The sequence below is a fragment of the Amblyomma americanum genome, chromosome 2 (genome assembly GCF_052857255.1).
Source record: "Amblyomma americanum isolate KBUSLIRL-KWMA chromosome 2, ASM5285725v1, whole genome shotgun sequence".
Taxonomy (NCBI): domain Eukaryota; kingdom Metazoa; phylum Arthropoda; class Arachnida; order Ixodida; family Ixodidae; genus Amblyomma; species Amblyomma americanum.
Genome location: NC_135498.1, coordinates 36,670,286 through 36,814,464, shown reverse-complemented (window position 1 = coordinate 36,814,464; position 144,179 = coordinate 36,670,286). Strand labels below are relative to the sequence as shown.

The 144,179-nt window shown below is 45.1% G+C and overlaps 2 protein-coding genes and 4 long non-coding RNA genes across 7 annotated transcripts in view; 5 read left to right on the top strand and 1 right to left on the bottom strand.

Annotated features, from left to right (window-relative positions):
* LOC144118480 (uncharacterized) overlaps positions 1-6,231 on the bottom strand; it is a 6,514-nt gene extending 283 nt beyond the window's left edge. Inside the window, exons 1-3 of the long non-coding RNA XR_013312036.1 lie at positions 6,105-6,231; positions 3,379-3,465; positions 1-130 (exon numbers count right to left, since the gene is read on the bottom strand). The exon at positions 1-130 is cut by the window's left edge and continues 283 nt beyond it. This is a non-coding gene — a long non-coding RNA (uncharacterized LOC144118480). The remainder of the gene's footprint in view (positions 131-3,378; positions 3,466-6,104) is intronic.
* A 704-nt stretch (positions 6,232-6,935) lies between these two features.
* LOC144121009 (uncharacterized) lies at positions 6,936-12,333 on the top strand. The gene is made up of 4 exons (XM_077653905.1): positions 6,936-7,057; positions 8,271-8,353; positions 9,342-9,431; positions 11,820-12,333. The coding sequence occupies exons 1-4, from the start codon at positions 6,967-6,969 to the stop codon at positions 12,282-12,284; spliced, it is 729 nt and encodes a 242-aa protein (XP_077510031.1). The 5' UTR covers positions 6,936-6,966; the 3' UTR covers positions 12,285-12,333.
* A 5,129-nt stretch (positions 12,334-17,462) lies between these two features.
* LOC144121008 (uncharacterized) lies at positions 17,463-25,605 on the top strand. Its single transcript, XM_077653904.1, has 4 exons — positions 17,463-17,536; positions 19,640-19,719; positions 21,781-21,867; positions 25,127-25,605. The coding sequence occupies exons 1-4, from the start codon at positions 17,497-17,499 to the stop codon at positions 25,571-25,573; spliced, it is 654 nt and encodes a 217-aa protein (XP_077510030.1). The 5' UTR covers positions 17,463-17,496; the 3' UTR covers positions 25,574-25,605.
* Positions 25,606-39,227: 13,622 nt separating this feature from the next.
* On the top strand, positions 39,228-43,137 carry LOC144118479 (uncharacterized). Its single transcript, XR_013312035.1, has 3 exons — positions 39,228-39,309; positions 40,359-40,436; positions 42,959-43,137. It is a non-coding gene; the product is annotated as an uncharacterized LOC144118479 (long non-coding RNA).
* Positions 43,138-61,220: 18,083 nt separating this feature from the next.
* On the top strand, positions 61,221-64,892 carry LOC144118478 (uncharacterized). The gene is made up of 2 exons (XR_013312034.1): positions 61,221-61,298; positions 64,710-64,892. It is a non-coding gene; the product is annotated as an uncharacterized LOC144118478 (long non-coding RNA).
* Positions 64,893-73,752: 8,860 nt separating this feature from the next.
* LOC144118477 (uncharacterized) lies at positions 73,753-128,921 on the top strand. 2 transcript variants are annotated; one of them, XR_013312032.1, is made up of 3 exons: positions 73,753-73,884; positions 125,989-126,053; positions 128,742-128,921. It is a non-coding gene; the product is annotated as an uncharacterized LOC144118477 (long non-coding RNA). The 2 variants fall into 2 exon arrangements; XR_013312033.1 differs by lacking the exon at positions 73,753-73,884 and adding an exon at positions 122,204-122,358 and having other exon boundaries at positions 128,742-128,918.
* The last annotated feature ends 15,258 nt before the right edge of the window (positions 128,922-144,179 follow it).

Below are 144,179 nucleotides of genomic sequence, written 5' to 3'. Positions count from 1 at the left end.
GCGGCGCTTCAGGCGCGGGCGTTGGAACTTCGCCGATTGGCTCTCCGCCGGTGCCGTTACCGTACCTTTGTACGGATATGCGAGCGTGACAAAGTCCGCCAAAGCACACGCCCGTTTCTATTCTTCCAAACTGCAAGCATGCATACACGCACAGAGCACGTATTAGACAAGTGATGCTAGGCAGCGGTACTAGATTCGCACCATTACTTTGAAAACATCGTGTCAAACTGTACATTCTGTCGTGGAAAAAGCCTCCAGGAAACCCAAGAAGCAATATAGGCGCACACCCTTAGAAAAATTTCTTTACACAATCTATAGACCTTCCATGGACTTCTGTCTACAAAGTCTATAGACTCTCTGTAGACAAACCCCAGAGAAAAGTCTGTAGGCAATACAAATCAAATGGACAGTCTATAGAGATTATAGATTTATGGCCATAAACGTTTAGTAGACTTGTCTATGAACAGTCTGTAGACTATGAATAGACAAAAATAAATATCTATAGGAGGCCGATAGAGTCTGTAAGAAGACTATAGATTGTCCATAGACTATTTTGATAACGGTATCTAGGCGCACAGGCTCTATATGGGCGACTGATCGCCTCGTTTCACTATCATATACCTCGTTTATCTCGTTTCATTAGATTACCTCGTTTAATTATTTTAGGTCCCTTTCTGTTCGTACTGTACATAAATGACTTAATTTCTGTTCACATTTGATTTCAGTAAATATCATTCAATTTGCCATTTGTCTGACAAGGCTTACCACAGGTAAGGATGTGAATGAAGTAATGAAATGTGGAAATGAATTTCTGAAACACTTGCTAAATTGGTTCCAAGCTCATTGTTTAAAAGTCGCCACAACTAAAACGAAAGACATAACCTTCCATGCTGAAAATAAACAACTTCAACATGACGAAGAGTCTTTACTTCGTGTAAGCAAAATTGAAGTCGTCTCTACCATAAAATGTCTAGTTATTATTTTCTCTGAGACTTTAAGCTGGGGTGCACAGATTGACAATGTACATAACGAAATGAACAAAGTAAATGGCATCATATGCCTTAATAGGTTGCATCTTCCAACTAAACTTAAACTTCTAATATACGGTGGCTTTCTGCTTCCATCGCTCATTTATTGTTTTATTATTTGGGATGCTACCACCAAACAAGACATCGAAAAAATAGTCCTCGCGCAAAAGCGGGCATTAAGGCTGATATCTAACGTGCCATGAAACTGTCACACGGATAATCTTTTTGTGAATTTTGGTGTTATGAAGTCAGCGCCGCTGAACGCGTTCCAGCTATCATCCACGTATAAAAAAGGAGTATCATCTAATAACACTGTTTTTATCTAAATGCTCAATGTGATCAGTTATATTCCTTACTTCAATGTACAGCAGCATTATTCATGATCAATATCACTTTGCCGCACTTATTATCATGCTCAGTTAGTATCCTGCAAATTAACAATACTCCTTAATGCCGTAGGATACGAAAACGTCATACTCGAAAACACCTCCAGAAAATACCTAATTTAACAACTTTATTTTCTTCAACAGTCTTATCAACTGTGATTTCATGACATGCATTGCTTGTTGAATTGGCTCCCCGTATTGAATTTTGTGTGTATGCCTTGCTCTTGTGTTCTCGTGCTGTGTTTTCTGCCTGAACTGTGGGCACAATAGGACTCCAAGCTGCATATTGCAGCTTTTTCTGTTGTGTCTCCTCTCAAAATCTATGTTTCTGGTGAAATAAATGGTTTTCTTTTTTTATTATTTTAGAGCAAATGAGTCCGACTATCACATCCGCAAATGTGATCGGAATTTATAGCATTATAACATAGCGATCGTCTTTCGTTATCGGTAAAGCCTGCCGGAGACGTTTTTGCCCGATAATACCTCATTCCCTTCTTTTCTGACGCTCGCTGCTAGCGCTGGCGCCTGTTTTGTGATTTTCTTTAGTCATTCACTAATTATTGAACGCGCGTGCGGCTCGGCGAGCCATTCCCTTGCTTTTATACCTGATATTGGCTACCTTGTTCGCAACTGCTCTATACATGAACTTCAGTTATAAATCTACTAGTTATCGCGACACACATATTCGTAGACTATTCCCACGTTTTATAAAATTCAAGGTTTATTACTGGCTGGCTAATGTACCTATAATAGCCAATAAAGAGCCATTTATCCGCTAAACACTCGCCAGCAGCTTCGTGAATCGAGCGTCTGTTTTGAGCCAACATGTTGAGACATTTGCTCAGCAACTCTCAGTGTTTTCCTGGGCGTGATATCGTGAATGAATTGAAGCGATGTGTATTGCGTTTGCGCGCACAAATAATTGTGAGTGATCGAGTAAAGTGCGATGTTTCCAAACGCTCTGGTACTTACTGTCGGTTTAGCGATACCACTATTTGTAGCTAGCCTAAGATGCTTGTATGAAAGAATTATCCTATTGGAGTGCGTATTAATGAGCGATTTTAATTTGGCAAATTCCCGCAGTTGTGCATTAGAAGGCATAAGTGAAAGTGCGAGATCGAAGCCTGTTATTGAAAGCTATAGCTGCAATTTTGAGAAGAAAAATAAATATGGAAATAAATGAGTTAGAAAGCCATGAAGTGTTCATTTTGTCCGCAACACTTTTTTTTCTTCAGTTCTCGGATATAGCATTTCGATCACTAATTTTGTCGTCTTTTCTTTGAACAGTATTAAAACGACAACAATGCCTCACTGAGCACTGAAGGTCACGTAACCGCAGCAATAAAGCAGCAGGAAAGCAGTAGGAATTGTTTAGAGGAGAGACGGTAAGCTCTGCGAAATAACCTGAAAAATTAGGCACTGAATCATTAGCAGCCACCTTGCTGGAGGCCAGTGTGGGGAAGGTTCTTAGGCGTACTGTGGCACTGTATTATTTCGACTAGAGTATGCTGAAACCTTGTCGAGGTCAACCATAAACTAACCTCTTGTGACTCGTTGTAAGACCAATGTAGCTACTCAGCCTTGCCTACCTCGCTTGAAAATATCTAGCAGAATAAGAGTCTTATGTGTCAAAAAGGTGCACATGCACATGGTCTTCGCGGGATCACAATTATTTCTATTCAGCCATATTCTTTCCTCATCGTCCGCAGCACCTGCTGGCTGATCCCAGTGATCAAACATATGAGGGTGCCTCAGCCAATAACGAATGACAAAAAGAAATAGAATTGGAATGGAATGGCTATAATACACCAGTCTTAGTAATGCTGAAAGTTGCTGGATTCGGTCTCCTAACATTTTTTCGTTACTGTTCAGGGCTTAGCTACAATAGCCTAATTAGTTACAGTAAAATATCCCCCCCCCCCTCCGAATGCAGAAACACCCTGTGTCCCGATTGGACTGCTTACATCACAGTCAAGGCCATCTTTGTATCTGCCTTCGCTGTATTGGCCGTTCTCTTTCATGCACCAAAAATTGCAGTGCCTGTCTTCGGGCTGAAAGAAAAAAAATCGAAAACATAAGACAGAAAGGTCCAGTTATTCGCTTTCTGCGACCATTTGAATGCCCAAGAATGATATTTTGGCCAGGCTGTTTTTTTTTTCTTGATTCGTTATGCAGCACAGTCACGGAGATAGTGCATGCCTATCAGAGCAACTGATGTATTCAGTGGGACAGGAGAACTGGCTCGGTTAAAGTCTCGTTTTTTTTTTCGAAGAGAAGTGCAGTTTCCATCGTCTCCCCACAGCCCTACGTGAAATGGAACTGACCACATTGTTTCCGCTTCAGCCTTCTCACTTACTTTTTGTTATCCGAGCAGAATTGGCTTGTGTCGCAATGTGTATAGTTTTTTTTTATTTTTTCTCCTCCAACTTTTTCATCATCATCAGCAGCCTGACTACGCCAACTGCAGGGTCCCCATGTCTCTGTCCTTTACAAACTGCCGCCACTGTATCCCCGCAAACATTTTAATCTCATCCGCCCACCTATCCTTCTGCCGCCCCCTGCTACGCTAGCTCTCTCTTGGAATCCACTATCTTGCTGTTAGGAATCAGCAGCTATCTTGCTTTGGTATCACATGCCCTGCCCAAGCCCATTCCTTCCTCTTGATTTTGACAAGGATGTAATTAACCCGAGTTTGTTCTCTCACCCACTCTGCTCACGTCCGGTCTCTTAACGTTACACCCATCATTTTTCTTTCCGTAGCTCGCTGCGTTGTCCTTAATTCAAGCTGAACCCTTTTCGTTAGCCCCCCTGTTTCTGCGTTTCTCAAAGAAAATGCTGTTCCGATCTTGGCAAGTAGCGGCCCATATTTTTCTACTTCTATTCTCAAATCACACGCCGTGCACCGTAAACGGTGTACTGTTAGAACCAAGCGTGAGTAAATGTCGCATCGATATTCAAGCCGCTGTGCAGAATGGTGAGTTCAAACTTCGTTGCCAAAAAAAAAAAAACAGAACCATGTCGCTTTTGATGCAAACGCTATCGTGTTGCTAGAAAATATAGTCGCTATATAGCGACTATATTTTGAAATTGATTGACCGATTTGATTGAAATTTTCTAGCAACTATATAGTTGCTAGAAAATTTCAATCAAATCGGTTGATTTTCTGTAGGCTATGAATGAGGATCACTAATTCCTCTCTTTCCCGCCTCTGTAACCTTCCTGGATTGCGTGGCAAGCGTCGGTTGAACTAAACGACCAGCTGGCCTTAGTGCTCCAAGAATCCGTGAAGATAGACGCGAAATAAATTCAGTGCTGCGCAACCTCGCGACCCAGTTGCCCGGTATTGATACCAACTAATGTCACATGATTGTCCTGTCACGCCTAGGGCCATATCCACCGGCTTTTGAAAAATTCGTCTCCTGCACAGTGCCGCAATCAGTTGTTGCGTTATCTGCACATGCGTGTTCCAGAAACTTCTGCGCCACGCAGTAAACATTTAGTATTAGGCGCAAGTAAACATGTCCACAGTTACGTATTTATAAAGCAAAGCTTTTGCAGGCATAATCTGAAGTATTCCTACGAGAAGAGTTGTTTCGTCAGGAAAAAGGTTGCAGCGTGCATATTCTGCACTAACTGGGGCGTGGATGAATATATTGGTGAAGGCGAAGCTTCCTTTGCAATAGAGTAAGGACAGCAGAAGAAACCACTTCCAAGCACGGAGAAAAATGCTCGTGCGGAAGGCTACGATTATTGCAATGCTTCGTTCTGAAAACGCCTGAAGAAGTTCGGGACGTGCACACTCACTCCTCAGGCTCACATGAGAAGGATCAAAAACCCATCGCACTCAACTGACCGGTTACAAAAAGCGTGCCGAGCCATGAGAATATAAAACAATATTTTCCACTAGCTTTGCACCATGCGTCCACAACGTGCCTATGTATACTGCTTAAAGGGACAATGAGGCAAACTTTTTTCAAATATTCTTTGCAGTAAAAATTGGTTCTCTGGCTTTGCGTGGCTATGTCTACAATTGTCCGGCAGCAGAACACGCATTCATCGCCGATAAAATTGGTTCCAAAAATCTTCGTGCCGTTCGATTCAAAATCGTGACGTCGTCACCGAGAAGGTCGTGTTGTCGCCGTCTTGAAGTGAATGGTGATGCAGCGTAGCCTCGGGGATCCGCGAAAAAAATCGGTATCGGAGGATTCATTTTAGTGGCGGAAGAGGCCGGTGATGGCGCCACCTGTATTTCGCTTTTTTTTTTTCATTTCCTAACCCTTTTTTAATGCCGGTCCTCTTGTCACTTGAACGCTTTACCCTATTTATACAGACCAGCTTATATTTATATTCATTTTATCCCTAAGTAATTCTTCATGACCCACCGGAGTCTAAGCTCGTTCTTGTTCCTTTCTAATTTAAGAATTTGAAACTGAAATCAACGCAGTTTGAGGAGCTTCCTTATGAAAAGCAGCTCAGAAAAACCTATAAGATGCCGCCCAAACAACGGTGTTTAGATTAGCCGTGGTGTCCGATATTTTGTTTTATGTTTTCTGGTACTACGAGTAAAAATGGGGACCTGTCCTGACGAATTTCTAATTTTAACCCGCGGGACTGACTGGTAATAAGCAGCTAAACATGCATCACTGCTTTTTGCTCGTTGAAGAATAGACAGCAGAAAAGAGAGCCTTACAGGTCTTTCTTGTTCAGGACAACATCCCAATGGATGACGTGGAAGCGGAGGCAGGACATAGGAGGAGACACTGGTGACCCCTGGAAAAGGAAATCATTTACCCTCCCCTAGAATACTGTTGACAAGCACGGACCTGCTTTAGCGCGTTCTATTGTGACCAAGACTCTCTGTCACGAGGTGGTTGTCGCGGGTTAGTTGGTGTCAAGAGCAAAAGATTGTCTGCTGCGAGAAAATCTCGGCCATAAAATTCTGCTTCCAGTTTGTTTAGTCGCCTAGCACTGTAAGGCCCTTTCTCACCAATTTTGCCGACGTTTGTCAGATAGCTTGCTTGACCTTGAATCAACCTAGGTGGGCCAATTAGGTCAAGTGAGTTTGTGACGTCATCACCATATGCCCACTGGATTTTGAATAAAAACAGCGAATAAAAAAACAATAAATGAAACCTCATGTGTTCCTAGATGTCTGTGCACCACAAGTTGCATGTGTTGCTTGCGAAAGTTCTGTGATAACGCATCTATCTGTATCAGCACATTGCTTTCCACTGTATACGACGGAAGCACATTGTTTCCGGCTGACATCTTTGCTTGCCGTCAACGTACAAGCGTCGTAATTCGATGCATCATTGCGGGTGCTCCTCTGAAGACAGAACAACAAATAGGTGTCCTCGGTTGAGTGTTCCAGCTTGATGACATTGACAGCGCAATCGGACAGGGGTCGGGCGTTTTATATTTCCTTTATTTTTTTCACTTGCACAGTTGCATTGAATTTTCCATCAAAGATGTGATAATGCGCATGCGCTAAGAAAGAAGAAAATATAGCATCATAAGAGCACTTGAACACGTGTAGGTCCAGGATAATATAAATGTGCCCTGGAAGCAGCAAACACACCGAGAAATTGGCAGTTGTCAAGATGCTACGGAATCACGTTGTCCTTGTGACGTTGTTCGGAGCCGGTAAGTGAGGAGACAAGCTAAGCATGCTGTCCTTAAGGGCTAGCATAAATCAATTTACGAACTATTTCTTTTTGAAATATTAGAGATAATTGTACACTCCCTTAGTCAGCCGCTTCGCTAAATGCTCATATGGGTTGCTACAGGTAGCTCAAGAGCTAGTGAGCGAGCATGCACCTGATCTTGTACCAGAAAATGAAACATACAAATAGCGAAAAAGAGAGCTTGTTTGTGGCTCACCCAAGCACACATAGTGCAAAAGACAGCGATCGGAAAACGCAACACAGGAATTTGACCTTGACAGTTAAAATATTTTTTAGAGCTGTGTACTGAGCCAAACAAAAGATTATTCAAAGTAAAGCCTCTAAAGTAGTCACCCCTAAAGTGTGATGATTACAGTATTTATTAAGAAAGTTCAAGACCACCCAGCGCGCAATACCAAGCAAGGCTCTCGTGGAGCGGCATTCCTTTTTAAAATAGTTCTCAAAGTTCAAAATGGCTGCATTCTGACAATTGTATATGGAGTGCAAGAAGGCGTGTACTTTTCAAGCAACGCCAGCACACCTTAGGGCCACAACTACATTGGTTCACCCTACTTCGGCTACTACTTGCTCCTTCAAAAACGCATATTTAGACACTGTCATCACACCGTGGAATTTCCTAATATTTGCTGAAATGCTTTCGAGGATTGTTCGTTACGAATATGGCATTGTAAGTATGAAACGGGACTGCTAGACATGACTCGATGTGTATTCGTGAGAGGCACATCGCCATCAAAGCACTATGATGCAGAAAGATACAGCCGCCACCCGCACCCTCAACCCAATAAGACGAATGGGCATGCCTTTAACCAAAACTTTCATTACATCTCTGCTACCATTTTTTGTTTTTGTTTTTCGACCTTGTAGCAAAAACGCTTACCTGAAGTAAAAGCACGAGAGCCTAGAGCGCTTGATTGAAAGCACCATCGGGGGCAGACTTGCCGCCATACCACACTAAAACTCTTTAGATATTTGGAGCAAAACTGACTGAAACTGCTCAGGGATATCTTAGTGAAAACGACAACAAAGTGAATTATCCAGGCGCCGCTTCAACCTGATTGTAAGCCTCCCGTGCCATCAACTCTTAAATTCCATGCAATTAATTGGAGTCAGTGTGTACTGTTGCCAGCTGCCGGTGTACTTGGCTGTAGCGACTTGTTTTCTCTCTTTTTTAGGAATCAGCGGCGTTTTCTCAAGACACACCCTTCCGACTCTCCCTCCTGATCCTAATGGAGGTTGTCCCTACAAAGAAAGACCTGTAAGAACTCGGTTTTCATAGTTACATCTGTTAAGTAACAAACGTGGCAGTCAAAGGGGCTGTTTTCAGAACGCTCTTCTGTAGCGTCCACAGCATTGACCAACGATGATGATGTTGAATTTCAATGACGCATGGCCAGCATTGGCTGAAGAGCGTTGGCACGAGATATTTTTCTTTACACAAGGTGGAGTAAAAGACCCGTTTTCCAAGCACTTTACCAGCAAGAAACCGAACCCCAGGCGAGGGGAAAGCTTGTACCCGTTGTATCTAGAGTAGGAACCCGCTTGCACAAGGATCAAAGTTCTTACAATAACGTCCAGCAATTCAAGGACCGGAGGCACAAGAGATATGAGCACCACGCAAGGGCAGCTCTATAACCTACTCACTTGTGACATATAATTGAACATACTATTGTGAGCGCTGTGAGCGTTGGAAACCGGAAGTGGGACAGCGTCAACGCACTTGCATATGGGTGAAGCATGCACGGAAATTTACATGTCTACACGTCGCCTAAAGTTATTTGCCATCAGTGCTGGCCAGCGCCCGCGCACTGTGATCAGTGCAGCGTTGAGGTAAATAAAGGCTTCATTCAGAGCACGTAGCTTAGAACTTACGGCGCCTTTTGTATATACAATGACCTGGGCAAGCATCATAAGCTACACTGTGACATGCAATGCTACGATATTGCATGCTATGCTATGTGGTGGTGTTGAATGCTCCGAAGGTGAAAGTGGGATAATACGGATGCGGAAATTGGAATCTGAATTATTTCGTTCACACGGGGTTGTCGTATCGCACAGCACATGGCGTTTTTACGTTTCGGGTCACTAGAACCGGCTAATTTCACCTATTTATATAATGGCGAATGAGCCACTCTAAATTCACAATATTGAAATCATACATTGGTAATGGGGACCTCAAATGTAGACATCTGTACAAGTTCCTTTTTCCTCTGTGAGCGCAATTTTGTTTTGTTTTTTTCTTTCAGGCTGACGACGACGCGTATTGCAGTTATTGGTGCGACATCGGAGGCGGGAGATACGCTGAAGGCAGATATCCAGATGGCCTTTCATGTAAAGTAAGGCATCCTGCAAAACCCTAGTATTCTTCACAGGAAGCTCGTAGGATATGCGATGACTATATGAGTATTTGGGTACATGCGACGAGACACAATGTAAATAGATGGTTTCACAGTGTGCTCAGAGCAAACTTGCAGGACTTTGGAACAAATTTCACTCTTGAGTGTCTAAAAGTCTCCCTCCCTTAGCGAGGCACAAAGACTGAATCTCCAATACATGAGCTGTGACAACATGTGAGCCTCTTTACAATGTAAGAGTAAATGAAAAAAAGATGGAAAAAAATTTCCTGCATGAAAATTACTTCTCGGTATTCGATGGTATGTTTTCAGACGCAAGCGACCATGAGCCTCTTTCCTTCAGACGTTTTGTAGCCCTTTGAATCGGTCATCGTTTATCATAGTGTATGGAGGGAAACAGACTACAGATCCACAGAATTTCAGATTTCTGTATTTCTGCTCAAACTGCGCTACTGTGTAATAGATGCACAAAAGTTCCTGTTAAAGAATAAAACTCAATATACACTTCGTGCTGCAATAAAGAAAGCTTAGAATTAGTATTAAGCTGCCATGAAAAATATTAGCGCCTCTGGTGCATTCCGTAAACCTGAAACAAAAGTCAGTCATGAATCGAAACATAAATGAGGGGCGATAAGCGCACGCGCTCTTTTAACTCCATCTCTTAACAGTCCTTAATTTTATTTTATTCGTTCTTTTTCTATACGTGCGGTAGCGTTGTGGGCGCTAGCGCTGGCGTCAGCGTATACGTTACAAAACTCTAAAAGGGGCTCTTAGTTGTCACGATAAAGGTTCAGTGAAAGGTGGCCGCCATGGCTATCATCCGCTCCACAATTACGACCGCCAAAGTCGTAGGCGAGAGCCTGCAACGAATCTCGCGAGCACCTGTCAAAATTCAGCACCTTAGATGCTGACGCCAGCAACAGCTTCTTCAACGCTCGGCATTATAGGGAGAAGTTTACGTGATCTCAAAAGACAGTCAGGAACTTCGGAGAACATATTAACGTTAGTAGTGTCTTGAGCGCAGGAACAAGATGCGAGCTTCTTAATGGGTTGATTTTGGGAACCTAACGACCACCTGGAGGAGTAACGGATATGCCCTGCGAACATCGGCTTTCAAGTTCGGCGATTAAGAACGCGAAAATTAATCCTTTTATTTGCCGAACTTGAGCGTAACGGCGTGGAAAAGCACTGATGCGGAAGAGGTTTGCTCGAAAGCTTTTACCTGTCAACCTTAGTGCCAGACTTGACTGCTGCTGTGTTCGTTGTATCTTAAACTTGCGCTTTAGAATTCCCTTCGTATCAGGCGATGTGACTAGAAAAAAAACACACTGCGGCCAGATCACAGTGCGCAATGAGGCGGTTGCTTTAAGCACATTGCATTGTTCGTTTCGATACCGAATCGGTGTCGAAACTCGCTTCTTTCATGAGGCGTTGGTCAGAGTTTCACTCTTTTTCGTTATTATTTACCTCCCCACCAGGCAGATTTTTGCCGAAATGTTCACGTCCCAATGATCCAAAGCGTGTGGCTGTCTATGCGTATGAATTCTCCGTGAACTCTTTTTGGTTTTCTTGTGCTGTTTTTGGACGCCTCCAGGTTATAATTATCCAAACTTAATTGCAGCTTCAAGTTACTGAACTTTAATCAATGAAGGAGCCCAGCCACATAGCAGGGAAGGAAACCTAGTAAAGGTGCTCGCAAGTTTGTCATCTGTGTAACGGGCCTGTCTTTCTCTTTCGTGCTTTCTCTCACGCCATACTGGTTGGTATAATTGAGAAGATCTCGAGCACTGTGAACTTGCGCATTTCCCTGCTTCCGTTTTTGGAAGAGCAGATGACCGTTATAGTGTGGTAATCTACCGGTGACGATCCGGACATAGGCGATCTTGCTTAAAAAAGTATTATTCCAGAAAAATGGTGTAAATCATGACTAAGCCTCTCTTATGAGCATGCTACTTTCAGTGCTTCCGTAAAAATCTCAAACCTGAATGCTCTCTTATTATTGTGCTCTTAGAGCCTGGAAGCCGATTTGTTTTTAGGGAATCGGCATTAGTTCAGCAGGAAGGATAAGAATAAATCGGAATCTTTCAACTCTCTGTGCAGCCTGCCCTATACAACATTAAGCTAATTTTTGCTTTCTTTAATATTTTTTCTCCCTTATCCGGGTCCCACTTTGAGGCCACATCGGCAATGTGGCCATCTCACGAAAAGGTTCGGAATCCCGGGGTCTGTGCAAGCTACGTAGCCTGAGCTGCTTACGCGGCAAAGACGGGGGGAACAGGGTATGAGGCATTGTATTGCGCTGCACATCAGTGATAATGCACTCGTCTTTGGAGTACATGGCCTTTATTTCCGCACTTTTTTTGGTTGCAGTACGGCGAAACAGAGCAAGGAGAGTGCTATGGAGGGCTCTGTCAACACCTGAAGGCCATAAGAGACTACAAGAAAGTTGTAGGACCTCCAGGAAACGTGCCAAAGCCTGAAGTGTCACCACCCCCAGCGTCCGTTCCACCATCCCCAGCGTCCGTTCCACCATCCCCAGCGTCCGTTCCACCATCCCCAGCGTCCGTTCCACCATCCCCAGCGTCCGTTCCACCATCCCCAGCGTCCGTTCCACCACCCCCAGCGTCCGTTCCACCACACCCTGAGCAGGAAAGCCCGAGTCCAGTCGATCAGGAGACGCACACAAGCACACCGAAAGACGAAGAAGAACTGCCACCCCCGCAAACAACAACAACAACAACAACAACAACAACAACGCCGGCTCCAGATAACAAAGACCAAAATGAAGGCGATGGCAATGGCGACGAGAACAGCCAAGAGACCGAAGAGATGTGAAGCGAAGGCTCTGTCTTGGCTGAAGAAATAAAGTTCTTCTCACTGGTAATTAGGTGGTCAGCATGACACGCTCGCTTAAGTCATTAGCGTCTTGCTCATGTAACATCTCTTTTTGCACTTCGTAATTACTGCAGTTGGCATTTTTGCGTTGCTTCCAGCTACTAATGACCAGGTTAACTTAGAGCGTCTATTGTAGATATGACTCTATGAAGCGGATGTCAATGAGGTTTTTCTCCTAGGCATTAGGTGCTTTGATTCAGCCTATTAAAATATTAAACAACAAAAAACTGCAGGCTTTCCATGGGCCTCAAATGTACAACCGTCACAACAACTATATTAAGAATTACTGAAGGCCTTAGCGCCTCCAGGAAAGCATCCGGCCACACTGTCGTCGGCGTCGCTGGAGTCTTGCAGTCGGGGTTCCTGTCGATGCAGAGAACATTTTAACATTTTAAATATTACAACATTTAAGAATGTTGTAATCACTGTGTTTACTAACAAAATGCGTAAATAGCCTCCGAATGCAAGGTAGGCAAACAAGATCTGTAGTTATTTTGTTCTGGGGATTTGTGTTAGTGTTTATGTTTGTACAAATCAAAATTAAAGAGAAAAACGCACAGACATTTAGCATTCCACTCAAGCGAATAAGTACAATGGTGTGGCTACAGCTTAACCTTCTCCTGCATAAGTGCAACCACCCCGCGCCCACAGAGATCACAGGACGGCAGATAAGGCATTCACTGAGACCGCCCAATTTCCACTCTCGATTAGCCTGAATATTACCTGTCACGTGGGTCTCGTCATCACAAATGTCACATTCTGGAGAGTGCCAATTTCCTTAGTCACAACCCGTATTACTTGGACGCACCTAAATAACATTCTAAAAGCCTGCAGCAGTGGTTCTTTGTGGCTGCAGCCACTTGCAGCCACTTCCTCACTCGGTTATCTCTGTTGCTGGTGTGAATATTTTTTCGTCTGTTCCGCTTCTTCCACGTTTATGATGATTGTAAATAAACCTTTTTCCTGTCGCATCTTGAAGTGGTACTGGCTCGAAATTGTAAAAAGGGTTCAACTCGCTGCGTATGCTCCTGTGTTCTTGGGAAATCTCTCGAAAACAAGGCTGGACGGAGTCCAATTTCTCGTTTCCTGCAGTAAGAATCAAATCTAATAAAAACAAATCCTTAGCCAAAACCGACTCCAGGCACATACCTCCTCATGTTACAGTTTGTTTCAAAACACCGAGGTGTGCCTCGTTTGCGCGCAACAGTGATTTCACGGGTACCAAAGCAGAAAAAAAAAACACAACAGATGTTTGCGAACTTGGGGGAGAGTGGCAAAATGGGCACCAAAATTTTCAAATCATCAAATTATTTTTATCAGTCGCCGATAACGGCAAAGAAATGTATTTGAATCCTTTCCTGCCATCCTGGCGTGACGCTCAGTTAATATCTAAAGGTCAGCTTAAGCGCAACACAAGAAACATTTATGATATTCAAAATTTTACAATATTGCATTTCGCCCTAACTTGAGGGGGCGAAGTAAGACAGGGCACAAGGGGCAATGAGACGACCGATCAGATTAAGCGCATAACTCAGTCTTGCAATTAAGACGCACGAAGCTGACTTCACGGGCTCCAATACGATGATTGCGGTCCAGTCTGCATGGAAAATATAGTATCAGGACGCCACTGGGCACTCGTTTAAGCAGTCCTACCGCCTGTCTTCGCTTGTAGCCTGGCTAGACAATCATTTCGAGCTGTCTGCTTCATGCTAGAAAACAAAGGCTGCGGTTCGGAACCCTGTAAGGCCAGCTGGACGCATTTTATGATGTTTTTGTGGGCGCAAAGTTGTAGGCGCAAACACCTATCCTGTGTCTTCTTTCTACACATTTGCAAAGGCATCTTTATGTGCGGTTTTCAGGTCACTACACGTGGCTTTTACTTAGATCGAAAGTTACTTTTTCTTGAAACATTCTACGGCCACTTTGTTTAGTGTGATGCACTTCGTGCAACTTTATTCTTTATTGTGCTGTTGAAAGAAGCAAAAACCTTAACAGACTAAAAAAAAAGGCATTCTGTCTTTCCCCTTTTTCCAGGTAAGGTGTCTGATCGGCGTCTGCGTGCGTGGAGAGTGCCAACAGAGCATAAACAAATAAATGTATTCATCTAACCTTGAGCTACTTTGCAAACATCATTTGTGTGAAGTGAAATTCATTCCTATGCGAACAGTGCACTGGAACGCTTTGCACTCCCCGGCCTCAGTGCTTATGTGACGGTGCGCGCTTGTATACTTCCTCTGGCATAAAACTCTCGCACACTCAATGAGCACTAGATGAAGTTATACTGGCCCAGATACTTCAAAGGTAAAAATTCACTATATTCAGCATAAAAATTTCGCTCCTTTAGCGCTGTTTTATGCGAACTAATATGAGCTTATAATCGTCGTGGACGCCTCCCAAGTCTGCAATAACCTGTTCAGGAGTAAAACCAGTCAAAAAACGGGACACAGTCGTGTGCGTGCCTCGTCTCTTCGCTGTGTCCCGTTTTTTGACTGGTTTTACTCCTGAACATGTACCAGCTGACCCAGATTTCAACACTACTGCAATAACCTCTCTGCAGGCCATGAGGCAAATGCGGTGCACCCCACATTTGCGCGCCAGAGAGTGCCGTTCGCAGATTTCAAGATGCAGTTGAAGAGTAGGTCGTTCTCGTAGAACTTTATACCGGGCATTCATTCGTCAGAGGCATAGAGATCACACGAGGAAATTCAAGTGTTCTTTCCTTTCGCGCGTAACGCGGTTCTCAACCCCTTGACTGTCATCAGGCGCATTGTAGATATTCGCACCTTTCTTGTGTCCAGCAGTTAAAACCCTCTTTCTCATCGCTTCCACTTCCTCACACCCTTCATTCTGTAAATAGAGCAGCTTTCTCTGACCGCGGCAGAGTCCACCAGCGCGTTGTTATTTCCATTTGAAGACATGACCGCCGAATCTTTTTTTAGTGCGCAGAAAGCGACATTCTCGTTTCGATCGATGTTTTCGCCACACTTAAAATGCGTCCCTCGGCACTGCAAAAGTGCACGCGGGCGAAAAAAAGCGGAAGAACAGAAGCTCGTCTTGTGACGAGCTTCTTCAGCGACGTGTCAGTCGCCAAAAGCTGTCCATCAGCTGAGCTCGCTCGGTCGCTTGTCCTCGACACCGGGTCTTCCTCCGATACAAGGAATCACTCCTGCATTTTCGAACACAATAGCAAACTCCATATTCTTCTCTCCTGTTTTTTTATTAGTCGCTTGAAACAAGAAAAACTTCAACTAGAGCATGATATTCCCCCAGGTAGCAGAAGCATTCGCTGGTCAATAAAGTCGCAGAAAAAACCCGCGAAATATCAATCTGTCAAGGACAAGACAACCTTCAAAAAACAAACACAAAAGAGCAGTTGCAGCGTCGGATAAAGGTCAAGTGTATTTTGCGGAACCGAAAAAAAATTCATATATGTGCATATCGACACCAGGCTTTCTTTGTGCGTGGGACTTCCATGAGCCACCTCCACTGCGAGAGCTGCTTCCGACAATGCAGCCTTGTCTGTAGAGCACGTTTTAGCGCACCTTTGTTACATACAATTGTTTCTCTGGGGGAACCAGCAGTGCGCTAATAGCACCAGGCTACAAAAGCAGATTTTTGCCAGTAGCTCATAACTGAAGAAAAACCAAGCAAGCATTAAGAATTTTTGATGAAGTAATTGCCGCCTATTAATACTTAAAGAATCTAAGTGATTCATTGTGTATGCGAAAAAAGTTTTTCTTTTTTGAAAGTTTCACAAGCATAAAAGGTGTTGATGAGTTGGATCCTGTCCGCAATAACAATAACAGAACCTAATCTAACCTTTTACATGGCGATTCCATAAATAACAAAGACAGATGTTGCACTTTTTGGTATCAATGCTCTTGTGGAAAGGGGGTATCATAAATCCTTTAACACGTGAAAAAAAAAATGTTCAGAGGATGACTGCGCCCAAGAAGCATAAGGCACAGCAACAGCTCCGCCAATACTGCTCTTGGTAACATTCGCTGTTTCAAAGACAGCTGTCTGGATATGTTCCTCAACTATGCAAAGCTCAGAATACAAGTCTAACGTTACGGCAAGAAAGAGAAATGAAGGAGCTTTGTTGCCTCAGAATAACGGCATGTAAGGCGAGTTGCTGCATGATGAAATTAACAGCGGTGCCACGACGACAGCACAAGAAAAGGACAATACATGCGCAAGAAATGGCCAACACAAGAGCCTTGGTGCCGGTACCAGAGGTGCACTCCGCTGCTTGCACTGTTATCGCTTTCATCACCAAGTGCAGTTTTAATAAGAGGTGGAAGGGCAACTCTGCCAAGCTTTAAACAATATGCTCGAAAATAACAATAAAAGTTGACGCGCTTGTTTTCACATTTGTATGTTTGTTTTTAAGTGAGATTTTTTCCCTCGGTGCATCAATGATGGGCGAAGGTGTTATGAAAGATGTTGTAGAGATTAAATTATTGGAAAAAGGGTAGCTGATTTGATGAAGTCCAGTAGAGGACGATGGTGCGTTCCCTGCGTCGAGGCAATGTATGAAGCAGAGTTGCATGGTGAAAAACCCGCTACTTTCAGGTGCCTGATCCTTGTAGGCTTCAGAGCTAAACAGTCCCACAGTAAGTGATGTATATAGGCTTCAATGTCCTCATGTTTACATATCGGACACCCTGGTCGAGGAAACAATTCTCGGTACTGATCGAGGCCACTTCGTGTGAGGCCATTTGCGTGTTTCTGTATATGCATGCGTCTGTGCTTTAGCGGCACTAGTATTCTACAAGGCATGTGTAAAGCTTTGCGGTTTTCATCTTTTTTTTTAATAGAAAGCACAAATCAATGAAAGCAGGTATCACCGACATTATAATATCTTTTCTCGGAACACTTATTTTTGTGCACTGCTGAAGTCTCCAGAAGGAAAAATAAGATAAGTTGGCACGACAATGCCTTACGCTAAGGCAAATCCATCAAAAACAATGTTCACTATTCTGTATTGTCCTTCTAGACGAATTTCGTGCCTACAGCGCATAGATACGATAAAAAAATGGGTCACGAAGTTCACAAAAATAACAAAATTATACCATTCTGACGGTGTTTAACGCAGTGGTATAAATACGCTTTGGGAAGTGAACTTCAATTCGAGAAGTTCTTTAGCAACATGACAACGTACGCTTCTCTGGCAGTGCTACTGGCCATTGGTAAGTGTAGACGCAAACGTAGTTCATCTGGAACTTCAGTGCAACTTCCTCGTGCATGCTCAGCTAACTCGTAGGCATTCTTTTAAGAATTAGGTACGCCTGCTCACGGGCTTTCGGATGTGCATAGTTGGCGTCAAAGTGCTGCATTAATATGAAAGCGAGAACTTTCCTGCGGCCTCAAAGCTGCTACCATCTGTATTCAGTGAACAAGCCGTCGGAAAAAAACGAGGCAATAAAACAAATCGCTGAACGCTGCCGTATTTTCAGCCGAGATTTTCAATCAGACAAAGTTTTCTTGCAAGCAAAAACCCGGAGATACCTACTCAAAGCATTTACGAACTTAGGGCAATTAAAAATACGAAGGTTTGCAGAATGCATCAGCATGGGCATATTTCATCACTCCCTGGGTGTCTTCTACATTGTGCATTTCGCTAATAAACGTCCCCTTTAACTGTCACAAAGACATTCAAGCTAGCAGCATGCTTTTAAAGAGAACAGCAGCGTTTGTCGTGTTATAAGTGCAGATGCTTTTATGCCCGGCCTCACATGCTTGCTTGCGTTCTACCAAGTTTAGTTAAAAATACCAACGAAAAAAATGACGGGCGATTTAGCCTGGCTAAGCTAAATGCAAATTAAGTTCCCGAGGAATTCGTTTTTCACATCAGTATTGTTTCAAGGTTCGGTTTTCAAGATTAAGCGGGCTTGAGAAAAACAGTGATGAAACCGCCTTCTAGAGACCGAACGCTCAACTTAAAGCACACAATTTTTTTTTTTTGGGGGGGGGGGGGGGGGCACAACGGAAAGCTCTCTATCTAACTTACTGGATTCTGCAATGATTCTGTTGCAAATACTGTAGCCTATTTTTAGTTATAATTCCTGAAACAGTGCATTGAACAGTTTTTATGTATCCCGTTGCTCGAAACCATGATCAGCGAGCGCCATGGCGATTGCACGTCGGTAAAAGTGCTGTTATACCAACGCCGAGTATAAATCTCACCCTTCGCATATTAATTACACATTTTTAGTATAGAATAGCATCTATTATAGTTTCCACACCCAAAGCTGTTACGGCAAATTCATGTACACCTCGTCGATGAAACTATTAGTGGAGCGTATCTGCCGCTCCATCCAAGAAATTCAAAGCACCGCGGCACCATTTAGTGACAAAACCTAGAAGCACATGAAAAGCGATGTCAATGAAGCGTTGCTTTTCATTCAAGGGCGGACTGCAAAGAGTGTAAATTGCAATAAAACATGGCGACCACTCCTGAAAAAAAAAAAACATTTTGAGCTCAAAACAAATCAGCGATATTTTACCGAGACTTGCTCACGTGGTGACATGCACCAATAATGATAGGTTTGATCTCAAGATGCTGTTTATGCGATTTTCAATGCCAAATTAATCTTATAAATCTTTGCTGCCTTGATATTGAAGTGCATTACAATATGAGGCATGATCTTCTCATTTGGGCGATAATCCTGTGACACGTCACACTTTGGTCAGCGTGCAGTCTCTTAAATATATAAAGCGATGGCGTTACTGGGTCAGTGACCATATATTCAGAATTTGTCATTCGCAATTTTACATTCATAGATGACTGGGAGTCCTCATACCGCTCTTGGCACTGTGGTGCATCAGTTAAGCATAAGCCACTGTCCTGCGATAACAGGTGCTGCCACCGGTGTGGTTTGCGTGACCCAGGTTGCTCTCTCCGAGCAACCTCTCGCGACGAATTAATAATTTAATTGCCACCTGTCACGCTGGGCAGTTTTCTCAAAATCCAGTGGGCATATGGTGATGACTTCACAAAGTCACTTGACCTAAGTGGCCCCACCTAGGTTGATTCAAGGTCAAGCAAGCGATCTGACAAACGTCGGCAAAATTGGTGAGAAAGGGCCTTATAGTGCTAGGCGACTAAGAAAACTGGAAGCAGAATTTTAGGGCCGAGATTTTCTCGCAGCAGACAATCTTTTGCTGTGGACACCCACTAACCCGCGACAACCACCTCGTGACAGAGAGTCTTGGTCACAATAGAATGCGCTGGAGCAGGTCCGTGCTTGTCAATAGTATTCTAGGTGAGGGTAAATGATTTCCTTTTCCAGGGGTCGCCAGTGTCTCCTCCTATGTCCTGCCTACGCTTCCTCCTCATCCATTGGGAGGTTGTCCTGAACAAGAAAGACCTGTAAGGCTCTCTTTTCTGCTGTCTATTCTTCAACGAGCAAAAAGCAGTGATGCATGTTTAGCTGCTTATTGCCTGTCAGTCCCGCTGGTTAAAATTAGAAATTCGTCAGGACAGACCCCCATTTTTACTCGTAGTACCAGAAAACATAAAACAAAAGATCGGACGCCTCGGCTAATCTAAACACAGTTGTTTGAGTGGCATCTTGTAGGGTTTTCTGGGCTGCTTTTCATAAGGAAGCTCCTCAAACTGTGTTGATTTCAGTTTCAAAGTCTTAATTTAGAAAGGAACAAGAACGAGCTTAGACCCCGGTGGGTCATGAAGAATTACTTAGAGATAAAATGAATATAAATATAAGCTGGTCTATATAAATAGAGTAAAGCGTTCTAGTGACAAGGAGACCGCCAATAAAAAAAAATGGCTAGAAAATTAAAAAAAGCGAAATATAGGTGGCGCCATCACCGGCCTCTTCCGCAACTAAAATTAATGCTTCGATACCGATATTTTGGCGTACATCTCCGAGGCTACGCTACACGGCCTTTCACTTCAAGGCTGCAGCAACTCGCCCTTCTCGGTGACGAAGTCACGATTTTGAATCGAATGGCGCGAAGATTTTTGAAACCAATTATCTCAACGATCAATGCTTGTCTTGCTGCCGGTAAAATGTAAGCATAGCCACACAAAGCCGGAGAACCAATTTTTACTAAAAACAATATTTGAAACAAGTTTGCCTCATTGTCCCTTTAAGCAGTACGCATAGGCACGTTGCGGAAGCATGGTGAAAAGTTAGTGGAAATTATATGTTCTATATTCTCATGGCTTGACAGACTTTTTGTAACCGGTCAGTTGAATGCATTGGGTCTTTGATCATTCTCTGGTGAGCTTGAGGAGTGAGTGTGCATGCCCCGAACTTTTTCCAGCGTTTTCAGAACGAAGCATTGAAATAATTGTAGCCTTCCGCACGAGCATTTTTCTCCTTGCATGAAAACGGTTTCTTCTGCTGTCTTTACTCTATTGATACGGCAGCTGTGACCCCACCAATATATTCATCATATCATATATTTTCTAGCAACTCGATAGCGTTTGCATCAAAAGCGACACGGCTCCGTTTTTTTTTTTTGGCAACGAAGTTTGCACTCACCATTCTGCAGAGTGGCTTGAATATCGATGCGACATTTACTCACGCTTGGTTCTAACCGTGCACCGTTTACGGTGCACGGCGTGTGATTTGAGAATAGAAGTAGAAAAATATGGGCCGCTACTTGGCAATATCGGAACAGCATTTTTCTTTGAGAAACGCAGAAACATGGGGGCTAACGAAAAGGGTTCAGCTTGAATTAAGGACAACGCAGCGAGCTACGGAAAGAAAAATGATGGGTGTAACGTTAAGGGACCGGAAGCGAGCAGAGGGGGTGAGAGAACAAACGCGGGTTAATTACATCCTAGTCGAAATCAAGAGGAAGGAATGGGCTTGGGCAGGGCATATGATACCAAAGCAATATAGCTGTTGATTCCTAACGACAACAGAGTAGATTCCAAGAGAGGGCAAGCGTAGCAGGGGACGGCAGAAGGTTAGGTGGGCGGATGAGATTTAAAAAGTTTGCGGGGATACGTTGGCGGCAGTCTGTAAAAGACAGGGACAGGAGACCCTGGAGTTGGCGTAGTCAGGCTGATGATGATGATGAGGAAGTTGTGGGAGAAAAAATAAAAACTATACACAATGCGACACAAGCCAATGCTGCTCGGATAACAAAAAATGAGAGAGAAGGCTGAAGCGGAAACAATGTGGTCAGTTCCATTTCACGTAGGGCTGTGGTGAGACCATGGAAACTACAGTCCTGTTCGAAAAAAAAAAACGAAACTTTAACCGAGCCAGTTCTCCTGTCCCACTGAATACATCAGTTGCTCTGATAGGCATGCACTATCTCCGTGACTGTGCTGCACAACGAATCACGAAAAAAAAAAACAGCCTGGCCAAAATATCATTTTTGTGCATTCAAATGGTAGCAGAAACCGAATAATTGGACCTTTTTGTCTTATGTTCTCGCTTTTTTTTTCTTTCAGCCCGAAGACAGGCACTGCAATTTTTGGTGCATGAAAGAGAACGGCCAATACAGCGAAGGCAGATACAAAGATGGCCTTGACTGTGATGTAAGCAGTCCAAACGGGACACAGGGTGTTTCTGCATTCGGAGGGGGGGGGGGATATTTTAGTGTAACTAATTAGGCTATTGTAGCCCTGCACAGTAAAGAAAAAAACTGAGAGACCGAATCCAGCAACTTTCAGGATTACTAAGACTGGTGTATTACAGCCATTCCATTCCAATTCAATTTCTTTTTGTCATTCGTTATTGGCTGAGGCACCCTCATACGTTTGATCACTGGGATCACCCAGTAGGTGTTGCGGACGATGAGGAAAGAATATGGCTGAATGGAAATAATTGTGATCCCGCGAAGACCATGTGCATGTGCACCTTTTTGATACATACAACTCTTATTCTGCTAGATATTTTCAAGCGAGGTAGGCAAGGCTGAGTAGCTACATTGGTCTTACAACGAGTCACAAGAGGTTAGTTTATTGGTGACCTCGGCAAGGTTTCAGCATACTCTAGCCGAATTAATACAGTGCCACAGTACGCCTAAGAGCCTTCCCCACACTGGCCTCCAGCAAGGTGGTTGCTAATGATTCAGTGCCTAATTTTTCCGGTTATTTGCGGAGCTTACCGTCTCTCCTCCAAACAATTCCTACTGCTTTCCTGCTGATTCCTGCTGCTTTATTGCCGCGGTTACGTGACCTTAAGTGCTCAACGAGGCATTGTTGTCGTTTTAATACTGTTGAAAGGCACGATGACGAAATCAGCTCATCGAAATGCTATATCAGAAAACTGAAGAAAAAAAAAAGTGTTGCGGACAAAATGAACACTTCATGGCTTTCTAAATCATTTATTTCCATTTTTCTTTTTCTTCTCAAAATTGCAGCTATAGCTTTCACTAACAGGCTTTGATCTCGCACTTTCACTCATGCCTTCTAATGCACAACTGCGGGAATTTGCCAAACCAAATTAGCTCATTAATACGCACACCAATAGGATAATTCTTTCATACAAGCATCTTAGGCTAGCTACAAATAGTGGTATCGCTAAAACGACAGTGTGTACCAGAGCGTTTGGAAACATCGCACTTTACTCGATCACTCACAACATTTTTTGTGCGCGAAAACACAATACACATCGCTTCAATTCATTCACGATATCACGCCCGAGAAAACATTGAGAGTTGCTGAGCAAATGTCTCAACATGTTGGCTCAAAACAGAGGCTCGATTCACGAAGCTGCTGGCGAGTGTTTTAACGGATAAATGACTCTTTATTGGCTATTATAGGTATATTAGCCAGCCAGTAACAAATCTTGAATTTTATAAAACGTGGGAATAGTCTACGAATATTTATGTCGCGATAACTAGTAGATTAATAACTGAAGTCCATTTCTAGAGCAAGTGCGAACAAGGTAGCCAGTATCAGGTATAAAACCAAGGGAATCGCTCGCCGAGCCGCACTGGCGCGTTCACTAATTAGTGAATGACTAAATAAAATCACAAAACAGGCGCCAGCGCTAGCAGCGAGCGTCAGAAAAGAAGGGAATGAGGTATTATCGGGTAAAAACGTCTCCGGCAGGCTTTACCGGTAACGAAAGCCGATCGCTATGTTATAATGCTATAAATTTCGATCACATTTGTGGAGGTGATAGTCGGACTCATTTGCTCTAAAATAATAAAAAAGAAAACCATTTATTTCTCCAGCAACATAGATTCTTGAGGGGAGACACAACAGAAAAGCTGCAATATGCAGCTTGGAGTCCTATTGTGCCCACAGTTCAGGCAGAAAACACAGCGCGAGAACACAAGAACAAGGCATACACACAAAATTCAATACGGGGAGCCAATTCCACAAGCAATGCATGTCATGAAATCACAGTTGATAAGACTGTTGAAGAAAATAATGTTGTTAAATTAGGTATTTTCTGGCGGTGTTTTCGAGTATAACGTTTTCGTATTCTACGGCATTAAGGAGTATTGTTAATTTTCAGGATACTAACTGAGCATAATAATAAGTGCGGAAAAGTGATATTGATCATGAATAATGCTGCTGTACATTGAAGTAAGGAATATAACTGATCACATAGAGCATTTAGATAAAAACAGTGTTATTAGATGATACTCCTGTTTTATACGTGGATGATAGCTGGAATGCATACAGCGGCGCCGGCTTCATAACACCAAAATTCACAAAAAGATTATCCGTGTGAACGTTTCATGGCACGTTAGATATCAGCCTTAATGCCCGCTTTTGCGCGAGGACTATTTTTTCGATGTCTTGTTTGGTTGTAGTATCCCAAATAATAAAACAATAAATGAGAGATGGAAGCAGAAAGCCACCGTATATTAGAGGTTTCAGTTTAGTTGGAAGATGCAACCTATTAAGGCATATGATGCCATTTACTTTGTTCATTTCTATGTACATTGTCAATCTGCGCACCCCAGCTTAAAGTCACAGAGAAAATAATAACTAGACATTTTATGGTAGAGACGACTTCAATTTTGCTTACACGAAGTAAAGACTCTTCGTCATGTTAAAGTTGTTTATTTTCAGCATGGAAGGTTATGTCTTTCGTTTTAGTTGTGGCGACTTTTAAACAATGAGCTTGGAACCAATTTAGCAAGTGTTTCAGAAATTAATTTCCACATTTCATTACTTCATTCACATCCTTACGTGTGGTAAGCCTTGTCAGACAAATGGCAAATTGAATGATATTTACTGAAATCAAATGTGAACAGAAAATAAGTCATTTATGTACAGTACGAACAGAAAGGGACCTAAAATAATAATTAAACGAGGTAATCTAATGAAACGAGATAAACGAGGTATATGATAGTGAAACGAGGCGATCAGTCGCCTATATAGAGCCTGTGCGCCTAGATACCGTTATCAAAATAGTCTATGGACAATCTATAGTCTTCTTACAGACTCTATCGGCCTCCTATAGATATTTATTTTTGTCTATTCATAGTCTACAGACTGTTCATAGACATGTCTATTAAACGTTTACGGCCATAAATCTATAATTTCTATAGACTGTCTATATGATTTGTATTGCCTACATACTTTTCTCTGGGGTTTGTCTACAGAGAGTCTATAGACTTTGTAGACATAAGTCCATGGAAAGTCTATAGATTGTGTTAAGAAATTTTTCTAAGGGTGTGCGCCTATATTGTTTCTTGGGTTTCCTGGAGGCTTTTTCCACGACAGAATTTACAGTTTGACATGATGTTTTCAAAGTAAAAGCGCGAATCTAGTACCGCTGCCTAGCATCACTTGTCTAATATGTGCTTTGTGCGTGTCTGCATGATTGCAGTTTGGAAGAATAGAAACGGGCGTGTGCTTTGGCGGACTCTGTCACTCTCGCATATCCGTACAAAGGTACGGTAACGGCATCGGTGGAGAGTCAATCGGCGAAGTTGCAACGCCCGCGCCTGAAGCGCCGCCCCCCGAGGTCGCAGGACCTGAGGAAGTCACCGTGATAGTTCCAACGGGTGCAAGTACGGAGGAACCGTCGCAGGATTCGCGACCTTCGTCATCGGAGCAGCCGCAGGCGACCCCCGAGGAAGTCACTGTGACAGCTCCAGCGGGTGAACCGTCGGAGGAACTGCCAGCTCCAACGGAGGAACCGTCGGAGGCTTCTGGACCTCCGTCAACGCAGCAGCTGCCGCAGGGGCCACCCGAAAGTGAGCCGAATGATTCTGATAGCGTGACTCAAAGCCCAGACGACAACGGCGCCGAGACCGAAGAATTGGAAGTCTAGGCATTGTAAAATAAAGATGCCTTGAAAGTCGCCATCTGTATGTCGTGTAAGGCGCCTTGCCGAACGCGCGCCTGTGCGCTGTCCGAGGAAGCAGTCCAGACACCGTGTTCCCAAGCGACGAAAGAAGCCCCCCTTTATTATCGTACTCCGCTTTTATACACTCACGTCACATGACCGTACAACCGCTATCGCAGTCTCAGCTGCCGATGGCTGCTGACGTCACGCGTCAAGCAGGAACCGACGATCGCAGCTCACTGTACTTGCGCACAGGAAATTTTATCATCGTGCTTCGTAAAACGATACCTTGGAATCACGATAAATGTAAGTCGCCTGCATCGGCAGAGCAGAGTATTCTAATCGAAAAGAGAGCATACTCTCACCGAAAACAGAACTTCTATATAAGCTGTAAAAACAATAAGAAATGAATACAGGTGTTTCCAACATTCACCGTTTCCGCAGTACACTGCGGTGACACCTAGGCAGAACCCCGGGTCACGGATGCCAGCCTACACCACTATCCACTCCACGGTGTTGATCTCTGAGTCCATTTCGGTATCAACGACACGAGTTCGAATCCAAGTTAAATTTCCAAGTTAAAGTTAAGGTTGAAATTACAAGTTAAGCTTATTGGAGAATAAATGCGCCTTTTGTCGTCACACACATGCCAATATGGCCAGAAAGAGTCACGGAATCGATTCTCACTGAGAACAAAATTGCGGTGGAGTTCTCTTGAATGTCTGTGAGAGCGCGGATCTGGCGTAAGGCGTGCATGTGCACGGCGAAGTTATATGCCATTCACGGAGTGCAGACTTGATCGTTATCTTTGTTTTTGAATTTTTTATTTAGACACGAAAGCGGCCTCGGGTGATGGGCCAAAAGGCAGATATGCTCTGCTTGACAGAACCCTTACATCCGTGCTTTGCTCAGGAACGGTACAACATGTACATTTAATACACTGAAATTGTGTAAATAAAATCAATACAAACACTGGCATTCCACCCGAAGTGGCACTTTCCTGCTGAAGCATTACTGCTGCAGTGACATGTAGCCTATAGGACATAGGCAGCGAAATTAAGTCACATCTGCAGCGATTTATTATAGCTTCTTATTATTATACACTTTATAATGCACCAATCAGCAGAAGCTGACCCGTAGCATAATGTTTTTATTCATTTCTTTCTCCCTTTTTTTCTTGCAAGTGTCATTTTTTATGTGATAGTTTATTTTAAACTCCTTTGTGAATCGTCGGGGTTCAACAACTAGTTAAAAGAGAAAATGTTTTGGCACTTGAAGAGGAGGAAGCCTTCGAAATGTGTAGTCTGGCAGGCTCCAAACCTTATTTTCAGGAGCACTACAGGCACAAGTTGGATGGCGGCACTAGCACATAATTTACTCTCGTTGTTGACATACCAGTATAGCTTGTATTGGCGATGTTGCAGGCCTCACCGGCGTAAAGAACCGTCTTCTTATACCACTCTTTTATGGCTCGTCCTCGCTGAAGAAAGCGCTTACGTGAGGACACACACAAAAGCAAAGGAGGAGGTAAAGCGTATGGTTACATAAAGAGCTACCAGATGCCTGAGCAGATTATCCATTGTTTTGCTGTTGTGAATATACAGGGCGTTTCGCCCAAGATTTTGCACAACTTTTAAAAATAGGGTTTTTAATTTAGAATAGCGCTTTTTTCGGCACAGCACTATCATTAATGTAGAGCATCATAGCACAACTATGACGCGCTAGCCAGCAAGCTGGTTAACTAATATTGAGTAGTTAACTTTTTACCTATAATCCTTAGGCTCATTAATTATCGAGGGGCGTACAGCCCACTGTAAGTAGTATCGATATCCATTTTTATAATTTTGAAAGCGCGGTTACCTTCGGCGCTGTGGCCCAACAAATTTTGACTATTTCGACGAGTTACGTGCACTGGACAGGTTTCTTTGCGTGCAAGGTTCTCGAAAGCGCATGTATTTTGGCGCGACGTAGCCAAAATTTGTCGGGCCACAGCGCCGAGGGTAACCGCCTTTTCGAAATTCTATTCCGTATGCGAGTCTAAAGCAGCTAGTCCGTATGCTTCCCTATCACGCTTGTGGTACCCCGGAGCATATGCTGCGTCGATCTGGCGCCGAAGTTTGTTTCGACCGCGAAGCCTGCCGCTTCACGTACGGCTGGGTTTTGCAGTTGCAAACGTATATTCTCGCGATCACGAGCATGCCAAATGCGGGGTGCTCAGTGCTGCTGATCCGACGGTTCCGCCTCTGCCATGGCATGGCGCTGCACTATACCCGTGCGACCTTTTCGCTGAGCTGAAAAGATGACGAAGCGGCCGCGAGCACTGACTCCCTTACCTAATTTTCAGCTTGTTAGGTCGCCCTAACTTCCGGCAGCCTCCTCTGCTATGGAAACAGAGTTACACAATTTTTGTTAGGTCATCCCACGCTTGCCATATGCAATCTGCAATTTAGATGGTCACCGCCTGGTTATGGCCAATCCCCCTTGTGGGTATGTGCCATTTTGTGAGGGGAACAACAACAATTGTCCGCATGTGCATGAGGCCCATCGCGGTTGGGCTCGCTGTAACAGCTTCTGGCTCCAAAAATGAAGCTATGGGTTGTGTTTCTATTGCTATTAAGGTGACAATGATCTCGCGTTCAGTCGCTCAGCCAATGAAGTCCACATTTTGACGCCACGCCTTCATCCTCACAAGAGAGGGGTGGCGGGGAGGGGGCGTAAAGACTTCGCTATTTATCGACACTTTTACCACGCGTACAAGAATTTTATTGACGACGTTGTTGGCCCTCCCATCATCGGCCCTTTGTGTATTTATTTTTATTTATTTCAAAATACTGCAGCCCCATTCTAGAGACTATAGCAGGAGTGGGTACATAAGATATGGTACAATTCCACGCATAAAAGGGTACATGACAAGGATTGCGAATATAAACGCGGCACACAACACCCTACAATGCTACGACTCAATTGCCGACGGAAAATCAGAAAGAATCCAGTAAATCTCCGTGTTGCGCATCCAACGATCAGATCATTTTCGCTCGAATTCTTAGAGTCATGTTTAAATGAAACGCCGCAGAAAATGTCAAGCATCCTGAATACGAAGCCGGATTCGTGTGCTAATACTGCAACTGTTTATTTTCTTTGTTTTGAGGTCGCAAGTTCCTAAAAAAATAGTTTGTGGCCCATGTGTTCATCCTCCTAGATTCTTGTCTACTGCTTCACCTAGCTGTTGTTGTCACCGCAACCTGAAAATATTTAAAAACCTGCAACTACGGCAAATAGAATGATTTCCACTTAAATAAAACAGCTTGTCTCTTTCCTTCCTTCGTAATGATCATGTGCCCTAATAAAATAAAGCTTCCTTTAAACAGAAATAACACGCCGTGAACGGTGCAAGCCAACTCTAGTAGCGAAATGTTCTTCGATTTCCGTACCTATGAAGGCAAGTCACTATGCCAATAAGAGCACACAGAGTTTGTTATATTTTTTAACTTATATACACGCTTTTGTCACAAAAACTTCAGTCATCTTTACTGGATCGGGCACTTTACACTTTTTTCTCTTTACTTCGTTTTGTTTCTTTATTCGTCTCGTACATTTAGCATCCTACCCCTCTCGCCATCGCCACTACCAGCCTACTCATTGCGGCTTGTTATCTCTAGCGTTTTTTTCTTTTTTATGCGTTTTTAACCATATTCTTGATGACGCAGTGTTGTCAGGCCTATCGTCCACATTTCATGGGTCCCCAGCACTGGTTTTACTTTATTCCATCGTGAACATTTTCATGCTAGTGGTCAGCTCATTTCAGGCGTACCAATGCCAGCAGAGATGCTTGTCATTTCCACCAGTTTCAAAACAACGAGTAAAAAACAATGAATGAAAGCCCATGTGTTCCTAGATGTCTGTGAATCACAAGTTTGATGTGTTGATTGCGAAAGTTCTGTGAGAACGCATCTATCTGTATCAGCACATTGCTTTCCACTGTATACGACGGAAGCACATCGTTTCCGGCTGACATCTTTGCTTGTCGTCAACGTACAAGCGTCGTAATTCGCATGCATCATTGCGGGTGTTCCTCTGAAGACAGAACAACAAATAAGTGTCCTCGGTTGAGTGTTCCAGCTTGATGACTTTGACAGCGCATTCGGACAGGGGTCGGGCGTTTTATATTTCCTTTTTTTTTCACTTGCACAGTTGCATTGAATTTTCCATCGAGGATGTGATAATGCGCATGCGCTAAGAAAGAAGAAAATGTAGCATCATAAGAGCACTTGAACACGTGTAGGCCCAGGATAGTATAAATGTGCCCTGGAAACAGCAAGCACGCCGAGAAATTGGCAGTTGTCCAGATGCTACGGAACCATGTTTTCCTTGTGACGTTGTTCGGAGCCGGTAAGTGAGGAGACAAGCTAAGCATGCTGTCCTTAAGGCCTAGCATAAATCAATTTACGAACTATTTCTTTTTGAAATACTCCCTTAGTCAGCCGCTCCTCTAAATGCTCATATCGCTTGCTACAGGTAGCTCAAGAGCTAGCGAGCGAGCATGCACCTGATCTTGTACCAGAAAATGATACATACAAATGGCGAAAAAGAGAGCTTGTTTGTGGCTCACCCAAGCGCATACAGTGCAAAAGACAGCGACCGGAAAACGTAACACAGGAATTTGACCTTGACAGTTAAAATATTTTTTAGAGCTGTGTTCTGAGCCAAACAAACGATTATTCAAAGTAAAGCCTCTAAACTAATCACCCCTAAAGTGTGATGATTACAATATTGATTGGGGAATTTCAAGACCTCCCAGCGCGCAGTACCATGCAAGGCTCTCGTGACGCAGCATTTCTTTTTAAAAATTTTCTCAAAGTTGATAATGGCTGTATTCTGACAATTGTACATGGAATGCAAGATGGCGTGTACTTTCCAAGCAACGCCAGCACACCTTAGGGCCACAACTACATCGGTTTTTACCCACTTCGGCTACTATTTGCTCCTTCAATAACGCATATTTAGACACTGCCTTCAGACCGTGGAATTTTTTAACATTTGCTGAAATGCTTCAGAGGATTGTTCGTTACGAATATGGCATTGTAAATATGAAACGGCACTGCTGTACATGACTCGATGTGGATTCTTAAGAGGCACATCGCCATCAAAGCACAATGATACAAAAAGATACAGCCGCAACCCACACCCTCAATTCCTTGGCCAACCATAACCGTGTTTTGAAATTTCCTTCAAAAAGTATAAGACGCATGGGCAGCCACGCCTTTAACCAAAACTTTCATTACATCTCTGCTACCATCTTTTGTTTTGTTTTTGCGCTTTGTAGCAAGATCGCTTACCTGAAGTAAACACTCGAGAGCCTAGCGCTTGATTGAAAGCACCATCGGTGCACGGGGGATGGATGCTCGTAGACAGCCATCCCCCGTGCACCTTTTCTGGTTTTCTTATTGTTCTGTCGTGGCCGAGAAAAGACGCGAATGTAGGCAACCAGGGCAGGAACGAAAAAAGGGTTTATTCACGGACGCCTCTGCTCATATAGCTCTTATCAAAACTGTCCTACGTCTTGGTCATGCGCCTGAACTGATATCAGATATCACATTTATTACTGCTTTTCGGACGCCTCCAGGTCATAATCAACCTGAATTATAGTTACAAGTTATTGAACTGCACTGAATGAAGAAGCTTAATCATAAAGAATGAACGTAAAAATAGTTAAGTTGTACACATGTTTGTCATCCGAGTAACGTGCCTGTCTTTCCATTTCGTGCTTTGTCTCACGCCATACTGGTTGGGACTATTGAAAACATCCCGAATATTAAGAACTCGCGCCTTTCCCTGCTTCCGTTTTTGGAAGAGCAGAAGTCCAATTACTGTGGTAATTTATCTACGACTTCCTGGTCTTTGCCGATCTTGCTTACAAGCCCAGTCTAGATAAATGATGGAAATCATGCATAAGCCGTTCTTTACATAATGCTACTTTCATTGTCTCTGTAAAAATAAGAAACCTATACGTTCTCTCATTATTGTGCTCATAGAGCCTAGGAACCAATTTGTTTGTATGGAGTCGCTATTAGTTGATCAGAAAGGATTAAAATAAATCAGAACCTTTCAAGTCTGTCTGTGCCACCTGCCCAACAAGAATGGTCTTTATGTTCGCTTTCTTTAATATAAATTTTTACTTTATCCGGATCTCTCCTTCTGGCCACATCGGCAATGTGGCCATCTCACGAAAAGGTTTAGAACCCCAGTATCTGTGCAGGTCACGAAGTCTGAGCATCTTATGCAGCAAAGTGGAGGGGAACAGAACAGGAGGCAGCTATTGCGCTCTACACCAGTAGCAGTACACTCACCGCTGGAGTACATGAACTTTACTTCGGCACTTTATTTGCTTACAGTATGGCTCAACAAATCAAGGAAAGTGTTATGGAGGGCTCTGTCAACACCTGAATGCCATGAAAGACTACAAGGAAGCTGGAGGACCTGAAGAAAACACGCCGAAGCCTGAAGTGTCACCACCCCCAGCATCCGTTCCGCCACACCCTGATCAGGAAAGCCCGGGTCCAGTCGATCAAGAGACGCACACAAGCACACCGAAAGGTGTCGAGGAAGAACAACCACCCCAGCGAACGCCGGCCTCAGATAACAAACACCAACATGAAGACGATGGCAATGGCGACGATAACAGCCAACAGACCGAAGAGATGTGAAGCGAAGGCTCTGTCTTGGCTGAACAAATAAAGTTTTTGTCACTGGTAACAGTTTATTCTCATCTACCAAGTAGTGCGTAATTCGTCCATTGTTTTAAAAGAACCGCTCAGCGAGGCGGTCTTCGGAGCTCAATACCACTTTGCACAGAATGCAGTCATGCACAAAAACTCTTGTTACGTATTCACTATTTGTAGTATCACTCACTGAAACTAAAAACAGCAGTGGTCCGGGGGTCGGTCTCTGGATGATTCCTTATGTAGGCGGGAGTAGTCCTTGATGGAACTTGCTCAAAAGCTGCGAATTGTCAGTGTTGATTAAGAAATCACTGAACCATCCCAGCACTTCACAGCCTCCAGTCATACTGCATGCGCAGTTTCGTAGATACCTTTTCAGGGCTTTTACTATCAATTCTTTCGATAAGTCAGTTAATGTTATTACTGCTTGGCTGCAGCTTTTAATAGCCAAAGCGAGGTCGTACGCGATCTCTTTCAGTTCGGATTTTTTTTGCTTTTATTGCTATTGAATTAAGTAGTTAAGGGAGTATTTTGCAGAGGAATAAGCATTAAAAAAAGGGTATAAAAGGGTATTATATAGTTCACTGCAAGCTTTTTGTATGAATCGAAAGTATGAACACCTGCAACAGCTATGATCCGTGGCTCCAGCGCCCGGTATGGCAAGATTAAACAGTTGCATTCAGGAGTGAGGTTTTTTATACGTCGCAGCTTTAGGCTGGAATTCATTCTACATGTCATTACATGACTTGCAGGTATGCATTGCGGTTATTACTGCCAGTGGCAAGGCAGGTAATTTTAGTACCAGCCAATTCCATTTTTTTTTCATTAGACTTCTCGCAGGCTTCGACGGACGTTCACGAGTTCTTGAAATTTGATTTAAATTCTGTTCAGTTACACAACCAATTCTCGTGGTTAATTCATAATCATAAATTTCATCTTCAAACAAAAAATCCGGCTTTTCTGCCGACGTGTAAAAACCATCCAGATGATACTTTGCGCTGAAAATCAGGCTTAGGGAGATAAACGTGGTATTACGAGAGCGCAGACACCAGTAAAAAAAAAAGGGTGGGGGGCAAGCAAAATGCAAAAAAAAAATGATGCGGTCAGAATGAGCTATTTTACTTCCACCGAAGGACAAAGCTCTCTTCTAATGATCTCCGGTTATTTGGTTTTGCGCTAATCGCGGCCACCGCACCTCAGAAGCCTCCTAGCCACGTCACTCTACCGGAGCCCCTGCTATCATGCATAGACTACGTTTTTTACCCCCTTGCATACACTCTCTCCCTTCAAGCGAAGCAGTTCAAATAACATGAACAGGCTAAGCCAACCATCTGTTTTTCAATGCTAAATTAAAAATGTCAGTGATCTTAGAGCACCCCGTATGTCAGCTGAAAAACAAGCACCCAAGTACCGCGTGATCTGAATATCACAACAAAGCCCTCTCGCGACAAGTGGCAGCCCTTCACTGTCGCGAGACGACGGCATCTAGTCGGGAGGTAACGTTGGTGTGGCGTGGGGAGTAGCAGCAGCGGCCAGACTTCGCATCAACGGTGCGGTCTTCCCCGTCAGTTGTAAAAGGTGAAAGGCCATGCCACGTTCGGCGAGCGACGCCCACACTTTCCCTTCCTACAGCAACTCAATGCGACTCATTCGGACGCTTCGAGAACGTGCGTCGCGGAGCCGTTGTGTCATTTTCGATGGACGTTGTGGATGTGCGGTGCTTTTGAAATGGATGTGTGCTCTCGCAATAAATGAACAAGTCGCACACTTTCCGAGTGCTATCAGCCAGTGGAAAAGTTACAGTTATCGGCAGAAAAATAAGCAGACACAGAAAGAGAAAGAGAGAGAGGATTGTGTACGTTTTTATCGAATTTCTGCACGAGATAGATGGGTGTGACAAATGAATGCAAAGCATCAGGAGTAAAAACGCTACAATGTGCGAGCAGTGACTAATAAAAGATCCTTCATTAAAGCTGGTATTATCTATCCATGAATCGTTGTCAGCTCCTCTGCGTTAGACAAAAATAAACCTGTCTCATTATTTACCTGCAAAGCTGCAGTATTTTGTACGGTGATGCCAATATGATCTTAGTAATGAAAATCCAAACCTGCACTCGCTGCTTGCCGTGGTACGCACTATAATTTTTTTTTGTGTGTGTGGGCACTTGTCTCGTTAAACCTCTGGTAGCTTTACGTTTCGCTTTTCCTGGTGAGCTTGTGGCATCTGGTTTCTGTGGTAGATATTGTCCGACTTCCGATAACACTCCACTGACGTAAGGTTATGAACATGTGCGTACAGCTCGTAAAATAACGCCTATAATACCGATCATCACAAAAAATTAGGCAATGGAGCACTAAATACTGCTTGTCAAAATGTGGCAGCTTACATTCACTGTACTTCGTGCCAAAATCCGCTTGCTGTTGGCAGCTTTCTATAGAAAATCATATAATTGTTTGTTATAAAATACGTTAAAACTCACTCAAATGCAAAACAAAAGGCACCAGAACATACGGGAGAACCAACAAAAACCACTGCTGAGGCTGCCGTGACAGTTGATGCTGAAGTGCGACAGCATGGATGAGCGTACCATGGTACATACCGTACGGTGGAAACCAAACGCGAGGGGTAAGCTTGGTACGCCTCGGCAAGAACGCGGCGACATTCCGGAATCAGAGTTTACCATTTCGACTCCACAAATGACAGCAGAAAGAGTGGGAATGCAGAGTCACCCTGACGGTATGGTACTGCGGCTGTCGCATTCGGCTTCTCAATTTGAGGTCGCCGGATCAAATCCCCTTTACAACGACTGTATTTCGATGGAGTCAAAATATATTATCATTCCTAGATTGTGCGATGTCACTGTACATTTAACTGGAATCAACCGAGAAATTAAATGACCTGCCACCTGTCATGGAGAGGGATATTCCCTCTTTTCTCAAATTGCAAAGAAGAAGAGGGAGAGGTCGGAAGGTGGCGCCCGCTGGAAGAACACAAAGGGTGGCTACCATGGGACGAGCTGGTTCTGAGGCAGGCAGCGGAATGGGTAACTTCAAGAATAATCAAGCGCCCCCACAAATTTTGTTAAGACGTAAGTTTTGTCAATTTTCCGCCGACATACTCCGCCCAGAAAACGTCGTCGGCCCGACAGGAAGTGGTCGTTTGAAAAACGCCGCTTTAAATATGCCATTAGAGGCACTTCTATAACGCAATAAAGTTTGATTCCGTCATGTACTCGCATCAAAGGGCAGTCGTGATTCAATTCGAACGCAGTTCTTCCTCAGAACATGAGTCACGACTGTTTTTCATGCGCATGACAATGAGGTTACATCACTGCATCGCGGCTCCACAGCGCAACAGCGACGCCTCCTCAGAGAAAGCTTTGCGCGTGAATGCTTTTCACATTACAGAAGTAACGCGTAGCTTTTATGAAAGCTACGCGTATGAAAATTTAGCACAAATAACTACATTTGCGGACATTCCAAACTCTTCTGCGAAGCCTTTGCGGGCGCAGAACGAAAGGGGGAAATGGAGGGGGGGGGGGGGGGGGGGGATGCCGCTTCTCTCAAAACTTCAACGTGAGGTTTAAGGAGTAGAAGCTACACTTTCATCCGCAACGGCTGTAAATGCAAACCATTACCCTATACTTTTAACGAATAGTTAACGAATAGCTCTAAGCAGGGCTTAGCGCCAGTCCGGCAGCTAACATGACGCATATTAACAGTTACGCAATGCGGGAGGGCCAAGGCCAACGCTAACTACATTTTACAATAGACTACCCCAAACATCAACCATGCAATAGCGTACAGAGCTGAACATAACCAAAGCATTATCAAAAGGAGGATCCAACTTGCGATGAAAACGATTCTAAATTCCATACGAAAACATTCTATGTATGACGAAAATGCTCGCTTTTTTCTTGGCATTTTTTTCTCTGTCGGCTCGGAAAAATCACCTCTTGCCTCTATCACGCAAATGCTACCGGAAAATATAGCTCATGCAGCTTATGAAACGTTAAACACACGTACATTCTCAAGCACCATGTTTAAATAGCTACTGCGTTTTGCATTCAGCCGTCAGTGCGGATGGGGGTGTAGCTTCTATTACTGAAACCTCACCTTCAAGTTTTTTTGAGTGAAAGTGGCCTGATATATTCTTCCGCCGAAAGCAGGGAAAATATCACGATGCAGCCTTAAGGCGCTTTGTTTTGACTTCTTGACGAGTTGTCATTTCCGGCTAAATAAACACGTCACTCTTGCGTGAGCGAACCGCCAACAAATCCTCACCGCACCTATGCGGATGAAGAACGGACTTTTACTGAGAGCACAGCATAATTTAGATGCCGTTGCGCGGGCACTAACAGCCGCTAGCAGGTTGATCCTCGAATCTCAGCTCCAGCGACGAGCCTTTGCCGCAGACCTCAGAAGAAAATGCTGGTCCCTATCACTGTCGTAGCGGCAACTTTCGTCGTTTTCGTGAGAGGTAAGTCGCTTCATGCTAATAGATACTACACCATCTCGAAACAGAACACTTCAGCTGCTCTCAGAAATCAAGCATTTTCCTTTAGGCATCGAAATTCAAAGTGCAGTGTGGTGTGGTAAGGATCGTCTAGAGGGAATTATGTGAAGAAAAGATGTGTGCCACCCACGCATATATATACATGCGGTATAAGAGCGGGTATCACAGAGTAAAGGTGCTTCGTTTACATTACTTAATTCTCGAAACAGAACACTTCAGCTGCTCTCAGAAATCAAGCATTTTCCTTTAGGCGTCGAAATTCAAAGTGCAGTGTGGTAAGGATTATCCAGAGAGAATTATGTGAAGAAAAGATGTGTGCAACCCACGCATATATATACATGCGGTTTAAGCGCGGGTATCACAGAGCAAAGGTGCTTCGTTCACATTACTTAATCCCACGTTGCATATTTCAAGCCAATTCATCCTGCATTTATTTCTGAAATAACTGTGTGGTCTCATTATAATGCGCTAACTGGATGAGAGTGAACAATTACTGTTTTTGGTATAGACCGCACGAAATGACAGTCAAGCCGCGAGGGTCTGACGGCCCAAGCCAGCTTCATCTTCGTTATTATTGGCATTCCTACCATGGGCGCCACTGAAATCGCCCATGTTGCTGTCCTGGCCTGAGGCTTTATGAAGTCCCATTACAGAAATGCTGCCCGAGTGTGTTGGTCATACGCACGAGAAGCGCGAACTGCGTGTGCGTCAAAAAGTGTGATTATGTATTTTATTGTGCCACAAGTTTGTATCCTTTTCAGACGTGACCAAAATCTTTAAGTGTCAGCGCCAATCGAAATATGTTTCCAAACATTCACTGGTGCCATTAACGCACACAGAATCAGCCATGTATAGACCACAAAGTTGGTCATGTTTTTTCAGAACGCCGTTTTTTTTTTCGATGCACATCTTCTGAAATCACTACATTGAAGCACAGAAAGTAGTATTATCTCACTTCAAATTCCACTTGGGCTGCAGAACTGGTGCGTTTTATAAAAGTAACGTAGGAGACAGATGCACATTAATTACACGGGGGGTTACGGGGGTACACTGACAAAAAGAAATGTGTTAATGTGCAGTAACGATTCAGTACCCTGTTGTCATGATAGAGTTGCAGCCTCGGCTGTGCATGCGAGTACGGATTCTCTGCGATTCTTTTCATTTACTAATCTTTTTGGTGCTCGTGACGCAGGAGGATTTGCACTCAGCTGTGAGCATATGTTTCCTTCATCCGCCATACGAACTCTCTAGGCGGCGATTTCTGCCAGCTCCTTGAGTCAGTGGGCCAAGTCATCAAGACCATAATGCGGTTTTAATGCAGACTTGGCTATAGTTCGCGTGAAACCAGTTAGCTTTAGAAACTCTGAACGATCTTTTGCCTCGAAACCCATCGAAACCAAGCCATCGAAACCAAGAAAAGCATAGATTTTTTTTTTAATTTGTGGTGTTCACTAATGGGAAATTATCAGAGCAATAATGTTTGACCTGAAAGATGATTTATTAGAAACTAGAAGAAAAAACAACCACATACTGCCAATGCGATCCCAACCAACGATCTCCGTATGTCGCGTATGGCGTTCTACCAACTCTGCTATGGCGGTGACTGTTGAACCTCATACTTTCTAGTGTATTTGTGTTGCGCGTAGCCTAATCTTGTGAGTTTTCACCAGAACACCACCCTCGTCCATAGCGAGGGACATAGAGCAGTCATTATGTACAGCCTTTGCCAAAAGTAACCAGTCTGCATGGTTTGCTTCTCATTCGTATAGTAGAGCCTTTACGGCTTCCGTCAAGATCAAAAAATTCTCGGAAGGTGAGGACAAGGGTTCTTCTTACCATACAGAGATTTAGAGCTTGAGGGTTGGCATAATAGCTTCGATATACAACTGAGAAGCAAACCGTCCAGTCTGGTTACTTTTGGCAAAAACTTCACGTCATAACCAGCCACTCATTCCCCACCCTTGTCGGCCCTTTTGCCTTTATTGTCGCTTATAAACCTTTCTCTTTCCCATCCCCAATACTGAGCGCCGAATATTTTTCTTTAAGACAGCACTCTTCCTTTTCAGTGAAATTTGCTTTTCCTTCTGTCTCATCAGCGCAAATATTGTCAGCTCCCATACATTAAACGCAAATTCTGGCATTGAAATTGACTACATATAAACTATGACGATTAGAAGTATAAACTTAGTGCAAAGATATTGCGAACTGCTTTCGTAAAAACAAAACAACATAACCACTGTGTGCTTCACCATGTAGTTAAATGTATTTTAAATAAACGCTTGATGCTCTCGATTACCTCGTCAAAGTGAAAAACAAAGTTCACTCAAGCGGAAAATTTTAAAGTAACTTCACTGTGAGCTACTACGTGATAAGGGCACCTTCCTAACTTACGCAATTATGACGTTTTGCTTAATGTAACAACTCAAACAGGGCAGGATGCTCCACCACGTGATCCTAACCCAGACTGCAATGTTGAGAAGCCTGAAGTAAGTACCTACATTTATAATCTCTTCGGTCACGGGATTTTTCCAATGCATTCTTAAGCAAACACATATGTACTACAATTCAGTAGTACGCCCCGTAATAAAGACCGCATATTTGTAGCCACTGCAGCTGAGCTTAAACGCGGAGTTGCATGGTAAACCAAAAACTCTGCTAAGCCCAGATATTGCCGGTAGCAGTGCCCAGATGCTAACAGTTCAAAGGCTACCACTCAGCTTAACTTCTGGAGGAATCATCAACTTTGATCTTGTTTGCACTTTCGCTGTGGGATATGAATATGTGCTCAGAGTTTCAATATGCTATCTCATCACTCCGTTGCGCCAGTGGAACACAAATGTCATTTTCACATCATTTGGGAGCGGCAGCCCAAAAGGCAAGCCTGCTACATATAAAATAATATATATTTTTATGGCCTTTTATGCCAGTTTCTATCAACACGAATAATGTATAAATTTGAGATTGCCTAGTTAAGCATATGACGAGAATAGCGCTACAACGCCGAGCTTCAGAAGCGAGCACACGGAAATTGCTATTAACCCCATATCCGCGAGTGAAATGTTTCTGAGCGGAATCCGGGATCCCGGAAATCAAGCTTTGAAATTTAAGTCACTCTCTGAATCATTCTGTCCAGTTATTTTGCTTGAGTCAACTAAGCACAAAAGTCCAAGAATGCAACATTTTACTGCCAGATTTGAATTTGTATCTATAACTGGTCTTTTGAATGTGTTTGGACAATAAGATCACGTGTCATGTACTGCTTGTTCATGAGACCCAACAAGAAAACTCTCGGTTTCTAGAGCTTTTATATTTACACACTGCATCAATTCGGCAATTATAGAACCGACTACATATACGCCGCATTTCCCACTCGTCTCAGAAGTGAAACAGAAACTGATCCTCCGAGCATATAATCATAGATTCAAGTATAGGGAAGTAATGGGGATATGCTGGCAGACTGCGCTCTTATTCCAAGTCTAAGCAACAGAACCTCATTTACTGCATGTTTTAACGATACTTCTCTTACATTTTTCAGGGACACGTTTACAAACAATGCGAGTTCAAGTGCGAGGGAGACGAGATGATATTGCTGACCCACAGTCAAGCGTGTCGTGTGAGTATATTCAAAATGAAATAGGGCTCTTAAAAACTGGCCGCAAAGGGCTGGTGTAATGTAATGTCTAAAAGTAACCATATACAGCAAAAAGAATGCCACTTAAAGTGTCACTGCGACATTTTTTTTTCGTTACCGATTCCTGCGGCCGATAGGGATCCTGGCAAGTACTCCAGACCAATGCAAGAACTTCCGAATTGACGCCAGCAAACGAAATTTATCGTAAAATTCAGAATACAAACAAAATATCAGGAGAAACCGCATTTCATTTGCTCATTTTGGTCGTCCCGATGAGGAAATAGGGCACTAACAGTCAATATCGCGCCTTGCACATGGGCAGTGGAGGTTCGGATTCTGTGGTTGCTTTGTCAGGTCAGTCCGCAGCCTATGTCACGCATGTGATCGAGAGGTTTTTCGCAGCGTTGTCAGTGCTACTTTAAAGCAGAGATCCTGAGCGGGTAGCGTTGAAAATCTCTCCTCTCCACTCTTTCTTCTTAATTTCTTTTGTTTTTCTTTAGTAGCCTTCTCGGTCAACTGCTTTTCTTTTCCTGCATTATTAGTATCTGCAGCTTTCGCAGCAGAGAACCTTAAAAAAAGGCTTGCATGAAGTGAGAAACGTCGCCCCTAGCTTTATTTGTATTCGTATCTAATAGATTCTAGCACCTTTTTTTCTCTTTGTCTCTCAAGTCAGAAAACTGTAAGTCATATAAAAGTCACAAGCATTGTTTTATAGATTCATTTGAAGAGTGTAAAGCAACCACACATTGACTCCACGTCCAACGAATCTCCCAACAAAGCGCCGTATTACTTACGCATCATCATATCCGCTGCCGAAGGTCGTCGATACGTTTCGACACTACTAAAGATAAACGAGAATTTTTGGAGCACATTAAAAGTTTAAATACTGCTTCTGCTTTGCATCACACAAAGCAACGAATGTAAGCTTCTTATCTTGTGAGCGCTGCTGGGCACCATTGACAGAAGACTGAGAAAAGTCGTTATTTTTGATGAAAAAAAAAACGCCTTTAAGAAAAGGTACCAGTTCAGTTTACTCAAGAGCTACGTGTCTCAAAGAATTGCCCCGAACGCATTTTTAGAGAAGCACCAGCGGCATTCAAAAGGACCGAAACGTGTAGTGCATCACGTCGGTCGAAAGCTTAATGGCCGACTCATTCAACCGCATGTAAGCACTAGTGCAGAAAATGGGATGTTGCGATTCAAAAGAGAATTTCGAAAATGGGAAGTTTTAAAGCTCTTAATATATAATCTTGGACAAAGTTTTGGTTTTAAAGGACTAGGGAAATCAAAGTTTGGTTCGGAATTCATTCTTTGGAATGATGCACAAAATATCAATAAACATTGATCACTATAGCTACTCTGAATTCGCCTTACTTCGGCGAATGATTTTTTTTTTCTCATGCTGTTTCGGCTTCACTTCCAGCAGCCCTATGTTGCCTGTGACTTCACATCAAGCATACATAACTGCGAGATAGAGAGACAAAGAAAGGGAGCTCTAACGAAAAACAATGATTTTTGCCTGCGTGAATATTCGCTGACATACTACTTTGCGTAGGGGAGGCAACTGAGGAGTAAAGATGGAAGGAGGGTGCTAGAAAAAGATCAGTCGTTTAAAAAGTTTATAACTCAATAGTTCACTGCATGATGGCTTCTTTGGATGAAACCAAAATCAAGTTCTGTGCATGTACAGCGGGGTGATCAAGTGTTCGGGCAATTTACAGTTTGTCTAAAAAGACACCAATAGCGACAAAATAGGCAAATAGCAATATCATTGCACGCCGCTGATATCTGTAGCAGCCTAAAAGACCTAATGTACAGTCCACTGTGAGTGGCACTTGGGTGACGGACTGCATGCATTGTTCATAGCGCCCACGTTCGTTGACGCATTCTGGATATTCGAAGAGAATATGAAGTACAGCCTCAACTGAGCCGCAGTTTTCAAAATACGGAGTGTCTGATTTCTTGAAACGGTATTGTAGTCAGTTCGTAAATGCAAAATTAAGACGGAGACGGTGATAAATTGTTTCTAGATGACGCGGAAGCCCGAGTGGTAGTCTTGATTTCAGGTGTGGGTCGACGGAATGGAGAAAGGAGTAATGATGACTTGGCCAGTTCCAGAGGCGGTTCTTTTCATCCTGGGTATATATTTCGGCAAGTTGGGACGCACCTGATTTGCACTAGCTGTTCATTTATTGTCATTCAGCAGTGATTTTATTCAAGTTTTTTTTTTATGCCTTACTCTACCTCCACGCTGTCTAAATTCGCCAACGAAGTGATAGCTACCGTTCGGTGGTTGAAAACTAAATCGAAACAGCTGAACAAAAAATATTAGCTATTTGGCAGGCACAGGTCTGTTGTGTGCACTACGATGCTTCCAGAAAAGTCACACAATGTCTCTCTTTCTTCGCGCCCCTCAAAATGTTTGATTCTCGCTTCATGAAGTATTAACATCGCATGGTTTGTTTACTTAATTAAATGTTACCTTTTCTGTCAAAACATTGCAGCTAGACGAAGCAAGCCTGGGGAAAACCCTTTCGAGTGCTCGCACCGGGGCTGAAATTCGTGGAGTGTGCCTAAATGGAAACTGCGTTCCCAATCTCGAGGACATTGAAGTGCCTTCGTCTCTATCCTGAATATGTTACTGACTCCTGCTTTCACTGAAATAATAAAAAGTTGCTGAAGCTGTCTCAGTCATAATTGCTGCGCTAGAACATATAAACGCATTTGTGATCCCATAATCGTAAGTAGTGCTTATGGTGACGTGAAATCATCCCAAATGACTAGAGAAATTTTAGAGATCAAATCTGTGCTTTTGGTTTTTATTCCTAAGCGGTTAAGTGATGTATCCGCTCGATGTTTAAAAAAAATTGAACACTCGCTGTGCGATAGCTACGGCAAGTCAAGTATGGGGAAATGCATGAGGAAGTTTTCATCACCTTTATTTTTATTTCCACTGAAGTACAGTTTACAAAAGAAAATGCGCAGTACTCGAGTGTCTGGCTAACACAGCTTGGAAAGACAGGAAGTATAGCCTCCGAAAAATAGCAGTTAAGTGGCACAAAACAGTAGCACAAGACAAGAACCAAGCCTTCCTTCGTCCACTTAGAGTGCAATAAAAGAGTAGAACGTGCCACAAATCTAAGCCATGCATCTTCAATGCAAACTAGTTGACCTAACAAAGTAAGCCATGCATCTTCAAGCAAAGTCGCTGACCTTGCCGAAGTAAGGTCAGCGCTTTTCAAGCTAGCTTTATGCTGCGCGTGATGTAGAGTTGTTATATGAGCTAGCACTGACTTTTTGTCGCTCGAGTATTTGTGTACGGGACACGGCTGCAACCTCTAAATAATGACTATAGAGAGTTATTTTATTCGCATTTATTTAAGCTGCTCGTTGCGACAGTCACTGGCGTTCTTGTTCCCAGCACACCCGAGAGGAAAACATTTGGCCGCCCCAGTGACGTCGATTTGAGACGGATATAAAAATATTGGACTGGCCGCGAAGTTCAGGACGCTCGGTGACCCTGGTCATTACCAAAGCAACTGCAGCGATGGTAGCGCATCCTGACGCGTCTGCGTTTGATGAGCGCAATTTGGGGCTCAAGGAACGTATCGAAGGCTTTTCCACGGTGCTCAACGCTAGGCTTGCGGACTGATGTTCTATCGAGTAGGAGCAGAAGCAAGGCGAAGAGGTAACGTTATGCGTGTGCAGTGCGGGCTAAGATGCCAAAACACCGTAAACAACCGTTGCCGGCAGCTTAAATGGGTTTTAAATTGCCGCTGCAAATTGAGCATTTGTGGGCGTGAGAGCTACGAGTGTTAGTTTGGTGCGAGTGATGACATGACGATGCGTGATGTGGGATTCGCAAAAGCAAGCAGTGACGGTTTGGTACTGCTGCTCTTAGCCTTTTTATTTTTACCAGCTTACTCGCTTCATCGGCGTCTACTGCGGGTCGCCAAAGGCAGGAAGAGGGTAATTCTTCAAGAAAAGGTGAACATAACAAAACAGAAGTTCACCCTGTTTAGAACAGGGTGAAAAAAGAACAAGCTATAGTGCGTCCCCCACTCGAGTAGTTACGCTTTTCCCTCCGATTAATTCGCAAAGCAGCTCAAGGAGTTCAGAGACCAGCGCGAACAACGATGACGAAGTGTACGTCCCCTGCGCTGTTTATCAAACATCGACGCCGCAGCGCGCAATCATCCAGACGAAGCGGTATGCAACCATATACACAGAACGTGCACACATCCCCGGTGTTAGGTCTGGTTGTCATTGACCACTGAACATGGCAAAACGCGACATACATCACGCGCTAAGTGCAAGTAATGACTGAACTGAGTGATCGATCATTGCTGGTCATCGTCATACGAAAACTTAATGACGGGTGCCGGGCACAACTTCTGGAATCGCGGTTACGCATCAGGGCTTCCGTCGGGCTCCCTGTCTGAGCATGTTTGCGCTTCGCTGGTCGATCAGGTTTGTATCGCACTGTGGCAGATTCGACCGCTCTCCTGCCACGCATTCGGCACCCAGCTCCAGATCTAATGTAATTTCTTCGTCGCCATTCATTAAATGCAATATCTAAGCATGATGCTTGCCGGAGGCTTTGTTTCCACGTGCGGAACGCTCACACGCACTGGGACACCCAGCGTTTGCCCTCAGCACTGCTTTCTTACTGGAGAAGCCGGCAAGAAAGCAGTGCTGGGTGCAAACGCTGGGCGTCGCAGTGCGTGTGAGCGTTCCGCACGTGGAAACGAAACCTCCGCTCTACCTGATCATTCTGCGTCCGCATCACAGTAAGAAAACACATTGGGATAAAGCCTGCATGTCTATATCAAGTGGATGCTGCAAAATCAGCTGTATATACGCTGTCCATTCCGGAGTGCAGAACAAATGGCAAAGAAGGAGCTACACTTGCGGGAAAAAAGATGGCAACGCCGTTTAGTTACCTCGCCACCGGCACATACTTTGATAGATGTTTTATAACCAACGACTTCGCCTACTGTACATAACCCGTGCAGCTGCTCTTACTATGAACGCACCTCCTCTATATTAGTAAGGGTACATAAGGGGAGAAGACATGCGTGTGAGGGTGGCTTAGCAGTCTTGAGTGAGCTTGACCGCTGTGATGGCCTAGTGGTTTGACCATTGGCCTCACATGCGGGAGGTGGGGGATTCCATCCCAGTACCGCCGGGTACCAACCGGTTTCCAAAGGCCACAAGCTTTCCCCTGGCCTAGAGCTCGGCTTCTCTGGAGTGAAATGCTAGGAAAATTCGCCTTCGGCCCCTGTGCCATAGCACTTGAACCCAAAAGATGCCCATTGCGCCATTAAAATGCATCATTATCATCATAACTCAGGTGAGTTTAACACGCCCATGATATATCCGTCTTAAACTTTCATCAGTACAACTTCTCTGAAACGCTGCCAGCGTCTGGAGGACGTCATTGTTTAAAAATGAAAGGGGAATCACTGCAAGAAACGCATGGCATTTCGAACAATCAATGAAGGGGAGAGCCTCACAAATTATGCCGTCCTCGCTGGTGTGAAAAAATCGCACTATCTCATAATCACTAAACTTTTTCGCGTAAAAACGCGAGAAAGCACAGTCCCTCACTTCCCCTCAGCTGCATGGGAGGAAATCCCGAGCTCTCACCCTGAGTTCAAGGCAAGGCAAAAAGGTACGCACAAACTCTAAACCCGAATAAGTTAAGGCCAAAAATAAAAAAAATCACGACATGTAGCCTCATTTTTCAAAAAAAAAATTTCTCCTCTTTCATTTTTCTGCCTATTTCTTCTCAGTAAGTTCCACATCTAGATACCAGGTCAAACAAAAGACATTGCAGGCTGCCTGTAAACCCTCACATCATAGCGATAAATGAAGGAAGAAATTATTCAGGGGGTGAATTATTACAAACTAAGGACCGTGAACAGGTATTTGTATCAAACAGTCGCGAATAATAAATACCCACCTGTTCGAAAGTAGTCGCGAAGCAGAAACTTTCGCTTTCATATAACAGCACCAGAGAGAGAGAGCTCCTCAGAGTAAACCCTTAGGTGCACAAAGCTCCAGAGGGTTTATTTGTGCTTCATTCTTTATATATACCCCAGCTGTATTTGTACATCACACCACAGTACATACACCACAGTAGTATTACACTACACATAAATAACCCAAAAGCAGAAGATTGGATAGCCGTCTCCCGTAATTTTGATGTGCGGGCAAAGTCAGAACAGGATGCCGGAGTGGTTGTGTATGACGAATTGCGTGATGCGACCTGCGTGGTTAAGTCGGGCTTGAAGCCTGTCAGGGTGGACATACTTCCATGCTAAAAAGAAAAAAAAATCGTCGCTGTAGCTCAGTTGGTAGAGCACCGGACGCGAAATTCGGAAGCCGTTGGTTCAGATCCCACCGGTGGCATATGGTTATTTTTTCTTCTGTTTATCCTTAGATATTTACGCTACTGACCTCCCATTGATGAACGCCACAAATTTAAAAAAAAAGAAAAAAAATATATGCTCGTTGGTTTCGCTGACTGTTCGATTCCTTCATGACAGTAGTGCTTATTACGTCATCACAAGTATTTGCGTATACAGCCACCTTTCCTTTCTTGCGTAGAAAAATCAAGCTCCTTTCTTCGCATAACGTGTACCCAAAATCTTTACAGATTTCTTTCAGCGTTTACCACTGGAGCTCAACCTTTAAGATTTTTTGTAACGTTTCTTGGCATTTAGAAGAGCAAGGCGCTGGAAATATCGCAGCTTATCCTTAATGCGCCCTCTACCCTTTTTCGCAAGTTGTCAGATCGCTAAGCCCATCTGTCATGTGCGACCTGAGCGTCAGCCAATCCCCTCCGTGCACATGTACTTGTAAGGGTCAGCTAATGGCTCCGGCGCTCGACAATATATTCGGCCGAGTGAGAGCTGTTGAAGATAAACCTCCGGACTGACCACCCTTCTTCTTGTGGTTCTAAAGCAGGGCATTGCTTTGAGCATCTCAGAAATGTTTGTCACCGCCGTTATATTCGCCACCTTAGCTCTCTTGATCACAGGTAAGAATGTTTACCTACATGCAATTTTTTCACAGCTTTCCTACTTAACTTAACTCCATGCCAGACTAAATTTAATATAATCCCGCAATGGAAGCCACAGATACAAGGCTGTCCGCTAGTAACCACGAAAAGAGGCACTCAGAATATCGTGTAGTACTGTGACAGCAAGAAGTGAAGCAATTAGCCTTATTATTAAACAATAACTTTCGTGAATGTGAAAGCAGCCCAATAACTGATTTAAAATTGTATTGGAATATTGATATAAACGTTTACATTTGCACGATACACACTGTGAACGTACGCAGGCATTTCGTTAAGCAGAAATAGATGGCGATAATTTCTCTACAAACATATATAGGTAGGTTTCCGCTTCCGGAGGTGACAACTTCGGTGCCGATGTATATCATAAAATATCAAAAGCAAGCACTTGTGTGCTGCGACTTAGTCTGTTTAGTCCTAAAACGAATATATCTAAATCAAAAACTCCTATGGTCGATGTCATACACTTACCCGAAAACTGTGACTTCATGAGTTCTTAAGCGATGCTTACACACTTAACATGAAGATTAAACTAACGCTATTGAACAGTAGATAACCTTTCAATAAAGACAACGGAAATGTTAATCGCGCAGAAGGAAGAAAGAGGCTGTGCACTTTTCATATTAACTGCGACCATGATAATACTTCTCCATGCAGTAATGAAAAATTTTTAAATGGTTTTGTACGATGCAGAATATAATACTAGATTTTTCGGCATTAATGCCACTGCCCTGGTTTTTAAATTTGCTGTTGAGTCATTTAAAGGCCCCAGAATTTCGGAATATAGGCCCTTTAAAATTTTTCCATCATCGAAATGTGTACAGACCTGTCCACTGTGAGGACTGCAGCTCCGGACTCAAAATACAATAGCCGCTGAACCATCGTGGCAAATAGAATCACCGTCGACGCGATGTAACTAGCATTCCTCAAAGCCTTATTGTGTTAAACTTCAATAGGCCTCGGCAGACCCTTTATTTACTAACGAACACTCGCATGACAACTCGTTGCCTTCCCTTCCTTCAGTTAGACCCCGTCAGGGCGATTATACAAAGGCCAAGACGTTTGTCTGGAACACCAGATCCCTGCACACCTGACTTAACGCGCAACATCTAACGATAACACCGGCTTTGAGTTTGTGAGCGCGCTGTAATAATAACGGCATTGTTTTGTCGTTCTTGCCTTGCTCGTGGCTGATTTTTCAGCAGCTTCTTTCGCCTCCAGGAGCGCATTCTGCGCTGGCGGCTACGAGTCGAGAGAGCAACAACTGAGCATTTGCTGCATCGTGTTGTTTTTAATTTTCTTGGTAAGAGCTTTCCTCCAAGCATTTCGTTGCAGCATCGATTTGCCGACTCTGTCGCGGACAGCCAAGATATTGCCAAGCCCTTCACAAATTCAAGGTGCAGTGTCCGCGATACGGAAGGGGCAGACAGGTAGAACAATGATGCTACCAAATCCTCGCAGCCAATGTTTCTGCATGTGAAAATTACATAAAAACATGCAACGTGCTCCAAACCGCTGCGTTCTTGTTTCGCGGCCAGTACCGCAGAAAGTGCCTTTAGTGGAGAAAGAATATGCGCCGCGGCGACCAGCAAAGCGAGCAGGGATGATGCGGTCATATGAACGTGGCCGCGCATGATCACATGCCGCCTGTCTCGAACCGAGAGTTATCACTAGATTCCTAGCGTGTACTCGGGAGAAGACAGTTGGAATGGTCTAGACAAGCAATCTGCCCTCCACTACACACAGCTCCATACAGCAGCTATTACCGGGGCAATAAAGAGAAAATAATTTCTTAAATTCCTTACATCTCGTGCAGAGAATCACGATACAGCGGGCAACACATCGCTCGAGGTACATCGTGAGAAGTGTGAAAGATTTTCTCCGGGATTTTTTTTTTATCTCAACATGCCCACCGTTTTCTTGGGTGCTTGCGCTGAGCGAAGTCCAGTGCTCCACATTCTTGCCTAGAGCACTACAACGGCGCACTCTGGTGTATCGACATAGCTTGCCGCCGTTTCTGGAACTCGATGTGGTTTTTTGAGAAATAGGAAGTGGGGGCACATGGACGATGTATAATACACTCAGCGCCACGTCACACGTAAATGATTCATAATGCTGAGTACCACTTGCGAGATGCATGTGTGTGGCGGATGCTCTCACTGCGGATGTTCTCACTGCACGTGAGAGCATCCGCCTGCACGTTCTCTCTGCGTTCGCACGGCGCTCATAGGAATCAGAACCAACCAATAGTTACAGCGACGTCATTATTATTATCATCACACGCGCGGAGAACTGCAGCGCAACGTACTTAAGAAATGTTTTCGTATCATCACCTCAAATCAGTTAGCAGATACGTGTACAGTTGTCATTCTCCGTTCATCTGTTTTCAGAAGTAGGAATACCGAAGAAAGCCGCAAAGACAGCGCAATAACAATCGTTTTAAGCAGAATTTCAGTGCTTGCTTGTATTCGCGTATTTCTGTGCTATATCCTCGTGCTGCAACGCGCTGCTGAAAACGATGCAATACGAACTAGCCCGGCAGCTTTACCCATTACAATCACAATCCCAGCAGAACGACGTTGACACAGTGTACGTTTTTTTAAGATTCTTCACGGAGTCCCTTCGTTAATATGCACCGTCTTTACTTTGATTTTGAAGACGTTGATGGCATGCTGACGCATAGCATTTATATATTGTTCCATAATTTAAAGTCTTGCAATCGAGCAGTCGTACCGAGAGTTGTCACAGTCGAATCTTTCTATCGAGTTAAAAAAAAAAGTTACGGTGTCTTCAAATATCTCGAACCACTGTATTTAACCTCGCTTCGCTTCAATTAGGTGATCAGGTGTCAGAACTAGCCACGGCTTACGCTTGTGTGATATGTAATTGTTTCTTGTCCCTAAATATATAGTGTCCTGAGTGATTGTCTTGCGGCCGTGGTGTCTTCGATGGAGGCGAAATTCTAGAGGCCCGTGTACTGTGCGATGTCAGTGCACGCTAAAGAACCCCAGGTGGTCGAAATTTCCGGAGCCCTTCACTACGGCGTCCCTCATAGCCTGAGTCGCTTTGGGACGTTAAACATTCACAAACCAAACCAACCTTATCTTATTTCTGCAGTCCTACGTTTTTATGAGCGAGGGATGACACCGAGTTCAGCAACGAAGCGTCTCGCTCGGGCTGATCTCAGTCGGCATACCGCGTACGCCAACTCGGTTTCTGCGTTGTATTTATCTTTGGCACAATACACCGACGCTGATGTTCGGCGGATGCCAGTGTATGCAACCCGTAGCTGACAGCGCGTCAGTCGGCCGATCTCCTGGTCTCATTACAACAACGCGATGCCCGCACTGTCTGTACCGACAATAACAATCGCTGTTCTCGCTCCGCCCGCGCCGCTGCATGCGCTGCGAAACTGCTCAAGGTCCCGTGGCTGCTGATTACGATGTCTGCTCTTCGCTTTTTTCTCTGCTGCTTGTTTAGCATACGGTTCGTGTATTCGCTAAATAAATGCTTCGAGATACCTCTACACGATTCGGCATTTACCGCGCGTGTACGCAACTCCCCCAGTAATGCACCCATGACGACGACTGCATCTCAGCGCTAGTTTTGTTCACATATATCTGCATGTATAAGAGACAGCAATTGCGCGTTAGTTCGGCATGAATTGCAAGCTGCGTTCTACTTAGGATAAATAACCTTTCTCTTTCGCGCCGCTTATACGTTTACTTGTTTACTAGGAAGCGCAAAAAAGGACGAGGGACGGAGTAGGGGACACAAAAACACGTTCACCCCGCGTAGGACCTGCGTTTATCGACCATTGTACTGTTTATTTTTTTCTGACGTTTCTCGTACTTTGATTTTAATTGCTTTATCTAGAAGTGTGTTCGTCACCCATCTGCAATGATCAAAATAACTTAATTTGTTGTTCACAAGCGGCGCCGACGACTGCTGGCTGCCGGGCGCCTGCAGCATTGGTCGGCATGCAGACAATGTCACACCGAACAGTGGTGCTTCTCGCTTGATGCATTTACGCCTTAACATGAAAAAAATCGTCGATTCAAGGTCACTGTTGTGAAAACTATGCTCAATGACCATTTGTATTCGCGGAAAGTGGTGAACCCGCTCTCCACAATCGCCGACATCGCACATACGAACCGCGGAGACTGGCTAGGCCTGTTCGTACAGCTTGTGAATGTCGAATGATGAACACATGAAGTGTAGTCGCTCGCTTCACTTATTCGTAGCATGGAGAAAGTGTAAACAAGAGCAAATAGTCAGGTCGTCGTTTCATCGACGTGAAGGTTACGCTCAACCGCGGATGCTGGTGCCGGCTGGTGCGTCAGGGACGGTATATTTACCGATCAGCCCACCGACAACCCAGTCCCCGACGCAGCGCCTGGCCGACGTCGCGCGTCATCGATGATAGTACGTCCCGTTACTGTGCTGTGATGTCACTAATATTTAATTTATTACGCGACAGCATATACACCTCGTTTGGTCGAAAAGCCGTCGGAGTAGTGGTAGTCGGCACCCCGTGTTGGAAATAATCAGGGGCTGCGTAAAAAAACTCGCGTCATGGTAAATTGCGGTTCTAGTAATTGGGGATTGATTTGTGTTTGATAGGCAACGACGATTTAATGGAATTATTGCAATTAATTAACTAATTAAAGAAATGAAAATAAAAAAATCGAAAATGGGATTTAAAGGTGTCAAAATGCTCCGAATGAAAAGCCAATGCTTGATGGTGCTAATTAAAAAATTAGGATGTGTAATTGATCAATTATTTAATTCAAACAATTTAAAGACCTAAAGAGTCGCATCAGAGTCACATGACTCACCAAGCAGGCGTTACAAAGAGGAGTGGGTGACTAACAAAAATACATGCGTAGTAGCCAGACTAATTAATATGATTATATACAGCAGACTTGAAGGCGTCGGCTGAAGTGATGGACATGACGTAGGCAGGAAGATAGTTTAAGTCCGTGCCTAGAGTTTTGAACAAATCAATCGAAATAGAGATGAGTCCTGCAGCTTGGAACGCCAACTTTGGAACAGTGGTGCATGCGGGACGAAAAGTGCGTAGGTATAAGAAAAAGTGATTGTGTTAGGTTTCTATTGGTGAAATATATTTCCTGAAAAAGACATAAACAAGAAATACGGCGGCTCAACGGAAGGTCAGGAAGATCCAATGTGTTCTTCACAAGTGTTACATTGGTCGAACTCAGAAAGTTTAACATCAGCAGACGATTATGGATATATTCGAGGGCTTGTATGTGTAATTTTGTGTGGGGATCCCAGACATAACAGGCATGCTCAAGTTTCTGGCGGACAAGAGACTTATATAGAAGTAATTTTTGGGACACAGGAGCGAGAAAAAAATTACGGCGAAGAAAACCAAGTGTTCGGTTGGCATTGTTAGTATTGTGTCCAAGAGCGACATCGTTGCCGAATTTCTACGCCACTGACTATAGCGCTAGCGATGGGTCTCGATTGTGAGAAAAGCATTTAAGGAATCTTTGGAGCTGAATTAAAATATATTTTATGCGTTGGTCGCATCGAGTACTTAGCCTCAAAGTTTGGTGTGTCAACACGTTTAAGTCTCCCCCAGTGTCGTGTCTTCCGCATCAGCAGCTGTTATATAAAAAAAAACTAGCCATTTTGATTCAGTACAGCTCTAACACATTTCTTGCTGTAACCAAAGCCAAGAGCTAATTGGGCTTGATTCTTAAGCGTATTTTCCACGAGAAGTGGAAAAGCAGCGTTTAATCATAGGAAATTAAAGACTGTAAATAAAGGACAGTATGTAAGTACGTACAGCTCAAAGAAGTCGTATCATTGCTCAGTAAGCAGATGCACAATGACCATTGAATGATGTCATGTTTAATACATGCTTTGCTATGCCTGTATCGATCTGCTCCAGTTGGCATGTATGATATGATACGCATCACGCATGCGTAGATGCAGGAGTTTAGCGGGCCCCCTCCCTATTAGGGTAAGGGGTTCGGCCCAGCAAAGCACGGGTTGCGTTGGAATGTTCTAAAAAATGTCAGTATATGCGAGTGGTTTATTTTAAACCCCTAGGTGATGCACAAGCACCATCCACTGATGATGACCCAGACTGCAATGTAGAAAACAGAGCTGTAAGTATCAGACATTATATATTTTAAGGTCAAATACACCGGATGTTTCAGCGAACACTTTCAAAAATTCTCGACAATAGGCTTTTTGGCGTAAAAACATGTCTTTTGCGGCATAGCATTACCAGTGTTGGCGGACACCACAAAACTGGTGAGTACTCTTAAGTAGTAAGCTGGTTAACTAATTTTTAATAATTAACTTTTTAGATAGTAGATCTAGGCGCCTAGTTGCAAGTAGAGATTTGTAGCCAGTCGTTAGTAATAGCCATATTAGTTTTTAGAATTTCTAAAACGCGATTACCCCCGCCGCTGTGGCTCGACAAAATTTCGCTACATCGTGCAAAAATACATGAGCTTTTGAAAGCATGAAGGCAAGGCAACCTTTCCAGTGCATGTAACGAGGCGAAAAAGCCAACTTTTTTCATGCCACAATGTCAAGGGTAATCGCGTTTTAAAAATTATTAAAACTGATACGGCAAATAAAAACGATCGGCTACAAATCTCTAATTCCAACTAGGCGCCTGACTCTACTAGTTAAGAAGTTAATTATTAAAAATTAGTTAACCATGTTAACTTTAGCTAGCTTTTCTATAACTTTACTTTAACCACCTTTAGCAAGATTCACCGGTTTTCTGGTGTCCGCCAACACTGGTAACACTATGCTGAAAAAACCATATTTTTACCACAAAAACCTATTCTTGAAAATTTTTGAAAGCATTCGCTGAAACACCCGGTATAGGGTGCGTTAAAGAACTTTTTGAAGATATCCTGAATGTACATCAACAGCCCTGTACATATTTTTAATGTGCTAGCATTAGCAGCCCCATCGTCAAGTAAAGGTGGCGTCTGGCGACGGAACAGCCTCGTGCCACCTGCCACGGCTGCCAGGCGGCAAAGTGGAGACAGGGACATCTCTCTCCATTCCTAGGGAGATGAGCAAAGGGGAGCAAAGATGGGCAAAAAGCAAAGCAAAGCAAAGTTCATGAGCAGTTTGATCAGCAAAGTTGAGCAAAATCCTGTAATGAGCGAAGAAATACATGGTAAAGTATGCACATAGAAAAATTAGGGGACTTCTTAACGATTGCTTAACGAGGGAAATGTGATACCATTTATGTGTACTGTTTGGCCTCTACATTGCAATTCCAATGTCATTATTCATTATATTCTGTGCCCTTCGCCATCCCTATGTAAACAAACACACAGAACCACTACACTGCGACACTGACATGCGGCCTCCTAATCTGTGAGATCTGGCAGACCAACGCTCGGCGCCCCATCGCCGCACATTCACCATCGTTTCCCACCAACCAGATTGTCCCGCATTTTTCACGTGACGTCAGCATTTCGCGTCAAAACTGGAAATCCTTAACCCATATTATGATGCTCAACTGCCAATTTTTTTAGAGGGGGAGATGGACGAACTGCGAAATTTTGGGGCCTGGCCTAGCGAGAAATGCGGTTGGTTGGCTAAGTGGGAAAGTTTTTGGCGGTGCGCCAACGGGATTTTTTTTAGCTGGTCTAACTCCGAAATTTTAACACTGAGCCAAGTGCCAACTTTTGAGATGAGTGAAATGCGAAATTCTTCGGGCGCGCCAAGTGCCAAATTTTGGGGTTAGCCAACTGCAAAATTTTGGAGGAGGGCCAAATTAGCAAGTTTTGAGGGTTGGCCAAAGGGGAAAATTCGGGTTCCGAGTGCCAAATTATGTGGGTAGGCATATGGCATATTTTGTGGGTGGGACAGTTGTTAACTAATGGAGATGGACCAACTGCTACATATGCCGGTTAGGCTCATTGGCAAATGCTCGGGATGAACAAATGCCAAAGTCTGGGGGTGTGCCAAATGTCAATTTTTTTGCGCGTGCCAACCGCCAAATTTTTTAGACGGGCCTTGTGGCACGTTTTCGAGGTGGCCTAAGTGACAAACTTAAGAGTCTGGCCAACTGCCAAATTTGGGGGCCCTATAGAATTTCAACTTTCTAAGTACTCTATGCCAAGAGCAAAATTTTGGGAGTCGTTCGGAATTCGGGAGTCCTTCGGATTTGCCCAACAATTGTGAACAAAAGCATTTTGAGCGGGACATGGTTTGTGAACGCACTTTTTATAAAATATAAGGTTTCACTACAACAATCAATATATACGCTATTCACCCGATGACACTCTTGCGTTTTTTTATTAACGTTCCTGCTATCGTGAAACGCGTTCCCCAATGTTTTCTGTGGCAGTCTTAACTTTTGGATGGCATCAGTGGAAACACTTTAAAAAGAAAGAGTTTGCTACATGTCAGGAGAATGGAGCATTACCTTTAAAATTTCCAGAACAATATTTTACAATTTTTCAGTTTTGAACATTTTTGTCCAAGTCGGACATGTAAGTCCATTTCTGTAAACTTTGGGGCTTAAGTATGGGAAGAACCATCTAGATACGCTTAAGTAGAACACTAAGTCGACAGTCTAATTTCTTCTGGTGTAAACAGTGTCGGCGTCAGCGTTGCTATATGTAGCAACGAAAAATGTCATCGTTTCTTGTTGGTCACATGTTTTCCAAGTGGGCAGGACAAATGGTGCTCTCAAGAATGTGCTCTTCGTGGTCGTGTTCTTTTTAGGCTTGGACCATATCGGCTTTGGAGTGGGAGCTCTTATGCAGTTACAATGGGAACCATGGGGTTTTTTTCTTCAGGATGTTTTTTTTTTCTGTTTGGCTGAGGCACACTCTACTTTTTTGCATGATGGATTTTTTATTTACGTATGTTTCCGCCATCGGACGCTCTCTAAATCTGCTATTCTCGACTTCGTCAGGCTTAGTGGCCTTTTGTTTCTGCTTTCCTTTAATCGAAGGAAATCAGCTTCACAGACGCCTGCCGCTTGTACGAAACGACAAATTGCATTCAAAACGAAAGGAAATCAAACCAGTCGACGTGCGTAAATAACCTTTCGTAGCTTATCGGTTTACAATTGCTTCAATCTTTGCAGCATTTTTAATACAGCCTTGCAGCGTTTTTTTTGTCACACTTTCAAAGTAGCCAGTGCGCCAGCTTTAGGGCGAAACCAATTTTTAAGCTTCGTCAATAGCCCCGCCATGGTGGCTCAGTGGCTAGGGCGCTCGACTACTGATCCGGAGCTCCCGGGTTCGAACCCGACCACGGCGGCTGCCTTTTTATGGAGGAAAAACGCTAAGGCGCCCGTGTGCTGTGCGATGTGAGTGCACGTTAAAGATCCCCAGGTGGTCGAAATTATTCTGGAGCCCTCCACTACGGCACCTCTTTCTTCCTTTCTTCTCTCACTCCCTCCTTTATCCCTTCCCTTACGGCGCGGTTCAGGTGTCCAACGATATATGAGAAGATACTGCGCCATTTCCTTTCCGAAAAAACCAATTATTATTATTATTAAGCTTCGTCAATGTTTTAGAGGAATTCCATGCAAGTTTCAGAGCGCAGCTCTTAACCCGTTCGTGGATGAGCCGCGTCGCCGCTGTCAGTGTAACTGAGTCATATAATATATAAATAAATAAATAAATAAATAAATAAATAAATAAATAAATAAATATAACTTCCACGGGGATTCAAACCCATGGCGCCGCGAAAACATCAGCTTCACTGGTCACTGCACGAGAAATTGAAATTGAAATTGAACATTTATTTCTTTTACATACAGTACAGTGATAAGAAGGAAAAATTGGCAAAAAGGGCTACCTAAGACAGCTTGATGTAGCGCCCAGTGCCCCAAGTATACATCGTCAACAGTATGCTCGCGTACAAAAGGCTTGTGTAGAACGTATCCGCTCAAAAAAAGAAAAAAAACGAGAGAGAAAAAACAGTGTAACGCTCACCACGCGCACAACAAAAGAGAGTGGACATCAGAGAAAATAAAAACAACATACATTACAGAACATCCCACTTATCTACAATTCGACCACAAAAAAAAAATCGAAAATGCACATGATGGCCAGTAACTGATTCCGTGAGATTTATTCTATACAATAAGTTATTTTCTGCGGGCATGTTGAGGTAACGTACTGTGTTATAGGATAAGGACTGTTTACCATATGAGATGCGACAAAAAGGTAGAGACCAGGGCAAGTGACATCGTGTATTGTACACTGGTGTGTACTGAAGAAGATTAAAGACACCCAGCTTGAGCTCATTATTACTTTTAACTGAATTTTTGTACGTACACAATAATTTGAACGGGTGCAAAATATCAATACACAGAATACCATATTGCTTAGAGTACGGCAACGCATGGGAATGTCATAGTATGTTTGCAATCAATCTGACTGCACGTTTTTGCGCAACTAGCAACTTCTGTTTGTTGTGTTTTGTTGTACCCAACACACTTCTGCAGTAGGCAATAATAGGCAGCAAATATGCATTATAAATAAGTCATCTTTGTTGGAAGTGTATATGTCGACACAGGACACCATTGATTCGGTTCATTTTCTTGCGGATAGTGTCTATTTGTTTGTCCCAACTAAGGTATTCTGTGAGCATCACACCTAGGCATTTTATGGTCACTACGACTTCAGTTCTAATGCTGCCAAGCATGGGTTCGAAATTTTTTAGTGGCAGATTTGTTTCTGGAGGGGAGTTAATCGTATTAGTTTTCTTCTCATTTACTTTTACGAAATTTTTTTCAGACCATTCACGGGAATATTCTAGAAATTCGTTTCCGTTCATTAATAAACTCCTTTCATTATCACCAGGCAATAGCACTGCGAGATGGCATTGTGAGAGCACTATTCGATTGCCGCAGCCAATCACGCCTCGTGCTAATATACAACACACTCTCGCGCTGCGCATGGCCCATCATCGCCTTCTACTCATAATACTGTAAAATTAATATTGTTAGGGAAGACCTCAAGGGAGACGTTTATTCCAGCCCGCTGGCAAAGACGTGCTGCCAGCGAACAGCACCAAGCGATGACGATGGGAATGTACAGTGCATGAAAGGAGGATGAAGTCGCAGCCAGAGAGGCGACGACGACGAAAGCGCATAAAGTGCTCACAATATACGAATTCTCGCGGGCTGTGCATTGCACATCGTCGTCTACATCAACTAATACTACAATCAAACTTATATCGCCCACAGACGGGTCGACGACCCAGCAAAGCAAAAAAATGAGCCTACAGAAGCTGAGACACCAACAGAGCTGCACTCGATATTCGCATTAGAGATTGTCGCATTCATTCTTAGACTTTTTTCTTTCTTTAGCGAAAAATTATTTACATGACGTCAGGGAGTCATCTGATATGCCGATCTCAAATGATACGTGATATCGAAAATGCTGCTGCGGCTGACAAGCAAGCATAGTACGGTTTACTTACCGCCCTGCCATCAATCCGTGCTTTTAAAGCGCAGCTGCACCACTTTTTGAAAATTCCGCGCTATTCAAGGATTCAAATCTACATAGCTTGTAGGTAAAGCATGCCAAGTGTTTTTTCGCTAGCAATTGAAATAGTGATGCAATCGTCGTTTTAATTTTATTTTATCGTCACAATATCGGAGGAGTGCGGAGAAGCTTCGTGTGGCGTCACGAAAGTTGATTTCAAATTTCCGCTGCCGTCAACCACACCTTGCCGTGCCTCTTTGGATGCTACCAAACAAGGCTCGGCGGCCTTTGCCTTCGGTGGCTTTAGCTTTTTTCTTTGATAGCAAGAGCTTATGCATTGGAAGTGTGACTGTACTGTCGATGACGTCATGATGCGCCTCCCACTTGGCGCACGCGATGTGGAGAAGCTTGAAGGCAGTCGCGATATTAATCGGCGATTAAGTCACCACTTCAGATGCAAGCCCGAAAGGAGTTCGCATTCTTTACCCGCATGTTCCTCGCATTTCTAAAACCTGCGCAGCTACCTATAAATAACAAAATGTGCGCACGCAACAATAAATATATATTTAATTATATTCGCTCTAACTGTAAGACAAGGGAAACAGATTTGTTAGTGTTACTGTGAGCTTAAATCTTTCCTTGCCGCGGAAAAAGCGGCAGTTTCGGTGTGGTGCGCATAAAAGTTTTTTCACCCATTAATTTTAGAAATTTTTTTATTGCCACGCATCATAGTGTAGCTTATGGAAATCTCTTTTCAATGATATCACGAAAAAACAGACGATATGTTGCTTGCGAAAGAATAAAATCTTTAGTTCGAAAAATTTGAGAGTCGCACAAAATGTCACAAAAACAATAAAAAGGTCAGTAGAAAAATAGAAAATTAAAAATTTTGAATATACGTTTTGTGCGTAACTATGCCGAAAATGGGCATTCAAAGTTACAGAACTCATGCTAAATTTTCCGGCCAGCATAAAAAAGTCTATTGCTCGCGCGCAGCGCTTTGGGCTGTTCCGCAATGCAGTGTCAAGGTAGACGCCAGGCTGTGTTGCAGATAGCTTTGGTTGCTACACTACTAGTTACAAGGAATCGCTCAGAGCATGCCCACTACCTTCAGAGAAAAGCCCTGAAAGCAGCTAATCTCCTCGGCAACGGCTAAAACGAAAGTTACAGACCGGTACCTGTAGATAGGCCTGTCTGGGAGGAGCAATCATCACAGTCCAAACTGAAATAAGACGAGTGACGACATCTTTTCGTACAAACTATCGCTTGCACCTACAGATTCAAATGCCGATGCACACTGTCACTGCTGAGAAGACTCAGTGCAAGAGAATGCCACCTTGAGCGTTATGCTCGCGCGATCGCTCCGTGTTAACAGGTTTTGTGCGAAGTTTAGATATACATCCTCATGCGACAGATGTAATAAGCGATTCCAAAACAGAATTAGAGCAATTTTGTAACGAATTCAATGGCGTCGCTTGTCTAGAAGCGGCCCGGACAGCTCATAGGGGTCATTTTGCGCCATCGCTCAGTAAGTTAACCAGATTCGTTTCGGCGAGAAGCCACGTATACCACTTCGTTTGAAGTACAACATGGTTTCAGGTCTGAATTCTTATATGAGGACTAAAAACTCTAGCAAAGTATCACTCGCGCATATGACTTAGAAAATTTAGTTCTTTCTTAGTCAGAACGAAAAAAAAATCAAACATTGCCAGTAAATCGTCCAGTTAACTAAAAAAGAAATGCTAAACTCAATGCATGCGGCTCGCCAGCGTATTAATATGCGATATCAAACTGTCACGGCGCGGTCAGGTTGGGATGGAACCTGGCGAGTATCATACCATGAGCACAACAATATATGCTTTGAAAATGATGCTGTGACTTCTAGATCAAGACGAAACTTTTTTCAGGTGTTGTGGAATGCAACTAATATTCTTAGTACCCGATAACAGCCACCGAGGTCGCTGAGTGGTTGTGGCGCTTGGCTACTAACCCGAAAGGTGCGGGTTCGATCCTGACCGGGTGCGGTGTTCGAATTTCGATGGAGGGAAAATTCTAGAGACCCGTGTGCTGTGATGATGTCAGTGCACGTTAAAGAATCCCAGGCGGTAGAAATTTCCGGAGCCCTCCGCTACGGCGTCTTTCATAGTCTGAGTCACTTTGGTAGGTTAAATCCCCATGAAACCAAACCAAGACTCTTCCAACATTTGTTTACACTTCCAGAACCAAGTTCTCAAGTCTTGTACTCTGAGGTGTGACGGTGACGAGCTAGTTCCACTGAATGGAAGCGAAAGATGCTACGTAAGTATACTTGAACATTGCATGTTAGCTATTACAAATTTAGTGTTTGCCCTGTGTTGCTTCTTCAGACTATATCGATGGATTGAATGAGTGAAGTTCTATTCAAGGAAAGGTATAAATGACTAACTAACAGAATAGGAAATGGTAAGACTACATTGCTCGATGTAGCCTCACCACAGATGCAGAGCACGCCATGCAGATGAAACAAGGAAGCCTAGAAAAACCAAAACTAAGATCCCTCTAATTAAGCAATAAAAAATAGCTTGTCACATCCAAACGAACTCAACCACCTTACCCCTTAGAAAAGAAGTCGTCAGTCAACAGCGCAGCGTACTCTAGCAGAAAACAAGAAGAAAACTCCAGACATTCGTTTCCTTTTTTCGCCCCTTCCTACACGCAATACGTTGTCAACCTATGCAGCAAGCTGGCGATCTAGAACAAAAAATATTAATAAAAGCTGTGGAAATAAGTCAACATGCACCATGCGTGTCGAATGTTTACATGGCACTGCGCCTGAGTGGGCGCAAAACCCTCAATCTCATACATGTTATTTGCCCTCACTTCCCGATCTGCGAATTTATTAAGGTGAAAGGAAATCTTATGGGACACAAGTTGGGCTATCAAATGGGGGCCGCTGTGGGTCCGATGCGGGCAGCTCATATGGTGCCAATATGGTTTCTGCTACAGAAGCCCGCATTCGCCCAGTTTAGGCAGCCCACCAAGCTGCCTCAAAGTTCGATTAGGCTGCCCGTTAGGACGCATGTTCGTTTTGCGCGTCTGCTAGCCCTTCCATTAACGACATGGGACCGATCTCGGTACTACAAGCACTAACCAAATGTAGTCTTGCCGACCCGCTCCCCACAAAAGGCCAACCTAGGTATTATACTCAACGAGAACGTTTTTTGTAAAGTTGCGCTTGGTTGTATGCAGCGAAGGTGTCGAAACAGCTCCACGTGTCAGGTTTAAATGGTGCCAGAATCGACGCCGCGTGTGTCTACCGTAGTGCAAAATCCTCGCAAGCGTCGAGGGCGACCACTGAATTATGTCGCTGAAGATGGACTACTAGCTGCTGCACAGGCTCGGCTTATCCGGCGAGCAGCAATCGCTAGCGGACTTTAGACTTTAATGCTGTCGAATTCTCAACACGTGTGCAATTAAGTCTCTCCTAAATTTTAAACATGTTACTTATTATTTGCTTTGGAAAGCAGGAATATGAGAAAGAGCCCCAGTATTTTCATTAATATTCTCTCGAATGGTTTTAAACTTGTGATGAAACAAGATTAACATTGTTCATGTTCGTGCTGCCACTTGCCATGATGATTCACCAACTAGCCCGCACCAAGATACTAATCGAATATCGTCGGTAGCCACGGCAACCGTGAAAGCAAACACAAAGGTGAACCCTTCTGATACAATCATTTTGAAATTTTCCGTTGGTATTCGGCATAGAGATCTTTCCCATACCGTAACCCCGAACGGGATTTGCACCAACTTTGGCGCATACAGTGCTCGGCCAACGCCGCCACCTTTCGCGCTAAGTGTTCTGATCACTAGCCTCTTGCCGAACGTGTTCTAATCTGTCGTTATGGTTATCTCACTCATCCGTGCTGCGTATCCAAATGCTCTCTATCGGTAGTGCTACCGCCATGACCGTGCAATAAAGCCTGATAGATCAAAAAATAGAAAGGCCCGCCTATGTCGCCATTGGCAGCTTTATGTAGTAGGTGCAAAAGTGGCTAAGAACGCATAACGCGTCGCTACGGCTGACGCTGAGCGGGCAAGCGGTACATACCCAACAATTCTGGACAAAATCATTTTTGAGCGATAACCGTGTATGAACGTAATTTTATTTCACATAACGTAAGATTTTACTATAACAATCAACATACCAGGCGTTACAGGGGTAAGTAATTTTCAAAAATAGGCTTCTTGGAGTAAAAATATAGCTTTCATGGCATAGTATTACCAGTTTTGGCGGACACCCGAAAGCAGGTGATATTTTTTTTAATAGTAAGCAGGTTAACTAATTTCTGTAAATTAAACGTTTAACTATCACAGCTAGGCAACTCGTTGCATTTAGAGATTTGTAGCCGGATTTATGAGTTTTTAGAATTTAGAAAATGCGATTATCCTCGGCGCTGTGGCTCGGCAAAATATGGCAACACTGTGTCAGAATACATGCGCTTTCGAAAAGCATGAAGGCAAGCCAACCTTTCTAGTGCATGTAAGTAGTCAAAAAATCCAAATTTTGTCGAGCCACAGCGCCAACGGTAACCGGTTTTTCTAAATTCTAAAAGCCGATAACGCTATTACTAACGACCGGCTACAACCTTCTAATGGCAACTAGGCGCATAAATTTAATAATTAAAAAGTTAATTATTGGAAATTAGTTAACCAGCTTACTATTTTAAACATTCACCTGCTTTCCGGTGTCTGCCAACACCGATAATACTATGCAGCAAAAACGCCTATTTTTGAAAATTAGTTAAAGCCTTCCCTGTAGCGCCTGGTATACTTAGATCACCCGACGGCCGTCTTGTATTTTGCTTTCTATCAACTTTTTTGCCATCGTTAAAAGCGTTCCCTATTGGTTTTCTGCGGCAGTCTTAACTGTTCGACGCGGCCGATGGAAACACTAAAAGAAAGATCTTGCTACATATCAGAAGAATGGACCTTCAGCTTCTATATTTCTGTAACAGTGTCTTACAATTTTCTAATTTTCAAAATGTTTGTCCGAGAATGTTGGACATGGCAGCGAGGGCCGCTGAGTGCACTACCTAGTGCTCAACACAGGAGCGGCTGAACGTGGCGGTGCTTAAAGCCCCAGAAGCGCTCTAGGAAGACAAACGTGCTACCGAACTAAAATAAGGGGCTGGGGGCGGAGGCTCCTCAAGCCGCAAAAGCAGCCAAGGTTACCAAGAGAGCTCGAAGAGACGCGGGTGCAGGTGGGACCATGCTCAACCATCAGAAGGCCTGGCCAATACAAGAGTGCGCCTGCAACCCTCTATGAAGCATCCTAGATTGAGCTGCGCCTCTCCGGAAATGCACTTCATGCTAACAGTATTCAAAAGGACGAGATAGTCTACAAATTTTTTTGTGTCACTCCATACATAAACTAGCTGCAGCGCAAATAATAGCGGCGGTTTCTCATTTCCTGCCGGTTCCTGGCATGGACTGAATTCTACATGGAAGATGTGGTCTGATAGCTTCTATTCCGGCCCGAAAATAAAGGTAACTCGCATGTTCCTCTGGGATGGTTATCAGCTACGATCTTTTTCCAGATCATTAACGCCAGTTTTCTGTTTTTGGTCCGTGCGCTAATCACATATCCACTCTGGTAATTACGCTTAACTGTTTTGCAGTACCGTGATTTCTCGGCCTAATACCTGTCTCCCCTTCTTGAAACTTTAGCGCTCCAGTGCCAGCGAAACGGAGCTGCCACCGGGTCCTGTCGAACGCACCGAAGCGGGAGCTGAAGAAGGGATCTGCCAAGAAGGAGCTTGCGTTGAGAAACCACAAGATTTCCAGTCTGAAGCTACTTCTTAAGACATCACGGTATCGCTACATCTGGTTTAATAAAAACTAACCTACGAATCGTTTCACTTCACTTTTATTAGGTTAGACATCCGATATGTTGCGGCGTATATTGGAAGGCATGCACGTCTTGACTTTTTGTGGAGGAAAGAGCTAGTTGCTCCTTTTTCAACTGACAGCAAACTTCAAAAGCCAAATTATGTCTCGCCGATGTCTGTTATGTAACTAATTCATTAAATCCCATGGGTAAAATGATCGCAGCATTCGTTACACGCTGGAACTGATACGTACAGAGGGCAGGATGTCGTCTGTGTCTGCTTTCAGCTCCGTGCCGAAGCACTTTCGGCGCCATTAGTTTCTCGGGCTGTTTGTAGCGAAGTTACTTAGCCGGCCTGCTTTTATCAAAGTCGCGCATCCCCAACATAAGCAGTCGACGACGGATCGAATCGTAGCCAGGGCAAGGAGCAAACCGAAAAAATAAGGCAGAAAAATAAAGGAGGGAACGACGCAGAAGAGGCTATTGCGGTAAGCCTTGCCTTCCATATGCGCCTTGAAGCCTCCACAAAGTACAGCAGCTGTTACCACCGTGTCTGCTCGAAGCTTCATTCACCCCCCATATTCGAAAGGTCAGTCCAAAAGATTTTTAGATAAGACCGATGCGGCAATAAGCATGAAGCGCCATGGCGCCCGTTGCTCTATTTGGCGCCTCCCATGGCTATGCCTGAACCAACGCATCCTAGAAGCTTTTTTAGATTTTGAAGAGATTTTTTTTACTTTTATAGTATGTTTTTATTTTGGGATGTATTGGCTGAACCAAGCTCGGAACTATACGGGGAAGCAGCCTTTTTATGACTGGAACAATTTGAAAAAAGTTTTGCTTCTTTGCCGGTGTTCAGCGAAAATATTTCAACAGAAAGCTTGTTAAAGGATGTGGGGTTACCAATGAAGCTTGATAAGTGACGCTCCACCCACATAGCCCGGGGTCGGGCCAGAGAAGACTGAAGGCACGGCCAGCGTTCGCGCGCGCCTACGCTCTCACTCCAGTGAAAAGAAGCAGCGGTTATTTGACAACACAAGTGTTTATTAATCAGTAAGCTGCATTACAGAACACTGCACTAATCCCTACACCTCAGTTCAACCCTTATCTCTATCGGACCACCCGAAAGCGGGCGCGCAGGGCAAGGACAACACACGCGTGACGGCACAGTTACGGAAGATTGCGGGCCGCACGGCAAATCAAAAGGTTACATCACGGGCGACAAGAGAGGTTGTCTGGGAAGGAGGGGGGGGGGGGGGGGGGGGGGGTGCGCGGGGCTCATCCAGACGACGCAGGACTCCCGTCAATGGCTCCTCGCTCGTCGTCACTAGCAATGGCCGGCGATGACGGAGAACCTGCCAAATCAGGCCCTCACCGCTGCATATATGTGGGCGACAGGACTCCGTTCAGACCTGAACTCGGGCATACATACTAGGTGCGCGCGTTAAACCACCTGCGCTCTTCGTATTCCGGTAAAGGCCGGGGAACCGGGAGATGAAACTACGCACCTTTCTGCTGCCCCGGTCGGTTCCCGGTCCCGACCTCTGACCGAAACAACACTGCAGCGTCACCTGATGAGTACGCGAAGCCGAAGCGGGAAGTACGAAAATAAGGGTAACTGACACCGGTTCTCAGAAGTGCTACGCTTGGAAATGAGCACTAGCAACACGGTGTCCAGATTCCGCTGGCGGACACCCCACATGTGGATCACTAATGAGCAAAACAGGAGCAGCGGTCGTGCGTTCGGGTAGCTCAGGAGGCGCAATCCCCACAAGGAACAATTAGGACGAAAAGTTGTTGGCCTGTGTTGATGAGGTACCGTGTTCTTATCACAAAGAGACCACTTCCACCCAAAATGGAGCTTTTATAAGCTAGCAAATAACAAGAACAAATAGAGGTTTCGCCATGAAAGCAGAATATCACATTTAAAATGCCTGCGTCAACATCTGATTTTGCGTGCGTCTCAGAAGCTACTCTCGCCTCCATTCACTTTAGAACGGCGGTAACCCGTAATTTTCGGTAAGGACGTGACACGTTACAAGTGACTGGTGCGAAGATTTTTAAATCCAATTTTCTCGTTGATGAATGCGTATTTAGCTAGTAGACAAATGTTAACGCAAGCAGAAAGAGCCAGACAGTCCATTTTTACTGAGAACAATAATTGGACGTATTTGCCCCAGCGTCTCTTCAAAATGTAGTGGAACCAAAGGAGTTTGGCATGTTCACCATAAATATAGTCCAAGCCATTGGAAATGAAATCCGTTCGGGTGGCTGGTGGTGACGGGCAGGTGTGTAAGCAGTGCATTTTCAGACAGTGTGCATTTCTTCACAACTATGTGAGCAAAGAATGGTTCAAAAGCGAGGAGCTGGCAGCTGCGAGAAAAAGTTCATATTCTGATCACTTGGTAAGCAATAACCGACAATTGCAACGCAGATGAGAATGCTTTGTTTTCCAAGAAAGACTGCAAAGTGCAAAAATAAAAACTTGGACGACGCTTGAAATCCGATTTTGAGAGTTGAACGCGATAGACTTATCTTACCACCGCCCTTAATCGACAGCTGCTACATCGACAACTGCTTAATCGACAGCTGGGGGAGGGCGGGCGCCGCTTTCTCCTCAAACGAACGAGATCGCAGCGCCCGTCGGCGGACTCCGCACGGATGGAAACTTTCCACCAGACAGATGAGACCTAATTCCAAAGACGCATTTCTCCGCCACGTTGTGGCACACTCGCGGCCCCACCCCCGGCGGGTTTATACCTCTCTCTGTTTCAGCAATTAGTGATGCCCGAATCACACCTTACACATCGATACATCACACATACACAGGCATCAAACCGTTTAACCATCTCAGAAATAGAATTAATTTGGCTGAATTACCTCATCACTAATTAGTATACCCGTAATTACCTATTCACGCATCAGCACACGTATTTAAGTACACCATACCAAGCCAAACACCACCCCGCATTCACCAAGTCGACCTCCATCCCACTTAAACCGACGAGCGTTTGTGGCCTGTGGACACCGTGCCCTGGCTTGCAATCCAAGGGTTGTGGATTCCAGTCCCACCTAAATCATCCCAATACACTTTTTTTACTGCAATTAGTTTCATCACCACCATCAGCCTGACTACGCCCACTGTAGGACAAAGGCCTCTCCCATATCTCTAAAATTAACCCTGTCCTGAGCGAGCTTCGGCCACTTCATCACCGCAAGCTTCTTAATCTCATCCGCCCACCTACCCTTCTGCCGTCCCCTGCTACGCTTGCCTTCTCTTGGAATCCACTCCGTTACCCTTAGGGACCAACGGTTGTCTTGCCTTCGCAGCACATGCCCTGCCCAAGCCCATTTCTTCCTCTTGATTTCGACTAGGATGTCATTAAATCATGTTTGATCCCTGAACCACTCTGCCCACTTCCTGTCTCTTAACGTCACAACTATCGTTTTTCTTTATATAGGTCGCTGCGCTGTCCCCAACACAATTTATGTCACCCTATAGGTGAGTGCCGGTAAAATGCAGCTGTTGTACGCTTTACTCTTGAGGGATATTGGTAAACTGTCATTCATGATCCGAGACAACCTGCCAAATGCGCTCTACAACATAGTTATTCTTCTAGTTATTTCCCTCTCGTGATCCGGATCTGCGGCCACTACCTGCCCTAAGTAGACGTATTCCCTTACCACTTCCAGAACCTCGCAACCATTTGTACACTACTGATTCCTTCCGATACCGTTGAACATTACTTTGGCTTTCTGCATATTAATTTTTAGACCCCAATTACGTAGTTTACTTATCATATATAAACGTCCTTTAGACGTTTGCAACTGGTCCGAGTAAGCTAGCACCTACTTATGTCTTTCGCTTGTGCCGGTTCCGCGCGTGGATGGAGCAGCATTATATATATATATATATATATATATATATATATATATATATATATATATATATATATATATATATATATATATATATATATATATATATATATATATATATATATATATATATATATATAAAGGAAGCCAACAGTCACCGAAACCAAGGGGCATAGGGGAATGTTTTTAATCTTTTTTTTTATTTGTAGTGTCAATCAGTCGGTTTAAAGAAAATTACTTATAAAGCAGCAGAAAAAACAACCATGCCAATGCCGGTGGGATCCGAACCCACGACCTCCGAATATCGCGTCCGGTGCTCTTACCAACTGAGCTACGGCGACGGCTGTCCAATCTGCTGCTTTCGTGGGTATTTATGTTTATTGCGTGTAAGCGAACCTTGAGAGTGTTCACCAGTGCCACCCTCGACCATAGCGGTGGGCGTAGCACGACCTGTAATACCGCGAGTGTGACGTAGAACGTCATCTAACGGCGAGGGCGGAAACTGTGTGAGAGCCCTCTTATGCTACCTATGGCAACAAGACTGCCAGAACCGGGACCCCCGTTAAGCTATTAGCAGACAAGGTAAAGGAAATGAGGGGCTCGTTTGACAAACATATTAAGGAAGCCAACAGTCACCGAAACCAAGGGGCAAATAAACGGTGGAAACCTCCCAGCCAGCGCGAGAGATGCCTTGATCTTTACATAAAGGCAGTTCAAAACGACATACTGGCTGCCTACAACAGGCAATATCGATATAAACACAATATTTCAGCTGAGGAAAGCAATGCGATCAAAAAATTGGCGAACAACAGCGACATCGTCATCAAGCCCGCCGACAAAGGTGGTGCGATCGTCATTATGAACATGGACGACTACGTCGCGGAGGCTCACAGGCAATTGGCTGATTCTATGTTCTATAGGAAACTGGAAATCGATCCCACCGAACAGTTCTATTCCATAATTAAAGACGAGATTGAGAAACTATGTAAAGAAAAAAGAATCACTGATAATGACAAGCGCTCCATTATTCCACTAAGCCTGATTTCAGGCAGATTCTATCTCTTGCCGAAGGTACACAAGCCTGACGTCCCTGGACGACCAATTGTTTCAGGCATAGGAACTGTAACAGAAAACCTTTCCCGTTTTGTTGATTCCCTTATCAGCCATATCCCCTCTACATTTTCGTCTTATATAAAAGACAGCAACCACTTTTTACGAGACATTGCTGACCTTCATATCCCATGCGACTCTCTTCTCGTTACCTTAGATGTGTGTTCGCTGTACACTAACATACCCCACGAGGATGGTATTCAATCCGTAAAACAAGTCTATGAGTCTTTATGCATTAAAGATCGTGTCGATGGCGGAACCCTTGCTGCTTTGCTGAAATTAATCCTTGAGCTTAACAATTTTGAATTTAATAACGATCATTATGTTCAAATAAGCGGTACGTCGATGGGTACAAAAATCGGTCCTAATTATGCGAATATATTCATGGGTCTATTAGAAAACAACTTCTTGTCCGGTCGCTCACTCAAGCCTTTTTATTATAAACGCTACATAGACGACATATTCCTAATTTGGGAGCATGGCGAGCCTGAACTCCTTTCTTTCATCGCTGCTTTTAATCACGTACATAATCATTTTCGCACGCTTACTCAGCTGAGCGTATTCACTTTTTGGATGTGACAGTACTCCTTCGTGATGGCAAACTAGTCACGACGCTCTACAAGAAACCCACTGACAGACACCGGTACCTTCACTTCCATAGTAGCAACGTAAAGCACTGCAAGACCAGTATTCCCTACAGCCAAGCACTCCGCTACAAACGGATCTGCTCTGAACAATCTGATTTCAACCATAACTGCATGGCCCTGAAAAAGGCATTAACACAACAAAAGTACCCCGCTTCTCTAATCGAAGACGCGTTTGCACGTGCGGACCAGCTTGACCGAAGAGCTCTCTTGGACACATCCCGTCGCCCTGACTTAGTTCAGCAAACCAACTTGATTCTGACCCATTCAGCTTCTATTCCTGACGTCACCGGCATTCTTCGCAAACATCATAACATCATCGGACAAAGCCAACGCCTTAAACTTATATTCCCAGACCCACCCAGAGTAGTCTACAGACGGTCAAAAAATTTACGTGACTTGTTGACTTCTTCAAGAATTTCACAGCATGTCTCGGAAGGATGCCGCCCATGTAATAAGCCAAGATGCAGAATCTGCGCACATATGACTACCTCAGCAACAGTTACCAGCACCGCGTCTATCAGATGAGAATTAATGGCACTTTTTGCTGCGACATTTCAAACGCAATCTATCTGTTGGAGTGCTCTGTGTGCAACAAGCAGTACATAGGGCAAACCGAAACTGCATTCCGTTTACGCTTCAATAACCACAGGGCTCACTGCACCTCTCTCCCCAACCTTCCGCTATCTAAACACGTCAGAATTCCCGGTCACTCATTCGACAAAATAAGAGTTACCATTTTGCAATCAGGTTTTAGGACCCATCATGATAGAGTAACCCGTGAGTCATATCTCATTTAAAAATTCGATACTGTTTCTGCCGGTTTAAACTAAAGTCCTGGTGTACTATCTTGTCTGCCCTGCTAACAATTTTGCTGACCACATGTGTGTACCACGTTTTAAATAACCGCTTTTTTACTGTATCTTTCAATGTCATTCCTGATTTTATCCACGCATTCACATGATTTTTGTACTTTGTTCCTAGTCGTGATAAGGTTTTGATATTCTGAGAGTTGCTGGCTTAAAAGCCTCCTGCCAACTGCCAACAACGATATTGTTCACTCTGACGAAGGTCGGACCCCGGCCGAAACGTTCGTAATAAAGTGCTTTTCGCCTGTGCCCTCTTCTTATAAGCTATATATATATATATATATATATATATATATATATATATATATATATATATATATATATATATATATATATATATATATATATATATATATATATATATATATATATATATATATATATATATATATATATATATATATATATATATATATATTGCGGATTGCCTGGTGATGTGGCCCGGCCTTGCAGCCGTCATATGCCAGTATGCGGAGTTGGCCTTCAAGTGAACAAAGTCGCCCTTTTTCACCTGGTTGCACCGCTTTCTACACGGGGCACCCCCCTTTTCCGCGTCGCCACTCCCTTTATCCCATTCGCCAGCTTCCAAATTCTTCGCAAGAGGAAAACTAGATGCCGCAGTTCCTAAGGTGAGAACTGCGCCAGCAGCGAAATGTCAAAGGCCTCATCCATCTCCCGCAAATCTGATCGCAGTTTCTGTATAGGGTGTTCCCGTTCTCGCGCTTGTGGACACCGGTGCTGCTGTTTCTGGCATAGCCGCAACCTTTTGCCGCTCCTTGTGCGAAGTGACGACCCCCCTTTCTGGATTCTCACTGCGCACCGCAAGCGCGCAGGCTATTGCGCCGTTAGCGACGTGCACGGCTCGCGTCGTTGTTCAGGAGATCCTCAAAGTAATTCAATTCATCATTCTGCCAATCCTGTTATCATGACATCATCCTGGGCTGGGACTTCCTGCCGCGCCATAACGCAATCATCGATTGTGGTCGTGCTGAACACGAGTTCTTTGCACTCAGCGGTACCTCTTCGCACGATGCCCCTTCTGATGCTTCTGCCAAAGCCGTCATTGCCGAAGACCCTGACATGCGTGCGCGCTCTTCTGTTCTTGTGCCCATCGCTTCTGGCCTTGTTCGTGGCCGCTGGGTCATTGTTGCCATTGATCTCCAGGTCAGGTACGCCGAAACCACCACGTTCCCGGCTGCTACAGCTCGTGATGTGGCGTCCTTCACTTTGTAGCACTTCATACTTCGCCACGGTGCTCCTTGCGAACTCCTCAGGGACAGAGGATGCGTCTTCTAGTCTGACGACGTTAAAGCTAATCTCGCCGAGTGAAACATAATTCATCAGACTTGTACAGCTTATCATCTGCGAACAAATGGTCTAACAGAACCATTTGACCGCACTCTGGGCGGCATGCTGGCCATGTACGTTGCTACCAACCACATGAACTGACAACTCGTTCTATACTACCTACGCCTGCGACATTGCTACCCAATCCACTACCAGTTTCTCCCCATTTCACACTGCTTTACCATCGGCATCCATCCGCTCCCATCTACACAGTTCTCCCATACCGCCCTGCCTTATTTGAGTGTACAACAGTTTCTGAAGCTGCCCAGCTGGCAGAACACCGCCGCCAGATCGCTCACTACAGACACTAAGGGGAGTCAATAACACCGCCATGACGAAGGTCAGCTTGATCCTGATTTCCCGCCCGGTTCACTCGTCTCGCTGTGGATCCCTTCCAGTGCTCCCGGCCTCTCCGAGAAACCTCTTTCCAAATACCATGGCCCCACCGCGTCTTGGAGCGCACTACATTGTTGAACACCTCACACCACCTGCCGATCTCCGCCGACGTGCCCTCGAGACTTTGCATGTCCAACTCCTCAAGCCGGACTAGGACCCGGTTGTGTTGTCGGCGCCATGAGTCGCCGGGATGGCTGCTTTTCTCCCTGGGGCCTTTGTGGAGAAGACGAAGGGCATTAGCCTAGCAGCAATGCCACCGCTCAAAGCGAGAGCCTGCTGACCTGGACAGACCAGAGACTTTCGCCGCCGTGGTTTCGCCGCCGCCTATGTGCTGACCGAAGCCCCCATTACATTTGGAATAAATACATGACCAAGGCTACTGCATACGTCGGTGCGGCATTTCATCGTGATAGTCAACCATTTGCATTTCTTGAAGTGGACTTGACATTTCTGGTTCCAGCAGACGGAAAATATCCCGCTATAACATTCAGACGCTCTTTCTACATCCGGATGGGTCGTCAGTATCGGGCAAGAAAAGTAAAAGAATGCATGACTTATCGGCCAGCCAGTCACATCCATGCACGTACACCAGGTCTACGTACGTGTTTTGAGCACGGGGCTATTTATGCATCAGTGTCACCACCGCAGCACAAGTACACGAGCGGCCGCTGCTTTGCTGAAGTTGCAAAAGCGAGGATTTTGCTCCAAGCATCTCTGCGACATGTTGGGAACAATGTTTATATCTGCATCTTTTGCATTTTTAATTGCAGGTGAGACGTTTTATTTTGTGCATACGGATGATAATTTTATTCTTCCCTATATCTTACAAAGCACAGTGTTGCGGTTCGAACAAATTGCGCCAGCGTAGACCACGCTTACCTCACAAGATGGTAAAAAGATATTTTGTGAAAATTGAGCGTTGTAGAGAGAACATTTATTTTCGGACTGTATCGTCCACCTCGTTGATAAAGTGATTTGTGAATTTTTGCGAAAAATTCTTAAAGCCCTGCCTTCTGTATTTGTATAACAACATAAATGGAAATAAGACACAGTGTAGAATTTTTAGCTGCTCCTGAACAACCAACTACATAATCTTTGTGCCATTATTTCTTTGACGCAAATCTGAGATACTTTTTTATATTAATGTGGTTTATTAGTCGCACTGGTTCGGAAGTATTCAACAATAGTGCCAGAAGAGAACGTCTGCGTGAATGTTTGCTGTAATGCTAACAACACAGAGACAAATGTATGCATTCTCATGTGAAATAATAAAATAACAACTCTTGAAGAAGTAAAGAAGACGTTGACTGCAACTGCGAAGCCCTCCTTTTTTATGAACTATAAGATTCAGGTACACAATTGATGTCTTCTTAACAAAAGTGTTGCACTCGGCAGAAAATCCAAGAAAGATCGAGTAAGAGCAATGTGTGTAAAATATAACATAAACGTGACCTACTGGGATTAATTGGCATTAGTGTAAGGGTATCGGTATTGCCAATAAATATAATGACAATTATTACAACTTTCAAAGTAAAATATAGCAATTTCATGTGAGTAGTCTTCTGTAGTCTTTTTCAGTAAAGCATTAACGTAAAGCAGATTTTTGGTGACCGGAGTGGGCGAGAGAACGTTAGTTATTACTGTTTTTGAGGTTTTTTGACAACGTTTGTTGGGTGTTAATTATTCTGACGATTATTGAGCGAGAAAAGGGCAGGTGACAGGAACTGACGATGCACTTATACAAGGTGTTTCACCTAAGACTTTATGCGATTTTAAAAATAGACTTTCTGAGCTAGAAGAGCGCTTTTTTGGCATAGCCTTGTCAGTGGTGGAGAACATCAGAATACAGTTTAGCTGTGGTAACTAAACGGCTTGTTAACTAATACTGAATAGGTAACCTTTAAACTATTAGCGTTAGGGCCCTTAGTTATTGACAGGCGTGTAGCCCACCGTAAAAAATATCTATATCAGTTTTTCGAATTTCGAAAATTCGGTTACCCTCCACGCTGCGGCCCAACAAATTTTGGCTATTAATTCGACGAGTTACGTGCACCTGAGAGGTTGCTTTGCCTGCAAGCTTCTCGAAAGCTCATGTATTTTAGCACGATGTAGCCAAAATTTGTTGAGCCGCAGTGCCGAGGGTAACCGAGTTTTCTGAATCGTAAAAACAAATATGGATAATAATCACAGTGGGCTACACGCCTCAATAAATCGGGCGCCGAACAGTAATAGATAAAGTTAACTATTCAATATTAGTTAACCAGCCTGCTGGTCAGTAAAGCTTAACTGTATTATTATGTACCACATCGTTGACGATGTTATGCCGAAAAAGCGCTCTTCTAAATCAGAACGCCTATATTTAAAAACTGTGCGAACTCTTAGGTGAAACGCCCTGCAAGGTTCCGACAATAAGACGAGAACCCCCGAGCATTATACCACCCGCTTTAAGCCAGCGCTCGTCCGGGGAAGAACGCTCTAGCCAGTTCCTCATTAAGCCAAGTCACTGCTGTGGCTTTTGCCGTAGTCCTAGGCAACTGAAGTGAGAAGGGGAAGATGCCCCTCAAAAGAGCAAAAGAGGCCCTGCAGCCAATGGCGCCGACCATTTCTCCTGACATCGCGGTTAATCCTCTCGGAGCTGCTAGCGCGTCATAACAGGAAGAGGCAGATTAAAGGGGATTGACCACGGCTTAATCTGTTCAACCGCGGAGTCATGAAAATCGGTCAACGCTATTCCCTGAAAGGCCTCCTTCGAGTTCTTGAGTTGTAATCGACTAATACTGTTTGTGCTGAACCACATCTGCAGCCGTTGTGGGCGCTCAAATGCGGCGTTGTTCCTGAAAGGCAGATTATTCTTTTTTTATCAATGCGCAGACTGTAAAAAGGGGAGAAAGGGGGTTGGGGGCAGAGTTGTGCGCAGAGTAAGTTGCTTCAGAATAGTGGCCTGCGGGGCGAGTTGGTACACGATGAAATGAATGGTGGCCCAACGACAACACATGCTCACAAGAAAGTGCGCATATGTTGTCCTTTTCTGGTGCTGTTGTCGCCGGAGCTCATTTTGCCAGTTTCTTCATTTCTTTTCAATGCTCCACTGCTTTATTTAGTGCTTGTACTGCACCGGACTGACACTCGACCTTAGCAAGATTCAGGACCACCAGATGACCCATTTGTGGCGTCAAATAGGCAAATTTTAGGAATGCTCTGCCATAATAATCGGCAAATTCCAAGAAAAAGACGGTCCCAGAATAAGATACATAAAATCTTGACCTTTTTCTTTTACTGCTCGAATACCTAGCAGAGCAAAAAAAAAAAAACCTGGATAAGAGATATGTGAAGGAATGCCGCATTGACAAGCAAGCAAGATGCACATTTAACACATCGTCATTGTTTCATTTCTTATTATCACTCAGATTTCTCCGCTACGTTCAAACAAGCTGTTGCTGATTCATACGATATAAAGCTTTCATTTTTAATGCCTTGCATTTAACTTTAAGTAGACTTGCGAGTAATTGAAAAATAACTAAGCTAAGAAACGGTGTGAGCACACCATGTTATACTGTCATGAACGTCCACTTAATACAGAACCTGTTCATTTCGTCGTTCTTAATGCTGTTACCGCTGTAACATTATTCAAACGATGGCTAACGTCTCAGTCGCCAGAATAAAACATGTAGCAACATTCTTCAGGCTCGCTACGTTTAGTTTAGCGTTTAAGAGTACTAAAAACATTACTGGCGAATTAGCCGAGTGCACTTCGAGTTCATAAAGTGGCTGCCCAATGCTATGCAAATCTTCCGACTCTATTTTTTTAGTTCATGCCGCACCTGTAGAACAGGCACGTGATGACGAGACGAGCTCCGGTGAAACAACTCTTCCCGTAAGTATACCAATATTACCCACGCTTTTTGTGCGTGCACTTTTTTTAAAAAATTCTCAGTTGCACATCATTCTATACATCACATCATTCGAATCAACGAAGCAGTTTGTTTGATGATCAAGGTAATAACTGGCCCATCCTCTTCAGTCAAGAATTGTGATCCCGATGAAGGAAAACATTCAAATTTTCAAATTTCTGTAATTAATGTGCATAGGTAGGGTAAAAAAATATTAAGGCGAAAGCCTTACTTGCCTAATGAGTATCCGCAAGAAATGTCCGTTCGCAGAAAGTGTCCGCCTAACCTGTCAATCAATAGACGTCATCACAACTTAAATAAATAGAACAAAATACAAAAACGATACAATTAAATGAAAATAAAAATAAGAAATAAAAATAAAAATAAGGAATAAACGATAACAAAATGAACAGAACGCGTACCGGCGTCATGGAAAAAACCAGCGTTCTATAAAGTTCTATGCTTTCGAATTCCTCGAAACGAGCAGACTTAAGTGCCCTCAGAATTTGTTAACTCTCGCTGCTGATTAATTATGCAATCATTATCAGGTGCCCATACCTTCCCGTAATTACTCTACATTATTATCAGGTTGTCTATTTCACTTCTTTTGGCTGATCTTAGTAAGAAGTGTTCCTTATGACGACAGTTCTGTATATTTTAAGGCTTTTCAAAAGAATGTTGATGCGCGCAAAACAAACAAACAAACGAATACACATACGTTCCGAAAGGCACGGGTTTGATTACAGCCGCGGCAGTCGAAATTCGATGGAGGGATGCGCTCGGTCGCTCAGTCTCGTCATGGATGAGGGGCGCTCGAAACCAACTACGGCGTCAAACCATGCGTAACCATGCTTAGCAGAGCTTTCGCTCGTATCACTATGTTTAACAAGCACTAAACTTCTGCTAAATCTCTGCTAAATCTCTGCTAGTCATGGATGCTGAAGTTCTGGCTTCCACATTGATGTCTTGCATGCCTAAATTGCAAAAAAAAAAAAACATGGAGATGTTTTAATTACTCCGCTCAGTATGAATTGTCACTACAAGAATGCATTCTTCGGGAAATTACCTCATAAGGCAGGACTTACCATTTCACACCTAGCACTTATTTGGATATAATCCACAACCACTAAGCGCACTTGCAGAAAAGCCAGTGAGCTATCTACGCTCTGTAGTTGACTCAATAAATATGCACATAATGCATACTTAATCCTCTTTACTACGTCAGAAACAAGAGCTTTTAGAAAAATGTACGTACTACAGCACGTTAAAAAAAAAACTTAATACTCTTGATTTTTGAGACAAATGGTCAATTTTTTTTTCTAGCAATCGTTGAAAAAATGCTCCTGCAAAGTGAATCGGCAGTTTAAAGCCACGTATTCGCAGCTTTCCTTGACTCGCAAATAAAATCGAAATAGTGCGTGTTTTCTCTTAGTTATTTGTAATTATTAAGCACGTGTGCTGTATTTTGTATCCTAACAATCATATTCTGTTTGAAAACTTCAGCCGCCGCAGTCTGAAGTTCCTCCGGAAGCGGTTCCCGCGGTTATGGAGCGCGGTGAAAAACCAGCCGGACCAAAATCACCATGCGCGAGTGGGCCATGCTCCACAACAGAACAAATGCCTGAGGCTATCCCCTGAAGAGTTTGCTTAGCGCTGTTCTTCAGAATAATAAAGCGAATTCAACACGAGCGAGCTGCGCTTTCTACGTTACAATAATGCTTCGCACTGAGCTCGCACCACAATATTCAGTATTTTACCAAGTGCTCAAAATGCTGACTTGAAGGTTTAATAAAAAGAAACCAGAGTGGTACACAAAAATTGGTCCATATATAGTTATACGGCCAAGCCGACGCAAAGCAACAATATAATTGGGAAGCTCAGTCTCCTTCCTAAAATCAGACAACGACATTTTTGTATCACCGCAGTGAACGTATATACTGATTTTAGAAAATGTCACCAAGCAACGGGGTGTGTTTCTCAGCCGCGTGACTCAGCGCTTATGGCACCCATTAAGCTTTAAATCTGTGTAAGGTAACAAGAATCCTTGTCCTCACTCTTCGCGACTTCTGGTCTTCAGAGGTGCCGTAAAAACGTCACTATGCAGCTGAGAAGAAAACCCACTTGCCTTGTTACTTTTGACATAAATGGTACGCATGTACATGTTTATACTGGACATTGGCAAGCGGTCGCATTACCACACTATTTTATTTCGTGGAATTCTCGTAGCATGCCGGTGTTCTGAGATGTCGGCCTCGAAATTTCCAACTCTATGCCCGTAATCACGTATCCTGAACGGTGGATATCGGTGAACTCCTTCCGTGCATGACGCTACTTGATGGAGTTCCTTCAATTTAGATAGGATATGCTGACGTTTATTCTTCGATAGGATATTACATTGATTAGTTGGAGGACTGCTAACAATAATGCTTGAATTTTGTTTTCTCCACATGCATCATGCGCTATGCGTTTGGCTTTTAGCTTTATGGTTCATTGTTAATAGGGCTTAATGTCCTAAAGCAACTTAGGCTATGAGGGATGCCGTAGTGGGCAGCTCCGGAAATTTCGACCACCAGGGGATCCTTCACGTGCACTGACATCGCACAATACCGGGGCCTCTAGCATTTCAGCAAACAGAAATGCGACCACTCTAGCCGGGATCGAACCCGCGTCTTTCGGGTTAGCATCCGAACACCATGACCACTAAGCCACTGCGGCGGCTTGTTTTTAGAATAGCTACACCGCACTCGATACGATGTTTCACCTAAGATGGTTCGGAATTTTTAAAAATAGCCTTCTTGAGGTACAAGAGCGCTTTTTTCATCGTGACATTGCTAGCAGTGTAACGCGTCAGAATGTCCCTTAAACACGCTAGCTAATAGGCTCGTCACAAATATTCAGCAGAACCCCCTGAAGAACGCGCGTCAGTTTACTATACGCCAATTCCATTTGTGTTGCAACTATTCCGCCACTTCGATTTAGTTGTAAAAAAAATATATGAGCTGGGATCACTCGCTATTCCTTGCACCTCTCATCTTTTCTCCTTGAGTTTCAAGTCTATATTTCATCCCCAGCCAGGAAAAGGTCCTGAAAGAGCAACTGTAGTGTTTGTATTCGATTGTTCCCTTGCAGAGCCGCCACCGCGGTGGCTGAGTGGTTATAGCGCTTTGTTGCTGGCCCGGAAGACGCGGGTTCGATCCCGGCTCCGGCGGTCCAATTTCGATGGAGGCGAAATTCTAGGGGCCCGTGTACTGTGCGACGTCAGTGCACGTTAAAAAACCCCAGGTGGTCGATATTTCTGGAGCCCTCCACCACGGCGTCCCTCATAGCCTCAGTCGCTTTGATACGTTAAGCCCCCATGAACAATACAATACTCTTTTTTCTATACCATTCCATGTAGTTCCTTTTACGCCAGTGCATAACCAAATTTTTCATTGTCTTACAGTCCTCTGACAGTCTGTGCGCTTTTTGTACAACGATCCCCTCCCCTTTCAGTCTTTTACGACATTCCGAAGCATCGTAATTTGTATTATAACACCTCAATGACTGTTTGTCCGTGCCTTTCAAAATCAATAATGGCATTCCTTATAGCCTCACCGCATAATGACTTTTTTGTGCGCCTTTTTTTTTCTTGATTTATAGTCTCACAACGCAATGACTATGATTGTGCGTGTTGTACATCCGCCTGCTACTCGACAGTGCATATTGACTTCGTCTCGTGCCAGTGCATAGTGGCATCTTACGTATTGCCACAGTGCATTGACACTATGCGTGCGTTTTGTGCGTCCAGTCCATCCCTCACTGTGCTTCTTGACATTCAACGGTGGCATTCCTTATAACTTAGCACATTAAATTGTGTGTGCGAGTCTTCAAGTTCATTTCCACTCATCGCATTACAGAGTGACAGTGCACGTCACTCCTACATCAGTTCCAAAAGAAAAACAAGTGGACAGTGCATAGTTCTCCATCAATTCTGTGCAGTGCCGGTGAACTCTACACACCTTATTCTACAGTGCAGTGTCAGTGCCCTAAGTGTGTCAGTGCCTCATAGCAATGCGCCAGTCGCTGTTCGAAGCGCACACCTCAAGCAAGATCGTCCAGTGCTCCTTGTGTGGTTAATCTTCCCGTGCACGTCGGTGCACAGCTGCCTGATATCCTGACATCTAGTGCTACAAATTTGCAATGTCCCATAGTGAAACACCTCTTCGGCTCATCACCACCCTTAGCCCTCTCCAAACAATACCTCCCCTCTAAGCTCCCATGCGGCGCGCCTGGTGCGTGCTGTGCCCTCGTTCACGTTCCCTCCCTTCAACAAGCTCTGCCCTCATCCCTCTCCACTGTCTCTCAGCACTGATCCCCGTAGAGGACAGCAGACGGTAGAGCCATAATCACCCCCCCCCCCCACAAGGACAGAAGGACAGAAGAAAGAAAGACAAGGACAAGGACAGAAGAAAGACAAGGACAGAAGAAAGAAAGAAGAGAAAAGACGAGGACAGAAGAAAGAAAGATGGACACCACGACTTGGTGTCCATCTTTCTTTCTTTTGTCCTTGTTTTTAGCACTAGTTACCATGTGCATTGAAAATAAATATCACCAACTAGCCCAGTTGTCCACTTTAAATTTATTATAAGCATAGTTCAGCCACGTCGCGACCATCCCAGCTTATGGCGGCCAAGCACGACATTTTTCAACAACGGCGACACGTCCTTCGCTCCCTTTTATCTCTCCCTAGCGCCAAAAGCTATGAGGAGAGAAGGTTTTGCTCTTGCAATCGCCGTTTTGAGAGATCAAACAGTTTCGTTTGAACAGCCCAAGGAAGCGCAGTTAACCCCGCATCTCTCTCGTGGGCAGGCGGCTCCATGCTGCAAGCAGGCAGGCGACGGCGGTCTGCTTTTTCATCGCACCGCCAGAAGCGGCGGTCTCCAACGTGCCCGTCTTCTATAGTGTTTCCAACTTCAACACGGTGCGGCGGTCCCTGCAGGCATCTCCAACTACCAGCAGTCCTCGTTGCGCCGCTGTCTAGCAGAGACGTAGTAATGGCCTCCCGTCGCTCGCCCGGCTTCCTCGCTGGACAGAAGCCATCTTGCGCACACGTATTCGCGCAGCCCCTAGCCGCTCGCGCGCAAGCCCCAGCGCGCGGCAGCTCTTGCGCTCATCACTGGGCTGTCGTGCCCTTCGTAGCTACGGATTCACGGCAGCTTTCCCGCGCACCTCGGCGTGCCCACATAATTCCTTTTGGAAGTGACGCAGCGGCGCGCAGCGCATCGTTTTTTCCGCAGCTTCATGCTCCTACACCAAAAAGGTGCTCTTCTAGGCGTCGTTCGCGGCGGCAGCGGATTTCAAGGCAATGGGCGACTCCTAGCACGTGCTCTGCATTCCTCAGCGCCTCCGACGACTGCGGCGAGTTGGTGGCAGCGTGGCCGTCCACTGCGGTCATAGGCGGGAGAGATCTACGGAGGCCCACCAGACTCTTTCTGCGAGTGCCCATGGATTTACCTGCTCTACACACATTGCCGTCCTGTCGCAGCGGTATAGTTTGCATTGTGTTCGCGTCGCTGACTCCCAAACCACCCCCACCGGATTCCTTGCGCCTTGATCACCTTGATCTCGCCTCCCACGCCGTATTCTGCCGCGCGCGCGGTCTGCAGTACCATGGGTGCGGCGCGCCAGGGCTCCTACCTCAAGACATCCCCCCTTTCCATCCGGCTCCAAGCAGTCTTATCTCCAAACTTAGTCACAAGAAAATAAAACGGGGGTTTAACGAGGATGTAAGGCGTATGTTTGAGCGTTCGCTGTGCCTTGAGAAGGCGCAGGCGTATGTTTAAGCGTTCGCTGTGCCTTGAGAAAGCGCAGGCGTATGTTTGAGCGTTCGCTGTGCCTTGAGAAGGCGCAGGCGTATGTTTGAGCGTTCGCTGTGCCTTGAGAAGGCGCAGTCGTATGTTTGAGCGTTCGCTGTGCCTTGAGAAGGCGCAGTCGTATGTTTGAGCGTTCGCTGTGCCTTGAGAAGGCGCAGTCGTATGTTTGAGCGTTCGCTGTGCCTTGAGAAGGCGCAGTCGTATGTTTGAGCGTTCGCTGTGCCTTGAGAAGGCGCAGGCGTATGTTTGAGCGTTCGCTGTGCCTTGAGAAGGCGCAGTCGTATGTTTGAGCGTTCGCTGTGCCTTGAGAAGGCGCAGGCGTATGTTTGAGCGTTCGCTGTGCCTTAAGAAGGCGCAGGCGTATGTTTGAGCGTTCGCTGTGCCTTGAGAAGGCGCAGTCGTATGTTTGAGCGTTCGCTGTGCCTTGAGAAGGCGCAGTCGTATGTTTGAGCGTTCGCTGTGCCTTGAGAAGGCGCAGGCGTATGTTTGAGCGTTCGCTGTGCCTTGAGAAGGCGCAGTCGTATGTTTGAGCGTTCGCTGTGCCTTGAGAAGGCGCAGGCGTATGTTTGAGCGTTCGCTGTGCCTTGAGAAGGCGCAGTCGTATGTTTGAGCGTTCGCTGTGCCTTGAGAAGGCGCAGGCGTATGTTTGAGCGTTCGCTGTGCCTTGAGAAGGCGCAGTCGTATGTTTGAGCGTTCGCTGTGCCTTGAGAAGGCGCAGTCGTATGTTTGAGCGTTCGCTGTGCCTTGAGAAGGCGCAGTCGTATGTTTGAGCGTTCGCTGTGCCTTGAGAAGGCGCAGGCGTATGTTTGAGCGTTCGCTGTGCCTTGAGAAGGCGCAGTCGTATGTTTGAGCGTTCGCTGTGCCTTGAGAAGGCGCAGGCGTATGTTTGAGCGTTCGCTGTGCCTTGAGAAGGCGCAGGCGTATGTTTGAGCGTTCGCTGTGCCTTAAGAAGGCGCAGGCGTATGTTTGAGCGTTCGCTGTGCCTTGAGAAGGCGCAGGCGTATGTTTGAGCGTTCGCTGTGCCTTGAGAAGGCGCAGGCGTATGTTTGAGCGTTCGCTGTGCCTTGAGAAGGCGCAGTCGTATGTTTGAGCGTTCGCTGTGCCTTGAGAAGGCGCAGGCGTATGTTTGAGCGTTCGCTGTGCCTTGTGAAGGCGCAGTCGTATGTTTGAGCGTTCGCTGTGCCTTGAGAAGGCGCAGGCGTATGTTTGAGCGTTCGCTGTGCCTTGAGAAGGCGCAGGCGTATGTTTGAGCGTTCGCTGTGCCTTGAGAAGGCGCAGGCGTATGTTTGAGCGTTCGCTGTGCCTTGAGAAGGCGCAGGCGTATGTTTGAGCGTTCGCTGTGCCTTGAGAAGGCGCAGGCGTATGTTTTAGCGTTCGCTGTGCCTTGAGAAGGCGCAGTCGTATGTTTGAGCGTTCGCTGTGCCTTGAGAAGGCGCAGGCGTATGTTTGAGCGTTCGCTGTGCCTTGAGAAGGCGCAGTCGTATGTTTGAGCGTTCGCTGTGCCTTGAGAAGGCGCAGGCGTATGTTTGAGCGTTCGCTGTGCCTTGAGAAGGCGCAGGCGTATGTTTGAGCGTTCGCTGTGCCTTGAGAAGGCGCAGGCGTATGTTTGAGCGTTCGCTGTGCCTTGAGAAGGCGCAGGCGTATGTTTGACCGTTCGCTGTGCCTTGAGAAGGCGCAGGCGTATGTTTGAGCGTTCGCTGTGCCTTGAGAAGGCGCAGTCGTATGTTTGAGCGTTCGCTGTGTCTTGAGAAGGCGCAGGCGTATGTTTGAGCGTTCGCTGTGCCTTGAGAAGACGCAGGCGTATGTTTGAGCGTTCGCTGTGCCTTGAGAAGGCGCAGGCGTATGTTTGAGCGTTCGCTGTCCCTTGAGAAGGCGCAGGACAGAAGGCTGCGTTAAATTCGTATATATAGTTGCAGCTGTTGTAGCATTTGATTTCATCCCCGGGTTTCCATTCGCAACGTCCTCAAGGTATGTTGGTTTATGCTCATTTTTTTATTTTCGCATAGTAGAGTTATTCTTTTTTTTTCCTCTTTTGATAACACGCTCAAGCTTACTCCGAGGCTCGTGCGAGAGGCAAAGCCAGAGGGAGGTTTCACCCTGCAGAATATCCGTGACCTGAAACCGCGCATCTGTATCGTACGCCCATCTCGTCTTTTCTTTTGGCACCCAGGTTGCTCTTTACATGCGTTTGTTTTTTCCTGTGCATATATGCTTTAGTACCCATTAGAATGTCTACTTAAGGTGCATCAACTTTCAGCCTGCATTATGTTTCTATTGCTTCATTTTTCAGATTTCTCAGAGCTAGAGAAAAATTTGGCCATTATTATATGCCGGTGCTGTAGTGCTACGTACTTCATGGTGTGTTTAATGGTGCATACATATACGTCTCCTGTTTGCATTCATTTAAATGCAAACAGCACATCTAATAAACTGAAATTACATCTGCATTGCGCTGCTATTTCCTGTTATAGGGGCGGGATCGGGCGACTTTTTGAATTCATATTTCTTTTGTGTGTAAAATTCTAGCACATTTTATGTTCTTGTGGCGGGAGGAGCGCAGCATGAAACAAATAAGAGAGAGGCGGGAATCGACGCTGACTAACAACCAGATTTTTAATGCACGTTCGAACGAATATATACATCTCGCTTGTGCAGTAAGGAAAGGACAGAACCACGACATACGCATAAGATGTACACCTGGTAAAATATTAGGGCAACGCACGCACATAATCAATTTCGCTGTGACGAAACGCTATCGAAAGTATGCTGTCGCATATACGTCGCTCTTTTGTCGGATGTTGAAGGCTTCTTCAATCTCCCTGGTCGTTGATCAAAATATTGTCACGTAGTAGTGACGGCAGTCGAAGGAGCGATGAAGACGGACGAAAGGGCCTTCTAAAAGAAAACTGTTTATTGGGCTGACTTGCACCCAAAATGGACTGAATCACTCGGCGGCGGCGAAGCGACAAGCGTGCTCGGCGGTCGTCGAACAGAATGCCCGCCGCTGTCGGACGTGCTCAATTTAAAGCTGATAGCGAACTTTCGAGATAAAGAGCGCGAAGTTACTAGAACATTCCGGAACAACGTAGGATCAGTTCTGCCTGGCTGCGATCAATCGAGATAAATCTAGTCGCGTCACGAACACTGCAAATATTCGCGGCAATATGATGTGATGACCATTGCGTTGCTAAGCTGCAGGTCACAGTCATGCTCTCTGGAATGTTTTTCTAATTCACTGCTGATGGCTTTTAGGGATCTTTTGTGCTCTCGATGCCGTTCATTCAAACAGCACCCTATTTGACTAATGTAGGTGCGTCCGCATGACAGAAATATTTCATAAACCCCCTTTTCACAAATTTCACGTTTTTCTTTCCCCCGGTGCTTTTTCTTGTATTGATTTTTTTCTTTGCTCGCTGCTGACTTTGGCGCACAGGCTTCTTAACATGTTGGGTGCTGACATGAGCACTTTAACACCAGCTCTTGCGCATATACCTTATTGAGACTGTGGGAAATGCCATTAATGCAAGGAATGACCGCGTACGGCTTCCTTTCTTCTGATGTGGTTGTGACATGTTTTCTGCCTCTAAGTGCTTGCAGAATCCCTTCTGCGACACTGGATAGCAGTCGCGTCGGGTAATTTGCTGCTTTCAGCCGACTGTTCTGGATGTCAAAACTGCCTTGAACCTCACGATGACAGGATCTCGTCAATGCGGCTCTCATTGCTGCTTTTGCTAAGGACTAGAAGGACTAGAAGAACTAGGACTAAAAATAACGAGTGAACTCCCAGATAACAACGTTATGCGATTTCTTGACTTGACGCTAACCTTTCTAGGCGCTGACATATACATGCTCGCGGTACGGACCACGAAGCTAAAAGGGACTGCTCCCCTACACATCTGCGCACTCTAAGGTCATCAAGCGGGGGTAGAAAAAAACAGCAATGAGAGCCGCATTGACGAGATCCTGCCATGATGAAGTTCAAGGCATTTTTGACACGCAGAATAGTCGGCTGAAAGCCGCAGGTTACCCGACGCGACTGCTATCCTGTGTCGCAGAAGAGATTCTGCAAGCACTTAGAGGCAGAAAATATGTCACAACCACATCAGAAGAAAGGAAGCCGTACGCGGTCATTCCTTGCATTAATGGCATTTCCCACTGTCTCGAATAGGTGGGCGTAAGAGCTGGTGCAAAAGTGCTCATGTCAGCACCCAACAAGTTAAGAAACCTGTGCGCCAAAGTCAGCAGCGAGCAAAGAAAGAATCAATGCAAGAAAAAGCGCCGGAAAAAACATGTGAAATGTGTGCAAAGCGGGATTTATGAAATGCCTCAGTCATCCGGACGCACCTACATTGGTCAAACAGGGCGCTGTTTGAATAAACGGCTTCGAGAGCACAAAAGATCCCTAAAGTGCGCCATCAGCAGTGAATTAGTAAAACACTGCAGAGAGCCTGAATGTGCTCCGCAGCTTATCAACACAATGATCATCCCGTCATATTTTGATCAACGGACCAGGGAGATTGAAGAAGCCTTCAACATCCGACAAAAGAGACGTATGCGTCAGCATACCTTCAATAGCGCTTCGTGACAGAGAAATTGATTACCTGCGTACGTTGACTTAATATTTTATCGCGTACATCTTATGCGCTTTTCATGCTTCTTTCCTCTGCTTCTTATACGAGCGAGATGTATATAATCGACGAAGGTGCATTAAAAATCTAGTAAGTCAGGGTCGTGTCCCACCTCGCTCTTTGTCTCGTACTGCGTTGCTCCCGTCCAACATTATGCACCAAGCAGCCCAACTTTTCACCTTGTTAAAGCACATTTCATGTAAACAGGTAAGACCGAACGGCCGAGCCAGCAAGCGTTCACGCGAGTGGACAGATGTATTACACCACCTGTAACGCAAGCATGTGCCTGAAATTTGGCACATATGTGCGCTTAGATGCCTGAAGTCTACATGAAAAAGAATAAATAAATTTATTTAGCCAGAGCCGAGAAACCGAGCATTAACCTTTTGGTGCTTTCCCTGGGACGCACACCTTTTTGGACACGTTTAGTTGTGGGGACGTTTTTTGGATGTGTTCGGGAAAAATGAGCACCTCCTGGGGAGATTCCAAATGTCCTGATGGGCTATTTCTGGGAGATTTTGAGGAGGTTTTGTGTTTGTTGGGTTGATGGTCAACTATTTGTATTTCTTCAAGAGGACTTGACATTTCTGGTTCCAGCAGACGGAAAAATTCCCGCTGTACCATTCAGACAGACGGAAAACTTCCCGCTGTACCATTCAGACGCTCTTTCTACTTCCGGAGGGGTCAACAGTATCTAGCAAGAAAAGTAAAAGAATGCGTGACTTATCGGCCAGCCAATCACTACCGCGCACGTACACAAGGGCTACGTAGGTGCTTTGAGTAAGGGGCCATTTATTCTCAGCACCGCAGACCAGCAGCACCGCAGCACCAGTACGCGAACGGGCGCTCCTTCGTTGAAGTTACAAAAGCCAGGATTTTTCTCCGAGCATCTCTGCGAAATATTTGGAACAATGTTTGTATCTGCAGCTTTTGCGTTTATAATTGCAGCTGAGATGTTTTATTTTGTGCATACGGATGATAATTTTATTCTTCCGTATTTCTTACAAAACACCGCACTGCTGTTCGAACAAACTGCCCCCGCGGAGACCACGCGTACCTCTCACAATGGTAAAAAGACATTTTGTGGAAACTGAGTGTTTTAGAGACAGCAATTAGTTTCGAACTATATCATCCACCTCATCGATAAAATGCTTGGCAAATTTTTGTTAAAAACTCTTAAAGCCTTACCTTCTGTATTTATATATCAGCACAAATGGAAATTAGAGATAGTGGAGAATTTGTAGCTAGTCTGAAACATCTGATTTTATACTCTTTGCGTCATTATTTCTTTCACGCAAAGCTGAGACACTTTTTTTATATTAATGTGGTTTATTAGTCGCGTTGGCTCGAAAGATATTCAACAATAGTGCCAAAAAAGAAGTCTGCGTGAATATTTGCTCTAATTCTAACGATTCAATGGCAACTGTAGGCACTCTCGTGTCAAATAATAAAAAGAAACGGTTGACGAAGTAAAAGAAGTATCTAAGTGCAACGCTGAGGCCCTCCTTTTCTAAGGAACTATGTGACTCCGGTACGCTATTGAGTTACTCTTGACAAAGGTGTTGCACTCGGCAGAAAACATGCGAAAGATCGAGTAAGCGCAGTGTGCGCAAAAGATAACATAAATGTGACCGGCTGCGATTAATTAGAGTTGTAGTAAGCGTGTCGGTATTGCCAATAAATATAACAATACTTATGACAATTTTCAGAGTAGAATATGATTCAAGGAAGTAATTCCCAAAAAAAGCTTTCAGGGGTAAAAACATGGCTTTTTCGACATAGTATTACCTGTGTTGGCGGACACTGGAAAGCCGATGACTTGTTCTAAGTAGTAAGCTGTTTAACTAATTTCTGATAACAAACTTTTTAACTATTACAGCTAGGCCACTGGTTGCAATTAGAGATTTGTTGCCCACTGTCAGCAATAGCCATATCAGTTTATAGAATTTCGAAAACGTGATTTTCCTCGGAGCTGTGGCTCGACAATATTTGGCTACATCGTGCCAAAATAATGCGCTTCCGAAAGCATACAGGCAATGCAACTTTATTTCGGAGGTCGGAGTGGGCGAGGGAGCGTTATTTATTACTGTTTTCGGGTTTTCTGATAACATTTGTTGCGTGTGTATTTTTGGTTCTTATGAATACTGAGTCAAAAAAAGGCAGGTGACAGAAGCTTATGATGCACTTATCTACAGGATGTTTCACCTAGGATTTTACACAATTCTTAAAGATAGCATTTCTGAGTGCGAAGAGCGCTTTTTTCAGCATAGCATTGTGAGCGGTGTAGTACATCAGAATACAGCTAAGACGTGCTAACTAGTCGGCTGGCTAACCAATATTATACAGTTAAATTTTTAGCTCTCACCGTTAGATTCCCTCATTATGAAAATGCATGTAGCTCCCCGTAATTATTATATCTATATCAGTTTTTAGAATTTTAGAACACGCGGTTACACGCGTTTTCGAAATTCTATAAACTTACATGAACATTGATTACGGTGGGCTACACACCTCTCAATAAACAAAGAGCCAAACAGTAAATTGTTAAAAGTTTAGTTTGCTCGCCTTAATTTGATTTATGGGTGTTTAACGTCCCAAAGCGACTCACGCTATGAGGGACGCCGTAGTGAAGGGCTCCGGAAATTTCGACCACCAGGGGTTCTTTAACGTGCACTGACATCGCACAGTACACAGGCCTCTAGAATTTCGCCTCCATCGAAATTCGACCCCCGCGGCCGGGATCGAACCCGCGCCTTTCGGGCCAGCAGCCGAACGCTGTAACCACTCAGCCACCGCGGCGTCTAGTTAGCTCGCCTTAGCTGCATTATTATGTACTCACCGTTGACAATGCTATGCCGAAAAAAAAGCGATCTTCTAACTCAGAACGCCTATTTTTAAAAGCTGTGTAAACTCTTAGGTGAAACACCCTGCAAGGTTCCGACAACAGGATGAGAACCCCGGGCATTATACCACCCGCTTTACGTCAGCGCTCGTCCGGGGAAGAACGCTCTAGCCAGTTCGTCATTAAGCCAAGTCACTGCTGTGGCTTTTACCGTAGCCCTACAGGCAACTAAAGTAGGAAGGGGCAGATGCCCCTCAAAGAGGCCCTCCAGCTAATGGCGTCGACCATTTCTCATGACATCGTGGCTAATACCCTCTGAGCTGCTAGTGCGACATAAAAAGAAGAGGCAGATTAAAGGGGATTGACCACGGCTTAATCGGTTCAACCGCGGCGTCATGAAAATCAGTCGACGCCATTGGCTGAGAGGCCTCCTTCGAGTTCTTGAGTTGTAATCCACTAATACTGTTTGTGCTGAAGAACATTTACAGCCGTTGTGGGCGCTCAAATGCGGTGTTGTTCCTGAAAGGCAGATTACTCTTTTTATCAATGGCCAAACAGTAAAAATAGGGGTTGGAAGGGGAGGGGGGGCAGTGTTGTGGGCAGAGTAAGTTGCTTCAGAATAACTGCCTGTCGTGTGAGTTGGTGCATGATGAAATGAATGGTGGCGCAACGACAACGGCACAAGAAAGTGCGCATGGGTTGTCCTTTTCTTGTGAGCTTGCCGTTGCGTTGTCAGTTGCTTCATTTCTTCGCAACACATGCGTGGTTTACTCAGCGCTTGTATTGTGCCGGACTGACACTCGTCCTCAGCGAGATCCAGGATCGACAGATGACCCGTTTGTGGCGTCAAGTAGCCAAATGTGAAGAGCGCCCTGCCATGATAATGGGCAAATGTTAAGAAAGAGACGGTTCTAGATTAAGAAACATAAAACCTTGATTTTTTTGTAGGTCTAATAACTACCAGCGAAGCAAAAAGAAACCTTGAATAAGAGATATGTGAGGAATGCCGCAGGGAGAAGAAAGATTCGCACGCGACAGATCGTCATTGTGTAATATTTTTTTTTTATTTTCACTCAGATTTCTCTGCTATGTTCAATCAAGCTGACACACATTCCGAACACATGAAGCTTTCATTTCTAATGCTTTGCGTTTAGCTGTAATTAGCCTTGCGAGTAATCGGAAAGTTGCCAAGTTAAGAAGCGGTGTGAACATTCTTCGAGCGATTGCTAACGTCTTAGTTGGCAGAAGAAAACATGTAGCAACACAACAATTATTATTTATTGAGGCTCGCTACGTTCAGTTTAGCGTTTAAGACTACTAAAAACATTACTTAATTTGCCGTGTGCGTTTCGAGTTCACAAAGTGGCTGGCCAAAGCTATGCTGTTCTTCCGACTCTTCTTTTTTTAGTTCACGCCGCTTCTGTAGAACTGCCACGTGATGACGACACGTGGCCGTTAGCCGATGACAGCGACGATGAGAGCGCATTACAACTCGACTGTGAAGATTTGGACTTCTTGGAGGAAGGCTTAGATAACGCTGGGGCAGAGATTGACATTGAGCACCCAGATAAACGAGGGTCTTCAAATCCATCGAGTAAACGCAACAGGAGGAGCGGTTCTCTTCCGACGTCGACTGCGTCCAGCCCTACTGAGGTGCACGGGATGAAAACCATAAAAAAATGACGTCGAAAAAGTGCCACAGAGCCAAGAGATTTACAGATGACGCCAACGTGGAGTACGGGCAATTGCAGTGCGTACCAGAGCAAGGTGAAGGTGGAGTCGTAACACCACTTGCGAGTTTTTCTGCAGTGACAAGCTTATTTCTGACGTACTTGTGAAAGAAAGCATCCGTTTCACACAACAAAACGACACAGTTTTCGCAACAACAAGCGAAGAAATGAAAGCATTCTTGCGAGCCAACTTCGTCATGAGCTACCACGTGTTGCCGGCTATCAGAAGCTACTGGTCGACGCTCCCTGACCGCGGCGTGCCGTTCATTGCCAGTGTGATGCCTCTTGATCGCTTTGATCAGCTTCGCAGTGCTCTGCACTTTGCGGATAACGACTCTCAGCCCAGCAGAGAGGATCAAACTTTGACAGGGCGTTCAAAGTGAGACCTCTTATCAACCATTGCAACGAGGCGTTTCAAGCGGCGCTTTCACCGACGAAGCGTCAATCCATTGACGAGCATATGATAAAATTAAAAGGCCACAACATCATGAAGCAATACATAAAAAAACAAGCCAATTCGCTGGGGATTCAAGATGTGGTGCCATTGTGACTCAGAGACAGGTTTTCTATTCCAGTGTGACAAGTACACCGGGAAGAAGAGTGACGGTGACGTCATGGGTATCGGAGAGTCTGTCGTGTTGTAGCTCACTGACGTACTGAATGCTCTTTGTTGTGAATATTTTTGACAACTTTTTCAACTCTCCAGCCTTGCAAGTGGAGCTTTCAGACCGCAACATCAAGGACTGTGGAACGGTGCGTGCGAACCGAAAGAGCATGCCAACAAATTTTCCCAGCGACAAGGAAATGAAAAGAGGTGACACTGCATCTTTTAATGCCGATGGCATTTCATGTGTAAAATGGATGGACAACCGGGCCGTTATGTTGATCTCCAACTTTATCTCCCCAGTCCAAACCTTTCTTGTAAAGCGGCGATGCGCTGAGAGAAAAGAAAAAAAAATGATGTGCGTTGTCCTTTGGTTGTAGACGAATACAACAAACCCATTGGCGGAGTTGACCTGATGGGTCAAACGAAGGTGACATATGAAGTCGACAGGCGAGCAAAGATCAAATTTTAGCTCAGGGTATTTTTTGATCTTCTCGGCAGTGGAATGAACAATGCCCACATTTGCTACATGTAGCTTAAAGCGACAAATGCTGATGTGCCAGCTATGACCTCTCTTGAATTTCGGCAGGCTGTAGAACGTTCGCTTATCGCCACTTTTTCTAGTCGGCAACGAGAAATTACAGCACTTGTGCAGACGCAGAGGCGCATCAAGACTTTCACGTAGCCCGTAGCACGAGTACATCAATTAGCCAAAAATGACTTATGCAATCGCTGCGCAAATAGCGCAAAGTCAAAGATTGAAAGCCGAAAATTCAACTACTGCACAGTTTTGGAAGTTCACTTGTGGTTTATAGCGGCAAGGAACTGTTTTCTAGAATTTCACAGCGCGAAGATGTAAAGGCTATGACTGAAGAAAGTTGGCTCCCTTAAGGTACATAGGGACACATGTGTCCCAAGTCATAGTTTTTTCTGTGTATAACTAATTCAATTATTCACTTTTTTGTTGTTTTGGAGCACATAATAAAGTAAAAATATCGTTTATTTATTTTCCCGTCTCTTGTTTTCTTGTGTACCTGAGAGGGTTAAGAAGTACCCTTATGAAGCAGATTCAATGCCTTCTGCAATCAAAACAAAGGTGTTTCTGAACAGTTTAATACTTCAAAAAAATGCCTACCAGACTGACGTGAGCTTACAGGTGCACAAATTAGCGTTGTATTCACCATTTCATTATTAGCATAGTTCGGTCACCTCGCGGCTGTCCCAACTTATGGCGGCCAAGCACCACATTTTTCAACAATGGCGGCACGTCCTTCCGGTCCCGAAACGTCATTTTGACATCACTTCATAACGCTTGCGTATCACGTGATTCACGGACAGTGCTGACAGGCGAACAAATTTCGGGAAGTGGTCCTTCTCCCTATGCAGCAGTTTCCTACACACTCAATGTCAAATCGAACGCACATGCTTTCTTCCCTGCCAGGTGTAGCTTCGTTCCTCTCCAAAATCACCTATATTTACCAAGCAGGCACCAAGAATCACAGTGCTAAAATCCAGTTTTCAAGATCACGCCTCTTTGACGTCAATGCAAAAGCCGACTTCGAAGCCTGGTGGTTTCGCGCCACAAAATTGAAACTCGTAACATCACCCTCCAAGTCAATCAGAGATGCAATATGGCGCCGAACGGCAGCCATGCGTGTCGAGAATAAGGCCTCAAGAGCGAACAGATTGTTTTCGCGCAAATATTTCACGGTACAAACACCGGCTGGCTAAGTTCCTGTGTTTTTAGCACGTCTCTCATTCCATGGAGGTGGTGACGACCAAATCTGATGAGGTGAGGTGAGGGATGAGGTGACGACCAAATCTGTCTCCCCTTCAAGATGCGGAAGCTATCACTGAGAAGAAAATTCTCGTTTTATTGCTACTATATCAAACGTTATAAAATTTTGGGTCGTCCCGTCCTGATTAACGGGACGGCCCAAAATTTACAACGCCCTGATTAACAGGACGAGATTAACAGGACGGGACGGGATAACAGGATTGACCGGACAGGTACCTGATTATCAAGTCCCGTCCAAACCAGCGGCGGGTATCTCTTTTATAAGGTTAGTTATGGTACTTTTTCGGAGGCGTGTATTTTGCCCGCACATACCGGAGACGAGAGCAGTCGTTCCGGTGAACTGCTTCCTCGTTCTAGAACTTTCATTCAAAGCACTTCTAAACGGCCTAGCTCAATAAACTTGGTTTGGATACTTATTTCTCATAATGAACAGGCCCCGTTCACTGCGTACATGCCAACCTTCTCCTTTATTCACACGAGTTACGGCCATTCTTTGCATGCCGTATGACCAAAAGGAGCAGTAGGAACCCCGTGCAAAGCGCCAAAGGATATAATCGGAATGGTTCGCAAACGCGGTTAATGGGATGGCGTTAGAAGCGTCATCACTGGCGTTGTGTGAAGTCGTAAAATGCACTGACTCGTCTAGACAGCTATAATGTCATCAGACCACGTGACGTGCCACCTTTCACCATTCCTCTCCCCCGCCCCTGTCCGCACCAGCCATCTGCCGAAAGTGCGCATCACCGACAGAACTGAGACTAGCGCCAGAAATCGCCTGCGAGAGCTGTCGCATTATCACACTTGATCGTGGATTAACCGTCCGCTTGTATTTTCTTGTCGAGCTGTTCAGTTCTAAGATCTTCGTTTGCCCAAATAAGAAAGCTCAACACTTTTCGCGGTCTTCCAGAAGCTTCGGAGCTGCTATGTTAGTAGCGTGAAGTTACGAGTGGCAGCTGTACTTCCCGTACTGCTTCAAGCAGGACCTGAAGTCACCTGTCATGGTGGCTACACAAAGCAATGCATAATTCACTGAGAACATACAAGTTTGTGTTAAGTGCCAGGTCATCGAAACAAAGGAACGATGTGCACTGATGTTGTGCGGACAATAATAACATATGGTATACAGATGCGTTCTTTCTGTCTGGTCAAAATGTTCAAGTTTCTGCTAGCTCTTTAGTTCTGCTCGCAAGTCATACATTCCTCATCTGTTACAAGAGAATTGCCTGCCCATCTCGCTTATAGCGCTTGTGAAGAATCCAGCTCATTGTGTTTCAGTACGTTTGTACCGTTCGTATATTGTGACACATGTGTGCTATTAAGGACGCCGTAATGAAGTCCTACGGAAGAATTTCGGCCACCTGGAGTTCTTTAACCTGAACTGAAATCGCACAGCACACGGGCGCCTCATGGGTTTCGCCTCCATCGAAACGGGGCCGCTGCGGTAAGTATTGAACTCGCACCCAACAGGATCATCCCCCGAGCGCCATGACCACCGATTCACTGAGACCGATTGAGCAGGTTGGTGACCCGTGCATTGACGGTCAGATCTCGGATGGTGACGTAGACGTTCAATCTTCAACTTGGCCTCAACGTTTTGTCAAAAATAGCCTGACCTTTCAGTCCAAAAAGCACTGAAATATCACAACGCAGCCTAAGGGCGCTACCCTGATATGTTGAATTAAGAGTTTGGCAGTTCTATTTAAATGCACGTCATTCATGCTTGACCTAACCGCCGACCAATCATAGTTGCCGACGTAAAGGTTAAGAATTGGCCTTTCGTATGGACACAGTACAATATATTTCTGGCTTTGCAAGCGCTGACAGCAATAGGCACAAGCAGGTCGCTCTTTTTTTCTACGCTCGAGAGACAAAGTTCTCCCGCAGGCATCCTAAGAAAATGCTGCTCACCCTTGCCTTAGCTGCAGTCTTTGCCATTTTCGTAGGAGGTAAGTACCTTCATACATTCTTGCGTGTACTCGCAATATGAGAGAAAACATAGATTTCGTTCTCAAGAACATTTGTTCCCTCACAGAAAATTAAAGAATAATTATTACAATGATTGTCCGAAGAAACCAATTTGGGAAAAATGCACGTTTCTATGTCATATTTGAAAAGCAATCTTTGTTTTCGTTTTAACAAATAGCTCTCGCTTAAAGTATTTTTTCCTTAATTTCGGCTTAAAGCTAGACTTGGCAGACATACATGCTTTTAGACACTCGTTAAGTCCCGACCTGCTCTAGTCGGTACAAGGATTTGTTCCAGATTTAATTCCAGTGAGATTCACTAGCACGCTGACCACCGAACACAAATTTTTCAAATGCCCAAAACTTGCAAAACTCAAAGTTAGTCGTTTCTCTGTCGGTCACTAACCGCCTGGCCACGAAGAGAGAAGCTCGAGGAGAGGAGATTAGACGCATACGAGTGGAACTAGCCTTGGCACTGGAATTAAGGTTCGACTTCCTTTTAAGCCCTATTATTAGTATGAATACATCCTCAAGCTGCACACCTTTTTCCAAGAAGCAGATAGTCAAGCCGAGTACCAGCTTAAGAAGCCGCAAGAACGGAACGTGAATACACCAAGAAAGTAGTCACAAGAAGTATCGCATATAAAGCAGCAAGCGCTAATTGAGAAATTACTTTAAACCATGCAAGCGCATTTAAATTTCATGACCTCGGCACGCTCGCAGTTTTAGTAACTGTTATTTACATTTCACTTGCATTACACCGCGCCCCTCCATGTCACAACTTCTTCCGTTCGAAGGTTGGTATTCCTATTTACAAGCCAGGCTAATTTGCGTTTCATAATTAACAACCCACTTTTTTATTCCCTCACCCACTCTGCCTGCTTCCGGTGTCTAACGTTATACCTATAATTTTTCTTTCCATAGCTCGTTGAGTTGCCCTTAACTTAAGCTGAACCCTTTTAGTTAGCCTCCACGTTTCTGCCCCATATATGAGTATTGGTGAGATACCGGTGTTGCATACTTTTCTCTTGAGGGGTATTGGTAAACTGCTATGAATGAACTGAGAGGACCTCCCATACGCGCTACACCTCGTTTTGTAGCGATAGCTACACTACCGTAGCATTTCGAGCCTTCAGCGTGGCGGCGCTGCCCCCCGCCACGCCGTGGCTCTGCCGCCACGGTGTCACGTGGTTGGTCACGTTGTGCGGAGCAGCTGCCGGCGGCGCGGCGCCGGGGCTGATCACGCGGTTCATCACGTGGCTGGTCACGTGACCAAGTTTCACCCGGCCAGCTACAGCTATCGCGTCACTCCAGGTTTAACCAAAGCTAAGCCACCACCAATTTTTTCTTCTCCTTTTGTAGTGATAACTACATTACGGTAGCATTTCGAGTCTTCAGCATGGCGGCGCCGCCACCCGGTGGTTGCCACGTGGTTGGTCACGTGGCATGGAGCAGAGGCCGGCGGTGCGGCGCCGTGGCTGATCACGTGGTTGGTCATGTGACCAAGTTCCATTCGGCCAGCTATCTCTTTTTGCTTAATTAGTACCATTTCCGTGGACCTTTGTTTTCTGAAACAGAATTGACTGTCTGATAAGGATGAATGTTTAACTAGGAAATTATGAATTCTCCTGTAAATAATCTTTTCCAGGCCATTGGATTATATCGGAATAATTTAAACAGGACTGTAATTAGCCATATCCGACGTAGCACCACCTTTGTGAATTACAGCCACTTTTGCTACCTGCATTTCGTTTGGAAAGACACCAGATGCTAAAGCTAGGTTATAGATATGCGTTAGCATTGGGGCTAGTATGTCAACTACAAACTTGAAGGGTTTGACCTGAAAGCCATCTATATCTGCAGCTCTGCTATTTCTTAGATTTCTATATACTGTCATGATTTCGTCTTCATGTGTAGGATACATGAACAGGGATTCCAGAATACATGGCGTGTTATACGCATAACCCACAGTTGTTTTAGAGGGACAGCATAACGTTTTGGTTACGTTAACTAAGAAATTATTAAATTCATTACCCAGTTCCTCCCCAGTTATTGGTATAAACTCTTTCATTATTGTCGTAATACTTGTTTTTGAGGTGCTTTTTAGTAATTTGTTCAATTGGTCCCACTGGTTGTAGACATTTCTTTTGAATCCCTGGGAAAAGGCATTACTGAATTACCTTAACTTGGCAGTTCTTAGTGCTCTTGGTGCTCGGTTTAGCTGCCTTTCGGTATTTCTTATATTTCTCAAGCTTGGAAGGCTGCCGTGATTTCATGAATTGCGCAAACATTTTCTCTTTGGCCTTTATTTTGCACAGCAGTTCTTGCGTAACCCACGGCTTCTTAGGATTGCGTTTGCGCGGATGGTCTTGGGAAAAACATTTATCACAGACCGTTTTTATTTTGAACAAAAATGCATTGTACGCCTCATTCACGTCTTTTAAAGATAGCACATCGTCCCAACTTGCTTCATATAGCTTCGAACTAAAACGGTCAAGTGTGGTGATATCAATGTGTCGAAAATGTGGAGAGGGTGTGGCGGGAACTCGATAAGGGAGTTCAGCTGGGACGAAAGCAAAAACAGGCAGATGGCCACTTAAGTCGGACAGTACAGCGCGAGCTTTTTTTTTCGAATTTTTCTGTGTTCATGATTACAATATCAATGGAGGAAGATGTGGAGCACGTGTTGCGTGTAGGTACTTCGATAAGATTGAAAAAGCCATAGGCATCTAGTAAACTTATGAATTCTCGTTGTGGTGCAGAATCACATCTCGTATCAATATTCAAAACACCCGATAAATATAATAATTGTTGGTTTGCTGTCACATATTCAAACAGGTTTTCAAGAACGTCTACGCAGCCTTTAATTTTCATCAGGAGGACGGTATAGAACGGTGAAAAGGTAATTTTCACCTTCTACTGTCAGTGTTTCAATATCTGGGGTAGAAACTGTGAATAGTTTGTTTTCTACTGCAGCTAGTGTGTTCAGTATCTGTAACGACACTCCGCCACCTCGGCGCCCAGGTCTGTTGAGAACAAAATGTGTATAGTTACTTAGAACTAAATAGTTAGCGTCATACTGATACCAGGTCTCGGTAAACATAATTACATCAAAAGAAAATACGAAAACAGAAAAAGGGCTTCTATTTCTTCAACTTTGTTGTTAATTGAATGGCAGTTGAAGTGGAAAAGTTTTACATTTGTATTGACTAGCTTGTTTAACTGTGCTGGAGCAAGCAGGTGATGGCAATCTACGATGAAGGATTACTTCTTAGGTCATCTTGGCCACGTCACTGCTAATCGTTATCTTTAGCAGCGTGCTGTTTTCAGATTTCCGTTAATAGATCTGGCCTCCATGCACCGCGACAAACTTCCAATTTGATTCGCGCTTCTTATTGACAGCCAGCCCCAGCAAGCGCTTGCGATCTGGCACAGGTGCTCGTTCGCATACACTGAACTCGTTACCTCAAACCCAAGGCCTGTATATGACAGCCTCGTTTTTCGCGCCTCTTCAAGAAAAGCGTCCCGCTTCTTTCGATGCCTAAATTGTGCGGCTATGTACTTCTCTGTTTTGCATCCATGAACGGCCACCCTATGACATACTTCAATGTCGGAAGGCGCAACACTTACGCCCACTTTTTCGCCAAGTTCATCCAGGATATCAAGCAAGCTTTCGTCTGTGCTCACGGGTATCCCTCTTATTTCTACATTTGCATTCCGCGAATACTGTTCACAATTTACCAGCCGTGCCTCACACAATTTGACCTGGGCAGCAAGAGAATCACAGTGATATCTTAACATTGCATTTTCTTCACTCAATTCCTTATTTCCCTCGACTGCGCTCTTCAGGTCATCTTTCATCTCATCATATTTCTCACTGATGAATGGCATACTGGTTTTTATTTCTCTGAGCTCATTGCGGACGTCGCGTTCAAGTGATTCTCTAAAATACTTAAATTCAGCCCTGATTTCTTTCGTCATTTCTTCTAGTGCTAGCGCTAGTTCCTTGCTGATTTTGGACATGATAGTGTGAAGCAAGCTGCGACGAAATCACAAGAGCAGCAGTTTACAAATGGCAGCAGCGGCGTGGCAGCTTGCAACCTGTAGAAATACATAAACCAAAATGACCAACCTGCAGCAAAGCAAATACTCGGGTTAGCCTCTGTGTCGGTCGTGCTACTCACTCCACTGCCGCCATGTGACACCGGCCGCGGGCGGAGGTTGAGTGGAGCTGTGCATCGATGCTTGCCGCTCGGTGTGTCTCTGCTTGGAGTGGGGCGGCAGTTCCCAAGCGGCGACCAGTGCGGCGCGCCGATGAAGTTTTCGCACATGTATCTCCTGCTCTAGTTTGTGCATATCTTCGGCTTAAAGAAACTTTGCCAGTGCCGGAAACAATGTTGCTGCGAACACGGCGGATACAGACGATACCACTGACAAGGATACATCTACAGGGTAAGCGGTTACAACTTGGACGGTTCCCGCAACGTAAAAGCGAATGGGGATAAGCAGTCGCAGCAGCGGCGGCATGGGGCAACCTCGTCCGTTAGGGCAGCGGTGCAGCGGCAGCACAGACAAGAGTTCCAGCCCGGCAAGCTTCGAAAAGCGGTAGCTCATCGTCGAACAGCTCCATCAGGTACTGGCGATCCTTCAGCACACACCGAGCCGTCTTTGGTCCTGATCGATTTCTTCCATTAACTCCGTGAACTTGATAAATCGGAAAAGCGGTCGTCGATCGTACTCGGTTGTCATGTTGAACTGACGAAAGGAGCTACTAAAGGTAGGCCAGGGGTTACCTTTGCGAACGCGCCCTTTCCGAGGCCGAAAGGGCGGATAAAGGTGCAGTTTAAGGGTAAGGTTGGTTTCTGAAACCCGGAAAGGAGCCGTAAAGGTAAGGACCTCGAAAGGGAAGGTAAAGGTTGGTGTGTGAATACGGGGGTCAACAAGGCAAGGTCATCAGCGAATGGCAAATTTCTTAAGAATTCTTCATTAACTCTTATCCCGAACTGTCCCCATCCACGCCTTCGAACACAGCCTGTTAACAGGCGGTGAATAACATTGGCGAGATCGTGTCTTCCTGCCTAACACCCATCAGTATTGGAGTTTTATTGCTCACTTTATGAGCCACTATGGTAGCATTGCAGTCCTATATATATCTTCAAGTATTTGAAGATAAAGCTTTCACACACCCTGATTCCGCACGGCCTGGAGAACTGCTGAGGTTTCCACTCAGTCAAATGCTTTCTTGCAATCATTGAACGCTATGTATAGGGATTGGTTATATTCTGCGCATTTCTCAATCACCTGATTAATAGTGTGAAAATAGTTTATTTTCTGCCTGTTCATTTGGTTGATTAAAGGTCTAAGGTTGTTCTGATGCTATTTACGATTACCTTAGTAAACACCTTCTAGGCAACATATAGTAAGCTGATCGGTCTGTGATTTTTTAATTCCTCGACGTCTCCTTTCTTATGAATTAAGATAATGTTTGCGTTCTTCCAAGCTTCCGGTGCGCTCAAGGGCATTGCCTATATATACAGGCCGGCTAGCTTTTTAGCACAGTCTCCCTTTCCGTCCATCAAGAGATCTGCTGTCACCTAATCCCCAACAGCTACTTTCCCCCTTTTGCATTGGTCTTAAGGCTCTGTTTACTTCCTCATTCGTTACTGCCGTAATGTCCCATTGCTGTACGCTACTGCCTCTCTTATTTACGCTCTTATTCATTAGCTACTGTATAGATTTGTGTAGAACCCTTCGGCTACTTCAACTATCCTATCCTTACTGCTAATGACATTGCCCTCTTTGTCTCCAAGCGCATACTTCAGGTTTTTACCTATGCCTAGTTTCCTGATCACTGTTCTTAGGCGCCGCCACGGTGGCTCAGTGGTTATGACGCTCGGCTGCTGACCCGAAAGACGTGGGCTCGATCCCGCCCGCGGCGGTCGAATTCCGATGGAGACAAAATTCTAGAGGCCCGTGTACTGTGTGATGTCCGTGCACGTCAAAGAACCCCAGATGGTAGACATTTCCGGAGTCCTTCACTACGGCGTCCCTCATAGCCTGAGTCGCTTTGGAACGTTAAACCCACATAAACCACTGTTCTTAGGCTACCTGCGTTTTTTAGAGCATGCTCGATTTTCTCCATATTAAACTTCCTTATGTCTCCTACCCTCCACTTCTCTATTAAACTACATAGCTCTTCCAGTTCTATTCTGTCCGTAGGGTTAGACGCTTTCATGATTTGGCATTCCTTTAATCAGATTTTTATCTCCTAAGGTAGCTTGGCGGTATCCTGTGGATTTATCCTACCGCCTGCTTCTACTGCGCACTCCGTAGTGATAGCTACGAGATTATCATTCATTGTTTGAACATTAAGGTCGTCTTCCTCAGTTAGAGCTGAAATTGTTCCCGAAATTTCAGATGTCCCCTGCCTTCGCCTACACGCTGCCTCTATTATGCCGCCAAACAATGCTTCGTGAGCTTCACCTTCGACGGCATTCGTCTTCTTCCTTGAAACAACCATTTCTTAGGTGGAAAATTAGCGCCGCCGTACGTGACGTCATCATTGCGACCTCTGCCCGTCGACGTGCACTGCAGAGAAGCCTGAACGCCGACGCCGCTTTAGTCCGCGGCAACGTCACCATTTCAAATGCTAGCGCAAAAAGATTTCGCATGCTACACATGCAAGAGAGATGCAGCTGGCAAAGGACAGGGTTAATTGGAGACACATGGGAGAGGCCTTTGCCCTGCAGTGGGTGTAAAGAAGGCTGATGACGATGATGATGACGATGATGATCATGATGATGACCTGCAAGTTTAACAAACTCGGCTCCTTTAAACTCGTCGAATTCTAAAATATCTTCGGTTGTCCTTTAACGCGGCAGTGTTAAGTCTCTCGTTCAGCAGAAAACCCGGCGTCGCTGTTGGTGTAGTCACCGTACCCCTAGGTGGCAGGTTGGCCACCCAGGTCACGTTACATCGTGACGCCATCACAATGTGCGCAAAGGATTGTGAACGAACTGCCCACCGTGACAGGTGGCAGTTAAATTAATGATTGGTCTCGAGAGGCTGCTCGGGAACATGAGCCCCAAAAGCCCCACAGGCGGCAGGCAGCACCTGCCATTGCAGGGCGGTGGGGCAACCGCTTAACCGCTGCATCACTGCGCCAGGAGTAGTATGAGGACTCCCAGCTATGTAAGAAAGTAATGTAGAGAGTGACCAATTCTGCATATATGGGCGTGAACCCATTATTGAGTTATGCCCTTAAGGCGAAGCTTAAGAGCCTCCTCCAGTTTCCGGAATCTCACACTTCTCAAACACGCGGTAAGAAAGGCTTAGCTGCAGTCCGTGGCTGCAGTATACGGTCCGCGGTCAGCCTATATTAACGCGATAGCGTTTAAGGCCCCGTCACAAAGAAAATCCAGAGTCAGCGTTGGCGGCGTTGTGAGTGAAAAATAGGGGGCGGCTTAGGGTGGCCCAGGTGACCACCCTCTGAAAAAGCAACCTAGGTGGGCCACCTAGGTCACGTTACCTTGCGTCGTCATCAGAAGCTACCATTCGGTCTGTGAGCAAATTCACCACCGTGGTAGATGGCCATTAAGTTAATGACTGATAGCGGAAGTTTATTCGGGAAGAGCAAATTGAGTCGCAAGCCGCACCACTGGCAGCGCGTGCCATCTCATGGCAGAGGCGCATTCTTTAACCACTGCACCATTGCGGAAGGAGTGATGTGAGGACTTCCAGGGATCTGTGAATGTAAAGTTGAGAATGGCCAATTCCGCATATATGGGCATTAAGTCATTAATGAGTCGCAAGCCGCACCACTGGCAGCGCGTGCCATCTCATGGCAGAGGCGCATTCTTTAACCACTGCACCATTGTGGAAGGAGTGATGTGAGGACTTCCAGGGATCTGTGAATGTAAAGTTGAGAATGGCCAATTCCGCATATATGGGCATTAAGTCATTAATGAGTCGCAAGCCGCACCACTGGCAGCGCGTGCCATCTCATGGCAGAGGCGCATTCTTTAACCACTGCACCATTGTGGAAGGAGTGATGTGAGGACTTCCAGGGATCTGTGAATGTAAAGTTGAGAATGGCCAATTCCGCATATATGGGCATTAAGTCATTAATGAGTCGCAAGCCGCACCACTGGCAGCGCGCGCCATCTCATGGCAGAGGCGCATTCTTTAACCACTGCACCATTGTGGAAGGAGTGATGTGAGGACTTCCAGGGATCTGTGAATGTAAAGTTGAGAATGGCCAATTCCGCATATATGGGCATTAAGTCATTAATGAGTCGCAAGCCGCACCACTGGCAGCGCGTGCCATCTCATGGCAGAGGCGCATTCTTTAACCACTGCACCATTGTGGAAGGAGTGATGTGAGGACTTCCAGGGATCTGTGAATGTAAAGTTGAGAATGGCCAATTCCGCATATATGGGCATTAAGTCATTAATGAGTCGCAAGCCGCACCACTGGCAGAGCATGCCATCTCATGGCAGAGGGTATCCCTTAGCCACTGCACCATTGCGGAAGGAGTGATGTGAGGATTTCCGGGGACCTATCAATGTGAAATGAGAAGAGACAATTCCGCATACATGGGCATTAACTCATTAATGAGTCGCAAGCCACACCACTGGCAGAGCATGCCATCTCAAGGCAGAGGTGCATCCCTTAGCCACTGCACCATTGCTGAAGGAGCGATGTGAGGACTTCCGGGGACCTATCAATGTGAAATGAGAGTGGACAATTCCGCATACATGGGCACTGACTCATTAATGAGCCGCAAGACACACCACTGGCAGCGCGTACCATTTCAAGGCAGAGGGTATCCCTTAGCCACTGCACCATTGCGGAAGGAGGGATGTGAGGATTTCCGGGGACCCATCAATGTGAAATGAGAAGAGACAATTCCGCATACATGGGCATTAACTCATTAATGAGTCGCAAGCCACACCACTGGCAGAGCATGCCCTCTCAAGGCAGAGGGGCATCCTTTAGCCACTGCACCATTGCTGAAGGAGTGATGTGAGGACTTTCGGGGGCCTATCAATGTGAAATGAGAGTGGACAATTCCGCATACATGGGCACTGACTCATTAATGAGCCGCAAGACACATCACTGGCAGCGCGTGCCATCTCAAGGCAGAGGGACATCCCTTAGCCACTGCACCATTGCGGAAGTAGTGATGTGAGGACTTCCGGGGACCTATGAATGTGAAATGAGAGTGGACAATTCCGCATACATGGGCAATGACTCATTAAAGAGCCGCAAGACACACCACTGGCAGCGCGTGCCATCTCAAGGCAGAGGGGCATCCCTTAGCCACTGCACCATTGCGGAAGGAGTGATGTGAGGATTTCCGGGAACCTATCAATGTGAAATGAGAAGAGACAATTCTGCATACATGGGCACTGACTCATTAATGAGTCGCAAGCCACACCACGGGCAGAGCATTCCATCTCATGGCAGAGGGGCATCGTTTAGCCACTGCACCATTGCGTAAGGAGTGATGTGAGGACTTCCGGGGACCTATCAATGTGAAATAAGAGTGGACAATTCCGCATGCATGGGCATTAACTCCTTTACTCTATCATGTCATATCCTGAACATGGAGCCTAACTGTCCCATCATATTTTGTAGCGATAGCTACAATAAGGTAGCATTTCGAGCCTTCAGCGTGGCGCCGCCGTGTCGGCGGCGCCGCCCTGTGGCTGCGCCGCCATGCCGTGCTGTGCCACCACGCTGTAAAGTGGTTGGTCACGTGGTGCGGAGCAGCTGCCGGCGGCGCGTCGCCGTGATTGATCACGTGGTTGGTCACGTGACCAAGTGCCGCTCGGCCAGCTGTAGCTATCGCGTCACTCCAGGTTTAACCAGAGCTAAACCACCGCCAATTTTTTGTACTGAATGCTACATTACGGTAGCATTTCGAGCCTTGAGCGTGGCGGCGCCGGGGCGATGGCGGCGCTGTCATCCTGTGGCAGCGCTACCACGCCGTGGCTGTGCCGCCAGAGTGTCACGGGATTGGTCACGTGGTGCGGAGCACCTTCCGGCGGCGTGGCGCCGTGCCTGATCACGCGGTTCGTCATGTGACCAAGTTCCACTCGGCCAGCTGTAGCTATTGCGTCACTACAGGTTTAACCAAATCTAACCCGCCACCAATTTTTCTGCTCCTTTTGTAGTGATAACGATATTACGATAGCATTTCAAGTCTTCAGCGTGGCGGCGCTGCCACCCGGTGGCTGTCACGTGGTTGGTCACGAGATTGGTCACGTGACCAAGTTCCACTCACGGCTAGCTGTAGCTATCGCGTCACTCCAGATTTAACCAGAGCTAAACCACCGCCAATTTTTTTTTTTACAAGCAAATTGATGGCGTGCTGACGTACCAGTCACCGCACCTAGACGTAAGCCACGCTTCAACCGCCTCCCTTTCACTTTGGTCTTTTGCAGATTCATTATACGTTGGCTCACATTTGAAAGCGCACTCTGGTCCACAATCATAACAGCCACATTTTTTTGCATTTCTTGCTGTGGTCGGCAAAATGGACGCCTGCATTGTTGTTCACACGCCATCTATGTTCTCTTATTCTTTCATTTGCACGTCTACCAGTCTGCCCGATATAGGAATTGGCGCATAGCATCGGGATCTCGTACACCACTCCAGTTGCACAAGTTGTGGCTTTCCATACATGTTTTTTTTTTTGCATTCTTTAGGTTTTGTCGTTTTTCTCAGCTAGAATGCTGCGTAGGCTAAATAGTTTGCACGGCGCAGAGAAAATCCGGTTCGCCTTGTATTGTGTTGCTATTTTCTTCATATTGTGCGGAAGCTTGTGCTGGTACGGGATCACGTGCATAGATTTCCTTTCTTCGTCACATTGGTGCCGATTTTTGGCTTTTAGTTTTTTGTAGAAGGTTCCCTGAACCACTTTAAATTACATTTGCTGGATTAGCTGTCCAGCAAATCCCCATTAGCAGTCGCGTCATACCCTCAAGAGGAAGCGCGGGTAGCGGTAGGGCGGCAAATGCCTTCGCACAGTTTTCGCGTAGATCAGAACGGGAGGCGCTGGCGTCGCGGCGGCCCCTATGTAGAGTCATACTTGAATAAAATGTAGCGCAAAAGAGACGCAAGCACGGGAGGTAGACACCACAAGCACGAATGCTGTCTTCCTCTCGTGATCGTCTCTTTTGCGCTACATTTTATTCAAGCATGTGTCACCCACTAGCCCAGCAACAAGTTTTATTGAACCATGTAGAGTCATGCAGCGGTAGAATTGCCAGCTGCATGGCATCGGGTTACATCACGCTGCAGTGCGCGGCGACTGCGTCCACAAAGTGGGTGGGAGGTCTTACGCCTTCTCACTCGTAAGCACTCTTAAGTGCCTCTGCTTCATTTGTGAAGATAGTCTCACACGTAAGCAGTCTTTTTCATTTGTGAATATAGCCATTTGCCCAAGTTTCATTGTCATCTCTCGGCGTTAGATCGCACTCGAACCGCACGTCGCCTAAGTGTTTCCAGTTATAAAACACATTCCTACCCATATTATTACACCCAGTATAGCAGTCTCTTTCGAAGTGTGTATAGGACTTCGTCGAGCGCAGTGCAGAATTCTGAACACCTGCGTGACAGTGATAGCTCTTTGGCGTCACCTAAAATGCGTGCATTTGTGGTGGATAAGCGCCTACGTTATGCGTTATGCATCTTTTCCCTTCTTTTTTTTTTCTGTTAGCTGCACAAGAACCAGAAAAGCCACACTCTGGCAATAGCACGGACTGTGACCCAAAGGATGTAAGTATTTCCAGTTTTATCCTCCCAGCTGTAATACAAGACGCAAAATGCATATTGTACCGCCCAGATCAGTACTTTACGCGAGTACCAAACATAATACCCTCGTAGTCAAAGTGGTTAAACTGAGCACAGCTGTAAAACGAACGTCACAGCACAGCTTCATTTTAAGCTGGCATTACAGCTAAGAGGCCAGAGTAGAAGCAATCACCGAGATTTCTTTTGATATTTGCACTGCCGGCATCATGGTAAAATAACCACAGCTCTAAATGGCAACAGAAATAAATCCGAGAATACACAAATTTTTAGGTATTTTTGGTGGTATAATCTTGCGGTTAGAAAGGGCGAATGCCAGCGCACTGCATACAAGTGAGGAAATAAACTACAAATAATTGCTCTGCTGTGCCCAGCATCAGCCCGGAAGTTGAGAATACCACGAAGAGAGTATGAAATTCTTGTCCTTGAAAGTAATTTCTCCATTCGTAGTGATGATGTGTTTGTGAAACGGAAAGCGCTAGGATGCGGTGCCACCTACGTGCATGTAGAGCTAGATTTATTGATTTTAATGCTTGCATAATTAATTCATAACTCTTTTAGTGTTAGGAACTAGAAAAAAAGCTCAATGATTGAGAAAAAAAAAACTGTCGCGCAATATTTTCTGCCCCACACTTTCAGGGCTATTCTACGAAATGTTTCTAGTATACTAGCTCACTTTCTTGCATAATGTTTCATGATATTTTCATTACAAATAATGAACGTCAAACCGTCGTGCTGGCTACCTTCGGAAGGGAGATAAGACAATGGACATAAGAATTAAAGCCACAGTAGAAGCAAACTGAGATGACCGGCAGTGGCTCACCATCACAATTGTTTATTCTACAACTAACCAGGAACAAAACAAAACCCTTCTTTTCGGATCGGCACATTTCATTTTACTGTTTCAGGGTCATGTTTATTCGAAATGTCAGTTTTCGTGTCCCGGCATGGCGAAGCTTTTGAATACCAGAGAACCATGCTACGTGAGTATAATTTTTTGTCGGGTAAAGTTTATTACTTTCATAACCATGTCCTTTCATATTATACGGTAGTCTGCATCAATAAAGTAAAAATACCATAAGTAACGAACTACAGTTGAAGCAAAATAAGTTACCGAAACCAAGGAAACATAGGGGACTGTGGTCCATAATATTGTGTGGCACTGGTCAGTTGGAAACTAGTGGTGCAATCGTTATTCATCTGAGACATGATTGATTACAAATTTGAAGAAGAAACGAAAGGGCAACAACGAAACAACTAGACAATCACAGTCCAGTATCATAGGCTTCTGATCTAAAAGGCTTCAAATACTGCCTCTTTATTTAAAGCACTTATAGGATTCAAAATAAAACATTTTGTTCCATGTGTCGCACGATTTTTTTTCCTGAATAGAACCACTCATATGTGCGGTGTTTCACAGACTCATATATATTCCAAAGGTTACGGCTCACATCCAATATATTAGGCCGTCGATGAGCCCTAAATATTGTTTATAGTGTGCACAATCAACTATGTCGCGCCCCTAGTCCCTGAAGTTATTTCTACATCACTTTTTTTTTTTTTTGGGGGGGGGGGGGGGGGGGGGGGCAAAAGAATGGCTACGAAGATTTTAATTTTATATCCGCTGTACACTCTCTGAGGTGGCATAAGAAAAAAATTTGAAGTTAGGACAGCATGCTTTAGAACTGTTGAAGCTGTCTGCAGCCGAACTGCGAATGCGGAAGCACGTTTGATGTTCGCATCAAGTCTACATGCAAATCTCTGTTTTAAAGAAGGCTAAGTGGTCCGGTTAATTTGAGAGCGTAGAAACCTGTCGGACGAAACTGTTCTATAATATAAAGGGGATAAAAAGTCGTGTTGCGCCAGGACCCATGGGGCTACGAAAGCTCTGCTGCGTGTTTCGCGTGGAGGCCAAACACTGTTCGTTAAACTGGCACCAGCTTGAATCTAGGAGTGACGATGACAAGAATTCGCAAGATCAGTAGGTGCTCCCTACAACCCTACAGTCATTATCAAGCAAAGAGAAAATTATTCTGAAACAAAAAATATGACATCCACGGTAAAAAACCTGCACATTTCAAGAGCATGCATACTCTCTCGTAACTGTCTCTGCAGTGGCTTTCTAAAATTATGGAACTATATAGCGTGCTCGTTCAGAAGTCTACTGCTTTTAGGCAATTTCTTTTCGTGAACAACTGCGGTTAGTGTCCCATTTATAGAAGTTTATTCCTTAATCTTCCTATACTCGTATGGATGAATATATTTAGGGCTCCTGGGCGCCGAACCAGGGCAATATTTTTGTCAGACGGACACACGTGAGGTATTTGAATTTCGAATGCGTTTTGTTTTACACAAATGACTCAGATAGCCAGCACTTTCTTGAATAGGCATTGGAGACAGCGAAAACCGTCAGGGTCTTGGAAGTGCCAAAGGAGGGAGCACCTTCAAGTGCTATTTGAAGAGTTCAGTTCATTTTATTTCCGACATTTCAGGTTTCCACATTTCAAAAAACAAGCCCAATACGTAGGTCAGGCAGTCATGATCACTTCAGCTAATTATTAGACCTATTCGTTCCATGACAGGCGCCAAAAGTTCAAATCGAAACCCTTCCACCACTTTATTTCTACAAAATAAACTGTCTGTCCTTACACTGGCACCAAACGTTTTGCTGTGATGGCACAGAGAAGTGCATTTCTTTGGATGATCATTCTGAAGCGCGGTCGAATCACGCATTACGTCTGGCCTACAAGTAGCTCCCACACACTTTTGGTTTTGGGGCAAGAAAAAGCATATATTTTAAGTTTCGCGCCCTGGTCCAATTCTGTTTCTGTGCTGTATGCATACTACCCTGTCCTTCATTTATCCTCCATGTGGTTCATTTATTCCTATTTTACCGCACACGCAGGCGCAGTGCCTCAGCAGAAAGCTGTTGAGACGTTCTCGTGCCTCACCACCCTCCAATCCTAGCATCCATGCTTCACGCACACCGTCATGCATCATGAGGGAAAAGCGCAGCGGTGGCCTAGTGGTTGAGCATCCGTCTCGCATGCGGGAGGTGCGGGGCTCGATCCCCAGTGCCGCCGTGTACCCACCGGTGATACAATGTGTACAAGCTTTCCCCTCGTCTGGTGCTCGGCTTATTTAGGGTGAATTGCTTGGAAAATTGGTCTTTAACCCCACATTGAGAAGTCGAAAATACCTTGTGTCATGGCGTTCTTTGGCCATAGACGCCCTTGCGCCATAAAAATTCATCATCAGCATCATGAGGCGCTGCTCCGACAAGCCCGCGGAAACGCAGCCGTATATACATACGCCAGGCAGCAAAAAGTAGAGATTCTTGGCGAGGTGGGGCCTATGATTTCACGTACTTCGCGCTTCCGATGAAAACTGGAGGAGGAAGTGAAATTTGGATTGCGGAGGCTTGCCTCACAGCCGTGTCGGAGAACACGACTCGAAGAGGGCATGGTAGAGATAAGCTTGGTGAAATCGCTTGTTTGAAATGGCTGTAACTCTGCGTTTAATGAATATTTTAAAGGATTTTTTTGTGGCCGCGCGTTCTAGAGACGATGCATGACAACCACTGGGGTGTATCATATTTTCGGCCATTTTCTGTAAGAGGGTTCAGCGTTCCTTGAAAGGACCCTGGCCGGACTTGTACATTCCTCACAAGCCCAGTGCGTAGATCAAGGCGTTATAATCGTCCCTGGAAAATATTGGAGCCATTCCTGAACGGAAAGGCGGACAAAATTCAAATGGAAGCCCGTTAGCGGTCTCTCTAAAAAAAACCCGAATCTCCTCGTCCAGTCAGCCGGCATACACGGTGCCCTTGTGACAGCGCAGCCACTAATTTTCGTTGGTCCATCATTCTGGTTCATGGGCGGATGAGAGTTTTACTCAGTTCGCTCAATGCGCTATAGTTTCACTCAGCGCATTCCATGCTGTTTAAGACAGCCACTGTCATGTCTCAAGAACACCCTGATGAAATCCTGCGAGCAGCTGCCTGACCATAGTTTTGTTCAACTAACATCTAGACTATCTGCGGCAAGCTGCCAAAATAAAGCATGCAAGTATCTATTGCTGAGGGTTTGCTTAAGAAAGAACAGGAACACGAAAATGGCCACGACATAGAAAACCAACAGAAGCAGAAAAAGGCAGCAGTCATTCCCTACATTCATACTGTCCCACAAGTTAAGAAAATAGAGCAACGTTCGCAGGTTCGTGTAGTCTTTTTATACGAGTGCAAGCTTTCTATCCTTAGTTATGTCAGTAGTTTCGTGGCGATGCCGAGCAATGCATGTAAGACAATTAAAGCACCAACACAGATTTGTAGGCACTCTGAAGCGCTGGTTTACGAGTTTTCACCATCTTGTGGAAACAGGGAGTTGTTTGAAAGACAGATTAAAGGAGCACCAAAAATATTTGGCTAATTGCAAAAACCGAAACTTGCCTCTACATTGCTCAGAATGCCCAAAGGGATGTGCAAAAGAATGAAAACCCATCTTTGATGAGTGTCGAACTCATAATAGAAGCAAGGCCTGCATTACCAAGGAGATAACAGAAGCACAAAGGATCATCGTTCTGGGTGATCACTGCATTAGCACCCCTCCCCTTGCGTTATCGAGGTCAGAATTGGCTTACTGGGCAAGGCGTGCAAAGAGCAATTAGCATCAGTTTTCCTTCTTTCGCGTGCACTGTACTTGTTCATTTCCATCTCTTGCGCATAAAGCCATATATATATACATGTCAGTTTGCTCAATGAGCGTGGTTGAAAGTTAGCGTTTTGTGTGCCCACTCTCGTCAATCTCCGTATCCTCTGTGCTCTTTTAAGATATGAAGAACCAACTAGCACGCACCTCTTTACCCTTGTAAGATTCATTTCTCGTTCCGCAGGCCGTTTTCACAACGTTTCGTCTTATCCTCATTTCAGCATCGCGCTAATTGCTATAGCCGTCTACCCAGTACTCTCCTGTCCTACTTCATCAGAACCAAGCAGCTCACAGAAGACGTCAACGCTTTGCTTGCTAGTTTGCAACCTTAAGTGGGTCACGACACTCAGATCTGCAAGATTTTGAGATCCGAATGGCAAAGCCAAGCTAGATTGCGCAGAACATCCCTTTCCGTTCAGTTCCATAGCTACATGGAACCCACGACGGCCAAGCATCGGCTACTTGAGTTCCTTCTTACTGTTGACCACACAGTTGAAGTATGTGGCTGTAGCCTTTTACACAAGTGAGAAGAAGCCAACCACAGAAGCATAATTCCGCAAGCGGGCAAGCTTATATCTCGGAAAACCTGGAGCTCCCCAAGGACGTAATCGAGGAATTTGTCCTTAGCCCGAAATTCGCAGTTCATCGGAAGAAGAGAGAACCGGAACTCCTGTCCCTTGTGTGACTGGTTTGTAACAAAGCTCGGGAAGAAGAAAGCCTGCAGCACATATCTGAAAGTGTCGCCGTCTTGACCAAATGCAAGCCCGGTGTATAGCGCCCCCCTGTTCGTCGTGTGAACTTTCTTCAAGAGCATTCCCTATGCGTTGTCCCTTCGGAAAAAGAGGGTGGGTTCACTTTTTTGTCGTACGGCCTGTTTTCAACTAAAGCTGGTGATTCGATTACAAAAGAGTTTAACTTGGTCACTAAGCGAAGATGCGAAAAGCGCAAGACTTTCCCCTAGTTCCCTCATCATCCTGTTATATATAACCACCAGGAGTCGTCCGCTTAATAAGTGCCTCGGCGGCGATACGGCTGTGTCTTCGAATCTCGAAGGTTTCTAGTTAATGTCAGTTCCGTAAAACAAAGCTGCTTGACTGGTGTATGTCATTTGTGGCAACATTTCCTTAAAGTTGTTCTAGCGCTGGGGCGCAATTTTCCAAAAAGAAATTACTATAGAAGTATATTGATCAGCTCGTTTAACAGCTTCCGCCTTATCATTGGTTCTGCCGAAAGCTTTCGACAGCATACTCCCGGATCTCAAAACTTCATCAGATTGGCTTCCGGAACGACTGTCACGACACGAAATCTTAGATGTGCTGTCTTGTACAGACTGAGAAGATGACCTAATGTTCGGTGGGCACTTCTAGCATCTTGCAGTTTTGCTCCGAATACACATTCCTTCTCTCACCACGGCTGTGAGTGCAAGCATACTTATACCACAGTGATATCATACGCCAACAAGCGGCAGTTCTTGGGAAGTCAAAACAGCAGACGATATCGAATGCACGTGAACAAGAATTCTTGATTATATATCTTCGTTATCTACCTTCGAGCGAACCTGATATAGATCGTGCGCATCTTGTTGTTTCAAGTATCTTTTAAGTGCCTGGAATACCTTCCGAAAAAAAATCATTCTTTACTTCTTTTTTCAGCATTAAAATTTCGTGAAAATGTTACGTCCTCACCGTCAGAACAAGCCGATGCGAGTGCAGGGAGCATTTTAAACGTCGGATTTGCAGCGCATGGGAACAGTAGGCCATCGTTATCATCATGTCCGAGCAGCATAACCCCGCACTCAGCAGTTTTCTCACAGTTACATGCGAAAATTTCGCCACTGAGTTACGCGGTGTCTGCTGCTGGCACCCAACAGATGGCACTACTTATTTATGTCCAGGAAAGCTTGGTGTGCAACACACATCACACGCGTAGCACCGCGTAACAACTGTTGCCGATTCCATGCACACAGCGTGCACGGTCCTCGGTTGTTGTTTTTTTCCTGTCTTTCTATTTCCTTTTTTTCCGTCCTTTAGCTTCTTTCGTTTAGTTCCTTTCGGGGTGAGTATACCGCAGTTTCAAGCTACGTAAGATTAACTTTAAACCACTTAGTAGGAAGCCTCTGTCTAATCTAGTGTAAAGTTTATTTATCTCTCTCTCTCTCTCTCTCTCTCTCTCTCTCTCTCTGTTTCTCACTGCTTTATTTGCTACCAACGCAGCTGTGTACATAGACGTTTACCGCAGATATCTTTTCTTTCATTTATTCGACGTGCTCAATGCGACGATGAGGTGAAACAAGTCGTTTGCTTTTCTAACTAATGCTATATATGTACCCGTAAGAGCGCTAAAATTTTGTTGCCAAGTATGTCGGGTGCGTTCAGAAGTCTTGAATTTTTTCGTTTCTAAAGAAAATAACCTGAGAGCACCTAAATTTTTCTATACTAAACCGAAATGTTCGAGACCGTGTGTTAAGTCTCCCAAGCGCAGTGATGATACTATCCTTAGACACACCTTGAAAGAACAAGGGGTGTTTTACGCAACCTCAGCACAGAGGAAAAGCATCAACCTTAACAAAATATACTGTTTATACCTGCAATGTAACGTCGCTCTGCCCTCGACTCTTTCATAGCGTCGGTGCGTTTTTCAGAGATAACTCTAATACTACTTCAACAGTCTAAGCAGACTGTTTGCCGCAGTTTCATCAGCCGCACATATTTTGCCGGCCCATCACTATGACAAAAAGGCATGCCGTTGTAGTAAATAACTTACCTGGGTATTCATAGCAGCTGCTCGCAGCAGAGTTGTTTGGTATATGTTCTCAACGTTGTTTTACTCCGTCAGCGGTAATGCAGAGTGCAAGGATTTAGTCACTGGACCTTCTTCTTCCGTTTATATCTGCAGACCTGTACTTTACCGCCGCGAAATTAAATGGTCGATATGGATCCCTCTGAATCCTTACTCCTCAAAACCTGTTAGAAAGGTTCAGCAGGTTCTGCAAGAAAGGTTCTGCTCTTACAACTGCCACTTATATCCAGTATTGCCATGTCGCTTGAAAATAAATAAACAATAATGACTAAGACAAAAGAAATAGTTCGCGGAAACGAGGTTCAAAATTAACAAAAAAATTATTTTCTTGCTCCTCAATACGCATCGTATCCGGATCTCTTCTGCACACAACGGTGCCACTTTTTGCAAGCTTTGCAAACTTTCAAAATCACGTGACACAACTAATTGTTGCCTTCTATATTTTTTTTAATATTACAGCTAGAGACCCGAGATTCAGTGCCTGCTGCACCCAGAGGTGTGGCGAGCAACGAAACAGAACGTGCCCGAGGAGTGTGCGTATACGGATGGTGCATTAGAAATTCCACTTCTACTCAGAAGCCTAAGCTTGTATCTTAAGCAAATATGATTAAACTGTGAAGCAAGTTTCGTCGCTTCATTGGAACACCTCAACCACCTGTCACAACGAATGCTCATACAGTTCTTAATGTGTCATGGATCGCCATCAGTTCGAAATAACCAATCACAGCAATATCAATCAGAACAAAGCTTCAATCCTTCGTTTATGTGGTCATTATCATCATCAACAGCCTAACAACGCCCACTGCAGGACGGTGACCTCTCCCATAGCTCTCTAAATAACCCTGTCCTGTGCCAGCTGCCTAAACCTTATCTTCACAAAAGTTTTTACTTAGGAAAAGTATGCCAGACCCCTTTTCTTTCAAAAAAGTTGAAGAAATACATGGCTGAGAGGAGATCATCTTCCCCCTCCCCCAACTGCCCCCTCCTACAGCGACCCAGAAATCTGGCCCCGCTCGGCATGCATGCGCCTTCCATCACACAGTTTCAGCTTTGCGCGAAGGCAGACTCGCCTTTACCTCTACGCAGCACTACGGCGTGGGAGCTCCACGGGATAGGATGACTTTTCATCGGCGCATGAAGTTCAGCCACCACCCTGAGCGCAGTGTGTTTTGTTATCCGGCTGAAGGGGGGGGGGGGGGGGGGGAGGGGGGGGGGTATTGTTAAACCATCACAAGAAGGAGGAGGGGCACCTCCAAACCCGCTTCCATTCACCGCTAAAGTCGACTTACCTTCCTCGATCTACTCCCGTCTGGTGCACTGACGCAGCGCGCTTTCCTAGCGCATTATCGCCGTTCACATGAATGCGATGCGCTAGAAAGCTGATGCGATGCGATGCGCCAGTTGTCATTCATGCAAACACTGCTATTGACTTCTTTTCCTTAGGTTCACGTAAAGTGAGGTGAAGCACAATCTGGTGTGGCATGTTTTGACAAAAACTAAAGTCTCAAAGTGCGTGCCCCTTGCGGCAGCCTCCTTGAACTTTATTCAAAGCAGAAAAAATACACACAGCAGCCCAATTTGATTTTCACCTCCCGTGAATTCTGGCCCCATGACATTCGAGTCAAATTATTTCCAGCAGAACAAAAACCACACGAAACGGCGGGGAAGGATAAGCTCAAAAGGTCGTAGTTCTACAGCAGGATAAGAGCAGAAAAACGGCTGGCGCTTGAGTGCATGTTAATTAAGCCAGTAACAAGAAATGAACGATACTTTACCGACCGCAGAGAAAGTTTAAATGAAAACAATGAATACCAAATTAAAAGGTATTCTGCATCAAAATGCACACATTTTTACCGAAAACCAAGGCAGCAACATTCAAATACAAGCTCACACCGCAGCAGAAGCGATCGTTATTCAGCGAGGAACATACGTAACCTGGATGCATTATTAAATCCGAGGCTCTCTTACAAAGCCTACGTGTCCAACAGGAAGTAATCTCAAGTCGAAATTGCCTAAAACCCAAGGGACACTCGGCGCAGATGAAAACACGACACAGCGGCACCAAGAAACACCATTATCCATGTTTCCTTAACTGCGCAACAAGGACGGGAAGGAACGGAAGCTACAGACAAATGTTTCGTCCCGTCCTTGTTGCGCTGTTGAGGCATTATGAATACACACCAACTCGTCCAAGTTTCAGCGTTACTCAACCCCATTAGCCGTCTATTTCAAAGAGAATGCGCTTCGTAACTGTGAAAAAATAATTACTTAACACACCGTGTCACTGCAGACCGCGGAAAGTATCGCGTGCAAACGGGTAGTCATCCTGCGTCCATTACAAAAAGGCGATAGTGATGACAGTGCGGTGCGCTTGCCGTATCCATGTAATGTGTTTCATTTTTACTTCTTCTTTTAGAAGTACACTTCTTTTTGGAGCTGGAATCACCTCTTTTCTATTTCTTCCCGTCTCATCAGTTTCCTGTCGGTGACCATGAACCACTCCATCCAGAAAGAGCATTACTCCGGGGTACTTATGGTTTATAGTTTTATGGAGCTTAACGTCCCAAAGCGACTCAAGCTATGAGGGACGCCATAGTGGAGGGCTCCCGATGATTTCGAACACCTGGGGTTTTTTAACATGCACTGACATCGCACAATACGCAGCCTCTGGCATTTCGCCTCCATTGAAATGTGGTACGTTCGAACAGAAGTTATCAGCTTGAAGCCACATGTCAATAGCTTTGTCAAGTGCTGTACTTAATGCTATACAGGGCTGCACTACAAGCTGTCGCCCTTGCGAAATGTTAGCTGCATTACTGAACAAACTGCCACTGAACTGCCATGGGCATGCACAAAAAGCAGCAGTAGCCAGTGAATGATTGGGCCGCTTTGTGGCTTAGGGGAACTGCATTCTGGCATTACGACCTGGGCAAGGCCTTCCGGATCGAATCTGGTTCGCAGGTTGCCCTTAGTCGGACACTGGAGTCACGAGAAGAATGGCCGTAACCTGGCCGTGCCAGAGCCGGTAGCACTGTAAATGGGTACTATAAAGCTGTCTGTCTTTGTTACATTCGGCGGAGGTTCAGTTTCCCATCCTAGTACCGCCCTGGAACTCCGTAGAAGTACGCTACAAACCCCCAGTATGCCCGCAGTCGCCAACCAACAGGCCGTGCGGGTGTGCCGAGTATTCCTCTGTTCCGGCTCCCTCCGCCAGCGGGACCCCGCCCTCTTCAGAGGGACTGACGATCATGATGGCGAAGACACTCACATCGAAAGAAAAACTGGTAATGGCGCAAGAAACGGGGACACAGAAGGCACACAAAAGACAGGACTGTCGCGTCAGTCCTGTCTTTTGTGTGCCTTCTGTGTCCCCGTTTCTTGCGCCATTACCAGTTTTTCTTTCAGCATGAACCAACTCGCCCAAGGTAGAGTTTTACTTGACTCACATCATACGAAAGGATGAGGACTTGTAAAAAGTGGGACGAAGCCACCAAGTTCAACAACGTCATCTTCTGTTTGACCGGCGTTGCCAGTCTGTGGTCTCGAAACCACGAAGCAGACTTCTCCACTGGGACCACTCTCAAGGCGAATCTCACCGAAGTGTTCGGATGCCCTGCTGTGCGCATGCTATGCGCCGAACGTAGCTTGCGCGAGCGTTCCCAGCAGTTGGGTGAGACCTTCACAAGCTACATTGAAGATGTGGTAACCGGTGCTCGCGCGTTAACGCCCAGATGTCCGAGGCTGACAAGATCAAGCATATTCTGAAAAGGATCGTGTATGACACCTTTTAAATGCTGCTGTCGCGAAATCTCCGCGCCGTTGCCCGAAGTCGTCAGTCTGCCAGAGCTACGACGAGTTGCGCAAGCAGAGGCTAATCACTCGCCAGCACTCAGCAGCGCCTGTCGAGTCGCTTCCCGGCATGTCGGCGGCACCCTACCACTCGGCGCTATTGGCACACATTAAAGACTTCGTGTGAAGAGGTGGCTGAGGCCCTTCCACCGGTCCCTCCATACGCACCAGCACAGCCACAAGCACCTGCCGCTGCGCCACTGCTCTACGCTACCGCCGTCGCATGGCCGAGGCCGCCTAACTATTCCCCAACCTACGCTCCGCCTCCAACGCCCGTGCCGTAGGTACCTCACGCTCCGGTGTCTTTTAGAGCGAGAGCTCTACTCCTTGGAGTACAACTTCCGATTTTGATGCGGATGAGACAAAGAATTTCAATGCTTCACAAGGTAAAGCCGAACTTAACTGCGTGGTGGCGTGGCTCAAGCTATGTTGTATGACTACATTATCATATGTCTTTGACCATTGGGTGCCTGGCCTTGATCTTTGACCTTGACATTCGATTTGAGAAAGTGGAGACCATACTTAACAGAACTTTCGCTCGCATGACTAGGTTCAAACAACGTTGAACCCCACCCATTTTTTTTTCTCGACCACTTCGACAATTCGGCAACCTCTGGCTTACTGGTGACAATCGGCCTATTTGTTTCTCTTGCGGATTGCCTGGTCATGTGGCCCGGCTTTGGCGTCGTCGTATGCCAGTATCCCGAGTTGCCGGTTACTGGCCTCCCCCAAATGAATACTCAACGCCAGCCGAGCCGCCAGAGAGTCGCCCTCTTTCACCTGATCGCACCGCCTTCTCCACCCGGTGCTCAGCGTCTACGCGTCACCACGCGCTTTCTCCCACATGCGCCGGCGCCCGGACCTTTTGCAAGAGGAAAACTAGATGTCGCAGTTCCTGAGGCGAGAACTGCACCACCAGGGAAATGTCAAAGGCCTCATTTACCACCCGCAGATGTAATCGCAGTTTCTGTAGAGGGCGTTTGTGTTGCGGCGCTTGTGGACACCGGTGCTGCCGTTTCTGCCATGGCCGCAAACTTTTGCCGCTCCTTGCGAGAAATGACGACCCCACTTTCTGCATTCTCGCTGCGCACCGCAAGCGCGCAGGCTATTGCGCCGTTAGCGACGCGCACGGCTCACGTCGTTATTGAGGCGATTCTCTATGTAATTAAATACATCATTTTGCCCACCTGTTCTCATGGCATCAACTTGGGTCGGGACTTCCTATCGCGCCATAACGCAGACATTGATTGTGATTGTGCTGAACTCGAGTTCTTTGCACTTAGTGGTGCCTCGTCGACCCATGCCCCTTCTGCTGCTTCTGCCAAAGCCGTCATTGCCGAAGACCCTGGCATGCCTGCGCGCTCTTCTGTTCTTGTGCCCATCGCTTCTGGCCTTGTTCGTGGCCGCTGGGTCATTGTTGTCATTGATCGCCAAGTCAGGTACGCCGAAACCACCACGTTCCCGGCTGCTACAGCTCGTGATGTGGCGTCCTTCACTTTGTAGCACTTCATACTTCGCCACGGTGCTTCTTGCGAACTCCTCAGGGACAGGGGATGCGTCTTCTTGTCTGACGACGTTAAAGCTCAACTCGCCGAGTGAAACATAAATCATCGGACTTGTACAGCTTATCATCTGCAAACAAATGGTCTAACAGGACCATTTAACCGCACTCTGGGCGGCATGCTGGCCATGTACGTTGCTACCAACCACACGAACTGACACCTCGTTCTATACAACGTACGCCTGCAACATTGCTACCCAATCCACTACCAGTTTCTCCCCATTTCTCGCTGCTTTACAACCGCATCCATCCGCTCTCATCTACACAGTTCTCCCATACCGCCCTGCCTTATATGAGTGTACAACTGTTTCTAAAGCTGCCCAGCTGGCAGAAGACCGCCGCCAGATCGCTCACTATAGACACACAGGGGAGTCAAAAACACAGCCATGACGAAGGTCAGCTTGACACGGCTTTGCCACCCGGTTCACTCGTCTCGCTGTGGATTCCCTCCAGTGCTCCCGGCCTCTCCAAGAACATTCTTTCCAAATACCATATGGCCCCTACCACCTGCTGAAGTGCACTATACATTACTGAACCCCTCACACCGTCTCCCGATCGCCCCCTACATGGCCGCGTGACTGTGCATGTCCAACTCCTCTAGCCAGACTACAACTCGGTCGTGTTGTGAGCGCCATGTGTCCTTTTCTCCCCGGGGCCATTGTGAAGAGGACAAAGGGCACTAGCCTATAGCCACACTGCCACCGCTCAAAGCGAGAGCCTGCTGACCCTGACACACAAGGGACTGTTTCGCCGCCGCCTAAGCGCTCAGCTAAGCCTCCGTTACATTTGGGATAAACATATTACCAAGGCTACTGCATATGTCGGTGCGGCATTTCATCCTGTTGGTCAACTATTTGTATTTCTTCAAGAGGACTTGACATTTCTGGTTCCAGCAGACGGAAAAGTTCCCGCTATACCATTGAGGCGCTCTTTCTACATCCGGACGGGTCGTCAGTATCGGGCAAGAAAAGTAAAAGAATGCATGACTTATCGGCCAGCCAATCACATCCGCGCACGTACACCAAGTCTACGTACGTGCTTTGAGCACGGGGCTATTTATGCATCCGTCTCAGCACCGCAGCACCAGTACACGAGCGGCCGCTGCTTCGCTGAAGTTGCAAAAGCGAGGATTTTGCTCCGAGCATCTCTGCGACATGTTGGGAACAATGTTTATATCTGCCGCTTTCGCGTTTTTAATTGCAGGTGAGGCGTTTTATTTTGTGCGTGCGGATGATAACTTTACTCTTCTCTATTTCTTACAAAGCACAGTATTGCGGTTCGAAAAAATTGCGCCAGCGTGGACCACGCGTACCTCACAAGATGGTAAAAAGATATTTTGTGAAAATTGGGCGTTTTAGAGACAACATTTATTTTCGAACTGTATCGTCCACCTCATTGATAAAGTGCTTTGTTAATTTTTGCGAAAAATTTTTAAAGCCCTATGATCTGTATTTATATAACAACATAAATGGAAATGAGAGACAGTGTACAATTTATAGCTGCTCCGGAACATCCAATTATATACTCTTGGTACCATGATTTCCTTCACACAAACGTGACATACTTTTTTATATTAATATGGTTTATTAGTAGCACTGGTTCGGAAGTATTCAACAATAGTGCCAAAAAGAACGTCTGCGTGAATATATTTGCTCCAATTCTAAGGACTCATAGTCAAATGTATTCATTCTCATGAAAAATAACAAAACAAAACTGTTGAAATAAAATAAGCAATTGAGAACAACGGCGAAGCCCTCCTTTTCTCAAGAACCATATGACTCCGGTGCGCTATTGATGTACTCTTGACAAAAGTTTTGCACTCGGCAGAAAATCTACGAAAGAACGAGTAAGTGCTATCTGCGTAAAAGATAACGCAAACACAACCGATTGTGATTAATTATGGTTATAGAAAGCGTATCGGTATTGCCTATAACTATAACAAAAATTACTACAATTGTCAAAGTACAATATACCAGAATAGGATTTGAGGTCGATGAATTGTGCTAAGTCGGAAGCTTGTTAAATCCTTTCTGATAATTAAGTTTTTAACTATCGCAGCTAGCCACCTGATTGCGATTAGAGACTTGTAGCCGGTCGTTAGTGATAGCCATATCAGTTATTAGAATTTCGAAAACGCGATTATCCTCAACGCTTTGGCTCGACAAAATTAGGGTGACATCGTGTCAAAATACATGCTCCTTCGAAAAGCATACAGGCAAAGCAACCTTTCCAGTGCACGTAACTAGTGAAAAAAGCTAAATTTTGCCAGACCACCGCGCCAAGGTTACTAGCGTTTTCTAAATTATAAAAACTGATATGGCTACTACTAACGACCGGGTACAAATTTCTGATTTCAACTAGTCACCTATGTGTAAAGGTTGAAAACTTCATTAATAAAAATTAGCTAACCAGCTTACTATTTAAAACGGTTGACCAGTTTTCCAGTGTCTGCCAACACTGGTAATATTATGCTGAAAAAGCCATATTTTTGCCTCAAAAACCTTATTTTTGAGAATTACTGAAAGTATGCCCTGAAACACCTGGTATTTAACATGAATAGTCTTCTGTAGTCTTCCTGCTGTAGTTTTCTTAGAGTGAAGCACTAACCTAAAGCAGATTATAGGTGATTGTAGTGGGTGAGGGAACGTTAGTTATTTCAGTTTTGCGGTTTTCTGATAACATTTTTTGGGTGTGAATTATTAGTTCTTACGAATATTGAGCGAAAAAATAGCAGGTGACAGAAGCTTACGATGCACTTATACAGAGTGTTTCGCCTAAGTCTTCAAACAATTTTTAAATTTAGGATTTTTTATTTAGAAGACTGCTATTTTGGGCATACCATTATCAGAGGTGTAGTACATCAGGTATGCTAACTTGCAGGCTGCTTAACTAATATTGAATCGTTAAATTCTTAACTATTACTGTTAGGCTCCTTAATTATTGAGAGACATGTAGCTCGTCGTAAATAATACCAATATCGGTGTTTAGAATTTCGAAAACGCGGTTACCCTCGGCGCTGTGGCCCAAGAAATTGGCTATATCGACGAGTTACGAGCACTGGAGAGGTTGCTTTGCCTGCAAGCTTCTCGAAGGTGCATGTATTTTGGCGCCATGTAGCCAAAAGTTGTTGAACCACAGCGCCGAGCGTAACCACTTTTTAGAAATTCTAAAAACTGACATGGATAATAATTACGACGGGCTACACATGCCTCTGAATAAATAGGGAGCCGAACTGTAATAGCTGAAAAGTTAACTATTCAATATCAGTTAATCAGTCGCCTAGTTAGCGCGTCTTAGCTTTATTCTGATGTACTAAACCGCTGACAATGCTATGCCGAACAAAGCGCTCTTCTAACTCAAAAAGCATATTTTTAAAAATTGTGTAAACTCTTGGTTAAACACCCTGCATGTTCCGACAATGCGACGAGAACCCCCGGGAATTACCACCCGTTTTACGTAAGCGCTCGTCCGCAGAAGAACGCCAGTTCCTCATTAGGCCAATTCACTACTGTTGTTTTTACTAAAGTTCGATGCAACTGAACTACGAAAGGGCTGATGCCCCTCAAAAGAGGCCCTCCAGCCAAAGGCGTCGACCATTTCTCACAACATCGTGGTTAATCCTATCGCAGCTACTAGCGCGACATGACCAGAAGAAGCAGATTAAAGGAGATTGACCACGGCTTAATCGGTTCAACCGCGGCGTCATAAAAATCGCTCGACGCTATTGGCTGGAAGGCATTCTTTGAGGGGCATCCTCACTTCGTTCTTGAGTTGTGTCCGACTATACTGTATTGTTTTTGCCTGAACCACATCTGCAGCCATTGGGGACGCGCAAATGCGGCATTGTTCTTGAGAAGAAGATGATTCTTTCTTATCAACGCGCAGACAGGTGAAAGGAGGGGAGGGGGGGGGGGGGGGGGGGGGACATTTGTTCTAAGCAGAGTAAGTTGCTTCAGAATAACTGCCTGTGGTGCGAGTTGGTGCATGATGAAATTAATGGCAGCGCAACGACAACGGCACAGGAAAGTGCGCATATGTTGTTCTTTTCTTGTGCTGTTGTCGCCGCCACTCATTTTGCCAGTTTCTTCATTTCTTTTCAAAACTCCACTGCTCTATTTAGTGCTTGTATTGCGCCGGACTGACACTCGACCTTAGCGAGATCCAGGACCATTAGATAACCAATTTGTGGCTTCATATAGCCAGATTTGAAGAACGCCTTGCCATGATAATCGGCAAATGTCTTTTATGAAGAAGACTGTCCCAGAATGAGATACTTATAACTTGATTTTTTACTGTTCGAATAACTAGCAGAGCAAAAAGAAACCCTGGCTAAGAGATATGTGAAAGAATGCCATAAGGATATGAGGGGGAGCACATGCGACACATCGTCATTGCTTCATTTGTTTTATTTTCACTCAGATTTCTCTTTATTAAATCAAGCTGTTGCAGATGCTGAACACATGAAGCTTTCATTTCTAATGCTTTGCGTTTAGATGTAAGTACTCTTGCAAATAATCTAAAAAAAAACAAGTTAAGGAGCGGTGTGAGCACACGAAGTTATACTGTTATGAACGTCCGCTTAATAAAGAACCCATTCATTTCGTCGCACTGAATCCTACTACCTCTGTAACATTCTTTAAGCCATTGCTAGCGTCTTAGTCGGCAAAAAAAAAAAGCATGTCGCAACAATACAAAATTATTTCTTCAGGTTCGCTACGGTTAGTTTAGCGTTTAGGAGTACTAAAAACATTACTGGCGAATTAGCCGTGTGCATTTCGAGTTCAAAAAGTGGCTGCCCAAAGCTATGCAATTCTTCTGATTCCACTCTTTTAGTTCACGCCGCTTCCCTAGAACAGGCACGTGATGACACCTCGGACTCCGATGCGACAACTCTTCCCGTAAGTGTGCCAATATTATCCGCGCTTTTTGTGCGTACACTTCCTTTCAAAAACGATCAGTTGCTTATCATTCTATCCGCGAATCAACGCCGCAGTTTGCTTGATAATCAATGTGACAACTGGTCTATCCTCTTCAGTCAAGAATTATGATCATGTTCTGTTGAACGAAAACCTTCAAAATTTCAGTTTTTTTTTTTAAGTAATGTGCCTAGGCAGCGTAAAAAATATTAAGGCGAAAGGTTTACTTGCCTCACCACAGCCCGCAGGAAGTGTCCGCCAAACCCGTCGATCAAATGACGTCATTAAAGCTAAAATAAATAACAGAATACGAAAATTATAGAAACTAATGAAAAATAAAAAATAAAAATAAACAATAAACAATAAGAAAATAAACAGAACACGTATCGACGTCGTGGAAAAAACCAGCGTTCTATAAATTTTCATGCTTTCGCATTCCTCCACGTAAGCAGACTTAAGTGCCCCCAGAATTTTTTTTTCCTCCCTGCTGAATAATTATGCAATCACTACCGGGTGCCCATATCTATATCTTCCCGTAATTACTCTACATTATTTTCAGGGTGTGTATTGTACTTCGATTTGGTTGATCTATGTAAGAACAGTTCATTACGGAAACAATTCAGTATATTTTAGGGCTTTTCAAACAATGTTTATGCGCGCAAAACAAAACAAAACCAATACACATACCTTCCGAAAGACGCGGGTTCGATCCCGGCCGCGGCGGTCGAATTTCGATGGAGGGATGCGCTCGGTCGCTCAGTCTCGCCATGGATGAGGCGCGCTCCAAACCGACTCCGGCGCCAAACCATGCGTAACCATGCTTAAGAGAGCTTTCGCTCTTATCACTAGATTTAACAAGCGCTAAACCTCTGCTAGTTTTTGAAGACGGAAACGCGGCAGTTGAGGAAATCCACTTGTGAGAGTAACTCTATTTTTGCTTGGTCGTCGGTGTCTTTTTTAATGTTGTGTGCTCTACGCATTCAGATCTAACGCGACGAAAAAATAAATGCCGAAATAACCGCTTGCATCGCGAGCCCGAATGCCTCACAAGAGCTAGATATGCACCGCCACTTAAGTTTGCATATCTTCCCACACAATTCACTCTTAGTCATCGTCCCCAAGTGGCAGCCATCATAGATCCCCTAGAGAACGCACCAGTACGCATGCGCCTTTCAAGTAGTTTGATTCATACAGCGCAGTTTGAATGTTTTTCTTTAAACGTGAGGGATGCATTTCTTGTTTCTAGCAATATCCCGACGATCTAGTACGTCGTTAATCTGAACATAGTGACGACGCAGAAAAGTACGCTTTGGACACATGTTAACCAACAACAACTAGTTTTTATGCGCTAAAAAATACACTTATTAACTTTTAAAAGCGCATTCACGGGTGTTTTAGCTATGTTAGCATGCAAAAAAATTGATTTGAATTGTCCCTCCATAAAACTTATAGCGTTAAGGTTGTGTGAAGCAAGGAACCGAGCAATTTGATTATAACAAGTTTATTAGGTTGCAAACGCGCTCGCTGGGCTAGCCCAAGTTTCATAGATGCTGCAATACAGGCAGACTGCGAAGTGTAATCGCGGAAAGCCAAAGCTGATGAGACTGAAAAAACAGCTGCAGGTTTTTCTTTGGCCTCATCACCACCGAAACAGTGATGTTGTGGAGCCATATTGGCAAAGATAATTACTGGAAACCACATCGCATTCACTAGTTTAGACATTGTTAACTCAAAGAACATGTAATTCGTAAATTTTGGCTTAGCAAATTACGACATTAAACTTTGCAAACGAGCGCGCACGCATCCGCGAGCGGATTACATCTGAAAGCATCGAATTGGTGCTCCATTGACTCGAATGGCATTTCACCTGTATGCTGTTGAATAACAACATAGAGCAGCACAAAACAGGCTGATGAGTTGAATGACATTCGTTTCGAAGACAACTGACACGTCCATGCACCATGAGTACAAGACCACTCTTTGCCCTGGGAAAAAATTAATGCGCTTAATGTATGAACGACGAAGTTTTGGTTTCCGCACTGACTTCTTGCATGCCTGAACTGTAAAAAAAAAATGCAAACATGGAGAAGTTTGAATTACTCCGCTCAGTATGACCTGTCACTGCAAGAATGCACTGTTCGGGGAATTCCCTCTTAAGGCAGTGTTTACTATTCCACGCGTAACATTTATTGCGATGTAATCCACAAGTGAGCTATCTCCCGCTCTGCAGTACACTCAACCATTATGTACGTGATGCATATTTAATCCTTTTTACCGTACGTCCAAAACAACAGCTTTCAGAAAAAATATACGTACTACAGAACGTTAAAAAAAAACATAACACTATTGCATCGTGTGCAAATGGTAAATTTTTTTTCAAGCAGTCGTTGAAAGAACCTTCCTGGAAAGTAAATCTGCAGTTTCAGTCCCCCCCTTTATGCCTTCTCTTCCGACGCGGTTCAGGTGTCCGCTGAGATGTGATACAGATACTGCGCCATTTCCTTTCCCCGAAAACCAGTTTTCATTTTTTTTTTCAAGCCACGTATTCGCAGCTTTCCTTCAATCCCGAATGAAGCCGGAATGGTGCATATTTCCTCTTAGTTATTTGTAATATTAAGCCCGTGCGCTGTGTTTTGTAGCCTTACAATCATATTCTGTTTTGAAAACCAGCCGCCGCAGTCTGAATTTCCTCCGCAAGCGCTGCCCATCGTTATGGAGCGCGCCGAAGCACAATCCGGACCAGACTCACCATGCACGGAAGGACCATGCACTACAACAGAGCAAGTGCCTGAGCCTGTCCCCTGAAGAGTTTGCTTTGCGCTGTTCTTGGGGAGAAGAATAAAGTGAAGTCAACACGAGCGAGCTATGCTTCCTGCGTTACGACAATGCTTCGCACTGAGCTCGCACCACAATATTCGGTGCGCTACCAGGTGCTCAAAATGCGGACTTGATGGTTTAATAAAATGAAACCAGACTAGTACACGAAAACCAGTCCACAAGTTACGCGTCAAGCCGACGCAGAGCAATAATATAATTGTCACGCTCAGTCTCGTGTCTAAAATCATGAAGCTGAATTTTTGATCGCAATGAACGTATACTGTTTTTGGCAACAAGAACCAAGCAACGGTGTTTGCTTCTCAACCTTGCGTCTAAACAGTTATGGCACCCCTTAAGCTTCAAAGCTATGTAAGGTAAGGAGAATCCTTGTCTTCACCTTTCGAGACTTCTGGTCTTCAGAGGTGGCGTAAAAACATCACTATACGGCTGAGAAGAGAAACCAATTGCCTGGTTACATTTGACAGAGTCGGTACGTACATGTTAATACTGCACAATTACAAGCGGTCGTATTGCTGCACTATTTTATTTCGTGGGATTCTCACAGTATGACCGTGTTCTGAGGTGTCCGCATCAGAATTTCCAACTTCGTACTCGTAATCACGTACCCTGAACGGTCGATAACTGTGAACTCCTTCCGGGCATGACGCTGCTTGATGTAGTTTTTTCGATTTCAATAGGATATGCTGACGTTTATTCTTCGATAGGATATTACTATGATTAGTTGGAGGACTGCTAACAATAATGCCTGAATTTTATTTTCTCCGCAAGCATCATACGTTAAGCGTCTGGCTTTTAGGTTTCATGGGGTTTAATGTCCCAAAGAAACTTAGGCTATGAGGGATGCCGTAGTAGAGGGCTCCAAAGAAAGCCAAAGAAAAATGAATTTGTTTGGAGCCCTCTACTACGGCATCCCTCACAGCCTAAGTTTCTTTGGGACATTAAACCCCATGAAACCTAAAAGCCAGACGCTTAACGTATGATGCTTGTGGAGAAAATAAAATTCAGGCATTATTGTTAGCAGTCCTCCAACTAATCATAGTAATATCCTATCGAAGAATAAACGTCAGCATATCCTATTTAAATCGAGACAACCCCATCAAGCAGCGTCATGCCCGGAAGGAGTTCACAGTTATCACAGCGATGCCGTAGTGGAGGGCTCCAAAGAATTTCGATCGCTTGGGTTCTTTTAACGTGCACTGACATCACACAGTACAGGGGCCTCTAACATTTGGTCTCCATCGAAATTCAACAGCCGCGGCGGGATCGAACCCGCGTCTTTCGGGTCAGCAGCCGAGCGCTATAACCACTGAGCCACCGCGGCGGCTGGTTTTAGAATAGTTACGCCGCACTCTATCGGATGTTTCACCTTAGATATTCTAGAATTTTTAAAAATAGGCTTCTTGGGTTAGAAGAGCGGTCTTTTCAGCGTATCACTGTCAGCGATGGAACGCCTCAGAATGTAGCTTAGATGCGCTAAGTGTAGTAGGCTGGTCAACTAATATTCAGCAGAACCGCCTGAAGAACGCGCGTAAGTTTTTTATATGTCAATGCTATTTGTGTTGCAACTATTCCTCCATTTAGATTTTGTTGTAAAATAAATTATGAGACTTGCTGGCATCGCTCGCTATTCTTTGCCTCTGTCGCACTTCTTGAGTTTCCAGTCTATATGTCATCCCCAGCCAGGAAAAGGTCCTGAAAGAGCAATTGTGCTTGTATTCGATTGTTCTTTTGTAGAGCCTGTAATGGAGCTGTTGGAATAACAGAACTCTGCTCAATGCTTCAGCGCTAAAACGCGCGCGGAGGAACGAAAAATAGAGCACGCACGTATATTTTCCGGACTTATATCAACTACATATCACAGAAAAAAAATAAACGGTGCAGCATATACTGCTTCTGGACAAACACCAGAGAGGAAGTAAGACCACAGAGGAGTGGGCGGCATGGGAAGGCGAACGTCGGCAGCCCAGGTTCCCCTTCAGCTTCTTCGCCTCGGGTAGACGCGCGGTCGAGAACAGTGCAGAGCGAAGCCGAGGAATGCACCGTGGCAATATGCACCTCTGCTCGCAAAAATGTGAAGGGAGGGAAGGAAAAGGTGCCTAGCGCACGCTGTCATATCGTACAGTTCGTACAATTGAAACTCTTCAGCCTCCATGAAAAGCAAAAACATCTGCTTATAAAGCAATAGATTTAAGGTTTAAGCTCCCCGGAGCATTTTTCCTAGTTTTGTCAATGGCCAGAGCTACATAAATACGCACCATATATCTTGCACTGAACAAAATTTTCGTCATTGTACTGCGAAGCAGATGCAACTACTTTTGACCGAAAAAGAGTACCCTGTTCACGTAAGCAGTGCGCATGGACGCAGGGATCCAAGCCTGATGGCCATTTTGTAACAATTTACAGTACAAAGGTAACCACAGGAGACTAAACTTCTATACAGGACTACAGATGAGAAAGTTGCGCAGTGATCACAAATGCGCAGTTAGTTTTTGCAGCTGCAACACACGCAAGTTAAGTAAGCGTGAGAAGAATCATTTGTAAAAAAACAAGAAGCAAGAACCACAAGAAAGGAAGGGGAAAAAACAAAACCTTCCAGAAATATAGTAGCCAGGTAATTATGGCTGCTGCGATACTCCGGAAGGCGCCGATTAATGGCGAAGGCGTGAGCCAAGGCCAAGGTCAACTTCTCACCTTTCTCACCTGGTGTCCGCTTGCACCTGGGTCGAATTACTGACAAACGAGCGACGCACGACTCTTGCTACGCCAGAGGGCCGCCCACCGGCTAGCCATGGAGGTTGCTAATGAGTGAAAGTTTTCAGCCTTGCACAAGCTGACGACGTGGGCGAGAAAAGCGATTTTTTTTTTTTAGCGGAAGCCTCTGTCGTGAGCAGGAGGTAACTAGACTAAGTGCCATCCCAGAAGTTCATTTTTTTCTTTTTATTCATGCCCTGGCGAAACGCTACCATTTCGCGTGTGGGGCAGAGAGATCTGGCGTTCCTGTTTTTTAGCGGCAATCGCTTTGAGCGTAATTTCTGACACTTAAGTAGAGCACGCTTAACCAAAGCAACAGCTCAAGAAGGGAAGTGAGAATTAATTTAGAAAGTAACGCCGCACTGCAGTGGATTGCTATTCTTAATGCAATTACTATCCTGTAAGCTCATTGCGTATACCATTGCGCAAAGAGGACCTTGTCGTTACCCACGCCGGCTTTTTCGCATAGCCCGACTTCTACAGCTGAGACAGCTGGCTGTATTCTAACAGCAGTGCCATATTATTTTTGTTATTGCGCGACATATTTTGCCGTCATGAGCTTTAGCAGTAAACTTAGCAGGGTTTTTAAAAGAAATGCAAGCGCGAGTTGATACTGTACTGATTATCGACAGTACTCAAAGCGTTCGTTTGCATGATGCCTGGCGTGAGAGATATTATTTCCTGCATATTGTCCTCACTTAGCTTCTCAGTACATAGTCCTTCGCAGGTCATTTTCGTATCCAACTAAATTCTGCGTTCGCAAGCGCGAGTTCAGCTAACAACAGAAGATAGGCGTAAATTGCGACATCTGTGCTAGCAGCTGTCAGCATTGGTGTTTACCTGTGAAGATTGCGATGGTGGGTATCCCTTGCCAGGAACAGCCCGAAGCCACTTGTCTCGGCGTTCGACGTCTCGCGGAAAACCGAAAACACTGGCTTTAGGGCCATCGGGATAATTTGCCCGGCACAATGGAACACAGCAGTGGAACGGCATTTCCACACTTCTTCAGCTGCCCCGTATCGTTCGGCATGCCGGGGAGAAATGAGGGCCCGACAATCGTCGGCGAAGGCGAAGAGCGATTCGGAAACGAGTGGCTACGTTCATGGCGATATGGCGATAAATCTGAGCCCCGAGAAGCACTTCGTCAGAACAACGTTGTGCCTTCTTGTTTCGCATGACACGGTGCAAAAAGCGGCTTAGGTCGTTCTAATCGCGAGATGCGATGACCACCCGTAGAAGCCATCGTATTCAAGTTGGCTGACGCTGAAGCCGCGAAAACCATCAGCGCTCGCCACCACAGACACCGACTACCTCTGTTACGTCAGCCGCGTGGAGAGGAGGATATGACCAGGCATTCTCTATCTAGGGGGCATTGGAAAGACCCACTGCGCCGTTCTCGAGTCACGAAACGAGATGTGTTTTGTCATTTGGCACTCCGACGCAGAGTGGCGCAGATCGAACTTGGATTAGGGGTGTGGCACTTTTTCCTACCATAGTATACGCACAATGAAAACAGCGCAAACTTCATGAAGTACGCAGAAAGCGAAGACGAGACACAGGTCCTTTCGACAGCTCAGCGATCATGATTTCCTGCCCGTTTCCTGCTTCGGTTGTTTATCAATCATGTCTTGTCCTTCTTGTTGTTTTGATACTTTCAGGATATTTACCGAGGTGTCGGAGCAATAAACCTCCAGTTCATAGATCAGCGCCTGTGTCTCGTCTTCCCTTTCTGCGTCCTTCGTGAAGTTTGCGCTGTTTTCATTGTGATGTACAACCAACTGGATCTTGACGTGCTCTCCAGATAGTATGTAACCTGGGTACGTTATTAAATCCGAGGATCTCTTAAAAAACCTGCGTGTACCGCAGTGAAGTAACCTCAAGTGAGAATAGCGTAAAACGAAGCTAACTATACACGGTGGCGCAATGAAAACATTACACAAAGGCGATAAACAACAACGCCATTAGCCGTCTGTGAAAAAAGTGAATGCGCTTCGTGATTGTGAAAAACTAATCAGCTAACATGCCGTGTCAGTGAGTAGAGCGGAAAGCATCGTGTGCAAACGGGTAGTCATCCTTCGTCCACTATGTGTAATGGCGATATGTCATGACAGTACTGCGCGCTTCCCGTGTCCATCTGATGTGTCTCATTTTTACTTAAACCGCTCGCAAGTACAGTGTAGTCAACTAGAATCCTCGTCTGAATAACATCCTGACTTCTCTTTCCTCTAGCTTCATCTCTCTTTTCAGTTTTCTGTCCTTAATCATTAACTCTGCCTGCCATCCAGTAAAAGCGTTACACCAGGGCGTGTTTGAATTTTACATAGTAAAATTGAATAGAAGTTATTAGCTTAAAACCGCATGTGCATAACTTTGTAAAGTGCTGTACTCCATGCTAAAAAGCGCTGTACTCATGCTGCTGTCCATGCCAAATCATAGCTGCATTGATGAAAGAATTTTTCCACAGTTGCAGCAAGCCAAAACCTGGGCGGATCTTGCAACGTCCCGGATACCCGTGTCCGCTGATAGTACACTGCAACAAGGAGAAATTTTAACAAATTAAGGAAGTGCTCACACATGGCTAGTAGAACGGTGGCTTTGTGTACCATATATGTTTCAAGTTTGCACGTGACAACGACCGAAAGGTTGCCGCGAAAAAACGAATGCTCATAACTAATCACCTGCTTCTAAAATTACTCATTAAGAACAAAATACATAGAGGCAAACGCTAAGGTTTCTTAGGCAACATTTCATCACATAAAAATAAAAACCAGCTCCCGAGTTTTAGCCCCAAAATTTCTAGAAATATGTATCTTAGGATTGAAATAGCCCACTACGTATATAGCGCTGCTACGAAGTGCATTATAAATTCTTCAGGAGTAACATCTCAGGCAATTTTCTGACAGGGTTTATTCTGCCGGTATTCACTTTTCCCTGCTCTTTTGTATTACCTTGTAACGTTTGATGCAACAAAAGCTATGTCCTTGCACAGAGACATACTCAATATTTTCTTCAGCCTTAATATCGATGCAGATGACTTCTGGTCATAAACTTTCGAGGAAAAAATTTTGTACCATAATTCATTATAAGAGGTATGTTTATCGCTTCTCCCCATTAACTAGCCTTATACAAGGCTCATGTGGTCTCATGAAACGAGAGAGCTTAATTCTCGCCTCGATACTGCAAGTACGATGCCATTCGAATATGTTGCCATGCTTTTGTCCCGTACAAACCTTTAATACTGCTCCTTTGCCAGCTTTCCAACCATCAGTTGTCTCGCTCGCGCGCACACAGGCACACGTGCAAAAAGCGTAAAGGGCGTAACAAAAAATTCCCGGTAACGTGCACGTTCCTAATAATAATTAATAATTGTTTTTTTGAGGAAAGGAAATGGCGCAGTATCTGTCTCATATATCGTTGGACACCTGAACCGCGCCGTAAGGAAAGGGATAAAGGAGGGAGTGAAAGAAGAAAGGAAGAAGAGGTGCCGTAGTGGAGGGCTCCGGCATAATTTCGACCACCTGGGGATCTTTAACGTGCACTGACATCGCACAGCACACGGGCGCCTTAGCGTTTTTCTTCCATAAAAACGCAGCCGCCGCGGTCGGGTTCGAACCCGGGAACTCCGGATCAGTAGTCGAGCGCCCTACCCACTGAGCCACCGCGGCGGGTACGTGCACGTTCCTAGGAGCGCTCTATGAGGTTGGTTTATAGAACCGTGCTTCTGCAGAAGAAACTTCTAAAAGTACATATTTTCGAAAACGGGGATAGAAAGGATCGATGAACAACATTCATGCACACTGCTCTTTTACTGCTAGGGAGCACACAATCAACACGAAGAACCGACATCAGTGAAGAAGTGCTTCCAACATACGCGCCTGACGGCGAGAAAGCAAATACGAGGAACGCAAACTCACTCGACGTCTTTTTGTGTTCTAGCTCGCTTGTGCGGCCACTGCGTTCAGGGTGCGGGGAGTGCCACTCATCGCCTGTCAAGGGCTCCTCCTCGCTGGGCAGAGACAGGAGAGGAGCTGGGGATAGTCCCATTCAGAATCAAGAGGATTCGTCCCGGACAGCTGCAACGCCCTCTGCCGTCGCTCGACGAGAGGCTTAGTTTCATTTTTCACCCTGCTCTCGCTTTTCCCCCAAAGAATCGCACAGATGTCATTTCACTTTTAAATCGAACTGACGGACTGCTCTCCCCAAGGAAGAGCAATGCTCCTGGCACCTTTTAAATGATGATCCTTCGGTACAAAGGACGATGAGTGGGGGCTTTCCTTCTGTTATTTTGGATTAGTGGGCTGAAGAAAGGGAATCTTGGCGGCGACCTTGGCAATGAACTTGGCAGTTGATGCATCGCCCAGCAACGATTCGAAGACTGCGCGTTTCTCGCCGTCGCTGACAGCAGTGGGAGGGAGCTGCAGATGTAAGGAAGCTGAATACTATTATAGTTATCTTGCACTCACGTCAGCAGCGGGCGTGTAGAAAGCATGTCTTCTTTTTTTTTTGTGATGATGGCATCAGGTTGTGTGAGTAAGGAGTAGAAGAAAAATATGCGCTGTATATGCTTGTCTTTCACTTTCGGTTTCGTCTTTTTGTTACATACTCTTTGCAAATTTCACCTGTCACATTCGAAGGCATAGCCAATAATTCCCTCAGTCAGACCCGAAATTCCCTATTTTAGGTACTTTTTTCCATGGAAAAGGTCGAAAACTCCGTCAATTTGGAAAAAGTGTGAAAATTTATCTTTTTCAAATTCCTTGAAACTCCGTCAAAGTTACCTTTCCGCCAAATTTTACACTTTAGATACCCGAAAAAAAAATGGAAATTTTCCTAATATAGCGTTACTGAATCACAGGAAGTACACGTTTAGAAACGAAGAACCGAGGACTCTGCGTGCGTCTACTCTGTTTCTGCCATTTTAAGTACGCGCTTTACAGCGTAAAACGCTTACATGCGAATATATAGTGACATGCACGACATCTCGATCCCTATTCAAGTGCCGGCACAATGCATTAAGGATGAAATAGCAACGGCGTGCCACTTCTGTGTTTACATATGTGATTTCCATAGAACATAACTGAAGAATGCAAGACGCCTGAACTCTTACCGCCGTGACCGCGGCCTCACAGCACAGATGTCAGCGCTGTGAAGTGGTTTTTTTACACAATAAAGTTCTTGCTGCTCACGAGCATGTCTGATGTTATCATAAAATACTGACGTCATGGTGAATGTGCTGGCTGCCTGGCGGCGGCGTCGACTGACAGCTGTGTTTTCCGCTTCATCGTATTCCCAGCACTCTTGGTAGTCAAAACCAAAATTAGTTACGATGATTTCTGACGCAGTTATACACTCTTCTATAGAGAAAAAGCTATACGCCAATACCAAGCCAATATCTAGTTACTAAAGAACGAAACAAATATTTTCCAGCATTCCTCTATACTTCCGCCGGCGATTTTTCCTTTGCTTTTTCTCTCTCTCTCTCTTACATTTTTGCATCTTCGTGTGTGCGTGTGGGTGGGGGGAAGGGGGGGGGGGGGTGCCGTGCTAAGGAAGAATGTACGCGCGATGAATGGCCGATCATGCGTCGATAGTATTTTCACGCGTTCTCACTTGGCTTAATTAGTACAAGAAAAGTGACCAATGGCAGTAGTACATTATCAATGACGCATAATAAGTCACGTTGCCACAAGAGATGTCGGGAAGGACAGCAAGCAAATGAAAGTATGCAGGAATAGCGTTTTAGGATTCCTTCAAGCATCACTTTCCAGTAATGTATCGTATTGGGTTTGTTCACTAATGGAAGCAAATAAAAACTGCTAGCACACCTGCTGAAAGCATAGTGACTTCAACTACAAAGTTCCCACGGGCTGAAACTATTTTCTTGCATGCGGCAGCAGTCCATATATGCGGTCACAACGCGTTCTCTCAGTATTCATTGTCTAACGGGCTTTTCTATGCATGTTTATCATATATCCTCATTGCTTTCCGCTTCTCAGCACCTGGCTTGTGATCCGTCGTTACTAGTTAGCGATACTTCATCTTGCGCAAGTGGCTAGACAGCGCCATAGAATGAGCCAAGCAGCAAGCTCAATTAATAAATATTCTAATCAACAGTATCACTTGAGGGATCTAATCAACGCGAACATTGAAAAGAGAAGTTGTTTCTGTGTAAGCTTTAAAGCCATACTCGTAAGTGAGATTTCTTTGAAGGGGTACTTTAAATCATGGTCATATCATTTATTCTTTACTCTTACTAGCTTAATTACACGGCTGTTTATTCCTTGTGCGGTTTGAAAGACCAGGTGATATTCAGGGTGACTAGAAAATCGACCCCGTGAGGAAAATGCGTCAGGTGGTAGCATAACGACAGTTAATGCGGACATTTTAGCAAGAGGAAAAAACCTCGACGTCTTATCGGCTCTGGGAGCGCGAACCTTCATAAAAATCATGTAAAGTGCCCCAGTCTTCCCCAAGCAACCTTCTGGCAGATGTGATGTGAATAACAAAACCTGGCTACTTCCCGCGAGAAGGCACGTATGTTGACGCCCTTTTCGCTGCTCTATCCTTAAAACGCGCGTCACTCAAGTGGCGGCACCGTTTTAGCTCCCACCACAAAGAGCATTTTACCCGCTTAATAAAATTTTATTACACCCTTTCGAGGGCCGCCTTTTCTTTGTCCCCCGAACCACTCACTCTGCTTGAGACGTGACCGATTCTCTAATGCTCGGCCATAACTTTGCTACCGGTGAAAGCGCGAGCCACTTGGCGAAATTACGTCTTCAACCGGCCATCCTCACAAACCGCACGGCCGGTCAAACCTTTCCGCGCCACCACAGGCATCGAGAACCGTTCTCCGCTCACACCCTGGTTTGCTAAACCTATAAAGATTTCTAAACGGAGTCTTTTCGCCGGTGACGCAAGGCTTCGCACGACCACAATGGCGTTGGGTTAGCCGCACGAGGCTTGTAGGCTCTCGGCCAAAGCCACGACCGCGACGCGAGGAGCGCAAAGAGAAGAGAGCGACGCCTGGTGGCGCGCGTTTTGTATACATGTACGGTGTAGTTGCGGGTCGCAACGGCAGGGGGAGGTACCGTCGCCAAGGCGCGCGCGCTTACTTTTAGCAAAGAAAGAAAAGAACTAGGCGGTCGCAGCGTTCGCTCACTGCGCGCTGTCTAGGCTGGCTGTTCAACGTGCTGTGGAGGCGCGTAAGGTAAAGGAGGCAGTGCCTTTAAAGCGACAGAAAAGAAAGCCCTTCGCTCTTTTCAGAACTCTTTTAGAGGCGTTTTGCGCGAGACTGGCAGGGCTGACTGAAAAGGTCGATCGCGAAACGGGGGTGCCGGTGGTCGCCAAGGCGTCGAGGACGAAGGCAAACCGTAGAACGTCCGAGGAAAGTTCGTGTCCGAAGCCTTGCGGTGGGGTCCAGCAGCCGAGTCGAGCGGAACAACGAAATGAAAGGGGGGCGATCCCCCCGACAAGAATAAATAACACACCCGGTCAATCTGCGGGGTCAGCCCCGCAAAGCGACAGCCCTCAGCGAACGGGAATAAAGAAAGGGGTGGCCCGGGTCCCACGACTGCAGCGAACACAGCGACTAGCCAAAGCCGAACAACCCTGCCGCCGAACAAGCGGGAGTTTTTACGCTTGAAGAGGCTCCCTCCCCGGTGGAGCAGCTTCCAATGGAAATACGAGAAATCTGGTCGGAGCCGTTCCACGCCTTGCTTAGGCTTGCCCTCCGCTCCTGCCAATAAGCATTCTTCCGTGGCGGTCGCTCCGTCTAGCGGGGCACCGTGTAAAAGCGAGGTCGCTCTTTGCTATGCTTTTCTTCTTCGGTGTAGTTGTGTTTATTCCCACCAGGGTACGCTGTTTACTTCTTCCGCTCGACGCACGGCAAACATTTTCCCGTAGAGTTCACGGCACGTTATGTAGGGTCCGGCGCACGTTGAAAAAAACGGGTTGAAGCCTCCTCCTCCGCGCTGCGCAGTGGCGTTGTGTTCCCGGCGACTTCGGCGCGTCCAATCTGACCCGGGCTGTGCCCCGACCATTGTGAATATAAAGTCGTCGCTACTGGACCACCTCGGAAAAGTGCCCCGTATGATTTATTTCTATAGGCTGACGACCCCCGCCCGCGCACGGAGTCGCTCTCCCTATTCCTTTCCCGTATGATTCACGGCGCCTCAGAATATGTCTTTCGATGCGCGTCTTGTCAGCGAATGCCAAGAAAGAGTACAAAGCAAATATTACAAGGGACCCCGCGGGGAACTGACAAGCCTTTTGAGGGAATAGGGAAGTACAACGACCTCATTGTCCTGTTTTTATCCACCACCACCGTGTACTGGGCTCAGAAACGCGTGGTCGTGAAAATAGCATTTTTTTTTGTACGTGCGCCTGGTAAATATGAGAAAAATATGAATTCCCAAAGGCCGTCATTCCTGGCGCATTTGCTCTTTTAACGGCACTAAAACGCCCCTTTTCGTCACAATGGCCCCATTTCAGCCCTCTGTAACTCCTTTTTATATACATATTTATATATTTTGCATTCGGCATGTAGTTCTAAGCGCTTCGGTTTGTCACCTGTTCCACCATTCATCTCTAATTACTCTTCTTCTTCTGACTGGCCACTGTGGAACTTCATGGGGCGAAATTTTTTTAAGAATGTGGGCGGGTAAGAGAAAAATTTTGAAAAGGTCGCAAGGTTTGTACGTACAATCGGCCCTCATTTTGTGTTTAAGCATGAACTGTCGCACCGCACCAGTCGTAGCACCACACACTGTAGATACTTAACACACTCACTGGGCGTGCGTTGTCAGCTTAAGTCTTGTCAGCGCTAGACCTCTGCATCCTTCGCCCAAAGGAACAATTTTTCATAGGAAGACGACACTGAACCCAATTTTTTTTTTTATGATAGAAGTGCACGAAATGCATGACGCAAAGAAGCCCCGCTGCCTCCCTAGCCACTCCCTTCCAAGAGTGGTGAAACTTTGCACTGAATTTCGTGGCTCCTTTTCGCTTGTTTAGTTGGCCCTGTTTCTGAGAACGCAGTGTTTCCGCTTGAATTCGGGCGTGTGCGACGGTAAGCTTCGCAGTTCCCGACTGTCAATGCTGAGCGAAGCCGGCGAGCACTTCTTTGGTCTAGTGCCACGCCTACAAGCTAAACTACCAGACGCGGCGAGCAAAACCTTACATAAATGGTCTATAGACAGTCTATAGACTTCTTATAGGCTATATTGCCTTCCTATAGATATTTATTTCTGTCTATTCATAGTCTATAGACTGTCTATGGACAAAAGTCTACTCAATGTTCATGGTTCATGGGTCATGGGGGTTTAACGTCCCAAAGCGACTCAGGCTATGAGGGACGCCGTAGTGAAGGTCTCCGAAAATTTCGACCACCTGGGGTTCTTTTACGTGCACTGACATCGCACAGTACACGGGCCTCTAGAATTTCGCCTCCATCGAAATTCGACCGCCACGGCCGGGATCGAGCCCGTGTCTTTCGGGCCAGCAGCCGATCGCCGTAACCACTCAGCCACCGCGGCGGCCATCTACTAAACGTGTATGGCCATAAACCTATAGATTATCTGTAGACTGTCTGTAGGATTTGTATTAAATATAGACAGTTCTCTAGGGTTTTTCTATAAAGAGTCTATAGACTTAGTAGACAGAAGCCTATGGACAGTCTATAGACTGCCTAGAGAAATTTTTGTAAGGGAAAAGAGTACCAATTGCCCAAAGTGCCAAATGCCCTTGGAAATACTACTGACAGCACCTCTATCTTAACTTGTTCTGGAATAGCCTGGTGCCAGAAGTCCCGTCGTGGTGCCTTACCGTCGGTGACATTAGGCTGACATTAGGCGCGAGATGCCGACGGCGAAGTTTTTAGGGTTTTCCCTCTCTCTCTTGCTGACAGGAGTAGTGGGGATGAGAGATTTACTGTCGCTGCCGATGATACTCGAGGGTGAGGCGGCCTGCCGGCATCTCTGGTCGGCCGGAGTAGATGACTCCGCCGAAGCGGGAAAGGCGGCTTCGGTTCCTCTTTCCCTCCACTATAGTTCAGCCTGGCGTGTGTACAGACAGGTGCACACTGTGCATTAGTGGAGCAATGTGCCGCGCCGCGGGCTTTGCCGGGCTCTTTGACCAAACTTGAAACTGTCCCTGCCCGAAGCACCGTGCACACGCTTGCTGCCCAGGCAACTAGTATCTCTTTTTCTAGGTGTTTAGTTAGCGTGAGCAATAAAGTGCTGAAATAAACCGCTGACGCTATTGGTGCTCGCTGGCCCAGGGTGTGGGCAGATCAAAGGGCACCGCTAAATAGCTTCTGAGCGCGGCAGTATTGGAATGGCGAGTGCACGGCGTCTTAAGTGCCGCTAATGAGTTTGCCTCGAGAACTGCCTCTCCACGGGTCGGCGTGAGCACAGCGGACACACGTGCTCTCTGGAAGTACTTTGGTCGCGCGTAAAGACGACTGTTTTTTCAAAGTCCGAGGTCGCGCCTTCTAAAGAAGAGAAATAATTGAGATTAACTGCAAAAGTGATGAGAATAAATGCAGTAACTCTCCCGTTGGAAAGTGTTTCCTTTTTCCATAAATGTTGTATGTGTTCTGAATTATACGAGACAGAACTGAACTATTTACTAGTGACTGCACCAAGGGCAGGGTGATTAATTTATAGAAGTGGTTTTGGCGGGATCGTGGTCTCATTTCGTCAGGTTCTTCGGCTTGACAGTCAATTTTAAATAGTTTTCTTGCTCTTTTCTCAGTCTGCGATAAATAACAAGTGACCTTCTGATGAAAGTTTTTCTCGAGTAACGCTACTAAGCAACTAATGAACCAGAAAGACGTCGTCTCAACTTGTCGTCAACCTAATTCCCGCTAACACCATAAACAAGGAAAATGAATTCAATTTTTTTCGCCCTTTCGTCCATAGAAGTGTTTTTACGAAGAGCATAAATGGAATGGGGTTGTCCCCAATGTCCCTTTAAATATCATTGTTCGAAGACACTCAAGATTGATAACCGCTGCGGTGGCTCAGTGTCTTTGGCGTTAGGCTGCTGATTCCAAGGTCGCGGGATCGAATCCCGGCCGCGGTGGCCGCGTTTCCGCGGAGGAGAAATGCAAAAACTCTATTGTGCTACGCGATGTCAGCGCACATTGAAGAGTACCGAGCGCACGTTAAAGAGTCTAAAGTAATCAGGAGCTCTTGGCTACGGCGTCTCTCATAGACCATTAGTGTCGCTTTGGAACATTAAATGCTGAATACCACAAAAGTATGGTAAATTTGTGGTCGACACTGGCCTACCACACTCATAGGATACACTGCAAGGATGACACCCCTTGCCTTCTGGGGTGCTATCGCAGGACAATGCCGGCACGGAAATCAGCCGCATTTGCACTGCACACTGGCAGAACCATTGAAGCCATGAAAATGTCAGCTGCAACCTCATGACGGGAAGCACTCACGTGACAGCTCATATATCGTTCTTCTATTGTGATACAGTCCTGTTCGATGTGTGAATTAATGACTGGATGAAAAATGTTTATAGAGTCGAGAGAAGCCTTAAATGGTTTTACACTACTCGCACGCATCAACGCCACGAATGGGATGTCTCATACACCCTCTTAATTTCGTATGCGATCCAAGGAGCGCCGCAAAAAGGTTAGTCCCCAGTCTACCTGAGTCGCTTTGGGACGTTGAACCCCCCTAACCATAACCTTTAATAGTGCATCCGTATTCATCATTAGAGCAGCAAAGAGGTTTACGCGTTGGCTGCAATATATGCAGCTGGTTTTCACAATATTATCACATGCAGTCCAGACCATTAATAAGGGCATTAATAGTTTCGTCAGAAGTAGAAACCAACTTCCAAAGAACTGAAATGCAAAATCCGACGGACATCCACTTTTCGTGTCGGGTGCTGAATCCTAGCCGGCAAAGTTAATCACGTCACAGCTGGAACAGCGAACAAGCTTCATATTCGAAGAAACACGAAACGAATCAGCTTTGCAGGTAGTTCAGCATGCGTGCTGCACGACGACAAAATCTCTCGTTCCTTCGTACCTAAAAGCCGCCGTCGTAGCTCAATGGTTATGGTGCTCGGCTACTGACCCGAAAGATGCGGGTTCGATCCCGGCCGCGGCGGTCGAATTTCGATGGAGGCGAAATTCCAGAGGTCCGTGTGCTGTGCGATGTTAGTGCACGTTAAAGAACCCCAGGTGGTCGAAATTTCCGGAAGTCTTCACAACGGCACCCCTCATAACCTGAGTCGCTTTGGGACGTTAAACTGCCATCAACCAATCAACCAACTTTCGTATTTAAGTGGCCCGAGCCCGACGTTTGGCTTAAGGTAGTGATTACGCCTGCAAACAAACGCGCGCGCACACGAGCTTCGCCGTTGGCGAGTAAGCACCTTGAACAAAAACGGCCAGACTGCAGAGACTAATCAGAAGCCTGTGAACTATATACCACACGGGATTTGCAAACCTAGTACCACAACCTGCACATCAAGTGCCTTGGGGAACATTAT

Coding starts and splice junctions, on each gene's coding strand:
- LOC144121009 (XM_077653905.1), top strand. CDS start 6,967: ATGTGCCCTGGAAGCAGCAAACACACCGAGAAATTGGCAGTTGTCAAG. Junction 7,058..8,270: donor TGTGACGTTGTTCGGAGCCG/GTAAGTGAGGAG, acceptor TCTCTTTTTTAG/GAATCAGCGGCGTTTTCTCA. Junction 8,354..9,341: donor GTCCCTACAAAGAAAGACCT/GTAAGAACTCGG, acceptor TTTTTCTTTCAG/GCTGACGACGACGCGTATTG.
- LOC144121008 (XM_077653904.1), top strand. CDS start 17,497: ATGACAACGTACGCTTCTCTGGCAGTGCTACTGGCCATTG. Junction 17,537..19,639: donor GGCAGTGCTACTGGCCATTG/GTAAGTGTAGAC, acceptor TTCCTTTTCCAG/GGGTCGCCAGTGTCTCCTCC. Junction 21,868..25,126: donor AAGATGGCCTTGACTGTGAT/GTAAGCAGTCCA, acceptor GCATGATTGCAG/TTTGGAAGAATAGAAACGGG.